This window comes from Anopheles arabiensis, chromosome 2 (assembly GCF_016920715.1).
Source record: "Anopheles arabiensis isolate DONGOLA chromosome 2, AaraD3, whole genome shotgun sequence".
Classification (NCBI taxonomy): Eukaryota; Metazoa; Arthropoda; class Insecta; order Diptera; family Culicidae; genus Anopheles; species Anopheles arabiensis.
In genome coordinates this window covers 21,373,893-21,518,071 of record NC_053517.1, presented here as the reverse complement: position 1 = coordinate 21,518,071, position 144,179 = coordinate 21,373,893, and the positions used below count along the sequence as shown (strand labels likewise).

The 144,179-nt window shown below is 48.7% G+C and overlaps 1 protein-coding gene across 3 annotated transcripts; it reads left to right on the top strand.

Moving 5' to 3' along the window:
* Positions 1-71,319: 71,319 nt before the first annotated feature.
* LOC120895119 (B-cell lymphoma/leukemia 11B-like) lies at positions 71,320-139,170 on the top strand. 3 transcript variants are annotated; one of them, XM_040298154.1, is made up of 5 exons: positions 71,320-73,117; positions 120,480-120,632; positions 120,862-121,098; positions 122,178-122,426; positions 132,904-139,170. In XM_040298154.1, exons 1-5 carry the CDS (start codon positions 72,925-72,927, stop codon positions 135,948-135,950), a joined length of 3,879 nt encoding a protein of 1,292 aa, XP_040154088.1. In that variant the 5' UTR covers positions 71,320-72,924; the 3' UTR covers positions 135,951-139,170. The 3 variants fall into 3 exon arrangements, with proteins under 3 accessions (XP_040154088.1, XP_040154090.1, XP_040154089.1); XM_040298155.1 differs by lacking the exon at positions 71,320-73,117 and adding an exon at positions 111,003-111,798; XM_040298156.1 differs by lacking the exons at positions 120,480-120,632; positions 120,862-121,098.
* The last annotated feature ends 5,009 nt before the right edge of the window (positions 139,171-144,179 follow it).

The following is a 144,179-nucleotide window of genomic DNA, read 5'->3' as shown; positions in this document are numbered from 1 at the left end:
TGTATGTGTGTGTGTGTGTGAGTGGGACTGTGTGGTTTGCAGGCGTGTGTGAGTAGGTGGTGGTTCCGATAACGATTTTCCTCGGACACGCAGGTCGTTTGTCCTGCGCGTTTTCCACCAAAGCGTTGAGCGTTGGTACGGGCACGGCGGCTTGCAAGATACAGTGGACGTTTGGGAGTGGAGCTGACACATACACTGAGCTTGCCCCTTTTTATACGTACGAGTGGAAATGGGGTTGTGGATGGGAGTTAGGTAGAGTTTTCGTCCACCGAGCAGAAGGCTGAGTGGCAGAGTGGATGGAGACTCTCGTGTGTCCCCGCCACCGTCGTCGGTTGGTCGGTTTCGGAAAGCAGCAAAGCAACTTCAATATCATAATATATGCTAAAGGAAAACCATCCTCCCTTTCCCTCTCTCCTTCTCTCTCTCTTCAATTCTTCCACCTTCACATAGCGCAGAGCGGGCCACGGGCTTTGGACGGACGGGCCACATTTTGTTATCAAACTAGCAGACGTTGCCTCCTTGGGTTGGCTTTCTCGGGCAGGCTTTTGGTCTCTTTTGTGTTGTGTGTGTGTACGGTATTATGGTCCCCTTCCACATGGTGGCAGGATTAGAGTGCGGTGGTGGAAGGTGGTTGGGGAAAATTTATTACATCCAGGGAAAATTGCAAACGCACCGGGCGGAAGTAGCCGCTGGCGAACGCCGTACATACGCAGCAGCGCACCCGTACTCGTAAGGATATTGATTTACTTGATAATGTTTCCTCTAGCCTGCATACGTACGAACGAGCGGTTATGTGTGTGTGTGTGTGTGTGTGTGTGTGTTTATGTGCGGGAAGTTGAGCCAGGGCCTCGGTTTTGTAATTTCGGAAAAGTGTTTGGGCTGATTGAAAACTGAGCAATGGGGGTAATTGAAAGGGCGGCAGAATATCTACCTTTTGAAGGCTCACCCTCGCATCGCCCTCCGACGGTAGGATGAAGCAGAATGGAGTCGGTTTTGGTTGGGGCGAAGCATACATGCAGGCGTTTCAAACGCTTGTGGCTAATATTGTTTGTAGAAAATGTGGAAGATTTTCCGCAGGGGTGCTTTGAACATTTGCTATCTCGACCAACGAGCTTCTTTGAGGATGCTGAATACATCAACTTAAAACGTTAGAATATTAAAATTGCATTACAAAATGGGGGATTTTTGGTCAAAAGTTTTGGTATTTGGTACAAATTTGGTACAAAATTCGGGAAAAGACTTTTACTTGCTTCACTGCGTTTTAGGAAGGAATGTAACAGAAGCGATGTAACAGAGGACACGCAACAGAAAGAAATGTTTTGAAACGATCCAACTCCTTTTAAGATTGGCCCCTAAAAGGCTGCAATAGTAAGCATCAAAATTTATGGTCCTTGTAATTTGATCAATTGAGATTTATGATGCTTGCATTTTAGCTATCATTGGTGGTTTGTTTCAGAACAAAATTAATGAAGGAAAAGTCAACTTCATGCAATTTTAAGTTATAATTCGGTTACAAAATGTTCCATAGAAATGATAAAGAAATGTTGTTGATCCATCATTTATTTATTTCACTCCTATTTTTCCCCAAGCTTAAACTAGAAACCAATGTCCAAACCGACCTAAAACCAGCACGAAACGAACCGAGAGAAAAGGCTGTAATTGCAAATAAAAACTCGAGCTCCGGGGCAACCGTCCAACCGTCTCGGGGATGCTTAGCGACCTCGGCATTGCCACGGGAACGAAACCCTCAGCGACACGGTAGGTCGTAATTTACATATGACGATAAAATGATATTTCGAGAGCGTTCACTTTCCACTCCAGTTGGTGCGTCTTCTGTACGGGGTGCGTGGTCGTGGGCCTGCCAGCCAGGGCGTTTGCTCCCTACATACGTCCGCAAGGACGGTTTCGGTGTTGTCATTTTCGTCATTACGGCAGCACACAAACACACACAAACGCAAACACACACGACGACACATTAGCATTAATATCCCGGGGACATCATCCCAGTCCGGGATGGGTAGGATGTTGTTTCTCCCATTTCGCCGCGCTGCGACGGTTGAAGAGATAAGAAGTTTTGCTTTGCGTCATCGCACCCGCACACTGTACCCTCGGAGCAGTAGGTGGAGGGTGTAAGAGCGGCCGAGCAAGGATTTTATTTTCACTGCGATCCTGCTGGCCAGTGTACGCGTGAGTGTGTGGCTTCCACTGGAATAGGATTTTGGTGCGGCAGCCGTGAAAGGGGACAGTGGCAAGACAGTTCCACATCTTCTTAGCGGCCCGCGTTCGCACATGGAAAATGGAAAAAGTTTTAATCTCATATGAGTTTTCGTTCGAGTTCGAGTGTCGTGCGGTGGAAGATGGAACCTACTTTCCATTTGCTCCGTATTTTCCCCTTAGTAGTATGTGTTTTTCTACTTTCTTTTACTTAGCAGAATCCTTACAGTCCCGTGTGTTTTCTTCGGTCAAAGTATACGAAAGTGTTTTGTGAGGAATGGTGGCTTCGATGGCGTTGGTACGTTCGGACTGAAATGACACGGATGGTAAAATGAATTATTGTATTATATTGTTCTATGCTTTTGAAGTGCTTCGTAATAATATCCATCAAAAGGAAGGGAATGGAACAGATTTGCGTAAGTATTGAGGAAAAATCGTAGAATGTGCAAATACGTATCTTGGAAATTTGTAATTAAAAAAAACATGGAACGAGATTGACCTCAAACAGATTTTTGGAAAGTTCAAAATGGCTTTCTAAACATTAATGGCTTAAAAACACAGTTTCAATCAATTTTTAACGTTGTAATTTTGTGAGTGTATCAAAAGCAATAACTGTGAAATGTATGACATTTGTTTCAGAAAAGCGAACAAGTTCATGCTTATTTATTATTGTTTCAATATCCTCGGTTATGGATATGAGCATTACATAATTCAGAGAGAAAATGATACGCTTAAAACATTTGATTGTTACTCAACTTGTGTACGTGTAACAAAATAATATTTAAAATAGAATCATCTCGCGCGAAAAGCATGGCCACCGCTTTCCCATAGTGACAATGTATGCGGATTGCATACATTGCAGGCGTTTAACCGAACTCTTACTTTTCATCTAGAAGCATGAGTTGTTCAAAATGTATTCGCAGTTAATTGATTAATGTGTAATTTTCGTAAAAAAAAACCAACCTTTATTTTTTTTAAACAGTCTTCTTCAATTGTAATTTGATTAGCATCAATTAGTTTTCTTTGTAATGGTGCGTTCCTCTTATTTCGTTGTCTTAAGAATGATGTATCAATAATGATTCTGTTATCATATGTAAATCATAAACCAATTCAGCCCAAAACAATTCAAAACAGTAATTATTTAATCACTACCACGAACCAAGCTGATAATTCGCGCAATTATCTCGCTAATCTATCGTCTCGGGTGCCGTAAGGCTAATTAGATTATTTTTATTCTACCTCCACCAGCGACCTGCTGGCACGCTGAAAAGCGTATAATCGAAGTTTAATGAATGGAAAGCACACCGCATTTCCCTCAATTTCTCTCCAAACACCCAGTGTTTCCCTAATTCCTTGGAGGATGAGGAAAATCTGACGCCAGAAAAAAATCCCGTCGACAGTACGCCACGGTCGGTTGACCGGAAAGTGCTTCGCAGCAACATAAAAAAATCAGAGTCTGCACTAACACATTCACAGCATGAAAGGGCGATGGTAAAAAAGTTATGAAATCCTTAAGGAAAACATCACGTCCAACTGCTCGGACAAGTGCTAAAATCGTTCTTAAGCGAGACAGAGAGCGAAAAGAATAAAAAGAAACGCCGTAGCTATAGAGAAAGGTAAAATAAAGTATAAAAAAATCAGTAAAAGTCATGCCGCGAAAAAAAACCACAAATGAGATGTCCATGGTAGATGGAATGGAAGAAAAAAACGCGACACAAAAAATCATGCTCTCATTAAAAAAGTTAAGCAGTAGTAGGTGGGGCAACGGAGGACGGAGCGGAAACAGGCGCAGAGCGGAAACCAAACACCAAAACAAACAGTTTCCTCACACCGTAGCGATACTGCTACGTCGTCGTAATGCGTTTATAAAAAAAGAGAAAATAATAACAAGAACAACAATTCCACCCGCGGCAAAAAAAGAAAAGAAAAGTGTGCTGAGTTAATAAAACCATAACCTACACCAAAGTCGCGACTTTTTCCCTTTTCCTCCCCCCGTTGGTGAAGGAGCGTTTCCCGCCCTTAGGTTCTCGTGACTTGGGGTACGGGATTTTTTAATGTGCACCAAAACCTAGGGATGGATTTTTTTCCTCTCATTTTGCTTTTTTTTTTGGGTCTGAGCGTGTTTGTGTATGTGCTGGTAAACATTTTTTTTAAATTCACAAATGATTGAATGACGCTTGGATTAAATGCAATATTTTCTCTTTCACCCAGTTCGTCGACGGCACCAGGCTCGTTTCGGCTTCATTTGATTCCTTCCTTACACAATCATTACTGTCATCCGGCAGCGTTTTTTTTTATGGACTTGACTTGGGGGTGGGAGTCTACTTTCGTGTTCTGTTTTTTTCACGCCACTGTTGCGCCACTGCCTTTTAATTAGATTTTTTCAAGCGATTTAAGCAAACGCTGTTGAGGAAGCATTTTTCCTGGTGCGTCTTTTGGCATTCATTCATGATGATACGCAGCGCAGAGGAAAAAAAATCAGCAGCGACACAGACAAAAGCAATAATGGAGGGAAAAGAGAACACAGTTTTTTGCGTTCTTTAATCATTCACACCGTGGCGCGGTTTTCTTTTTCGAGTCGGTCCACGGGGCGGTTAATGAAAGCGAACGTGTGCGACAGGACGTGGAGAAGAGGAAGGCGGTTTGCACCACACCGCTCTACGGCACGTAATCGTTTTATGTTTCGCGAGCTGCTGGCGAGCGCCTGGAATGTATGCCGGGGGTTTTCCAACTTTTTCCTTTACGTTTTGTAAATGGCCCTCATCCTTAGTGCCGTTCGTTCGCCGTCTTGTTTTACGCGAGGTCCTTTTCCGCGTGAAGATAAAAAAATGCTACTGAATGCACAAAACCAGTGGGCGGAGGGGACAGATCTGGGTGAGATTTTTATTTTCCACCTCGCTACTTAGTACAAACGGAGCACGGTGTAGAATGGGGGCTGGCCGTGAAGAACCACCTTTCTCCGCGGGCCCTGTTGCTTTGCCCCGGGTGGTGGTGGTGGTGGTAGAACATTGATAAAGAGTGTGAATTTCACTTTCACTTTCGGGCCGAACCGGGAGGATGGCGGGTGCGCACGTTCGATGCTCGGTTCGTCGTGTGAACGGGAAGTATAATGACGACAGATATTTATTTTCTTGCAGAAGTGTTGAAACAGCCCGCGATGAACAGGAGAAAGTGCGATGGTAATTGATAATTGTCGACCATTTGCTCTTTTCTAGGAGTTGGTTTTTTTCACACGCAGGATTTTTTTACGCTTTTAGTGTTGAGAAAGGTCATGATTTGTTTATTTTTATTTTCAGCAGATTGTTCTACCTTGTCCTTGATCCATGGGCAATGGATCCATATTTAATGAACGTATTTAGTGAAATCTAGTTAAATAGGTATGAGAGATTCTCACAACCATCTGTTTGCTTCATGAAATGTATATTGTATGTAAATAATCGTTGAAAAAACGGATAAAATTTCCTTGAAAACAATAAAGTATTCAGAAAATATATATTGTAAAAATAAATCAAATAAATAGCATTTTTGTCGTATTATTATTTCCAATCAGAATAGATACTTGATTACAACAAGAAAGTCGTGAGTAAAATAATAAACTATGTAGAAAATTGTGTAATCAATTTTGGAGCATAATTAAAAAATAAACGAATGATAAAAATTGAATGAATGTTTTCTTTGAAAGAAAATATGAAATAGTTTTTAGTTATTCAAGCTATAAGTAAAAGTAAAAAAAAAACAAACCAATTCTAAATAACTCTAAACTCATAAATTCTTAATAAATAACAACATGCATAAAAGAATAATACCCCTACGATATTCTACTCGACTACTTATTTCCAGAGTAACAATTTCCTTCAATAAAAACTTTCCGGAACATGGTCCACAAAGTTTTCCAATAAGCAAACACAACCCACAAAACATCACACACCAGTAAACAGCCAATCAAAATCAAATAGGAAGCGGCATCGCATCGCATATCCCGCACAAGCAGTGCCATCTATGAGCGGCTAGCAAACGCACACGTACATGCCGGGAGCATAAATTCTAAATCAGAATCATACACCCAGGACAATGGTGGCATGTGTGATGAAATCCCAACTGGAATGAAAGGCGCTACGCTTTCAGGCAGCCATCGAGCGGGCCAACGCAGCGCCCGTTGGCGCAAAAGGGATGGAAGAAAACCCGTACCAAAGTACCAGAGCATGGCAGGCTGTCCCGGCCATGGTTTCCTTTGTTCGATTTTCGCCCCGTTCTGTCGTGCTGGCACCGAAAAACGCTCGCCAAGGGAAGGAGTTTTCACAACCCTTGATAAATAGGTGTTGTGTGTCTTTGCCACGTCTTTCCACTCCAACCGAACATCCAGCATCCAGCGGATTCGTGGAAAAACTGGACCAGAAGCATCGGTCGACACAGTGCGCACACACGAAAATGTTAAATGAGGGTGCGTGTGCACATGTGTGCACATTAGCATACAAGCAACACCACTACTGCGGACCTGAGTGTATGTATATGAGTGTGTGTGTGGCTGGCTGGCTGGAGATGAAATTTCCCGCCGTGTGTGTGTGTGTGTGTGGTGCGCACATGGAGAGTCGACCCCCCGCAATGGCACGGCAAGAGGAAGGTGAACGGGCAAAGTGCAGCACTCTACCCTCTTGCTTTCCCATCACCCCATCACCACCCCAACTGCTCCCTTTTTCCACAAAGGACGACATTTCGATACCGAGTTTATGGATGCTGCCTTCCCTGTCGCACTCGCGGCCATGATGGGGAGGGTTGTCCGTTTTTCGATTTTTGGCCACTCTTCTCTTCAGAGAAAAGGGAGGACATGGCCTTTAGCATAAACTACATGCATGTGTGTGTAGCCATGTACCATTCCGGGAGTCGTTTTAACCGTTTTCAATCGTGCTTTATCGCGTTCTCACTCATTGCTTCTCTCTCTCTCTCTCACACACACACACACACACATACGCACACGAGCATCAAACAGGAGTCGGTCGGTCGTACATACGTAAAAGGCTTCGCACTCGAAACACGGCAAGGATATACCGGACGACCAGGGCAGCGTAATTGAAATCCTGTTTGCTTTTCCCTACCCTCCCCTTTTCCCTTTCCAACCGCTTCCTCACACACACAAACACACACACACACACACACACGGTTTCTTATTTCCATCCAATTTTCCTCTCTCTCTCTATCTCGTCGACCGCGAATGGGAAATGATGAAGGATTCGCTGGCCGCGCGTGGGGTCGCGCACCCACCGAGTGAGTACCTTTAGCCATCGGTGGAAAATGGAAAATTGTTTGTTTTTGCACCGCTTCGCCCTATCGTACCTCACCCCAACCAGCCCGCTCCTATCTTGCCCCCTCAATCGATAGTCCATTTTCTTCGGGTAGCGCTTTTCCATCTTATTTTCAACTTCACCTGAGGCGCTTACCGTCCACCCGTTCGCAATCCTCCCTGCTGCTGCTGCTGCTGCTTTTCATCCCCTGTTTCAGCCCAAACGGGTAAGCCAATCAGCGTACGGCGGTCAGCAACAGTGAGGACGATGTGTACGTATGTGAACGCCGCACCGTGCCGCACACCGGGCCACGCCACCTACCGCCCACTAACGAAAGAAAATGGGGATTTGTGGGCCGTGTGCGCGCGTATGTGTATGTGCGAAAGGGGTTGTTCGCATTGCGCATGCAAAATGTCCTCCGCCGGTTTGGTTTTGGAATGGTGGATGGGGTTTGGGTGCTTTCAATTCTTCCCAAACCCAACCTGGGTGGGAGGATGGGAAGGGGTAAGTGGTGGGTTTCGGGTTCGGTTTGCGCTTGTGTTCGGTTGGATGGCCACCACCGAACCGGCCCGATGGACGATGATGTCGATGTGTCGATAAAATGGTGGCTCTTGCTCCGTGCGCTTGTCACATGTGGGAAAAAAGGGTGGAAAGGGTGAACCACCGTGCATATAAGCGAGCCGGGGTTAAAGGGAGAGGTAGGAGGGGGTGGGAGAATCTTTATATGAGTCTTTGTTGTTGAGCAATGGGAGCGAGGCGAGGCGACTGGCTGGTTGGAGGTTGTTATGTGAAATAAATGAGAAAAGGATTGAATATTCAGCCACAGGACATGAAACATCACGAACCAAGCGGATAATGGCTATGGCTGGACAAGGAGTTTGGAATCAATTTTGGAACAGGCTTTTGGGTGTATAGCATAGCATGGTATAGTAACATTCAAATTGCAAAAGATTTTTATTAGGTGTGGTTTTATAGTACAACATAGTAATTTTATATTCATTTAAGTAAAGTTTGGGCATGCACCGACTCCTGGAAGTTATGCACACTAGACAAAAACATAGTATTAAAATAAAGATTGTAATTCAAGCCAAAATTTAAGATATTAAAGGATGTTCTTTCATATCATCTTGTGCTGATAATAGTTTAACTGGCTGGAAATCTTACGTAATTTGTGTCGTTGTTGATTACTTAACTCCAGGTGTATTTTACAATAATTAAACAATTTATAAACAAGCAAGTTGGTCTATTTGGACCGTTCTTATTGAGTAATAAAGACAATTTCACAACTAATTTAAGCTAAAATTAGGAATTGTTGAAATTTCAAGTTTTAACATTCCTTACATTATTTTAAAACGAAAATCAAACAACCTCAACAATAGCAAAACCTGCTTTAATTCTTACTATTTTCTTTTCTTCTGTTCCCTTTTATTCTCTGAGCTTACCTAGCTTCATTGCGTTCTATTCGGATTTTCCTTATTAGTTAAATCAGAAGTTAGTTTAGCTTAGTTGATAACAATAGCTAGTTTGAAATATTCATTGTTTAGCCTTTATGGTAGATACTGAATAAAAAAAATGAATAATAATGATAACAATATTAATAAATATATTTTGCATATGATATAAAATTTAGAGTAATCGATACAAAATTGATTACCATATTTTAGTGTGTATGATAAAATATTGTAGAAAAAATTGTTTTACTTTTAAATTTAAATTTCCTAAAACAAATTTTTCCATATTTCCCACTTGATTTTGACCAAAATTTAATTTTGTTTGTGCTTCTAGTACAAACGAATAGAAACCACCAACTTGACTTCGGGTTCTTTTGATATTTTCGTAGTTTTAACTTTTGACCTCATGCTTAAGTGATTCATTTTTATTAATTTGAATCATCAATTTAAAGAACCTGTGAGATCAATTGGTTCCTCAGTTTCCAAACCTCGTTCTTTTTACTAACGCGTTCCCTTGGCAACACTCCTTGCTTTTTCCAGTATTAATTTGTGGATACCCATGCATGAGATCTTCTTTATTAGTAATCGAACGTAAAGTCCCAAGTGTATTCGGAAAGTTACTACTCTTGTACAACGACCCCGTTGATTTTGGTCGGAAATATTTGGACCCATGGTAGAGGAGCTAAATACACTGGTTAACATTGTGTCCTCCTTAAACAGGATTAGAACGTCCTGTTACTGGAGAATTATTCCAGATGAGACAGTGCCTTACCCAGGCCTTCATTGCGTACGATTGTGGCGCTAATTGGGAGACATAGATATAAAGAAGAAATCAATTTCGTTAACAAAAGAGATCTATAGAACATTTATTTCCTTTTTGCACTTTCAAAGGATTAAAATTGTTTCGATGCAGTGACGAAACAACCCAACAGTGATTGGTCATATCGCCAACTCATGTTCGAAATAAACGATCTGCAATATCAATACGTCATCTTCCACCTCATGATGAGATAATTTCCTTATTTCCCCACAACAGTCACTTAACGGTGAAATATCATCCAAAAACAAGCTACTAAACCATACATCAACGCACGGAACTGTGCACGCCGTTTGCAAGCTATTCCAATAAAGTAAACCATTCGCTTCTATTCTGGTCCTTTTTTATGATTCACAAGTCCCCATCCGATCCGTCGTCCCTCAGCGTTCAGTTTTTCCAGGCAACAGTCCGGGAAATGACATGAAAAAATAATCTCAGCTCGATTTGCGAATCCAACCCATCATCGCCCATTGACAGCGTAACAGACTGGTACTGTTCGTGGTTTCCTTTTTTCGCTTTTTACGCGCGTGTGTGTGTGTGATGCGTGTTTCATAGCCTGTCCAAACAATCAACAACATTTTCCCATTTCCTGGGGGTTTGGTCGCAGCTTCCATTTTATTAATATTTACTGCCAGCACATGGAACGCGGCAAGTCGGGCCGCCTTATCCCCGTGCGGCCACCCTCTGCCTTCCATGTTGACCAGCAAACCGTTCCCTGCCTGCAGACGGGGATGGAAAATCGTTCTTTGTTCGTCGGGCCATGCAAGATCGCGCTTCTCAACCGTTTTTTTTCCCAACCGATTTCTTGCGCGGAACGGAAAATTGCGTACGTCCACTAGATTAACGCCATAAATTAGTGTCGCGACCGTCTTCGGCGTACCCATCACAGTGCCTTTCCCGCACAGACAGAACGGTCCGCTGGATCGCTGTGATCCACATGTGCACCGGCATGTGTCACTCGAGAACGTTCTCGGTACTTGTCCCTCGGGGTCTCGGGTGCCGCCAGTTCTTCACGGTCGGTGGAAGATGTGTAGAAAAAATGCTCGTCTTTCTTCTGCCCAGTTCCTTTGCATCAGGCGTCGCTGTCGTCATCATCATCATTTCAATAAAGCCACATCCGTCGTTCTCGACCGCGTGTGACCGCGCGGGTCCGCGTGCTTGACGGCACCAGAAATAGCACGACCGTGCAGCGACAAACCCCCAACCAGCGGTCCGGTTTTTCCTTGCCGGCTTAGTCTCTGGTCCCAGGCCGAAGACGATAGGGGGGAGAAGGAAAAAAGGCAAACGAAACAAAATGACTCCCTAACGTGTGCAGGCCACGGTTTTTCCGTTTCCCTCAACAGGATTTAATAAAAGAAGGGCAACACAAAAAAATGGTTGAAAATGTGCTAAAACTGCACAAATCCGAGCAAAACGCTTGCTTTTCTTTCTGCACCAAATCACACTCGCTTAAGCACTGTCCCTGCGATGACACTCCCGTGTGCGTGTGATATAAATGAGTCTTGAAATGAAGGGAGCGAAAGCGACAAAACAAAAAAACCCATCCCGACTGTCGCCGACTGTCTTGTGGTGCGGTCGCGGTGCATCGCTATTTGGGTGCATTTTTATGACCAGCCTAATGCACCAGGCGCTCCCTAGCCCATGGTGGCCAGCGAGGGAAAATGCGATCAGCGATCAGCTATTTTCAGCCACCCAATGTGGTTTACTGTGCGTAGAGTCTCCCGCGTCCGGTAGCGTGCGCCACCGTAGTGGGTAGCGAAAATGCACCGTGCGGACCCATTTGCTGCATAAACAGTCAGAAGCAGCAGCAGCAGCAACGGAGTATCCCCCTGCAAGGGTGCATCCCAAAGACAGAGGGAAGAAAGATATACCGCTCTAAAAATACGCATGGCAGTTGTGATGCGTCCGACGCATCGGTCGCTCAAGTGTGGCTCGCTCGCTTGGGAGCGTTCGGAAGCGAAAAGGAACGCAAGGGACACGGGGAGGTATTTAAAAATATACAAGAAAGAAAAAGAAGGGAAAAAGGGGAGGCGGGTGAAGGAGAAGAAAAAAACATACACACACGCAGCATAAACATAGCGTTCGCCGTTGAACTTGACTTTCGATTTTTGGTGCAAACGGTGCAACGCGTTTGTCGGTCGGGTATGGGTTTTTGGCTTAGTTTCGTGTTTCCGAGTGGTGCGTTATGGTTTTCGTTATGTTGGTCTCGTTTACGCGTCTCTTCAGTTCGCTTCTTGGGATGATATTTACAAAAGCAGACGAGCTTGTTTGGCTGTATTGACCTGCATTCGGTCGATAATTGTGTGCTCTAGTTGACGCTCGAGTTAATATCTATTTTAGCCTACATTTAGGGAGTTTTGGATGAGTTTTGTTTATTTCATTTTATGAAAGCTTTCAAGGACAATCAAATATATTGTATGTTGTATGAGAACTTACAACTAATGTGTAAAAACAGCTTTGTGACTGTTAAACGTAATGAAAACGATCAAAACTTCGTGCTGCTTCATCGCCATCCATCCCAACGCATTTCGCAAATCGTTTATCATAACTCTGCCTCAAACGTCACATAGAAGCAACACCCTCCCAATCAACATTTGCACACAGACAAACACACACACTCACAATCGTCTGGTCGAAGATTAATGATCGCTTTATATGAATCGAAATTCGTTCGTCCAGCGCATCGCAAACATCATCGCGCGACCAGCCGTAGCTCTGATGATCCTGGTTGAGAGTGGTATAATTTTTTCCGCGTCATTTATCACAGGACGAACGAAGGACAAGGAGAAGGCAGCAAAACAAAAAAAATGAGAAGGAAACGCCACTCGCATCCTGCCCCGACATTCATTAATATTTGCAAAGTGCACCCTAACTTTATCACCGGTGTATGCAAAAATGAGCATCGCCCAGTGTGTGTGTTTGGCCCGGGACGACGGAGCCCACAAAGGTACGATCGGAACGGCACCCCGCAAAAGGTAGACCGGCTTCAAGTTTCGCGTCCCTCGCGCGTTGCAAAAAGGGACAGGGGACGCAAAGCTGAACCAGAATAAATATGCGATTGCATCGTATCGGGCCCCTTTTGGTCGATTGAATTCGATCGATTTTCGGATCCGAGTGTGTGTGTGTTGCGTTGCATTGCACATACTCTCTCTCTCATTACAACAATTTTGCGAGTGACGTGGTCATCCACGTGCATCCACCGCTTGCAGACGCCGTAAGGTCAGAGGTGAGTTTTTTACCACCGGCGTACGGCCAACGGTTTTGCAACGCACGAGCTGGGCGAGTAATGTGAAGCCCGAAGTTTGGAAGGGCGATTACTTGGAATTAAGCATTTTATTGATGGATTTTTGCGGGTCACGATAGAACCCGGTGGCCGGTGGGTTTTTGGTGGCTGCATTGGCCAACTGTCACGGCGGCAGATCGTTTATCGCATGCTGTTGTCCCTGTGGCATCCCGGGCGCTGGTCAGCTGGCTGTTGGGTGTGATTGCAGATTGGGAGAGTTCGATTTTGCTAACCGGAGGTGTGCAAATCGAGATGGATTATTTGAATTGTTTCATTTATTTGGTGTTGGTTTTGTATTCTGTTTAGTGGTGTTTATTAAGAACCATCGTTTTATTATTTTCTTGAACTCGTGTCATAAATTTTCATGTTACTATAAATTGTTTTAACATCACGCATCTTCTCATAACAACCGATTAATAACGACCTGCAGAGGGGTTCACCATGGGACACGATTGAAGCTTGTTAAAAAAATGTGCCTAACGGTTTTATTGCAGTGAATCAAATTGAATGAATTGGCCAGACTGGCGTGTTTTTGTTTAAAAGTGAAAAAATGGATACCTTTTCATAAACAATTCATTCAATCCTATGTATGACGAAAAACAACCCATTTTTGTCATATGAAGGGATAGCACAAAAAAACAAAAAATCACCCTGATACAAAAACAAATCACAACCCTTAAAATGCATCCCCAGGAAAAACCGTTTACAACCAAGAACATCGCTACAGTGCATGACGGCTAGGTATGAAGTTTTTTTCAATAATTCCTTAAAATTATCTGCCTGTTTTATGTGATGTTGGCAAAAAAGGGCTTGAAGGAAGAAAAAAAAAGTAAAATAAAAATAAAACATCCCAAACAATCTTGCCCCGTCTGCAACAAAGAAAAGCCAGCCGGTGTACGATCGTGCATTACGATCTAATTAATTATGTCGGAGATTTATGCAAAACCCGTAAATCGAGATAGCCCTCCAACCGTCAAGGGTCGGTCGGTGTGCGTGTTTGCGTCTTGAAGAAAGCATTTTTTTTTCGTCTATTTTTGTTTTCTATTTTTTGTGTGTGTTGCTTACACATCACAAAAAATGTCTCTAACGGTCGTAAAGGATTTTTTGTGGCTTATTTTTTTGTTTTGGAAAAACCGGTAAGGAATAAAGGGTTATCAAGAAGGGGTTGGAAAATGCTTTGAAAAAAATGACCGTTACAGGTTTTTTTTTTCTTGAAATTGTTGAGATGCCCAGAGATCGGTTAAACGATATGATTGTGACAAAAGGTAGATAAGATAGTCGAAGCGATAGCTTGCCACTTTGCTGCTCACAATAGAAGTTACTTATGGAGATTTGCAGAAGTCTCTCCGATTTGATCATAACTTTCCTTTACCTCCCATCAATAGTGCAAATCTCACACTCAATTTGTGCTGCTGTCCTTGTTAGCTGGTCAAATGGATATGTTTTCGCTGCCACTGCCTTGTTATCCCATAGCAAACATCCCACAAAAAAACAACACATCGGCCCAAAAAAAGGCATCCCAAACCCATGAATAAACATATCAATTGAACTGTCCACAAATGAACTTGATGTGCAATTGATTGTCGTGTGTGTGTGTGTTTTTTTTTTGTTGCTGTCGTGTACTGCTCATCTATCTAACAAACATCGATTGCGAACATACTGGACGATTAGGAGGCGCACGCACAGTGATGCACTGGGAGGGTGTTGGAATCCCTTTTTGGAAAAATCCATTCCACACACCCCATCAAAACCATCCAGTAATCCAGAGTAATTTGGCAGACACACACCCCTTGGACATACGCTGGAACCGTGTCCGACCAGCAGCTTTTTTACGTAGCGAACACGATAAAAAAACACACATGTGTGTGTATAGTGCTTGCTAAACTATGGGTAATAAAAATCGGACCACAGGTCGAGCCCGGTGGACTGCGGTGGACTGTCAAACGCACAATGTGGGTTGAAGGGAAAACTGAACAAAAAAAAAAATACATGTTAAAGATAATAAAAGAAAAAAAAACAAGCACCAATCAATGGTATCATGTTTACATCGAATTTATTTGACGGGATAGCTCACCACTGGCTGTAACACGAACGTCCACCGGGTAGTTGTTGTCGGTTGTTGATATTTTTATGGTGGTCTAATTGTTTTCGAAGCCTCGAGCTGTCCGAGGATCCGCTTACCCATTGCAGGATAAGTGCATGAAGCTGGGGAAATATCTTTTTTTATTAATTATATCTCAGCATCTTTGCGGAGAGGTTTGATTTTATTCAGGCCGCACGGACCTGAATGGACCCGGTTGATGTGAAGCAGAGATTCGATGCTTCCCTGTGAAGGGGAAAACATATGATCGTTGATTGAGTTGTTTTATTGGAAAAGCCTTCAAAACGATGCTTTATTTATTAGACTCGTTGCCATAGAAACGATGGTACAGTAAACCGTGGTTAGATTGAGCTTGTTAGCGTGCGAGGCTGATAATAAGATCGTTAACTCCGCGACAACGGTTGACAATTTCCTTCCGTACAGCTTGCACGCGTGGAGAGCATGCAAGCTCAATGAATCCTTTTTTTGTCTGTAACACGTGGTCCTTTCTCTCTCTCATTCGCTTTGGAACTGCAAATTATTCAGCTGCATCCCGAACTAATCACAGCTGGGCTGAGCCGCACTTCACAGACAAGCATCTCACCTTTCACCCGCCACACACCGTAAGCGGGCTTATTTCGAGCCAACGAACGAACATATAATATGACAAAAAAGCAAATGTCTTGAGGAAAGTGATGAACGATACACGTACACTCACAAAAAAGCAGTACAATAATAAGAGCGCGCCGTACACACGTGATGATCGAAATTTGATACGACCCAAGCGCGCACCAGATGAAAAGCCGAGAAGCAAACCGGGAAAGAGAGAAAGGTTTGCTGTGCAGTTTACAGTATTGGAATTTTCTGTTCATTTCTTACTTGGCACTGTTGTATTATTCCGTTTTTTTTTTTAAGGAAACTCAGAATGTGTGATGCCGATGAAAGCAATTTCTATTCTGCACGTCCCGGCCGGTCCGGTTACGAATGTGTGTGCGCATCCTTTCGTTTGATTTGCTTGTTTCTTGGCTTGAAACCTTTTTTTTCTATTCCATAAGGAAAAAGCAATGCCAAATGTTCGATTATTTCCTTTAAAGCAAACTAGAAAAGGAAAAAAGAAAGGACACTTCACGAATCGAAAGAAACCCCTTCTGCGGTCAGCTTCTCCATCAGCAAGCTGCAGCGCTATTGCAGTCCGATCGCAAACGATTGCCAATGGGCGATTTTTATCAGCTTACGTCAAATTTGAGTGAGAGATGGACACGGGTAAAACCCCTCATTGGGAAGGATTGTCAAGGTGTCAAAATAAAATCATTGGGCTGAAAAACCCCCTCCTAAGGGAAAAGAAAGAAACGCAATCCGCATCAAACAAAAAAACGGAGCAAATACGAAAAAAGAAAGAAAAACAATTTGCAGTGATGCATTCGCTCAGGTAGGTTGCAATCCTTCGCCGGAATTGGATAATAGAAGCAGCTCCCTGCAAGAGATGGAATTGGATTAGAAGGTACAGATCTCGCCAGTATCGGAGGGAAAAATGATCCAGTAAAAGGGAGCGAGAAAGAGAAACTACACAATCGAACCCGCTCAGAAGGTGGCGGAACATTCAAAGGGAACACCACCGATGCGGCGATGCGTATGCGTGTGTGGGGTGCACCGAGCGAGCAAGATTGCGTGGAAATCCGAACCGAAGAAAAAGGAAAAGAATCCTCTTCGGTGGCTTAGCCGGGCGGCGAAAAATGGACGAAATCCGGAATGGGTTGCATCATTATCCCTTTTATGGGCAGTCTAGGGCTTTCGTGTCGCTCCGCTCCGGTCGACAGCGGCTGGTGCGGTGTTGTGTTTAATTTTAGCAGAAGAAAGACCCAACGCATTGTGCAATGGGATGGTTTCTGGGTGTACGGCACGGCCAGCAGTGTGCAGCTGTCAATCTCCGATCCGATCCGATCCAATTCTCCTTGGTAGCCGTCCGTAGGTTGGCGGTGGGTGAGGTGAAAATCTTTGGAACGCAGAATCCTTTGAAACGATCGTAAGAAAACGGTGCTGTGTGAGGATCGAGCCGAACGCTTTTACACACGGACGTGTAAAGCGCGGCGACGGTGCTGTACCACATCCTTTGACCCACATTTGAAATGGATAACGCCTGCCGGCGAGCTCGAGATCGCCATGTAGCGGATGCAGCGCTCTTGAACGTGTCACTCGACACCAGGATAATTAAGCGAGCTCGATGTACCGACAGCAGCACCCAAACCGGCAGGGTTTTGGTAGTGGTGGTGGTGGGAAATCCTGTAAACAGGATGCCAGTACCAGTGCCCGCCCGAAAACGGTCAAATCCAAAGCCCCGGATCGCATCGCGCACGTAAAGAAATACAACCCACACTACACACACACACTAACGGCAGCATCTTCGTTGCGGGAAAAGCGCATCCATGTCATGCACATTAAATGTTATGTTTCTCCCGCTCCCAACGCACGCGGCTTTCCCGCGGCCCGCGTCTCGAGAGGGCACGGTTAATGGCGTGTACGATGCCGGTGCCGGTTGCACTCCGCGGGGACAATGTTTATGCGTATGTTAATTTGAGTTTGTTCGGTCCAAGGATTGCTCTGCGGGGTGGGAAAATGTAGGGCAGTGTGGGCAGGATTGCTGTTCGGTCCCTGCCAAGGACCAACGGAAAAACAACGCATGAGCACGAGACTGTACGCGCACACATCTGACAGACCATAATTCATCGACCGTCGAGGCGCGAGGCTGTCCCGTTCGGTGTCTGCGGGATGAACGTGATGAGAAGCGTTTGAAGATGCATGCGATGCATGGGAAAGAGGATGTGGTGAGTGAGTGAGGTAGGAAGGGTAGTAGGTACAAGGTTTCTATTTTAGGCACAACGCTTGGTCGTTTGTATTAAGCAGCAAAGTATGGTTAGTATTAGAAGGAGCGACAGAGTCCTGCCAAGGGCTTTCAAGCTGTTTTTCGTACAAACTAGCTTAATTGGTTGATATGGTGAATATGGTGGTTGTTGTGACCAGTTAGTCATGCAATGTAGGGAATTCAAAAACTTGAAAGGTGTATCTCATACAAGACATTTGTTTAGAAAAGCCAATGAAGCTTAGATCAAGAGTTCAAAATTTGTATGAAATATGATCTTTTGGATAGATTTGTAACGAATGAACAATAGTTTCAAAATCGAGAACTAAGACATCAGTTATGATTCCAATGATTCCAATGATTCCCTTATACTTCAGATGAGTCATTGCGATCATGTCCTCAGAGCCTGAATATCTGTTTGAGAACTCACATTCAGGTCATAGTAAACAACTAATTGAAATTGCCTCTAATAAGCCATTCTGGGTAATGGCTACTGAATCGACTACAATTATTTTGTATCCCCAAGGAAACCTGCCCACTGCCCGCACGGTCTCTCTTCAAAATAACACACACAGAAAAACAACACACTCTGACCACAGTAAATCTTTGCACCTAAAACCCCGCGTCCGATCCGACACAGCCCCACAGGGCAGTGGCAGGAAATACCGCATTAGCTTATAATTAATTTGACTTTTATGCAGTTATTACCCACACCTCGAGCACTATCGATCAAGGTGTGCACACGCGCGGTGGCGTGTTGCACAACTCCCCCAAACCGCGCGTGCACGGAAGCGGTCGTAAAAACCGTCCAGCTACTGTGTACAGGTACGTCACATCTACTAGGGGATGATCTTCGCCTCGGGGAATCGGGGCAGGAGCGCGATCGTAAGCCAGCTTCGGTCCCCACCGGAGTCGGTGTCTGACAAGGCGGCAGCTGACAGCGGGTTCAGTTAACTCGTCAAGATCCGAGCACATCATCATGCGACCACCTTGAACTTCACGTGCACGTGCAGCTACCGAGTGGATGGGCGCATCGGGCACTGTGAATGCACAGGACACCTCGAGCGTTCGATTCGTTTCGGGGTTTCGAATTCCACCACAGCCACAGTGGCTAGGTGCACCAATCCTACCACGGCTCGGGGTCGGGTAATAATCATTTAATTTCCAATTTAGCTAATGCTAGCCAGTGCCCTGCCGGAGCGCAGCGTCGCCGGTCATTTGTACGTTCGGACGTCTTTTATTGCGCAGCTTGACTGTGTACGGCGGTAGCTGGCACTGTTTGTGGCCTGTGGCGTCCCGTTTGCGATCGTGGTGGTATTTGCGCGAATCGATCCATTTGAAAAGAGCACACATCCTTTGCGGCACAATCGTGACTCGGGGTGTCTGCGGTGGTTGGGCCATAAAGCTAAACCCACACCGACTGACCATGAGTGTCAGCACGGGTGTTTATTCTCGTACAAAAGCTTCCGTTTCGTCGATGTGTGTGCTCCGAAATTGGGCTCATGGAGCTCTTCCCCGGGGGGATTTGCGTTGCGACACACACACACACACACACACACACACTCGTACTTGTGCGTGGTGGAGAAGAAACAAAAAAAAATAGTTCCCTCGGGGAGGAATAAGCATCAAAAGCCAGGAAACTGGAAGCACTGGTTCGTTGGCAGTGGCCCCGGAGCTGCCTGCCGTGAAGCATGATGATTTATGCTGCTGGAAATCGGCCAACTCAACCCCGCGATCGTGATGTATCGAAAATCGAGAGAAAGAGTGTACTTTGTGAAGAAGGCAAACTGGTGAGCAAGCAGTTGCCGGGCAAGTTGCCAGTGCCTAAACACTGCGCGATCTGGAGCATCACGACATGGCGCTGGTGCGCAAAAAGGCCCGGCTCGACCCACGACGGCCACGGCGCTGCCCGATCGTCGAACCGATCGAGGTGAATTATGGACGGCTAATTTTCTAATGGTGCTAAATTGAAATCCTAAATTATAGCGTTGCGGGACAGAATTTATCACACTGCCGGCTGCCACCTGATGGGGTTAAAGATCGGGGAATGTAAATCTTCCCCAGTGAGCTTTCGCGGGGATGGGTAAATGGTTGACTAAGCAGGAAAGTTGTAGGAAAGTGAATTGAAAAGGCACTGTTTGGCGAAGAAGAGTTAAATAGAGATCCAATGCTTTGTGTTATAGAATTTGTAGTAGATTGTGTGTGTTGTTTGTGTGGTTTTTCCGTTTAAACTACTTCCCAGAAACTGATATAATGATTATTGATCTATTTTTGAACGCGTAATTGGGAAGTTTGTAGCGCCGGATAACAACAACAATTGGGAAGTTCCCAAGTGCTACTGAATTCCGTATTAGACAAATATTAATGTAATCATCTATTTTCATTTAAACTGGCTCTTATCCTATACAAACGCTAATCTCCACGGGTAACATAGAAAAGAGAATTCATACTTAGGCATTGAGATCTCAACGTGATCTTCACAGTCTCTCAAAAACCAGAAAACAAGGAAACTAACCCAAATATTTGGACGTGTTTGGTTAGTAACATAGAAAAGAGAATTATTGTTAAAATACCCTATTCCCACACAACATCCAAACGGGGAAGGAAACCATGGATTCGCGAGACAATCGCATCGAATCTTCATTTTATTGAGGGCCTGAGAGTCATCAAACGCAATCAGGAAGTGGCGGTGGGTACGTTACAATGCAAATTGTTATGCTGATTTTTGATTGATTTTTATTGCTACGTCAACCACCACGATCGGGAAGCTGCAGTAGTGCCCGAAATGCGGGCCACCAGAAACCGTATCCTTCCCAGTGTCCTGCCGGTAGGAAACCAACAAAACCAGCATATGCTTCCACCATTGTCCGGATCGATCGATTTACGGACACGTACGTGTTGTGCGTGATCGTGCAAGAATGTTTCGTTCTTTTTTTTTTTGTTAAAAAACATGGGCTTTGCATTGTTTCTCACCTGGAAAGGATATGTACGCACAAGGCTGGTTGTTGTTGGTTTGTTAAATTTTACGCAAGGATTAACACCGAAAGCGTCCGGGTGGTCCGTGGTTGAGTGGATCGCAACAGAAAAAAAACCTCGGGCCACTAGGAAGCGCACCAGGCAAAAAGCGTCCAGCGTTGTGTTTTTGATTGGTTTTCCGGCCACTATTCTCGCACCTTTCGTTGTGGAAGCACCCAACCATAGAACGGTACCGGCTCGGTTGTCCATTGGAATGGGAAGCAATCAATAACGTTAATCGGGAATCGGGTCGGCTGCCCGGAACTTCGGGGCCCGCTGCAAGGATAATGCGCAACCATCGTGAGGTTATGGAAGGCGAAAAGAGGAACATTAAGAAACCAAAGAAAAAAAACATCAACCACAATGACCCCTAGAGACGGAGTGAAGGATTTTACCATTTTTTGAACACACATAGACAAACAAAAAAAGCAAAGACACTCGACAAGCCCACCGAAAGCATAAGAGCATAAAATTTAAATTTAATCCTCCCGCCCGGCCAACACGGCACGCCGCCGATGCATGCACACACACACACACACAACGGTGCTGCGGTGATGCATTTCGATGCCGTTTAATCGCTTTATTGTTTTGTTGACGCGTCTGTCGTTTGGCGAGCAAGAGGAAGAAACAGAGAGGGGCCAAAGAACGATCCCGGCGATTGGCTTTTGCACCGGTGCGTGTTGTACCGTCGTATGGTTTGCCGTTGAGGGTTGGCCGTGCGTGAAATGCGTGTGTGTGTGTTGCGAATTTTTGATGCAGCCTTTGGCGGCATGAAGCCGCAAAAAACGGCCTCTACGGAGGTGCGTGCTTTTGGCGGCATGCTTGAGCGGCGGCTTTTATGTAAACGCTCATAATGATCTTGCTTGCCGGATTGATGCATATGTTTTGTAAAATGCCGCGCGCGCGTGTGCACCATTTCTCGCCAGACATTTGGTTCCGATTTGACACGGTTTTGTGGACGAGAAACATTGCACATAAGAAAATTTGCAAAAATACCCCCCTGCGATCGCATAAACCGGACGACGAAAAGCTACCCCTTTCTCCGTATTGGAATGCTCCGATTTGTTGTTTGTGAATCAACGACGAACCCATTCCTCCCGTTTCACGCACAAAAAAGCTAAAGGAAAGAATGATTTTTCGACCCAATTCCCACGGTCACCGATGGGTCCAGATGTGCCAAAAAGTTGTGCTGCGTTGCTTGACAAGCACCGGGACGAGAGGAAATGCACGCCTGTTATCTGATCATTAGAACACTTGTTCTTTCGCTGTCCGAATGACCCTTGCCCGGGCCGGTTCCTCGAACGGCACAAATAGATTATTTTAGGACAGTCATCCGCCTACAAGCACATTGTCACTGTTCCCACTGTTGCCTATACGTGCGTCCAGCTCCGAAGGTCCGGCCAAAAGGACAATTGAAGAAAATTAAAAATCAAAACAGAACGGCCGAAACAAGGGTTCCTTTTGGCTGTGTGTGTGTGCTATAGAAGCATCTACGACTATGAAAGGACATCCAAGTGTAGCGTTACAGGCAAAGGACACATTTTACGATCACGATCCTGATCTCCTCGATGACAACCGGCTACGCTCGGGATCAACCGCCCCGATAATCGTTCCGCCGAACAGGCTTACCTACCAAACCGGACCAACCGGACATTATTTACCGAGCGAGTATAATCGGAGACACACCAAATTCTTCACGGTTCAACCACAATGAATAATTTGCACCGTCCTGGACACACATTCCGTCACATCCGGAATGGAACGGATATTGAGCTTTATAATAAAATAGCAAAAAAAACAGAGCGTAATTGGAGAAAGTAGCTCAGCCCGGGGCCCGTACCGAAACTGTCATTGTGTTTGTGGAACACGATTCGTTTTCTATTATTTTTCCCTTGTCGATGCATGCCGATCCCCCCCCCCCACCACCTCGGCATTCGCTCATTGTGCCTGCCGACCGGAAATGGAAACCGGCCAGCGGTGGGTCCCAGGAGCGGCACGGCGAACGGCGGATCAAATTATCGCCGTAATTCCGTGGGAGGTATTATTCGGATCGAAATTTGATCGAACGGTTACAGGGGGCGCAGGATGCTGGGACCGTCCGGGTGCAGAATTCGATACAGGCGACAGGATATTGTGTCGGCGGGCGGAAGTGCAACGGATTGCGTACTGTTGGTTTGTGAGGGAATTCGGAATGTTTAAGAAGTTCTATACAAATTTAATATGATGTTTTTTTTTTTAAATTAAACAGGTTGATAGGTGAAAACTATTTTGCAAATAGCTTGAAATGTTCTGTGAACCCATTTTTTTACATTTGTTCTTAAGCCTTGATTAGTTGCTACATTCTCACATATACACAACGGTACAACGGAACACAAAAAAGTACAACCTTTTGCCTATTTTCCTGTACGCAATTACTGCTCAAAACCAGTGTCTGCAGCATGAACACGGCCCTTTACACGGGGCCTTCCCTTACCACCGTCTTTACGCTAAGCTCAACGAACCCACAAGGCCCGGCCAACCGACCGATTGTCTGCAAACAAATTAATCCCATTTATTCCGCATGGTCGACCGGCAAAATCGATTGCAATTTTATTGATTTTTCCTGCTAAATTCATTCCCCGGGTCCCCGAGAACCAGGGCCAGGGTGCAGCAAAACAGTGGCAAACACAACACACGCTACTCATGCACACAAATCCCCGTGCCACAAAACGAATTTCGAAACGTCTTCGGGGCGCTCGGGGTAAGATGCATCCTGCCCGCCGCTGAGCGTAGGGAAACGGAGAAGCAAAGAAAGGATGGATGCCGACAAAGGCTGGCCAAGGAGTGTACGGGCGTATCTTTCGTGCATAGCTACCGGATTTTGGTTGGGCATGGGCATAGGCCAAGGAGTTTGGTTCCGCCCGCAGCAGCAAGTAGCAGGACCGCCACAGGATGTTTACACAATGTTGCAACTGCTGTCGAAAGCGCTGCTGCTGCTGTGAGCGGTCGGTGTTTCGGTAAACCTTTTAACGGGCAGTTTGTTTATCGGATTTGTCTGGTTCTGGTGAGTGTGCGATAGATGTATGCAATTCAATAGTTTAATAATTCCCCGCTGGCGCATCCGTATGTGAGCCTTTCCGTGACGCTATGCTTATGGTACGTTGGTATTAGCAACGTGAAACGCAAGTAACAGCACAATTGTTTCATTGATGTTCCCCTTTTCAATGAAAGAAAAAAGCCTAATAACACAAAAAGCAAGAGCCCGGCCACAGAAAGCGAACGTCCACTGTGCGAGGAAATTCATCAGGCAAGTATGGGAAAGACGCATTACGCACCCGGTTTATGGTTGATTTATTCCTTTGTCCCAGCCCGGGGAAGTGGACGCTTAGCGTGTGTAGGATTGGGCTCGATGCGACTCCTGCATTGTTTAATCAATACATTTATTCCAATAGCTGGTATGTTACACCAAAAAAGGGCAGGGTGCTAACCAATTTATTGACCACTCATTTTCACCCCACTGTAATGGGGTGGGTTGATGTTCTGCATGGCTGCGTCACATGCCAAATAAAGTGCAAAAAAGCACTAAAAAAGGACAATTTTGTTAAAAAAATTGCATACTTTTGGGGCGGATTAGTAAACAAATTATCATTAAAAAAAAAAACCCCCGTACTGTCACATGCAGAAGTTTTTTAGTATCCAGCTCTGATGTATCATTTGAAAAATGTGTTTGATTCGCAGCCTTACCAAATATACCAATACCTTTCCTCGTTGCCCGAGAAAAACACACAAAAATAAACAACTTAGTAAGGTGGTCATGCGAAAAATTGTGCACCCCCGTCATGCAGTCCAGGACACGATACACCACAAACCGGAAAACGACCGTTACCTTTCGTGGGTCTACAACGACACCCTCTGCCCCTAAGTATTCCTTTCTTGCGTCCGCATCGTAACAAACGTGACTGCCCGACTCACAGGACACCGGCCACGGAAAGCGTCAACCAGTGCGTCCCTGGTCCCTGTCACGCCCCGGGGGTCGCTCCCCGTTTAGCGCCCTTTTCGCTCGGACCGATATGTTTAATCAATAAATCCATAAAAATAACATTTATTCATTTAGAATAAAGCGTGAAGCGATAGTTATTCGTTTGCGCTTGCTTTCACTTTGCTCGCGAGTATGAGCTACGAACCTTCCCCACCCCCCAGCTCACCTTCCTTTTTGTGTGCGCGTTTTTCATTTGCAGCCCACAAATAGAATGAAGCAAAAAAAAAGAAAAAAAGAAAAGAGAAACAATCGTGTCCCTCTTTTGGCCGGTTGCGTGCTCGAGGACGTCAACTGCGACACACACAAAAGCGGGACAGTGTCGCACGAGCGTCCCATCCCCGGGGTGACCCTGGCAGTCCGTTCGGATCGCAATGTGCTAGGGAATGGGGGAAAAAAAGGAATGGTTAATGGTAATGGGACCAGATCGGAGTATCGAAATAGGACATCGCGGGAGGGGAAGCACTGTATCGACATTAAACATTATGCAAATGGATCCGGCGGCGCAAGACAGGCGGAAAGGAAAGGCATGGAAACCGTCATCGTCATAACAAAATCAAACAGTACAAGGGGAAGGGTAGAGGTTTGGCAGAGACCGGTGGCTGGAGCGTGTGAAAAAAACGGCCCAGGACTTCGGGACATGTACATGTACACGCACGTATCAAAAACGGATGTATGGCAAGTGTATCAGGAAGACCGAGCGAAACGAATCGGGAAAGTCGGAATGCAAATGCCCAACGTGACGCGAGGGCCTGAGCGGTAACCAGGGACGGTGTTTTGTGTCGCCGGTGGTCGATGCTCGCCACCCTTCCGGGACCATTCGACCGTTGAAATGGAAATCGATTGCAATTCGATGGCAATTTCGTTCGATCGGACGCGTGTCCGAGGGTGAGTTGGTCAGTGGCCTTTGCTACTGCGGTGGTCTCTAGAGGAAAAAAGAGGGTTTTAGGACTTCAGTAACCTAAGCCGGAATATAAAAAAATAGACGAAACTTAAGCAAAATTGTGAAAATATTAACTATAGTTCTTGGCTCATCAAGCAAATTTCCCAACGAATTCCAAAGAAAATTGCTGAAAATATTACACTGACACACAAAAAGAATGGATTTTTGGCCATGAAAATGACAAGCGATCATGTTCTGGTCGCACGCAAAGCCTAGCACAGGCAAGAAGGTCCATTTCGCAAGCTCTGTACACGCTGAAAAATAAACAAAAGTAAACAAAAGAGCTTAGCATTATCCCTTGATCGTTTTTATTCACTGCTTGTTTTTTTACCTTGCTCTTTATACATTTCTTTCTCAAGACAACGTTCCAGTGATGATTTTTTTCTTCTCCTGTGTCATTGTAAAATGGGTCACCCTCAGGGTGCGGAATACAGAAGCGATCAGGGATGACAGACGCGGGATTTAAAATAAAAAAAGGGAGTTTATAAAAAAACACATATCCGCAAGCTCACCGGTTTTTTTTTGTGTGTGAATAATGCTTAGGCGCAGATAGAAGAAAGAAAATAAATTGCCCAACACCAACCCCTTAGGCCGTTCAGAAGGGCGATCGTACGGCCTTACGCTGTCCAGAACTGTTTTGCTCACGATCCTGGACCTACGCTGGATGCACCCCGAGGCGCTGTGCATCTGCAACAACTTGAGCCTCCGTTCATGCATGGAATGAAAATGGTTCAATGGCTGCACTCATGGGTGAAGTTTGAAGAACGTCCCTTAAAAAACATAGCGTTCGATTGAAAGGACAGCGAAGGACATTCGCTTGAATTGAATGTCCTGAGAAATAAACTTTTTACAAGAAGATATGTAATATAGGTCTAGCATCTAGTTTAGTGTTCTTTTTACTCTTAGATTACAATCATCGTTCGTGGTGCATGCTTTACATTCCAATCATTTTAATTCTCCTTCCAGAGAACAGCACGCAAGTCCTTCCCGTTTGCGATGATCAGCGATCAAGGATCTAATTAAAAAGCAGAGCCTTTTGTGTTGAAGTGAATTTGAGCGCGCTTTGTTGAATGAAATCTCGGGCTGCTGGCTTTGTGCGGCAATAATGGAGACACTCGAGAGCCTTTCCCGAGAGTGGTTCTTGCGGCCACCGAGCGGATACTCGCCTCATTCAAACATTCTCATCGCGTCTGCTAACCTACATTGGAAACCACATGTTTTAACGCACACACAAAGCAAAAAAACGCGCACAGCGCATCAACCCACAACCTGAAAAAATGGTCCGTTATTAGAAAGAAGAAGGTCGAAATGCACACACACACCAAAATAGAGGGAAAAAATAAAACACATTTATACCGTTGTACCAACCAGTGCTGGACGAACGCCGTAGCGTGGGACACAGAACGGAAGATCCTTTTTCGCTTGCTTTGTTTTGGTGGAAGCTACCTGATAGCTGCTTCGGAGGAGGCATTGGATCGCCGAAATTTCGGGAGCAAATTCCGTGCCCCGGGAGCTAAAACGCGTATAAACTTCATTCGCCGTCCGCCCCCGGAGAATGACCCAAAGGGGGAGGACCCGAAGGGAGGGCCCGGAGATCCTTTGCCAGCAGGTTCATCCTGTTGATGGACGCGCTTTGCCGCTCAGGTTTTTTTCTGTCTTTCTCACTCTGTCTCTTTTCTTTCGTTCCAGATTTCAATCCAGATGGGTTCGCCAGGTTTTGATGATGATTTCTGGACCGTCGATCCAACCCACAACAGTTTTCATTCGTTTTTGTGTGGTTTTTTCTCCTCTCCTTTGGCTAGCAAGCGCACTGATGGGAAAACGCAAACGGATGCGCGAAGGATTCGCTACGGTGCGTCGGAATGAGGTTTTGGTCCGTTTTTTTTTCGTTGGTGTTGCTGCTGTTGATCGAATGGTTGCCGCACCGGTGGTACCGTTAGTTTTGGGGCGAGATTGGGATTGAATTTCATGACGAATGAAATGTGTGCATTCGCTCAGGTGTTTTTTTGTTTGATATTATTTTGGAATCGAACGAAACGAAAAAAAACGGACGGACAATTTGTTCGATTTTGGAAAAGGAAATGCAGTGGATAGAGGATGAGCAGTATATGATTGCAATAAAAGGTGGGCAGTGCACGGTCCGGGTAAAGCCGGCCTGAGGGCTTAGCTACGGAACGGATGCAGAAGGTGATAGAGCGAAATTAAAACCTCTTTTCCGATTAAACCGAACCACCGCCGCTCCAGATGGTATTCGATTAGAAGGAGGTAGGCGAGAACGTGAGCTAAGAGCCCACAGCTTCCGTGTGAGTGAGCGTTGGGAGTTGATAATTATCCTTTAGGGATGTCGGAGCAGCGCTTCTGAAACGGCTCTTCCTACTGCTGTATTAGATAGATGTTTTAAACATGTTTTAAAATCCCATGCCAGGCGCTTCCCGTACCAGCTGCTTCGGAAGTGTCCAAACATGTGATTTGTTCCGGCCTTCATGGACAGCGCGGTACGCAATGTTGCGTGAGATTTTATTTGTCGTTTCCCTCCGACAAGACACGTATGGGTATCATCATCACGGCCGTTTTTTTTTTGCTGGCTGGCTGTCAGTCCCGGTAGTGTGTGCCCTATTGCTGCGTTGCTCTCATTTTGGTCTAGGCTTTAGGGTCATGTCATAGGCACTCAAAACCCATCGGGAAGATGCATCGCTATGCGTAATCGAAATTCCCTTGGAGCGAGATAAAAAAACGCACACACCGGACCCCTCCCGATTTTGCGCTTTCGGTAAAGAAGATCCGTGGTGGAAATCTTCGTGCGTGTGTGTGTTTGAAAAACGATTTTTTCACCGTTTCTCACGCGACTCAGTGGAGTGATTTTTTTGATAGGGGAATAAAGCATCACCAACAAAAAAAGAAAGGAAGAACTAGTTTGTACTGATTTTTTTCCCAACTTCTTTCGCGAGGGACTCTTACGCAACCCAAGGAGGGGTACGCTTTTTTGTACGCTGCTCGTCCTTTGCACCGCGTGCTGCCCGCAAAAGGAACGGTTCCGTTTCCGTTCCCGTCCATCCGGGAGCGCATCTTTTGCAGCCGGCCCGTGCAGCGTCCCATGCACGAACGCATCTGATGGGATGGTAATTTTTTTGTTCCTTATTTTTGTTCATTTGTCCCCTTCTGTTGGACTGCAGTTTTCCTTGCAGCAGCCAAAGGTGTTGGGATTGGGCTGGGTGAAGAAAATTGATGACAAAAAACGAGCGGGCACAAGGGAGGGTTTTTTTTATTCTACGGGAGGATACCGGACAAAGGCAAGAAGGTTTGATTTGCAAATCAGTTTGGCGGTGCGGCGTAAGGATGCACTAGGGAGGAGGGCATCTTTTGGGTTCGAAGAAATGGCGTGTTTTGTTGATTGAAAATTAGCAAAGAAATCATCTCACCCGGATAAACGACTCACCTTTTGCAGCTGGATGTTCCCGGACTGGCCGGGATGGGTTGTGTGCGTAATGCCACTGGATCGTGGGAACGGAAAAATCGGGTGGGTCGTTGCTAATGCTGCAAATATTTTGTATAGTGCAGTAAAATGCTTGACATGGATGTTTTAGGATTTTTTAAATACGTTTTTTGATTGTTTTTGAGTATTTGTGATTGATAATTTTCACAGTCACTAACATCATCAAATGAGCTGTAAATTTGTAAGATTATATTTTAAATTTACTCTACTAAACATATTGATCTTCAATTATTTAATAATTCGTTTTAAGCTGCCTTCTTAAGAGTTACATAAATTATAGAAATAAATTAGCGGATTTCAATTAGCAATCACTTATAAACGTAAATATCTACTATTTAAGTATTTCAGCTACTTCGGGATGTAGTTTAACCGTGATTTATAGAATAGCTCTCCTTCCCGATATATTACTTTTATTTTCATTCCTTAACCAAACCAAACTAAACCTTTTTTGTTTCGTTCGTGTCCGAGTTAAATGGAAATAAATAGCATTCTTCCGCTCAAAAGGAGCATCAAACCTGACAACGTACACCACAACCACTCCGAAACGACTACCCCGTTTTTTTTGTAGAACCACTGTTAATTGATTAGTGTAAAAAAACCCGTCTCATAAAAGTGCATCTTGTTGGGGTAGGTAAAGGAGTTATACAATCTCTGGAAGCAAAAAAAACGTTCCTATATGCATATGCACCCTTCTGAAAAGAAAAAAAAAGCCTAATCTCAGCACATTAACGGTCTTCCCGTGCTGCCCGTGGGCTGATGGGTGTTCATTTCATTGGGCCGTGCAGCTCGTTGTTTCCCAAAACGTTTTAATTTTCCAACGAGATGGGGGCTCCCGTCCCAAATGGGCGTACCGGGGCGATGGAAATGCATGTTTCGTGTCTAGTTGCTTGCTTGGCTCGCGTTGTTGGTCACCAGGATTGGAATGGGTTTCCTTCTGCGTTGTAATGCCGATAGAAGAGTTTCCATTTTCCCCTCCCCTGTGCGTGGCAGTGACATTGGGAAGGGTATCTTTCAATCATCGCTGATGAAGGGACCGCAGAGTGGAGGGCAAGGTACAATGCCGCGCAGCGCATCTTCGCACTTTGTTGTAATAGAATAGCGAGAAGAAGGAATAAAAAAAACCGTCCCAACAGCCAGCATAAAAAAGCTGGGCAATCTGAGCGCGAGGATATTAATATGTTTAGAGGAAGTTACGCACTCTCTCTCACACACACACACTCACACAGCGCTCGTAAGGGTCACAAACTTTATGGAAAAAACACGAAGACAAAGGAAAAAACGCCACTAAGACCCATCACTAACCACCGGGTAAGTTTTTTTCCCCCTCGGAGCTCGTAATCATTTTTCACAGATTGAACGTTTTTATTTTATTTTTCGGAAGCTTTAAAACGGCCTCACTTATTCCCTCCGCTAACGTGTGTGTTGTCTTTCCCCGTTTTTTTTTTTTGGTTACCCCGTTTTTTATCCTCACTCACGGGCTGTCAGGGGTCCCGGGATACGCACATTACCCACAGCTTCCAGGCGGCCATCGGAGGACACACCCGGGACACACATTCGCCGGATACATCTGCATCTGCTTTACATAATGAATCATTCGGAAATCACGGATCATTTTCGCTCGCTAATGCCGGTGCCCTGCCCAGCACCATCCGGTGCCATGGTCACGGTGCGTGACAGTCTGTAGTTGCGATGTTTCCTTTTTTTGTAAATTAAATTTTCATCCCAAAGCTTCTGATAGGGCAACGGACCAAAACCTTAAAAACGAAGGGGTAAGACCGATGGTCCGTATGCATACATACGGATACATTTCGCTATTCGTTATGGAAAATCAATAATTCTTGTCGGACGGGTCGATTGGTTTGGTGTGGCTGCTGGAAACGGGTTGTTTTTTTTCGGGCAGAAAGCCATCGGTGTGACCTCGGGAAATGTGAGGAAATGTCTACGTGTGGTCCCTGCTAATGGAAAGGGTCTTTGCATAAAGCGACGCGCAGTGCTTATGCAAACGTTGAACTCTTTTGTAGCTTCTGTTTGAAAACGGTTTAGCAAGGGATTTTTCTATGTGAATGTGTTATAATGTCAATTTGATAACGTTTATGGATTAATATTCTCCAGGAAAGAGATGAAGGTTGATGTTAACGGTTTTAGTCCATCCAACTTGCGAGACAGCATAGCATCTACAGCATTCTACTAAGAATGCTTTTCTTACAAATACTTTTGTAACTTAGCTATTACTTTATTACTAGCTTTTCTTTAAATTATTATTACATCCAGCTCTTCTAAGCGTCTTCTAGGACGCCATGCAATGCCTTTTAACAATTCCAACAAAAAACAAAAACAATGTCAACCTTTATGTTGATGATTGGTCCGTTATGATCAACCACGTGTCTTTAAAATGTTTGTGAAAGTAACTTAACCACACGCGTCATTATCAGTAACCACCCGTAAACACAAACAATAGATGCTTTTAATTATATTTAAATATAAACATGCTGCAAACTTGAAACCTTTGTCCACCGCGTCGCACTGTAAACTTTGACATTGGTCGTGCGGTAACACTCGCTGCCAGCGTTTTGTCGCCTTCTGCTAGAAGCACAACCCAGAAGCTGATTTGAAATCGACGGCCAAAATGCTGCGGGTCGGACAGTACGTGGCGCGTGAACGCGCGTTTTTTTTTTCATAGCGCCATTCCAGCCTCCACCCCCTTCCCTTTCCCACGAAACGATCGCCATGATCAACTCGCAGGGCCCGTCTCACAGGCATTGATCCAATTGCATACAAATTAACCTACCATCATAAATTATCGCCAAACGCTGTACCGAACGAAGAAGGGTATGACACGGTTTTTTTTATAACATTTTTAAAACCAACCCCCATGCCCACAGCCATCGAAACCGTTGGCCAAACGCCGCCCGAAGGCCTCGGCCAAGAACCCGGGGCCGCCTCGGCAGCTCACCGTATTCCGGACGTCGTTTTCGCAAGCCCCGACTGGAGACTGATTCATCCCTTTCGGTGATCGTTAGCAGCCGTGTCGTTTGGTAATTTGCAGCTCGAAGGGATTTGCTACACCGTCCCCTTCGATTGGGTCGGAAGGGGGGGGGGGGGTACACACAAAGCAGTCTGTGTCTGAGGTGTGGCCAAATTGTCACCCCAGCATCGCTCATAAGCTACGCGCGACGACGACGACGAGATGAATGAATAATTTATCCTCCACGATCGATGTACGTTACCACAGCGCGCGTTACCACCGGGCAACCGGACGAGGGATCGTCCTCCGTGCGAACAGGGGTGCGAACCCGATCGGCCACAAGTTTCGCGGGCGTCACGCACGCCTTCGCAGAAAGACGAAAACGAGGAGAAAAAACACTACGCGACGCTTTGTGTGCAATTGTTTTGTGTGCAACGAGCGCCCGCCTGGTACGAACCGGATGGGAGTGTTCCGAAACGATCGGAACGTCCCTCCCGGGCGAAAGCGCACCACTTTCCCTTTTTCGTCAGCCCTAGCCCACCCTTCTGTGAGCCCTCGAGAATGAAGGGAGCATCAGTGGAGATCCATTGTGCAAAAAAAAGAACAACAACACGCTCGCAGACTAACGATGATCGTCGATCATTTATCCTGCAGTGCGCGAGGGTTGACGATTAATTAAGTTCCGTCGTCCACACTGGTGCATCTTCTGACCCCGGTACGATCGGTTGCCCGATGGGTGTGCTCACCCCCGCACTGTGCTGTCGGAATTGAGTCCTTACCGGGCCTGCCCTTTCGCAGTACGCTCTACGTGAAGGGTACGCAGGCGAAACATCGGAGGACGGAAGAAACAATTATTACAGTTAATCACATCACCACGCCGGGCCACGGTTTGGAGCGTCGTTGTTGGCGAAGCTGTAATTAAGGATTTGATAAAGCGTCTGAAATGTAAAGCGAGCGGACGGTGTGTACGGTCGAGACAATGGGGCGTGTAGCAGCACATAGACATCGTCCGATCCACCCAGAGCGCCACCACACGCGGTGGTTAGTTCTGGAGCGTACCTTAGACCTCGGACCTGGAGCTGCAATACCTCGCTGGCTTTAAACTGATATTTTCCCCATTTTGTGCACCGACATTGCAGCGACACTCCACAGCAATCGTTAAGTAAAACGGCTTCAGCATGACTGCACCATAACGCTTAAGTGCAGCATCATTTTCCATATCCTCGGCGTGGCTCGTGTGGGAGTGCAGCCCCGTCGACCGGGCGACGTTAATAAGGACGGAAAGCTTTTTCTCTGGACTTATTACTGGACGAGATGGATTGAGTTGTCCCAGCGCTTGTCCGGCGATCGTTAGCGGAACCGGCGGAACCGGGCGGGAAGGAAAGGGAACATGAACATGACTTCCAGCGGGCTTTCAGTTTCAAGCCCAACCTCCCCGGACGACAAACGAGCTGTGTGTGTAGTCGAGACGAGACATGAATCATAAACAAGCGAGTGACTTCAATGTTATTGAAGGAAGGAACGAAAACAAAAAAACAAACACGAAGCAACACACACTGGTGGAGGGCTGTGTCTCTATTTAGCCCACGAAAGAACATGGGCCCAAAATAGTGCATTACATAATTAGCGAACGGGTGGACATCGGGTTTGCCAGTTCGTCGATCGGCCCACCCATTTCACCGGGTAAGAGCATCCAAAGCGCTTCTGCGCGGCGTGGATCTAAAATTGGAGCGAAACGTTCGCCTAGAGACATGAGCCGAACATGTCAAATTGGCTGTGTGCGCCGTGGACACGACTTGTTTCGGCGAACAACTGACACCCGCTCCCAGTGGGTCTTAATGACATGTTTTCGGGCTGTTTAGAACCTTCAGCAGCATCCGGCGTTGCCGTGCATCGTAACTGTCTATGGCGTGTTCCAGGTGTGTTACAGCGCGTTGCACTTCTGGAAGCATAGACCGTCCGGGAGACGGTAAACTCCCATCGGCTTCAGGTCCGACCGTTTGCTGTCCAGCACACCAGACAGACAGCGACAGATCCGTGGAGAGAGAGAGAGAAAGAGGGCTAGGGCAGTGCACGACCGTTTGCACCGTTGCGAGATGCTCTTTTGTTCCAGTGGCGGGAACCACCGGTGGCAGCGCAAGTTCACGCAAGGTTCCGGTGCGCAGGTTTGCTGACCTTTTGACTGGAAACACGCTCGGGCTGTGTGTTGGCAGCTTTACAATGTTGCAGCACTCACGGAAGCAAACACACACACACACACCTCTGGGAAGTGAAATTCTAACCTTAATTCCAATGCAACGGTATGTTGCATGCCAGCATTCGTGTGGAAGTGCATGTGGAACACATCGGACGACTGAGTTATGGTTCCGTTTACTTTAGCTCTTAACATCGTTATTACGGCCGTCGCCACTTGCCTTCCCTCCACGCAGCCAATCGTCTCGGTTAAATCAAACCAGCTAATGAGAATTGGACCAGCAACTCCTTTCCCTTCTGGGTGTTCTGGGCGGCGGGCGGCAACGACAGGTGCGGTGCCGATGGGGCTAGTAAGTTGCAGAACCGAAAGTCAAATGTAAGTGCATTGTCGTGACGCGTGATTAGTGTCCGTCTGCGGCGGTAATTAGTGTTTGCCTTCACTTTCGCATCGCAATCCTGGCTGCGGAACGTGGCTTACTTGGCCCACCAAAGCCTGTTGGTGGTTGTAATGGGTGAACGTCGAATATCTCAATTGGGCGTCTTTATGGTTCTAATGTTGAGCTTAAGAACAGTTCTGTAGCTTTAAAAACGCTGTAAAAATTCCAACAAAAAAGCATTTTTTAACCCTCATCAACGCAAGCTGAGCCAGAAATGATACTTCCTGGACCAATCCGCTTGTCCTCTCAGCGCGGGAGTGGCCACCCTTTAACGTGTGCCATCTTCAGATGGCCGCCACCCCCAAACCCTGTGGTCGCCGGTCGGAAAAAGGGCAGAGAATTTAAATCAAATCACGAAGTTAATGTTTTTCGCTGCACCGAGGGCAGCCGGGATGGTGCAATCTAGCCAGTCAGCTAAGCTCCCTGCTCCGTATAGACGAGATGAGTTGCCTCAAACAAACGAACGAACGTATGCGAAATGCCTGGGAAAACGGCACTTCCAAAAGGCGAGCTGCTGCTCCAAATTCAAACCTAGATCGGTTGGCCCCATCCCTTGGTGCCGTCCCGATCGAGTGTGCCAGGTCGAGAGGAAGGGCAACGCGAAGCGAATGGACCAATTCTGCAATACTGCTAGCCCCGTACGAAGGTCTCGTGATCTTTCCATTCTGTGGAGTGGAGTCTTGAAAGCGAAGGCGTTCAATAGAGTTTCGCCCTCAGTCGCCTTGAAGTCGTTACGATCACGTTCAACGCCGAAATGGTTTGAGAAGATCCTTTTGCTTTTAATTGATGTTCGAGAAAAGATGCTCCAAAGAATGGTTTTATGAACAATAAATATGAAATTAAAGTAATACTAGAAGAAATTAACTCTAATTGCAGTTTAAGATCCCTTTAACCCCACTAGCCTTTTTGGTATTCTTTAGACACCCCTTGAAACCTGGGCCTCTCCGCATCAAACGATCGATTTACTCCGGCAGAAGACAAATGTCTAATATATAATTGCCCTTCCACCCACGATTGTATTGTATTTCCTTTCTCGTCCGCTGCAACAGCTCCTACCTCGCCATCCCATAAGATGATCTCAATCATTCCGTAAAACAAACCGACGGGACGACCTCCATCATCTCATCCGTTCCCATCACACGGCCGCTCAAACGTGCAAAAAGGGCGGAAAAGGGTGAAATTGCAGAAGCGCTCCAAAGGCACAGAACACGATTTAGTTTTTATTTTATTTTAACAAGTTTGCACCCGTTTTGGAATCAAGCCTCTGTGTGTGTTTGTGTGTGTGTGTGTGGTGAGGAAAGCTGTCAGCGGGGCGTTCGGCAACGGTGAAAACGGTAACAACATAATAAAATTGTTTTACCATTTCGGAAAGCAGCGACACGAGAATTCATCTTCGCCAAGCGTCGGGGGCGTAACTCCCCAGCGCTGGGTGCGGGAAACGGCTGCAACAACAGGCCACAACATAAAAACCGTACACAACTCCGGTCTCCGGCAAAACGGTTCGCAAAGAACAAAAGCATAAGCACGCGCAGTGCAAAAGCGCGGACGAGATCGGTGTTTAATTTGCATAAACACCGTTTCCCCGTGCCGGCCGATATAGGTGGTAGCGGTTTGTGCGGATTTTTGTGTTACTGCTGTGCTGCTGCACCGTTGTGTTGGTGAACGCTCACATGTTTCCGGCCATGGTGGTGGTGATGGTGGGAAAGCAGCGACTCCACGCGGTAAAGCCCTGGATGTATGGCAGGGCGATCCAGGGATCCGGCGGAACACGTGCATGGACATCGCTCCTTACATGTCGCGCGCAGGATCGATGACTCTTCCGTCTCCACCGTTCACATCGGCTCGACGAAAATGTTAACAGATCGTGTACGGCGGGAAAATGTTAACAGATTAGAAAGATGCCACCGAATTGTGGCGTTGAGGTGCGCAGGAGAAAACAGCACGTAGGTGGTCGGTACCACCATTGTTGACCAGCGGGTTCGAGATCGTCTCCGGTGCCTTAATTGGGCTATGCTAGACTAGTTGCTGTTTGTTGTTTGTTCAATTACAACAATTGCAGCGGAAACGATGTAGATACACACCAAGAAGAGTGAAGGTTGTTCAATTCTTTCTAGGAAATGTTGTTGCTTTGCTTACTTTGTCAAGGTTCACTAAGAGATATTCATTACATTGACCAGATGGTTTACTTGTCAACGATATGCTATAGTAAATAATACATATTTTTCCATTTTTTTAATACACCCGTTCAAACAAACCCAAACAATCGAGGTCCAATCAAAAGCGCTATTCACTTATTAACCAATTTCCCGCCATGATTAATTTCATTTCAACATCGAAAACACTTAACACAACAATACATCTCGCGATCACAATCGAAACATCCATTTCCCATTCCCGATCGATCTACGGGCGGGCTTCATCACAGCGGCAGCAGCAGCAGCAGCAGCCGTAAAACTGTATTGATCGGCACGATTATCACCATAAGCTACCGCAAAATCCCTATCCCTCTCACCATCCCTGCCTCCCTTCCCACCCCTTTGATTTCCAATGCCCAGCAGGATGCCACACAAATGGGACAGCAATTGTCGTTGAATATTTATTGCCCACCTTCCGATCGATCGCGCAGCAGCGAGCAAGCGATCGCGCGAGAGCTTTTTCGCGTGAACGCAAGAAATAACAAATCGTTTAACACCTTGCCTTACGCTGATCGCTATGGATCCGGGGGTCGGTGGCACGGTGAGACCGGAGACGCGCGATGTTTCGTACAGCGTCCCACGAATCATTCAACCGTTTGACCCTTGGCCGCGCACGGCTGGTCGGCTCGTTACGTTTCGCGTGTTGCGTGCAGTCGTTGGTTGTCGAAGCGATGTTGAGTGTTTTTTCGCTTCTTCTCCCTCTGTTGTCTTGTATGCGCCCTTTCTGCCTGACGTACGGGCGGAACGATTTCATTCAAGAATCGCTTGTACTTACCATTTACGTGTACACCCATTTTTCGCGAACGAAGAGGTGTCCAGAGCATGAGAACACGACAGCCTCCGTTGGCCCGTTCCGGCGTGACGCTTTTTTTTCGCACACGACATTTACTACGCGTTATAGTGCTTCGTGGGGCGATGATAGCTAGATGGCGGCACGCAAGGGGAGACGCATTCAAAAAAGGTCCGATTTTTTTTAATGTGCTTCTTCTGCCAAGCGCTTGATGCTCCCATCCCTAACAAGGGCGCAACGCGAGTTTCGGGGGTGCGCGCGCGCGCGCGTAACTCGTGAATAACTCAATTCTCCAAAGAGCCCGAGGAATGTGTGGCTCTGCGAAAGCTTCCCATCGCTCCCATTTGCCCCCCGAAAAGTTCGCACAAGGGATTGGTTCGAGGACGGAGCAAAGCGGCTGGAATGTCGGACCCATCCTTGTCTCAGCCGCGAAGAGGTGCGGGTGTCACACGGTGACATTCTCCGAGCCGTGCCTTTCGGTACAGTTCCCCGTCGAAGAATGCATCCATCACGGCACTTCGTTCGGGCACATCGTTTTGGGGGGTGTGCAGACGTTTTGCGGCATACCCCCTGTATCGGTGACCGGACCGGTGAAGCGATCTCTTTCCAAACCGTTCCTGTGGGGCGGACATGATTAATTGTCCCGTACCCCCCGGTTGGTGCTGAAAAGTCGCTTCAATTGTGAGTGATTGCACACGGACCCGGCACGGCACGTCATTAGCGTTTGGTCGCGTGGGGGAGGGGGGAGAGATGGAAATTTATTTGTCAATGCGACGGGTTGCATCTGCCTTGCGTGGACAAATCACCGACCCCAAGATGGGGATGTGCTCGAAGCAAATGCACAGTCACCCAAGACGTTCGTTCGTTCTTTCACCGTTTCGTCCGGCGAAGCCCACCTAATGGGCAGTTCGTGCCATCGCCGGACTCGTGCAGATTTCAATTAATTTGACACCGCCAGCGCAAAACTTACAAACAGAGCTCGCACACAGATACACCCTCACACGCAGACACGTGCAGCATCATGACCAAGAGACCCAGATTTATGCATGTTTAGTCCAAATTATCATAACAAATTCAGTCCCAATCCCACGAGCTCAATCCTTGCGGCTCTTCTTCTGACGCCCGGGAAAGCCAACCTGGCAGCGGGTGCGGGTGTGTTTGGGTGGATCTGGCTGGCAGAGGCCCACGCCGTGGTCCAACGACGAGGTGATTGTGACGTGAGAATGAAAAAAAAAAAACCCTCAGCTCGGCAGAAGCGGTGAACAAACAGTTAGATAGCGGTGGTGTCGGAATAGTGCCCTATTAGAATTGGATGCACTGCAACTATGGGATGTTGCTGTAAAATTGTCATCTTTTTTTGATTGTTTAAGCTTTCTGATAAGGTGAACGCAAGTTCTTGAGAGCTCTTAAGAAGATCCTTTCTTATATATCTAGAATTTTATGTAAAACTTATGAAGTTGATGGCAACAGCATCAAGAAAATACAGCAATTTGGCCACCACCTGTAGACACTCCACTCCCATAGTGTGGCCGGTCGGTGCCTTACCGTTACTCGCTGATTTCTGCACGAATTTCATGACTCGAGCTTTGCCGGTACCGAAGATCTGTCACACTCCGTCCGTCCCAACAGCCAACCTGGCACTGGAAAGTGAAAAGGAAGCGTCTTCTTGCATCAGCAGCAGCCACGTTTCGCGTGGACCTCCTGAAGTCAACCCTAGCTGCTTGGACGAGCGCTCGCACGAGCGCCAACGTAAAGAAGGTGTGCATCTTCCGCTCGTGGTCGGTTGAAAATCGTGCCAATTCAATATTTATACCGCATGTGTGTGTGTGTGTGGGGGTGGGGGTATATATGATCATCACCGTTCGTAGCAATAATAATGAACGAATTTTCCACCCCACATTTGTACACACACATACATACACACTCACATGTCTCATTTGAGTTACGTGGGCGTTTGAGGATGATTGTTTGGGAATGGGAAACCATCGATTAGATACCATCATGACCGGAGTGCGTTCTGCCGCTGCAGCGAACGGGGCGAACATAACGAAACGATACAAAAGACTTCAACGAGCGATCGTACGGGGAAAGGTTGCAAAATAACAGAGTCGTAGAGAGGATCGGATCCATTCCACCTACTCGAACGAGATGCACCGCGTACGCGTGCGAGCGCAAAGAACGATGATCGATGCAATCGAGTATTCCTTGTGCTTGTGCGATATCTTCTGCAGAATGGGGAACTTTCACGAGGAAATGTAGTCAAAGCAAGCGCATTCACCGAAAAGGAAGGATGCTCGTACCAGCTGTTAATTGTAGTCAAATATAAAGAGATGGGGTGGAACAGGATATTAAAGTAATTTACTTGGCCCAACAAGGTTTTCAGCTGACTAAAATGTTGTCCACTGTGCTTAACATCTTTCTCAAGACCAAATATGCTTTAAAATGTGTCTTTCATGAGCAATTTCTATGAAGCACATAAGGGTCAAACTTTTCTTTATTTCACTGTTTGCTGGTCAGGGTAAACTTCTTACTTCGCTCTACTGAACTTTAATTAAATTCATCACAAAGAATGATGTGTGAGAGCGATACAGCGAAACTTCGTCTCTAATGTTTGACTCATTTCAGCCAACCAACCATCTGGACGTGACAAAAACTGTCCCTCCAGTATCTTTCTAAGAAAGAATAAACAAATAAAAACCTCAAGAAGCTGCTTTGATAACTTTACAAGCCCACGACGGAACTCTTTCCAGAACTGTGAAGATATCAACAAGCCACCGTAGAATGTCTCTCCCTATTTGCTAGCACAGCTGGAACGTATCCTTATCAAAGAACCGATCGGCCAAACCTCAACTCTACCGTAAACCGCTTTTCCGTTTTTTAAATAACTACTAAGTACCCTCATGATTCGGCTGAATTGTCTTGAATTTGCACCTTATAGAGAGGGAGCGAAAAAAAGAGTAGGGAAAATTAGTGCCGGTCTTTTGCGGATGAGTTTTGCAGCGGCACATTGGTGTGGAGTTGTGCAAGCAGCCGCGAGTCATATTTCTTTTGAAATCACTCCACAAGACGGGTGGTCGGTTTCCGCGCCAAAGTGCCGTGAGTGTACCTGAAGCGCCAGCCAACACCAACAGTCTAGCAGAATCGTTCAACTTTTGCTCCGTATCGCTGGTACCAAATAAATTTCGGAACCTGTTCGCACACTGGTTCCAACCGGGTACCACTGGCGGGGGGCCCCGGGGTGCGCGATAAGCGGCGATGCAAATGCACGATAACCATACGCGAACGCGCGCCGTTTGATGCGCCGTGCTTTGGTCTCGTTTTAACCCCCGGCTGTCGGCATTGCCTGCCCTTGCCGTACGGATCATTAATCTTGCGAGTGTTTTGCTGAGCGCAAGTGAAAGGAATCCCGTCGAACGGGCGGCACGGTGCAATACTCGCCAAAGTTTGCTGAACAAACACACAAACACACACTCATCGGTGGCTGTGACCGTTCCCAGACCGTGTGTCTCGATGGTGTGGCGGGCATCCATCGTTGCACCAGTCAACACCCGACCCGTGACTCGCGGCCGGGTGGGTGTCGGTGATTGCGAGTGGGCAGCTGCATAACGTGACGCCGTGGGATGTGACACCCGCTCGGTGATACCCTTCGGTGCGAGGAGGGATGCCGTATCAGCAGCCACTGAAGAAGACGTACCGTACACACGACTCAAGTTCTGCAAGCCGTTCATCCAACTGCAGTAGCTTTAATTGGAGAACGAGTGTTGTGAGCTCTAAACCCTCAGCTAAACGAGGAGTTAGCGGAAGGGTGCCAATTAATGGGGCAAAACGATATGGCGCGGAAGCTGGCGCAATAATTGCTGGCCCGATGATCGATGAAAGAACCGGTGGAAATGCGACAGTGGAAATGGATAAATCGAAGATGATCCCGTGACGAGTGGGATCCGTTTCTGAAGTGCCGTAGAAAATTGTGACACTATTCGCTGATGATGATGATGCTACCGCTGAGTGTCATTGGAAATGGGTTGATCCTAGGCAAGATGAGCATTGAGTCATAAAGATGAAAGGATTTTCGAAGTGGAATTAATGCAACAAGTTAAACTGCAATCGGATTTAAATGTATTATAATGACTTCTTGCAACGATATGCAGTAAGAAGGTGAAAATTCTAAGTAGTCTTAGCAGCAGCTCTGTTCAATCAATATAAACCAACGACCATTATTAATACAAGAAATGTTTCTGTCTTTCACTCCTAATGTTTCAATCAGTCACTCCAATCAAACAATTAGATTCAAACCTCATTGTTAACTTCTTCTAGTCTCTGCTCAATCGCCATTAAGAGTCCCAGAGGAACTCATTCACTCGTAGTGCCATTCTGTCGAACCATTTTTCTAGTATTCCTTCCACACGCCTTACAAATCCTAGCGAAAACAAAAAAAAAAGCTCGCAACTCTCCCACGCCTCCGTAAAGCCCAAAGTCATGACCTTTCATTCAGTTTGCCGTATCCGAGTCCACGGTCCCGCCATCTCATTATGTCCGGTCCAATTAAGAGCGGACAAACAAGACGGAAAAAAGCTCCAAACCACCACACGGGACACCCTAGACATCGCGCCAGGGACTCGGGAAAAGCCCGAGACTCAATCGAAATGCCGAATGAATCATTCGCAAGAGGGAGGAGGAGTTCGGGAGGAGTGGCTTGAGCCCGTGGAACCATTCCCCAAAATCACGGATTAGCCAAACTGAAACCCCAACCACCGTAGACGCCATCGGTTGGCAATTGTTTCGACAGGCACCGGTGGCCACCACAAAGGGATTCTTCCACCCAATGGCCCACTTCTTGCGCTTCTGTACGGTACGGGCGGCTGGAACGCGGTTTGCTCTACTACAACTCCGGGAGCATTACTTTTGTTTTCGAAAAAAAACCCCGCTTCCAAACTAACGCGAACTTACGGTGCCATTTGTGCGGTTCGAAGCTTTTATGCTCGTGAGTCTAATTCCAAACCTCCTCTGCTTCTTACCCAGTACCCAGTACCGTACCAGCTTGGTTAAGTGTAAGTCGAGCTGACACATTGTTTAGGTACTGTGTGCTTATCAAAAGTCAATATCTTCCCCCAACTGCTGCTGCTGCTGCTGCTGCTGTTGCTCGGTAAATGAAAGCGAACGAAAACTCCCCCCTTCGACCCCATGAACGGGTGCATTCTCACCCGCAATGGGAGCGGAAAGCGATGCAAGCACCACGGAAAGCATTAGCCCGAGAGGTGAAAAAATCGTGACGCAGTATGAAATTTAAGCTAATAATAAAAGTAAACACAAAAATTCAATGCAGACCCATGCCCGGCGTGAGAAATTTGTTCACCCACTGAAGACGACGATTGGGGAGGGCAAATTTCGCACGAGCGTCGCTGGTCAGACGCTGCTGCAGTGACGGTGATGCCCTTTTGCCGTGGCGATCCCGAAGCAGAAGCAGCTGTCCAGTCCGGTGGTAATAATCAGGCGTCATTCGCATTCCCTGCCATGCCGTGGGTACCTTACCGGGGCAGTGAAGCCCCTGAAAGCGCACGCGAAAGTGTAGTGCTGCTAGCTTTGGCCCGGGAAAAGTTCAACACGAGCACGAACTCCAGGCACTGTCCGGAAAAAGTGCATGAAGGTATGCCCACAACAAAAAACAGCGACATGTTGGGTGGTGTGATGGTGCATCGAACCGGTGCCCTGCTGCAGGTGATTACATATGCAGGGGCAGTATACATAGACACTGTCGGCTGTATCTGTGGCTAATTTTATTTACTCTTTTGGAGCCACCAAATGGGCCCGGCACGATCCCGGTGTGTTGGTTTGCCTTAGGACCAGTCTTTCGGAAACGTGTTGACGACTCTCGCTGGCTTTTGAGTGACGGTTGCGTCCGACAGTAGGGTTGTAAGAACACAGAAGACGGTACGTGTTTTCTGGCAGGTTCACGTGTCACCAGCAGAGGTTATCTACCTTTGAAAGCACAGATTTTTGTGTTTAATTCCCTGTTCATCTATTACGCACGTGACCACGACAAAATGTTGAAACGGTAGGTCGTTTTGCTAACCCTTGATTAGCACTCGCAACTAAAATCTAATGTCAGCACCATGTTGGCCAATATTGGCATGGTGCTACGACATTTTTGTTGAGGAATCCAGACAATCTGACATTCGAAGGACCTCATAACTTTCTTACCTTTTCGTAATTCATACTTCCTTTTCCTACTTTGTTTAAGATATCTTCCTTTTTTTAACTTGCAGGAGAATAACTAGAAAGCATCCTCTCCGATATGGTAAGATTGTATTCCGATGACTGCACAACGTACTCTTAATGTTTTCTAAACCTAAATCTCTTCATCAGGAGAAAAGGTCTAAATTGAAACATGCGCTTCCGTACAGGGGCTCTAATATTGAACCAATAAATTCATCACCCCAAGAAGGCTTTCGCTATCAATTATCGACCAATGATTATCAATTTCATGCACTATTACACGCTTCAGTTTAACATTAACATCGCCAGAAGCAACGTATTTCACATAAAATTCATTTACCTCATGCTCAAAGTAGTCTGGAGCTCACTGCACAATCAAGTTGTTACACATTTTCCTAGTGATTTATTGCATTTTAAGCATTTACAGCTTCTTTACTGATTAAATTCAAACTCCTAATAATGCGCACTTTTTTCTGTTATCGAAACGCCACAGCAAAGAATGTCGATCATAACAGTTGTGTTCTCGATACCGTTGCTTCTAATTTAATGCCCAGCACCTTCCGCCCTGTGCTTCCGTCATCCGCTGACCAGCATAATCGTCGCACGGCATGCTCCTCCGGTCAGGTGCTTGGCGCAGGCCCCATTGTGCACCACACACTTTAGTGCAACAAAAACGATCAAGTAGCGAGTGGTGCCGAGACATCAACCGAACGCCCCCAAGCATTGGCGCTGCAAATTGATAAACTCCACCGATCTGGCCAGCCGGGCGGGAACAAAGTAGCGAACCGGTAACCGCCGGCTACAGTAATCCGGGCGCTTTGAATTCCGTCGCTCCCACAGTGCATGCTCTGGATGCATTTTCAATAACTCCAACACAGGCTGCTGTGCTGTGGTGTCTCGGAGGAGAGGAAGTGCCAGCTGAATTATGGTAGATTTTTATCGCAAGTGTTAAATATTGCACACCTTCACAGCTGGGCCCCGTCCCGGCAAGCCCATCATTATCACATTAAATTTATAGCTCACCTCGCACCTCGGTCTTTCGGTGCTTTCCCCGTGTCCCGTTTCGCTGCAAAAGCGCTCCGTTCAGCCGAGGATCATACCGAACCATAATTGACGCCCGGTTGGCTAGTACGGAACAACGCGGGACAACACGGGGCACCAGAAGCGAGCATCTTCTTACCAGCGCAACCCGGCAGCGTTCGTTCCGGACAACCACACCGATCCGATCGCTCGAAATAGCGTGACCGCAGCAGCGCGCCTGTGCAGCAAACGGTTGGTGGAAAGATAATCGAATTGATTGTCCCGACCTCTAGTACCTACTCTCCTTCTTCCTCCTCGCGGTCAGTGTTTGTATGTGAAGTTGAAGCTGGGTGCATTGAACGTCAGTGTGCGATCTAACCGGAGGAAGCTTCGTCATCATCCCGTCGGTGCCAGTGCGTGTCGTCTGCGCGGCGGTCGATCAAATCCTCGATCCCGCTTAGCGCTTAAAGTGTTCGCCCGCGTACTTTAGGCACGAGCAGCACCATCTTGAGCTGCCATTTTGAGAAGCGCTCTCGTTACTATTATTATTATTATTATTGTTATTATTGGCGATATAGGCTAACGGTTTCACTAATTTTAACGGTCGTGTTGTGCACCTTGAATGAAGGTGATTTACTGGACGCTCATTCCGTTTTGTGAGCGGCCCCCTGAGCGGCCTTTTTGGATCGAGCGTTTCGCTTCATTCTAATGGCAGGTGGACTTTTCCTGGGAAGGAGCTAGAAGTGAATAAGGTGAAGAATGGGGTGCAGATAAGGGCGCTGATCAAAATCGTAGTTATTGATAGAAAGTGCACGGAAGTCGACATCTGAAAAATGCCTGAAGAATTAAGTAAAATACTGCAAGTCAGTTATAAATGTTTAGAACATTATCTTTCTTCCTGTATAGAAATTGATTCTAAAGAACATGAGAAACGTGATAAAGAAAACAGTATTCAGGACACTAACATCTCATGTTAACGAGCTTATTTGTTGTAACAGAGTATCCCTTTTTCCAAACAGTTAACAATGTTTTCGACACTTTGTGACATGCTGATGCAGTATGTTGTCACCTAAATCAGGTCATAGACAAATAGAAACACCGTAGAGGTCAAATAAATTGAACAGCTTAACTGGATACAGTGAAGGCCGTGGCGAGTATGCAAAGATTGGTACAACTTCTTACAATTTCTTGACATAATATGTCCTCATTTAGTTGTCTCCAAAAACAGCCATTTTTCCGCACAACAACATCCATCAGCGGCAAATCGGACCAAACCCTCTCAGGCACTGCACGATCCCAAAACGCGAAACAAGCAATTGCGTGTTGTAAAACACACGGTCGAGCAAAACGAGCAAAAGACGCGCCGTGGCCACAGTACCAGCGATGGGAAACGGGTTGGATGAAAGTGGCAATCATTGTTTGACGCGTGGCCTCGTCGCACTGGTCGCAGGCCCGTAGAGATGAAGAGAGAGAGAGAGAGGCGTAAGGTCCATCCAATTTCATTCATATCCATCCATAGCCGGTTCCACACCTCCGCCCGGTATTTTCTCGACAAAAGAGCGAAAAAAAACTACAATTCCAACGCACCGCCAGCAAACCGGGAAAAAAAATCAAAGACAACATGTACGAATACATGAAAGGTAATAATAACAAGTCCCGGTTGCGACCCGCGGGACCAACCAGCGGAAAGGGCTGCAATGGACGAGTGGCGAGAAAAATAGACGCTTTTATAGGAAATGACACAATGAAGTCAGATGTCCATTGTATGTAAAATAATGTGATTAAAGAGCTGGGCAAACCAGGGGTTCCAACGGGATGATGGTGGGCGGATGAAAAGACGGCTGAGGAAGTGTTGGAGGCTGTCGCGCTGTTGAGTCCGCTCCGCTTTTGACAACGTCTACGGCAACGACGACGATGATGATGGTGAAGATGATGAGGACGGTGATCGGTCCCCTGAGTGTGTGTGTATGTGTGTGTATGTGTGTGTGTATGTGCGTCCCAACCAGCGATTGAAAGGAGTGGACCGACGATCGTGCTGCAACTCCACCTTGTTGCAGAACATTGTCTTGGGGCCGGCTCCGGAGCCAATCCATATCGTACACCGATCGTCATCCAATGGTCCGCCGTTCGTTCGGGAAAGGCAGCCGGGACACAACATAATCGACGACGGCGACGAGCCAGGCCCAACCCCGTTCCTTTCTACGGTGGGTGGGCATAGCAAACGCGGCGGAGGTCAGAGGGCACCGAGTGGAAACAAAAGCATCGATCGGTTAGAACTTTCGTAAGCGCGTAGGCGTTCAATGGGCTTTGGAGATCGTTTGGAAGGAGAGCATGAGTGGGGAGAGGTTGGGGGAGGCAGCGTCCCAGAATAATGTACCGCCGGTTGGGGCAGACAAAATGGAAAGGAAGAGACGTCCGAGGTCCAACAGGATCGAGAACAAGACATTGGAACATCGTGTCCGTCCCAGTAGGGTAGACAACCCAAGATGAATGGGGCACTTCACTTGACTTCAATGGGTGTGTTCGACGCCATTTGGATACACTTTGTTTGGCTTTCTCTCGTGCAGTAAGGTTTTTTTTTGTCGAAAGTCGCCTCGGAAGATGCACAGGAAGTTTGAGTACTGCAATGAGATCTTCATGAATGAAGGATGCTCGCGCAGAAACCTTATCTCCTACTCTTATTGCCCTAAACACTGCCGAGCTAATGACATCTCACGTTTCTCACGTGGGCTACGCGTTGATAGTGATCGGAACTGTCTGTGAAGGCTCCCGACCCGGCAGGATTAGATTATTCTGCCAAACAATGGTCAAAATGGGTCCCTTCTATCAGCTCATCTCTGTCACAGATCACCGAACGGTTGTTTGCAAACATTGGGAACCGAGTTGGATCACAACACAGTCTCCAACCAGAGCAAACTCATCCCCTTATCAGCTTGGGAACGATCGAAGCGATGTTGCAATGCCAAACGTTCGCCTGCACGGGCTTGCACCGGGATAAAAAGACCCGATCGAGTGGTCCCGTCGGAGGCTTTCCAGAAACGCAATCCTGCGATCCATCATCACCATCATCGACTGTCACTAAACTCATTGAACTGTTTCTGTCCATCTTCATCCATCCGTCAGATGCCGGTTGAAGAGGAGTTTCCGCCTTTTTGCAACGTTCACATTTACATTTTCTGCCCATTGCACTCGATGCCGTCCGTGCCCGTCCGTCCCGTGCACTGTCCCCGGGCGTGCAGAATAGCACAGGTAAGCGCTGCACCGCACCGAACGGTGTTCCATTGTAGGAGTTTTGTGTTGCAATAGAAAAGCGAGAGATTTTTGTTGTTGTTGTTGTTCTTGTTGTTGTCGCTCCTTCTCTAGCGACATTCCTTTGTTGGGTTGCGTTCGGCGGCCACGTCGAGTGCCACTTTTCTCAACTAATAAGCGTAATTTTGCTTCTTCAGTCCCCGGTGCTGCGTCCTCTGCCCGTCTGACCCGCACCGCCGGCCGTTGCAAACGCGCTGGAGGACCTTTTCGGTAAGGACCTCTCGCAACTGATGCTTATCGATCTTCGGGCACGGTGTGTGCGTTTGCGTGTGTGGGAGATGTAGTTTTTTTTCTCACATGGCATTAGTGGATTATTTCCCGCCTTGCTTCAGAATAACCCTCCACGTACCTCTCCGGGTCTTTGAACAATTGAGGCGACAAAGGAACGCATTTCTTTTCTCCGATTTCACATGCAGCATGCTAAGGCTAAGGCAAAAAAGCCGGGGACAATTATTTACTCCTTAGATGGATATGTACAGCGAGCAATCCCATCATCGACATACACACACACGTAGAGGATCACACGAGCAGCAAGCGAACGTTTGTTTTCACAGCAGAGTGTCATTATGCCGGCTAATAAGGACAACGATAATAAGGATTATCCTCTCCCGGGGTAAGACGATACGGCGATACAACGTGACAAGGTGAAAGCATTTTGGGCAACGTTGCGCAGGACCTTCGGAAATAATGAAGCGTTTTTGTGTGTGCATATGGGTTGATGACTGCCCGGTGGTCTGGCCAAGCACACCAGCGTGACATATTCCGATGGACGGTGGACGATGATTGAGCAGTTGAATTGCACGTTTCAGTGTTGAAACGCGTTATGCTTTTCCGATTCCACACTCTGCCCAAGGTATCATCAATCATGGGAATTATTGTTTCATTCGTGCCATCGCTCGGCAGTGGTACGCGCTGACCAGGGGATGCTCTGCCAAACGCAATTGTCGTTCGGACAACAAAGGCAAAGTCGTACCAAACACCGGGCCAAAACGGGCCCTCACTCCGGTGCGCTGTGCTCCAACAAATCTCGCCACGATGACGTGGTGAAATTTCTGTTCAATTCTTTTCACCCACCGTGCGTCCTCTAACCGACTGGAACTAACGGAAATTAATGGAAAAAAAGTCCGCTCTCACCTTGCCGAATGAGTTCGAAAGGCCACGGAACGATCAGGCGATTGCCGACCGGCGGGATTTACCAGTATTCTTAACGAGCGAATTTCAGCAAGACACGCAAGGATATGCCAAGGAGGTCCTTTGGCCGGCCAGTTATTCGATCGGCCCGATGACTTGCTACAATTTCTCCGTTCAGGATCCAATTTCGCCCGGCGTTCCTTTGCCTTCCCGTGCTCGGCTCGAACTAGCCGATCTTGATCATCAAGCCGGAGGTCAGAAAGGTTGGAAAATAGAATCTGTATCTACGATACCGGTAGAAAAAAAGGGAATGGGATACACATCCGCATCGGTTGAGTGAAAATATTTATTCAACCAAACGGCTTTGACGCAATCGCCGCCAAACCCCGAACCAACCACTTTCATTAATCAAAAGCGCCCGAAACGGACGGGCAAAACACAAACCCCTGACCACCGTCCTCAACCAGGCCCTGGCTGGGATCGATTCCCGTGTCCCGGCACGGTACTTACGCGGGAGTTTCTGCGGGAAACATTGATCGCCGGCCGCTGGTTTGCCGCTTACCATCGCACCCAGCGCACGGATCAATTGCCTATCATCAACCACCGTCCGCGCGGTATGGAAACGGCTTTATCGCTTTCGGTAAGCGTTTGGTGCTTGCGGCTGCTTCACGCTTCACCAGCCATCAACCGGAGCTGGCTTGAGGATGCGTTGCTTCTGTGGCTTTCCGATGCTCGGCATCAGCTTTTGCTTTGCCGTGCCGGACTCGCGGGCAGCCCAGTAATGAGTTATTATGCTAAATTGAACACCACCGGTGGTTTCTGCTGTTCGACACCCCAGGTGCTTCGGGGTGCTTACCATAATTCTGCCGGTGTAAATCGTCGTCCCCCCAGTTGGACTCGGTCGGATGGTGAAAGAATCGATGCTGCCGTTTTGGCATCCGTTTGGCCCGGTTTGGCCGCACGGTGATGATGGTTGCAGGAGAAATGGTAAATAAATCAACCAAACTATAAACTATCGATCTTATGGAAGGCCTGTGGCAGTTTGTGGCCTGCCATTTGCTTGCTGTTCCGTGCGACTGTTGTCTGCGACTGACCGCGTTTAAGCGTAAAGCTGGGATAATAGATTTACTGCCCCCTCTTACCGCACCGGTTCAATTGGCGGGGTGGAGCATCATAAAACTGTGAGGAGGATGGGCAGGTTGGAGTGCGGCATGATTTAAATATGATTGTGCAAAATAGCATGTCCGTTGGGTGGGATGTTGGATTGATTGAATACTTGAAGCAATTTGTGGCTGTGGTCACTTGAGACAGCTGAACGTTGAATTGGTTAAATGTTTCATAAAAGTAAATAGAGGGACATGCTGTGTTTTTATTCTAAAAAATCTGAGTATTTCATTGAGGAACAATTCCTTCTTCAAGATGTCGCTCAGCAAAATGAATCATAATCTAAAAAATTGGATCAATGGCAGATGTTCTTAACACCTTCCAGTAGTACAACAGCTACCGAACTATTGTGCAAGACTGCGTTTATTGATCCAATTTGTCACGTTCTGTCAAAGCGTTCAGCCCAGACAAAGGTGTCTATGCATCGGCACAGTCACCAGCAACGGCAAGACGCATTATCATTATCTGCAACCGTCCGATCTGAGCAACGCGACCTGTCAAAACTGTCCCGCCAATGTGTGCTGTCCCCGACTGCAGCATGTATCGAATAACGAAGATCAATCGTAACCTTCGCCGTTCGATTTTATCAACACTCTGCTCTGCACCCAGCTACCTTACGAGCGATCTCCTTTCAAATCGTAACCCCTCGGAACTAGCAACGCAAAATCATCTTCCAGACCTCGTGTTGAGTGACAGCAATGCCGCACAAAAGAGCAACCCTGCAGTTCTACTGCTGTTGCAGTTGTACCGTCTGCCAGTCTGTGTGTGTATGCCATCGGGGTGGAATGTCGACGACGGTGCGACTGCATACCGTTGCAAATTCCTCACCCAAAACGCACAATGCCTTTCACGCGAGCGAACACAGACAAGAAAGAAAAAAAATACGGCTGCATATGCGTGGTCGTGCATTTGAATGCATCAAACGACGCATGTTCTTGCGCACGAGTTGACACGCGATTATCACGACTGATCGGCTGGCCTAACAAAAACACACACACACACCGTGAACGAAATCCACCTCTCGGTCAAAAACTTTGTCAGCCCTTCTGTCACCTTCACTCGCTCGTGCGCGATCGATGCGCGCCTTGAAGTCATGCTCGTGAAGATGCGCGCACCTTCGACGAAAGGCGACCTTTTGTCCCAAAACGCGACCGAGAGGGAGAAGGCAAATGAACCGCAGGAAAATCGCAACACGTAACGCAGCATCGCGGATTTGGTTTTGTTTCAGACCGCACGATCGTTCACGCCGTACGCGATCAGCGTCAATTTGTAGTCGCGAAAGTATCCCACTCCCCGCGGCACGTCGTTTGTCGAGATATGCGGTGCGAGGGGTAACGGTGAGCTTTTTGCTCGAAAATCGTCGATGTTCGCGCCTGATGGCCCCAACTCGCGTGTCGCTGTCAGCGTCGTGGTGCGATCGGTTGAAACGATGACGTTCACGATGACAACGCGGTGGCACTAGCTCTGATGATGTAACGGATGGGACGGGTGATGTGCTGTAGGTCGAAGTCGAGAACTTTCGTCTAGCTTGAAAGCTGGAGAAAAAAAGGGGAAACCGGGAGAAGGATTGACCCTCCTTGACACTACGTCGCAAAGAGACCTCGCTGGTTGTGATACACGTATCGCAAGCAGATGGCATGGAGAAGGCTTTGAAATGGCCCACAGGGTTTGCACCTTGCACTGATTGCCATTTCTACTTTTGGGCTTGTACGAGATCCTCCATTCCGTCCGTTCCAGGCGCCCTGCACGTTCCTCCCGTACTCACGTACCGCTCGGAAAGGGCATAGTTCCCTCTGCAGCTACCCTTTCTAATCTCCAGCACATCCCTCGCAGCAGACCCAGAGGTGACACATCGGCTATCAGCGGTTTCCCTTTTACACATGATCTCGCAGACAAGAAATAGATTGTTTGCAGAGCAGAGTTTGAGTTGCATCCCGAGGACACAGAATGCAAACGCATTGTCATAACCAATTGTATTGCGATACCGATGGCACTGTTTCGCGGGTTCGTTTCTGCTGTTTGCGACACGTCGATTTCAATTCCTATATAAATGTCGCGGCGTTTGGGACGAGCTGCTCGTGGGCTTGTTCGGAATGTCGTGCCCATTTGCCCGTTCGCCATCATTCGGCGCGGGCTGGAACGATCCCAGCCACGCTCCGGCCCTTCCAAAAGTCAAAGGGAAAAGGTCACTCTCGAAAGCAAAGGTAGAGTAGGGGACTCAATTTCAGGCTTCAGTACACAGGGTCGTGGTTTTGGGCTGGAGATTTTCTTCATTCCCGCAGGTTCAATTATCTGCACTACTTTAGGCCCGTGCGCACGCTAGCTGCTGAGCTTTATTTGTTTCAGATTTGCCTACTTTGTCCGCCTGGGATGTTGAATGCCTCATCAGCGGACGATCAATGTTGGGGGGGAGGGGGAAGCCGACAAGCGGGAAGACGGTAGCGCACCGGAACGCGATCCGTATTGTCATCATAATTATGTCCGTCACCGCAAAGACTCTTTTTTGCTTGCGCTTTTGTGGTGCGCCTGTTCGCGCTTCAGATAAAACCACTCACTATGAACGGGGCCCGGATGGAACAAGAAATAGAAAACTATGTCTATGTGTCCACGGCTCTGTAAGTCGCCAAGTTTAGCGGTAGAAAAACGCTATCGTTCCTCCACATCGCCCGGAGACGCACTCCCGGGGGCCTCTGGACTCCCGGACTCCGATGACAATCGGTCGTCGGCGTGTCGGTAAAGCGTGCTCATACACACACACACATACACAGACACACCCTCTGCGGTGCGCTATGGTCGGGCACACTTAGCGTGACCACAAGCCCGGAACACGGAGCCCGATTATGATGAGGAACGGAAAGCCGGAAAGACCCCGGCGCCCTCTGTAAGACGCCCGGATGGGGTCTGGCTTCGGCCCTGGCTGGACTGGACAAATTGCACTTGTCTCAATGGGACGATGGTGCTTTGTAAACGCTGGCGTCCAGCTAGATGGGTCGAAGCACCATCTGCCGTGGACAGTGGAAGCACACCTTCATCAGAAACGGACAAGATTGACAAAATACTAATATCAAGGCTTTAAAGGGACAGCTATGGCGTCAAAGTAACAAGCAAAGAGTCATCCAACCGATCGAACAGTTGATGCGTAAAATAGTAGCAGCTAAAAACAACAGTTAGGATCTTGTTTACCTTACCTGCGTCTTTCGCGCGGGATGCTTCCCATTCGTCGTAATTCTGGCCATCGTTCCCATCCCATAGCGGGTACATCGCGCGTTCATGGCCTATAGTTCCGTTGCTTTTCCGTCGGCACTTTGGGAAATTAAGTGGAAAATAACCGCACGACAACTGTCACTTTGTCCCACACGGCCAGGTTCCATCTGGTTTTCCCTGTCTGAGCCGAGCACGGCAATCTTGAACCGTGCGCTTGCTTGCCGGGCCGAGGTCAGTCAGGTGCGAACGGGTTGAACCATCGCCTGGCCGCTGGTGGAGAGCGCGGGAAATGAGCCGTCAGCCGTTGCGGACCCCAAACAAACCCTTAGAAACAAGAAATAATAGATTGTCATATCGGTGTGCGTGTGTGTGTGTATGTGCAAGTGTGCGCGCGTGCTCGCGCAGCGCAACCAAACAGCGCAACCAAACACCTTGGCGAGGAAAAGGCGCGAGCACCTGAGCAATTCAATCGCTGTAATTACCAATGATTGGAGTTTGCTGTCCTCACCGGGCTTTGCGCGGGCACCTATCTTTGGACTCTCTCGTTCTCCCTCTCTCTTCTTCGCATGATGATACGATGATGACGGCTGCTGCTTGGCTCCTCCAGGGGTGATGCACGATGATGATTGCCCGCGCACGAGATGCCGTTGGGTTTAAGCGATTTAGTTCCCTTCCCAAATGAAACCGCCTATCTGCTCCAGTCTTTCCAGCCTAGAGAACACCCAAACTGACAGCTCGTTGACAGGTGACACAAGTAGGCGGCGCGGCGGAGCAAAAAAAAAACATTAAAATCTCCGAAAAACAAACAAACCGGCACATTGGCAGATTCATTGCAAACGCATTAGGCATTAGAGTTGGTTCAGTTGGAAAAACCACCCAAAAGGAACACGCCTAGACGCAAGCACTAATCGCACCTCATTTCTGGACGACCAGATTTTGAGGCCTCCGGGTGCAGCCAAGGAGAGCGCGCCAAGGGTCTTTGAGATTTGGGGTGAGTTTTTCGGAGCTTTCGGGGACCGATTTTCCGGTCAATTTCCCGGCGGCACCTGGGGGCTTGGGGTTGGTTTTGCGGCAAAGGTCCCGCTAGGCCACGGTAGGTGCACTATGGAACCGTGCAGCAACTTGAGCAGCGACATCAGCAGCACCATCATCATCAGCTCGCAGGCGTCGCAGCCCATGACGTGTCGGGTGAGTCATTGTCCCGGCGGCAGCCCACGGCTGCCGAACGGCTTTTAATTGACCACGCAAATTGTAGGCAGTTTGTGTGCCGGGTAATGATCTAGCACGTGAAATAGTGTACCCATCTCCACCAGTGGCTCAACGGTGGCTACGCTGTGGTGTGCTTGCGGATTGGAGATGTGCGTTACTCGTGCGTTCCTCCCGTCGCGCTGCCCGCCATTTAACGGTAGGCTTGGCCGTGGACGAGTGCCCGCAAACCGTTGACAGCATTCTGCGAGGCGTACCTTGGTCGGAGGATAGAATCCCTCGATTGAGACCATCAATAATAACCTTTCCGTTTCCATACACACCAGGAAAATATCAAACGATCAGATACGGGATTGGGGCGGGAGTTTTGAAGGGCCGATCAAGACGGTGGGAAGCAGTCACGAGCAATTCTTCTTCGCCTGTGCCTGCCCTGTGTGTGTGTGTTCTGCAATCCTCCCGCGCAATCGATCGCGAAATACAGTGTCGCGTCTAGTTAGACTGAGGGTATCATCAGAAGGTTTGTATTTTTTTTTCTTAACATCATCGTTGCAATGTTTGTCTCTGCCTTTAATGCTGCTCGCCAACTCACCGATCACGACGATCCGTCCATAAGCGGCCCCACGATCCCTGCCGTCGCAATGAGGCTCCTGGTGGGCTTCCTCTGGCGACACTTTCGAATGCTAACCCGAGGGGGGGAGGAATAGGGGAGGTCATCAATTGCGAGAATTGAAGCCATACCAGCCACGCAGCGCTACTCATAACGAGGGCAGTTCAACTATCCAGCTTAGGAGCATCATCGCTATGGTTTAATCCGCGAGCGCGAACCCAAACTTCCAATTTTCTCCAGCTGTCATGGTAACGCTCGCAACATTTAGCAAACGTTCGCTCGTTCGTTTGGCGCAGATTTTACCTCGTGGCCCATCTAATCGCACCACAAATCTTGAACGATGAAGTGATGATAAATGAATCGCACCCGCAATCGGTACCCAGAGGCCGGCGGTCGGGCGCACGGGATGGTTTTGTTTATCCAATTGCAACAATCGATTAATAGTGTGCGCGCCTTCCTTCCTTGCTGATGCTGCTGCTGTTGCTGCTGGCGAAGCATTCCGATGGCGTAAGCACGCGCAAACTGTGGCTGCAAATGATGGTTTATGAAAGGAATTTGTGTCGATTGCTTAATTTGCTTCCCGAAATGGTTAGATGAAGGGAATCTATGGTGGCTCATCTTGGGAAGATATTGAAACAAATACTAGAAGCTTTTTTCCTGCCAAAGTGTAGTCGTGCTAGGGTCTTTTAACTGCAGACTAAGTTAAGAGGGTTGGGTTAAGAAAACAGTAATTTCGTACAGAGGAAATATTTACAGAGAATCACATTTAAGATGATCTCGGAGAGCATTTCCTCATGGAAAGTAACGCATTGTGATAATAAAATTAAAATTGTAACATCAATCACTACCCATGATTCGTTTAGGTACTACGAATACTTAAAAACGTTGCCTGGACAACAGCCTGGTTGTTTCGCACTGACTCAAGCATATCGTTGACACATCAAAATTCCAATTTCTGTAAACGTTTTTTGTCATTTCCTCGAATCAAAACCAAATCATCGTCTTCATTGATCCCCGTTGCGTTCATTCATACACCATCGATCGATATCAGCATATTTCATTCACTAAAGATAGACCTCCGAATGAGGCAGAAGGCAGTGGGCTCTTTGGCGCAGTGAAACCGCATCTGACCTAAGCAAACCATGGTCGGCTTGTAAACATATACACACAAAAAAAAAGAAACAAAACACAAAAATCTCACAAATCGCCCTCGATTCCGGGACGGAGGGGGCGTCAGAGGCCGATTAATTTACGCCATCGTCATAAATTTCTAAATAATAACGATCATCAAGCCGATCCATGATCATAGCCGCCCGGTCTCGCCGCACTAAATGATCATTACCGGAACGGGACTCGTGCGTCGTGCGTCGTCTTGTTCACCGTCCGTCCCATCCAGCCGTTTGGGCTAAGTGAATCCCATGTGTGCCCGTCCCATCCTCACTCCTTTCGATGCGCTTACATGCACACACTCACCCTACCCTCATCTTACTCAGCCCAGCGCAACTCCTTACTGTTACTGTTTCTTCAGTTTTTCAAACGTAATGCCGTGGTTTGGCACTGCCGAGGGTTTTACTAGTTATTTTGCTCCGTTAGCGAAACTCTCACACACCCCCAGCGTACGATGTTGGTGTGTGTGTATGTGTGGTTGTGTGTTGGTGGTAATGATTATTGCTAATGGTATCCCCTTCGGAGACCGCAGGAGCGGCCGCTCATACGCGGAGGGGGTCTACACATACGCCCGGTGCCTGGCTGCGAGTTGCGAAACGGCTAAAGATTCTACTCCGCATGTTTGCTAGCCATATATCACTTCGCGCACGGTGAAGCTCCGGTCTGGGGCGTCAAATGTACCGCCGCACTCGCTGTACACTTCACTTCACACAGTCGCTGGCTGAGGTTGATCGTTGGGTTCTGCACGTTTTTTTTTTGCCTTCTTGCCCAACTGCTGCCACAGTGCAATTGCACTCCACGGACAATCGAGTTAGGCAGAAAAAGAGAGAGAGAGACGGGATGTGGGGATCAAATTTTTAGATGGAAAAAAGACGAGACATCGCAACATCATCCCACTGGATTGGGTTGGGACGACCCCTTACCGAGTCCGAACGGGGAGTGAAATGGAAATCGTACTTTATGAATTGGCGGTGGATCATTGCAACAAAAAAAAGGGCAAACAAACCCTAAACTCAGCCAACGCAACTCATTACTTGGGTCCCACAGTATCTTTCGTTGGAGTCCAAAGAAGGGAAACTTGGAAGTAGATTTTGTTAGTGGAGTTAAGCTTATTTTTGTTGCTTCTATGTTCATGTTTATTTGAATAAGCATTTCAATCCGGTCCCGTTGTAGAACTCGTTAACTCCCAAACCTTAATAATATGCCCGTCATGGGTTCCAGCCCCATATGGATATCGATACGTGGAACATGACTTTCTTGCTACGGAACTTCAATAAGTCACTGATAGGCAAGCCCGTTATTGGTACAAGCAGCCCTAGACCAGCAATGGTTGTTGCGCCAAAGAAAAATAATCAGCATTTCAGTGTGACAATTCATAATTACAAAGCTTTTAAACATTGGTTTATGATATTGAAAGGTTACTTAGTTGCTAAACAAATAAGTCAGCTCTTTTTTTACACTCGTGTGGCAACTTTTTGTGTGAAAAAAGAGCTTTTGAAAAGAGACTGAAAAAAGAGAAAATAATTGTATATTTCTACACTATTTTTACATTAAATTTGCATAAAAGTATTTGAATTACAATTCTGATAGACTTGTTTTTATAGTTTTATTAAATTGATTATTTGAATGTTTGTTTTCGTCAAATAACAATTCTGCAGCTTTTTTCGTTCTCTTTTCGCTTTTTTCCTTAAGCCATAACAAAAAGCGTTTTTTCGCTTTTTTACTTAAGCCATCTATAACAATTTTATATTTTTTATAAAATTAAAATATAAATTTATTTTATATTTTTCAACTATTATTTTATATTTATTTATCAAAGCTGTTCACTATTTTATATGTCAGCAATATTGTATCCAAACATTAGAATTTTATAGTTTTTAACACTACAAAATCGTACTTAACATATCTCGCATTAAACCAAGCGCAATTCTACAAACTTCGTAATACAATACTTAGACTTCTTTTTTCTTTCATTCTTGTTTTGCTCTGTTATGCTCTATCGAAAGCTTAAGCAACCCGTATCACGTACCTTCAACGCTACACCCAGCCCACGCATAACGCGCACAGGCACTACGAAACGTGTCCGAGAAAAAAAGGGAGAAACTCCCCCATGCTCTCTAACTAAACGAAGAAGAAAAAGAAGGCAAAACTCCTTGCATCATTTAATCATGAGACGATATGGACCAAATGTGGACATCATTCAATGTTAATGTGCCTCCTCCTACACGCTGACAAGCCTATCGAGGGTGCACGAGCCGTCGTCCTGGCCGTTTGTGCATCCTCTTGCACAACCAGCAGCAGCAGCAACAGCAGCAGCTTCCTGTCCCGAGCTGAAGGACGAACAATTTTAAAGGACAGTAAAGAAAATGTAGAAAAGAGCGGAAAGTACAGCAGCCAGAAGGTGCTCTGTTTTTCAGGCTATTCCATCACGGTTTTCCACTTTCCCATTCCACTGAAACACCGACCGCACTTGTACGCTGTCCAGTGGATGCATCCCGCAATGTGTGTGTGCGAGAGAGCAGGCTGGGTGTGAGTGAGTGCATCGATGCACTTACTGCACCGGTGCATTACCCGTGCGTTGCTTGTGGCTTCTTGGCTGCCTGGGACGAGGGATAAGATGTAAAAATATCTATACCCACGGCGAAGGCCCCCCGACCAACCCAACAGCTCCGAACGGTACGGGGTTTTCTTTCATTTTCCTTCTGTTTCCACACGCACACATTTGTACTAGAATGTCACTAGGGGTGGAGAGGGTGAAGGTGGTGCAAGGGTGGTGCATTTGGCCTGTTGGCCCCCGGCATTGCCCGCCGCAGTACGATGGGAGATGTGTTTTTGTTGATTTTCCCATTCGGTTGTTACCATTTTTAAACCATAATGAAGCTTGGTCCACACGGCCACGTCCGTTTAACATGCACACACAGACACACTCATACGCACACACACACACGCATACACATAAATACTGTCATCGAAAACAAAACAAATGCATGCTTGCGGGAGGAAACAGAGAAACCGGTGCCGGGACGCCGAAGGAAAAGTCCCTCCGACCGGGACCGGTGACGTTGTTGGTAGCGCACGGCTTGGACGGAAAGGAGGAAAAGAAGAAGAAAAAAAGTCAACCCCTCCTAAAGAACTCGTCTTCCCGTGCCTAGCGGGACGCAGCAGCGGCGACAGAGAGAGATGGGTAGTCTGAAGGAAAAATGCATCGACCGATGTGGACTACCTTGTTGGCTCGGGATGGCTTGCTCACTGTCGTCCATTCTCCGGTCTCGAAAGTCCTTCAAAGTCCCCAAACTGCGGTGGGCCACGGTGGGGCACGGGCAGGAGACGAGATACGCAAATGCAACCGTCGCACACGCGAACCATGCGGAGTGCACATGTGCATTTCATCGCTTCACTGGTCGCCAGTAGTAGCAGCAGCAGCCCTCGCCTCAAGCCGGACAAGACGGTTGCGATGGGAACGCACCGATCGACTGAACTGCACTCTCGAGACGGGCCCTGATGAGGGAGGGGAGGTTGAAGAAGGTGCCAAAAGGAAGGAAGTGTCATCAGAACGGAAGAGATGCGATCCGGGAGCCGAGTTTTCCCGCCTGCGAGCACAATTCCCTTTTTCTAGTTGGCTATCGGTTACGGAGAGACGGACGGCAGTACCGTTCGAGAGAGAGTTTTCTTTTCGGGATCGGGTGTAATCGGAGACGTTCCCATTGTCCTTCTGCGTTCGTTTCGTGTCGCCATCCCCGTCGTCGCTGCGTGTCGTTGCCTCCGTGTGTTTCGTGCGTCTTGGAATGCAGGAGGAGAGCGTCTTCACGGGAGCGGATCTATTCTTGAACGTTTTGGGCCGTGTGAATCACGGGCCTCCAATCGTTTCGTGACCGCTCCGTGAACGAACGGTGGAATGTGCACGACAATACCCGGTGAATGGAATGTTCGATCGCGGTCGTTGATTGTTCGGTTGAGTGAGTCACCGAAATTCCTTTCCCGGGTTGGTGCTGGATATTTTAATTAAATATGACAGCATACACGTACACTCGCACGGCAGGTGTATTTTAATGTCAATACATGTATGAGGGAAATTAATTATTAAGAGTACAAAGAAACTTATTGAATGGGTAGATGTTATTGTTCGCACAAATTAGAATGATCAGCGATTAAAAAAAACAGCAGTTGTTCGTACCACGACTAACAGTATCTGTTGTCAACTGATGCCTTTTATCCATCTGTTGTTGCCGAGTCAGTGAAGGATCATTCGAGTTGTCCTTCATTTTGTTGGAACGTATTGTACGGATTTATGCACATGCAATTAGTGTTGAACTGCTAGAACAACCCTGTACATTTTTGTATAATTTTATTGAATAACAATAATAACTGCTAATTCTGAAACGAGGTATTCTTAGTCGCTTAACTATTAAACGTATATTAAACTGTCTGCCGAGGTTGGCAAGCACTATCGCCTAGTCTTGTAAAACGAGCTAGATGAAGAGTTTTAAATGAGCTATTGAAGCGATTATAATCAAACTACACGTAAGATAGCTCCATAAACTTCTTATTTTTCCATCAACCATAACCTTTGACAGTTGACACTCCACCATCACAATGCGTTTATGTGCACTTTCGATGCACCGCCGGTTTTAGTGCAGTTTTTGGGGCGTATTCCTGCCCCAGTATTTCTCGCTGCATTTGTTTCTTCCATTTGCTAGCACACGCATACCGCAGTCAAGGTGGAAAAAATCGCATGAAAACCTCCAACATCGCACAACATGGCGGTCTATTTTGCCGTGACAATAAAACAACAACAAAAAACCCAAAAGCCCATGCACCGAACGGAAAAAGGGGTCGCACACGATGGCTTTGTAATGTGCTGATTCGCTTTGGCGGAAGATTGGCATGTGTGTGTGTGTGCGTGTGTGCTGGTACATTTCCGGCGGCTCTTACATCTGGACCCGGGGATCGTCGAAATTGGCCGGCGACTTCAGACGCCCCTGCTGCCTACTGCGGGGCTTGCGCGGTAAATCACTTCAAAAGCGGGATAATCCGTTGAAATCTTAGCGGGCTGTTTATGGTGCCGCCACATGTCGAACCGTGTGAGATGCCGTGCGGTGTTCCCCATATGCGAAAGGGGTCCAAACCGGTGCAGTGCGCGGCTGAGAGCGACAATTAACGAACGCCGAAAGTCGATCACTAAGCAACGCGAACGCAGCGCAACACGAGAAAAAGGGGTGTCCGATTCGTGGCGGCCGATGCTCTAAAATTAGGACCCCTTCGATCCTGCGATCGGTGCCGCTGTGCGTGGCTGCAAGCCGTCAGCCGTTTTTGGGTGCGCACACCCCTACGATCGTGCCCCTTCGTTTGTTTCTTCTGATCGCATCCTCCCGCCACGGCACTGTCGTCAAGGTTTTCGGTCCGCGGTTTTCAGGATGCACGCACGCCGTCGGCCCAAAAATAGAGTCAAATCCATAATTTCGAGTGCAAGGGCAATGCGTAACGAAAGCGAACACCCGAAGCGCGGGCGAAGAAGCAACGCAGCCGCTATCTTGGTCCCAGGTTGCAGGCACACCGACCCAGTGTAAGTTAGAAGCGTGGAAAACAGTGTCTGAGGCCAGTTTTTCGGGGTCGGTGTGTGTGTTGCGATGGTAACTGGACCGTTACGATCGTTGAAAAGTGTTCTAACGATTCGAATGAAATAAGCGATTTAAAGCAATGTTTTATAAAGTATTAGCCAACTCCTATCTACGGGTGCATCAGCCCAGCCTGCAATGCGTCAGTCAGCGAATCGGCTTAAAAACTGCATTTTTTTTCACACACCCCACACTCACACAACCATCTCATAATGCACCGATCGGATCCGTACGCAGCTGAGCGTTGCATCAGAGTGACAAAGGGATGGCGTGTTAATTGACAACGGATGAAGACTCCTTAAAAGCATTTCAAGTGATGGCATCCGTGATTATGACGGTTCGTTTGCTTCCCCCTCATTGCGTTGCGTTGGTTTGGTGCCCGGATTCTTAGAGGGGGAGTGGACAAGCTTATCTCAAATAAAAAACGGGGAAATCTTGAAGCATAAAACGGTCTAGATCGGCTCAAAATGTAAGAGCGGGGAAGAAAGAAAAGACACCTTCCACAATGTACGCAGCCGTGGCTTAGCTTACCATCGTTGCGGTTAGTTTGGCAGGGGTTCTTTCATTCGGTTTACAATACTTTGCCTTATGAACGGGTAACTAAAAGCAAATTCAAAATTAAATTAAAAACTCACCTCGATGAACTCTTTTTTAATGTTGAAATTCCAAGTGACACACTTTCCGAAACACTCTCACTTTCATACACGTTCTCCGGCAAACCCTGCAAGATCGCTGCACCAACCGCCATCTGCATTCTGCACCGCCACTCTCGCCCACATTCTGACGACACAGCACGCACGCATAAAAACAACGACAACGGGTCGCATCTTTTCATTCCGACTCCCTGAGGCTGTCCCTGGCATGCACTCGGCCAGCCAGGATACACGCTTCCCTCAAGTGCAGCCAAGGGTACACCCGGTAGCGAAGAAGACGACGCTCCCGGAACGTACGGGTGCGGTGGAAAAAAAAGTGACCGCTTGAATAATGGGAAACACATGTTGGGCTGCATGCACACACACCAGCCCGGGCGATAAATTATCTTCAGATCAACCACACCACCACCCCGGGCACCGCGGGCTACGAGTGGCGATCAGCGATGGAAAACCATTCGGCAGAAGAAACTACCGAGATCGACCAGCGCTAGGCATCACCTTGCTCTGCGGTCTGTGGTCTGGAGAGGTGGGATGGGGTGTCGTTGCTTCGCGTGGAAAACCCCTAGAATGGACGGATTTTCTGACTCCACAGTGTTGATGTCGGAGATTTACCAGAATCGGGTGCAACTGGGATCGCACTGTGCCGCAGTGTGTGTGAGTACTGGCAGTTGACATTGAATTCTTCGTTTTGAACTAATTTTGGTGACCGCGAAAGAGCAAGAGAGAGACACATCGAGCAAGACTCGTCGAGAGGCAATGAGAACACGAAAGAAACAGAAAAAAAACATTGTATGAGTGAGAAGCTGATGCTGTGGTTGCTGTCTACGGTGCCAGATTGGATTTGGAATCTGGATCGGTCGTAAGACAGGCGAAAAAATTAACCACAAACATAAAACAAACCCCGAACCAAGTGCCCGGAAGGGGAAGGTGCCCGGGTGACGTTCGCGTTTTTGTGTGACCTGTACTTAAGCCACACATATGTGGTCCATATGTGTCGTGTCTGGCACGGATGGGGGCATTCCTCGACAGCGTCGGCTCCAATGACGGCGCACGGAACGCAGACAAAAGAAATTGAGAATGTGTCCGTCGAACTGGACCACAGATGCGACGGTCGCGTTCCGAGACTGGCGAAGTGCATTTTTTAGCTGTAAATAGATCGTGGAATATTTAACAGCAGCGTTCGAATTTAGCAAAAAAAAGCTCAAAACTACCGCTGAAATATGGCAGACGCGTTAGGTCATCTCAGGCTTTTGCTTCAACATTCAGTTCCAAACGGGCTTGTATCGTCAAAAGAAGCAATTTCCAGAACAAAGATCCTAACAGCGTGTACCAAGCTGTATCCTCCCAGAAAACCTTGACCAACAAAACCCATCTCAAAGACCCACACCCGTCTACATCCTTTGCTACAATAACTGTTAAAGGTCATCCTCTACCTGTGTGTGTGTGTCCAGCTAAATCCAATCCACCGTTCCTCGTATGGAAAAAAAAACCAATCCCCATTGTATTGCCAAGTCCCTCGTCAATCAAAACCCCCAAAAAGAATGTTTCTCATTTGACCCTTTTTTTCTAATCACTTTCAATGCTGACCTCCCGGACAACGGGAGGCCTTACCCTTACGCGATTGAAGATTTCACAGTTGTCGGGGCGATACTCAATTTGGGATGGTCAGCTTGGTGGATGAGATTCGAGGCAGCAATCCGACGATCATCCTCCAGAGGACCTAGGAGGACGACCCCCGCAGCGCTGGCACGTTAATCGATTCCTGGCGATCGAAGGGGCTAAGCCTTTGGTGCTGGTGTTGTTTCGCAATGTCCAATAACAAGAGCGGATACAGCCCAGCAGCAGAGCAAAGAAGAAAAAACGGAAACTTTATGCCTTATGGATGCACCCAAAAGCAATCAGATCTTGGCTCCAAAACGGGGTCCCTAGCCGATCGTAAGACAAGAAGCATATGGTTGAGTGCGCGATCGTAACGGAGCCTTCCTGGAAGAGCTGGCTTACCCTTCGACAATAGCATTTCCGGCCGCGTCCAGGCGAGTAAGAACAACGCCCCCAAGTGTGTGAGAAAGAGAAAGAGCAAAAAGGAGGAGAAAAGAAACCTCCCCAAAGAGTATGAAACGATCAATCAGATCAACGTCCCGCGAGATGTCCGGATCACCTTCGCCCGACTGCTGGGACATAATTGAATTAGTGGGCACTAGAGCCTCTCGTCCACCCCTTCCACCCAGTGAAAGCCCAAACTTGGCGTCCACTCATCAGGCGCGTTATCAAATAATGTTTCAATTATATCTGACCGGGTCCGAAACACGAATGCAAAGAAGCACGAAGCATGAATGAAGCAAGCGCAACGTACGAGAAGCATGAATGAATGGAAAGCCCGTCCCGACCGCCTCCTGCCGGGTGCGAGGGAGGCAAGAGCGTAAGCTCGTTTTATTTTCTGAAATCTCACAACAGCAACAACCAAAACCTGTCCTGTCTGAGGGCCGCTCCCAGTGCTGGGTGTGTTATGGTACACCGTCTCGGTGTCTTGCGTGTCTTGCACGAAGGTGTTACCGCGCACGGCATCTCCCCGAGCGCGCGCGCGCACACACAAACGCAGCACAATGAATCATGGAGGCAATTAATCATCTCGTTATTGAATAATGATATTTCTGCAGGCGTGTAATAATGACGAACGAAAGAACAGCCGCGGATACGGGCGGAGGAAGCACTGGTAAGCCTGTCCGAACACGCGCTGTCCCGCTGCGGTCCGGACGCGAACGCGCGCGCTCGGAAGGTCGCCCATCTCCCGAGGGAGCATCGCGACGTCCCACTGACCGGTTCCGCTGTGTGCTGGCTTCACTCGAGCAAAAACAGGAGTGTCCCTGGCATTGGAAAATCATCGAAACGCTCCAATCAACGGCGATAAAGCCGCTTACCAGGGGGAGTGGGTACCGTGCGCAAGGGGGATCATGCTGGAAGGTTTACTCTTCCCTCCATTCCTCCCCAAAACGAAAGACCATCGAAAAATAATTACACATCTTTCATCTGTAACTCTCCATTCCAAAGCTACCACCGGGGGACGTATGCCAGGGCCACACACTGGCTGTGAAAGGGTGGAGAAGTTTGGACCATGTCCGATGAGTCTGGGGCAAGATTCGAATTAAGAGATTAAGACACAGTAGGTAGAGAGAGAGAGAGCCACGAAACTTCGCAAAGCCGGTATGGCACGGCGCAAAAAAGAAGTAAAGGAGAAACAACAACCAAGACTTGGCGGATATTGACGCTCGTCCAGATTTGACCAACTTCAACTTACCCCCGCGGGACATCTGGACCTACGGACAGATCGGAGCAGGGGAAGGGCAGTACTGGTAACGAACATAATTTGAATATCAGCCCACGAGGATCAGCGCACACTGCGGAGTGTCTCGGCGCAGCGTGTCTGGACGGTCGGTCGAGGTCGGGACGTCGACGTCCACTGATCAATCGGTCTCACTACAATCCCCCCCAATAGCGAGCACGCGTCTACGTCTGGGTTCGGAAGAGGGAGAGGCAGCAGTTGGAGCTGGGTGGTAGCCATCAGCAATCGATCAGCTGTAATTTGGACGTTTAATTCGCGGACGCGAGTCGTTGCAGGATCGGATTAAGGTCCAACGTCCGTATCGTGTTATTCCGTCTTACCTGGGCGAAGCAAACTGATCGAGATGCTTTCTGCACAAACAGACCGTACCGGTCACGCGAGTGAGGTGTAAGGGAGACGAAGAGAAAGAGAGAGGGACAGAGAGTTGGCTAGTTGGGAAAGGTCATTGGGAAATTTGATTTGGGACATCTTTGGAAGTGTGGAAGGGATTTCTTTTTATCGTTGTGCCGTGCCGTTGCCCAACTGATTGTGGCTGTCGGCTCCTCTCTTAGGGGTTTGGCCTAATTCTTCTTCGCTCCAAAACTGCCCATCTTGTACCCGCTACCTCGCGCTGTCCAGTTCGGAGTGCAATTTTATTGTTCTTCAACCTCAAGCTCGGTGCAAAAATAAAAGCAAAAAGAGTCATACACCCGCAAAGCTCCACATGCCCGTCAACTTGGCGAAGATCGCCAACCCGTGATAAACCCTTCTGTGTGTATATGTGGGGGTGGCGGATCGCAAACGTGAGCAAAAACGGCAAAGCTCGCGGGGCCACCGATTTCCTCTTCGCGCGGTAGTGGACCACATCCAAAGCGCACTCACGAACTGGCCGATCTAAACGCGCGATCGCAACCGGCGTGAAGATGTTCCCCCCGAAGCGTGATCGTGCGCGGCGACGCTGTTTGGGACATGCCTTTCTAATGCCCCTTTCCCCCCCCCTCCCCTCTTCCCAAAGCCTGTACCGTATGGCGCTTTTACTCTGTTTGCCACATCGCGGACCGAAACATGGAGCGACTAAGATTTGGCGGATTTTTATGTGGGGCTTAGCGGAAAGGTTAGGCCCCGTACCAAAGTTCTGAATGCTGTAAAAGTAATTTCAGGGGAAAATTGCACATTTTCATGTAAAAATATGGGGCAAAGTATTACCGGAAATATTTATCAGCTTCAACAAGTCCAAGCGCTTGTCTTCAACCCGGTTGCGAAACAAACGTACCCGAGTTTCTCATAACAATCACATAAAGCATGATTCTTCATTCTTCCCTAAAGCATCTGTCCCCCGTACGCTTGGCTGAGTCAGCAGGGCATTCAACAATACATTCAAGACCCCCACACACCCCCACAAGACCCAATCAACAAGCGAAAGCATTTTTAATATCACATCGCGTCGCTCTTTTGCAAACAAATCCTGTAAAACGTGATAAACGTGAAGTTTAGTGTTTTATTGCATCGCTCTATTACTCGGCTGCAAATGCATTCACATTCGCTTCTGCTGCTGCTGCCGTTTGATGATGATGCAAACAGCCAAGCATATGAGCCGCCCGTACCGAGGCTCGGTGTGGGTGCGTTTGTTCTTCGCGCGAAAGCTTTCCTTCGGTTTGCCGTTGCAAAACAGAAAGTCGGGAGAAAATGCTTCCCCCCTGTACGCATGAATGAGCAGTCGTGGAACGCTGCTGGAACGGTATCTCGCACACACTGTGGAGTGTATTACATTTGCCTGTGTGATTGAAATTCTTCCCAGCGCGTACACGCGCTTCATGAGTTCTAGAATTTGAAAAGAAAAAATCCTATTGACATAATTATATTGTACCAGTTGGCAGCAAAAGAATTAGGGCCAACGTAAGCAAACTCATTTCCTGTGCCAAACCGTTGCCCTTTTCACGCTCCCAAACCGCCCAAAACCATCAACGCTGCAAGCGCGGCGAGCGGGCTTTGGCAACACATCGGAATTGCATCGGCACGACTTTCCAATCAAGAGTGCAACCCACTCAAACACACACTCTCTTTGCCGATTGCCTTTCGAAGGCAAGTGGGGTTTATGGGATCATGGATTGTTGTTGTTGTTGTTGTTGTGGATCTTTTCTGGGGGGACAATTGCGACGGAAAGGAAATTGAGATGAGTTCAGTACTAAGGTGTTTTAATCAATGAGTTCATGCTATATTTTGAGTTACTTTACACACAATTAGTCGTTGAACTAACCTCGTGCTACAGCTGTAAATTGCGTGGTTTATCGTTATGACCGTGTTTGTTTTCAAATTTGGTGCCCTAAATCATTGACGCATTATTATAAGTATAATACTCCCATCACCATCAACTAACTCACCTTCAAATGATGCTCCATCGTTATGCTGCCGTTTAAAAAATAGCTCATAAAAATGACGTTCACTGCCACCCACAAAATGTTTGCTCTCGGACGGAGAAAGAAATTAAAGCTCTCCCCTACCGGGTACCGACCGTCGAGGAGGTTCATTGTAAATAAAAAGTTTCACCAATAAAACTGACCTTACTGAACGTCGGATTTGGTAACGAAGGAAAGCGCTCGCCGAACCGGCTCCGGGAACGGGAAGTATAACAGTTCGGGGAAAGAAAAAATCCTCACAAAAAAACAACACCAAGTAACCCGCGACCGTCCAACAAACACAAACTAACGAACGGGCGGGAAAAAAACGGTCCAAAAATGAATGCCGCTGGTGTAAAATGGCCCCCCCACAACAGTGTCAGAAGGAGTCCGTGGCGGTTGTGAAGTCGAAAAAAAAAACACGCAGAAAAAGATCGTTAAACGCTGTTAACGATTAAAAGAAATTACGAAAGAAAATCAAGAAGCCCGCGTGTCTGCGACAAACAGGCACGGCCCAGTCCCGCATGCTTTCTTCCCCCTCCGCACGGCAAACGCAAAAAGGACGATAAGTCTGTGATAAACTCCTCGTCCCTCGCGTCTTCGCCTCGCCTGACGGCGCTTTTCCACCTCCCCCAAGCGATGAGCAAGTGTAGTACTACAGGCACGGTGACACAACCCAAGAGCGGGTAAAGGGTGGTGTGGTACGGTAAGCGCTGATATCAACAAAACTCCTCCGACGTTTCATTCAAACTTCGCGCCACGGTGGGTGAGATGGGAACGATTTTTCCCCTCCCGCAGGTAGCAACCATGCAAAGAGAGCTTTTCTGCAAGAGAACGTGAGAGCCTTTACGAAAAAAAAACCCCCATTCCAGCGCACCGGGTACGGTGGGTCCGCCTGCGCATGTGCGCACCCTCGAAAAGGGGTGAGTTCATCCCCTCCACACAGCAAACTGCCGCGGTGTACCCAGTGGGCTCCACTCTCCGGGTCCGGTGCGGGGTTTTCGCGCGGTGTTGAAACTAGAGAGCCCTAACTCCCCTACCTTTTGCTGACCACCACCACCGAAGGCTGGTCCGAGGAACCCTTTGCTGAGTTACCGCGGGCGCGCAACATCGCGTCGGCTGTGTTGCGTGGCGCTCTGTTATGTTGCGAACGGGACCTTCTGCGAAACGGAAGGGTGAAAATCAAAAACAAAAACAGGGATAAGCAAAACGGATTTTCATTCGATTGTATGAAGGGGTACAACAATACAAGCCGAAAATGGTTGAGGGCAAATGGTTAGCACTGGATGGATGTGGAATGGAAGCTGAAACAGAGGGGTTGACGTCCACCACACCGCGGTACGGCTCCGGAGTTCCTTTTTGGCTTTTGGATTTTAATGTGTTTGAAGGAAAAGGATAGCGGAAAAACGGCTGGACATTCGCGTACGGCAGCGTACACGCATGTGTGCTGTACACACTCATATTTCCTCCTCCAAAATGGTAGAAAAAAAGGGGAAAAGAAAACACTGTGAACGGGAAAGCCTTCGCAAGTAGAAGGAAGGAGGGAAAATCGGGCCCGCCGTTTTCCACTCACTTTTCAACAGCAAGCGCAACACATTCGAACGCGGGATGCTGCGCTCGATTCCCACACACATACAAACTCGCACCCGCGTTCGCTCTTTCTCTCTCTCTCTCTCTCTTTCTCTCTCGCTCTGTCGCGGGCACTCACTCTCATTTGCATCGCGGGCTGGCGGAGTTTCTCCTTCGCCGCCGCACTGTAGTAAAAACAACCAGCAGAGATGCTGGAAAGCCCACACGGGCAAAGAGACAACGGACGCACACACTAAACACACATCGCCACCACCCGCGTCTCCTTTGTCCACCGCGGCAACCCTCGCTCCCTTTGCGCAATGGGCGCGAGCGGGAACACAAGCAGTGCTCGCGCGCGCGAGAGAAAAAGACACTCGACACATACACATACAAACACAGCGAGCAAAACAGGACAGGCCTGGGGTTGAGTGTGGCCGGCCGTTGTTTTTCCGTCCCACCACCCTCGGCTGTGTGAGTGTGTGTGTGCTTCGGCGTCTTCAGCGTTGTCGCGGTCACCCTTGCGTCGCCGGCCCTCTTCCGCTGCTGCGCTCGCAACAACAACCCCCTCGCACAGGCAGGGCAGGGGTTGGCTTGGTCGGCTGGCTTGGTCGGTCGGTCGCAGTGCAGTGAGTCGGTGCGGCGGACGGTCTGTACTAAAAGGCAAGGGCGGTGATATAACGACCGTACGCTGCCAGACATTAGATGCAAACGGACTGTCGCGAAGTGAGGATGTCCAACCGTCGGTCGTCGATGCGTCTAAGCAGCACCGCAACCAGCAGCAGCAGCAGCAGCAGCAGCATTAGCAGCTACACCAGCACGGCACAATAAATTCTCGTCGCTTTACGGTCGCGGTGTGGTGTGTGGTGTGTGTGCGCGCGCGCGTATATGTTACTTCTTCGCACGCCGTTTTGGGGGAAGCGCAACACACGCACAGCTCGCGCGTCGCGCTGCCCTTGTCGTAGGCTGGGCCGTAGAGAGTGGCCGGCCGGAGTGAGCAGTCAGTCTGTCAGCCAGTTTCCTGCGGGCCGGTTCGCTTCGTGTACGCGCGCACGGTCGCGGGTGTTGTTGCATGAGCTTGCCTGACCAAAGAGTCCAGCGCAGCGCGAAAGGATACATCCGTTGTGTTTGTGAAGTGAAGATGCAAAGGAAGAAGCTGCAAGAAGGCAAAGCAAACTGTTGAACAGTGAACACAAAAAAAGAAGAAAAGTTGCAGAAAAGAGGAACAAGAATTACAAAACAAAAAAACATGTAAACAATAATTGTGCAAGTGAATCAGGTAAACAGCAGAGGAAAACACCTGACAAAGGAAGAACGAATAAACAGAGCGGAATAGTAGCGGTGAAACACAACAAATCAAAACACCACCCCGGGAATGTTTGCAATAAACAACTAAATCAAAATTATTTAGAATCTTATTTTGTAAGAAGTTGCGTATCGTAAAAAACAAGTGCGTAAAGTGTACAAGTGTTTAATAGACTGTCGAAAAAGATAACAAAAAATTGTCTCATTTTAAATATTTTTTTGTGTACAAACCGATTGAACTGTTTGAAAAGTGTGTCCGTGAGTGAAGTCAAAACAAACCAGCAGTACAGCAGTGTCGGTGTGCTGCTTCTTTAAACGACCGCGAAAACATTATGATAATGTTGTGAATCAGCCGGTGAAAGCACCGGGCCAAACAGAACGAGGATAACAAGGAAGCAGTTTGGTGAATGGACCAGTCGTCAGCCACCGGTACGCGCCACCTCGTTTATTCTCGCGGGCGCGCGCTTTGTACTTTCAGGCGTATTTTACACTCGCGCCGTGCTTTCTCGCGCCGCAAACCGCTGCGCCAGTGACAGCGAGACAGACACCGTTCAACAGGGAAGGCGACGATAAAAAGGAGGAGAAAAAAAGGATCCACAACAAACCCGCGCCCTTTTGTTGTCCTTTCCTCCGTTGAAGGATCGGTGTTTGGTGGTGTTTTCTAAAAAAAAAAAGAAATTGGTGAATTACATTGTTTGTCTTCCTGCGTGCAATTCGTTTGCGGAGGAAAAGAAGTATGCTAATTAATGAATAAGTGCGAACTGAGAAGAATCCAATTCGTTCGTTCGTCAAAGACAAAAACAGGTGCCGCAAGGAATCATCCGCTGTTGGAGTGTACGTTTTAAAACAACAGGAAACGTGTGGAAAAAAGCAAAAACAAAACAGTACTGAATGTGTGCAAGTGAGTGTACGTGTGCAAAGTGGAAAGCTACATGAAAGTTAAAAGGGCAATTTTTGAATTCCCTCCAAAAAAGCTCTGCCGAATGAGTGCAAAATAGTAATAGAAAAATCAAAGTTTGTTCATGATTTACGGTGAAGAAACTGAGCGTACAAACAACAGCAGTGCATCTCGAAAGTGTATCAGTGTTTGGTGTAACGCGATTAACAGTGCGTCAAAACGGGCCTGCCGGCCTTTGCAGGAATCGACCGCCCAAGCGCCCGACATCACGATCTCCAAAATGAGAATCAAAATGCCAGCAGTTCGAATCGCACAAGGTATTTATCGATGGTTCACTCATGCTTAGTTCCACTCGGTTAAAGGGATTGTTGGGCTTGGGACAGGACACGAGTGGGCGACGAATTTTTAAACAACTAACCGTGCGTCAGTGTGTTCCCTGTTCCTTGGGACTGGACGAACGTATCGATGCCTCGGCCCTGGGATATTCGGTGGTGCTGCTGCTGCCTGGGCAGCACAAGCTGGGCATGTGTGAGATTACACGAGCCGGATTATAGTGCTGAAGTTTGAGTGTTAGGGTAATTAATATGGCCCTGGGGCGGAAGTGGTTAGAAGGTTCGGGATGGTTGAAAGGAGCACGATAGTTGGAGAAGTTTCTCGGAGATAACGCTTCGAATGGGGTCGAGTGAGATGAGTTTGGTGAAGATGTGTCAATGCGTGATGTATGTGCCTGAGTGTAATGTGTAGGATCTTGCAGAAGCTTTCTCTTGCACATGTCATTTGAAGACATAAAATGTTATTTAAATCAGATAATATTGTAAGAAAATTGGAAGAAAAGTTGAAGCCCTTTCATCGTCGAATTCTGTTTTGTTGCGCACAACAGAAGAAATAAAACACAGGTTCAATCAACCAAATAAAGCCATTATTAGCTTTGTGCAGGCTCGATGATGCGTAACCCTAAGGGGCCACTTCTAGCCACAATATCCGTTAATTCGTGGCACGCGAGCAGAGCGAGTGCTCACACACACACAAAAAACCTGCCCGGATCAAACCCCGGAATAAAGGGTTTATGTACATTTTCTTACCCTTTCCAATCGCCTTCTTCAGTGCTGCCCTTTTGCATACTTTCCAGTATCCGAAGGTATCCGACCGGAAATGACCGTCGGTCAGTCGGCACCCCATTCCAGTGAAACCCTACCCATGCTGTTGTAAGCTGCTTGTGCATAATGTTCTCAACTCAAGACACACTGTTCTTCTGAAGGCACTTCCCGTTTGTGGCGTTACGCTGCTGCACCTTGATAGGAGCAATTTATGAAAATTTGAATAGGCGCACCTTGTTTATGACGGACATGCAGTGGCAACTGGGGCAATGGTTGTACAAAGTCAATCCCCTGTTGTAAGCGTAACCACAATGAAAGGTCCTGCCCAATGACCCATAACCCCTTTCGCTTTGAAAAGGGGATTTGTTCTTGTTGGCCAGATGGTCACCAGGTTTTGTGGTTCGGGGGATATCTTGACCATTCAAAGCAAATGTCTTCATACGCAGTGGTCAACACACTGTCAAGAGATGGTGTTTCTTTTGTATAATAAACACATCACACAGCATTTAAATCCCTTGTGCATAGCCTTGTGCAATAGTGTATTGTTTAGGTTCTTTACAAATTCTTAAAAACAAGGGCTTTAATTTGGACCGTGTATGGCTCTGGTATGGTTCTGGAACGAACACAACGTTTCTGGAACCGAAACGAAGCCACAATGCCAGTTGGATGCATCTGCGTAATGTGTTGTTGTTTTTGCAGTTGGAGCAGCAGCGGGAGTTTTCTCAACCCTCCCCCCTTCCCCAGCCCTCCATTACGTGCGCACGTACATGTGAGTCTAGAATCCTTGATGCTGTATCAACAAGACCACTGTGTTTGGGCGTCATGTAGTTGGCAAACAGCTCCCAATTGACGTAAATCACAGTTTGTTCAGGCCCCAAAGCAGGAGACGACACGAGCCTACTGCAACACGTTTCTAAACAAATAACGCATCATCTCGATGTTTTGTGTCTTCGATTATTCCTTCTTCTTTTTCCTTCTTCTTCTGTTGCTGTTTGACGATGGAGATCCCCGTTCCCTAGCAGCGTCCGAGTTTTCGTGCCCATCGGATTGAAAGTTTTCCACGCGCGAGTTTCTGAATGTGTGTGTGTGTGTGTGTGTGTGCTGTTTGCACAAGTTGCGCTATCATTTGCGTACTGCGCGTTCTTAATATAACCGTAGAATTGCTACTGGACTGTCCAAACAGGGTACGGAGTTTGTTTTCTGTGCGTCACCGTCCGGATCCGTAACCGACCCTGAAGGTGTTACACATTGGGCATCGTGGGCTTTGTTGGCGCGCGCGTGTTGGACACACAGCCACCGCATAGAGCTGTTGACACAAATGAACAATTCAATTCTTTCCGTTTGAAGGTTTTTGTTTCCAGTTTTTGGGACAGCTTCCAAATCGGAAGCTTCTGCTAACGCGTTTTGTTACACGGCAAGCTGATAGTAACGGTCGAGATAACGCAGGCTTTCCCGAGGGACCACCCAGGATGGTGTGAAACGTTAATGGAAACGGTGTAAAAATTATCCTTGCAGATCGTTCACCTTTCTGTGGTTGGTTGGTTGGTTGCTTGACTCCTGATAAGAAGGTCCTGGAAGATGTTGGACCACCCGTGAAAGGTGCTTGAACCCAGTCAAAAACAGGTTCTAGCGCTCATGAAACGCGCATTGTGTGGTCCCGAGAATCCTTTTTGCTCACTTAGAACACAGTCTTTACACACGCATACACACACATACACTTTAAGCTTCAAAGTGCGCCGTTGCACGTGTACCGCGGTTTGCGTATGTGGTGCGTACAACTGTTTCCTATTTTTTTTGTATCCCTCCACTGCAACCACGCCACAGAACCCTCTCCCTCACTCGACGCGCCAAAATGCTCGTGCTGCTGCAGTACAACCGTTTTCCCGGTTGTTTTACGATCGCCGCAGCGTCATTGGCGCCTGCGGTAAATGTTTGCTGCCCCCGCCAGAAAAGGAGTCGCTTCTGTCGTTGTCGTTGGCTGTTTTTTTTTTATTGTTATTATTTGCTTCGATCGATTCCCAAGATTCGTGACCCGACCCGACGTGCAAAACCCGTGCTCAGGTCAATCGCTTGGGGCACACGCCATCTTCGGGTCGAAGCGTCCTTCTTTATTTTCTTGCTTCGTTCCCCAACCCAAACAACTCTTCCAACCGCACTGGCGTGTACGGGTTTTTGCAGTTGGACAGCGTGCAGGGAGCAAATTGGTCAGAACGAGTCAGTTTCCCACTCCACACCCGGTAGCTCCTCTGCGCTGGGGCAAAGTTTGATCGATTCTTGTAATACAATTTATCCGCTCAGGACACAACTCAGGGGAAGGGGGTGCTCGTCTCCTGACGAGCGGTGTGTTACGGTCACGTACCCGCTGCCCGTGTGGACATCGTCATGGCAGTAGCGTCCCACACCACCACGTCCCCCAATGTGTGAGCCAATTTGTGTGTCCGTCCAATCAAGGACTTTGGCACAACCCAGGGGTGGCACGCCACAGTCTAAACCACACAGGGGACATCGGCTGGGAGGGGAAGGGGGGGGGGAGAGCATAGACTGTGCCAACATGTACATGTATTGGGCAAAACTTTTCCGACCACCACACGGACGGCCTGATTGGACTTTGGATTGCCAAGATTACCCCCCACACACACACACATACGTTCACCTTTTGCCTGAAATGGCCGAACAGGAGAGACAGAAAGAAGGCTTGAGATGAAGATGAAAAAGAAGAAGTGTGTGTGTGTGTGTTCGTGTTGGTGTTTTTTTTCTGATCCTTTACCGGTGCTCCATGTTCATGGCGGTGGCCATCCATGGAAGTATGTGCGCGTCGTCCGAGTGCGCGCAGTTGTTTGCGTCCCGTCCCGTGTCGCTCTTCTGTCACGGACCTGCTGGTGATGGCCACTCGAGCGCACCTCCACAACTCTGCACACATTGGGGGGGGGGGGGGGGGGGTTGGGAGCACATGGAAGGACTTCGTCTACTGCAGACCCGGTCATCGTTCCCCTTTTTTTTGTTGGTTTCGGTCTCACTGGCTGTCCCACTCGCACTCCACCAACCCATAGCCCCGTCTGTTGTCCTGTTGGATGTTCATGCTTCATGTGGTTTGATTGGCCGGAGGCGGGGACCTGCGGGTTGTTGGGGTTGGAGAACTGTGCTGTGTGTTGTTTGTTTGGTTGCTGGTATCGATTAAATAGAAAGAAAGCAAATGTGAGGGAGCAGGTCCAGCTGGATGCGAACCTAGCCCCAAACCAAGCAGGCAGCGATCAACAAACCAACGAACCATCGCGGGCGTCGCCGAGTGACGTGTCCTTCCGTGTCGTCGTCGTAGTCGTCGTCCACTAAAATGGTCCTAGCCGATTGTTTATTTCCTTCCGCTTGGCTAGGCAACCTGAAGAAGGAGGACAGTTTGTTGGTTGTTTTTACCCTCCCCCAACCCCCAATGATCCCAATGAAAATTCCCAACCAAAGATTCTTGTGCCTGGGTACTTCTAGCACACTAACTGATAACATCTCATCACATTCCGTGCCGATTCCGTGCCTGCCCGTGGAGTTGTGTTCGGAATTTGATTCCCACGCTTTGAGGGCAAACACTGCCGGAGTGCGCACACATTCCTCACATTCCGCGCCGCACCGGAAGTCCCACATTCATTCAATCAATTTCTTCAAATCACACTCCAGCAAACAAGCAGCATGCTCGAGACACGCACTCCGCGGCGGTGCTTCGAGTTCCGGTGGTCAGCAGTGGTCGTCCTGCAACCGTGCGCTTAACCAACCAAATTGACCACTTGATGTGGTCCTTCCTCTTCTTTGCTCGAACCCCCTCCCGGGATCGGCAAGGAACTTGCGCTTGCATCTGCTCTGATTGTGTGGCAGCAGCGCAAAACAAAAGCCCCATACCCACACACTGCCTTTGTTGTTTGACGATTCGTGTCCTTTCCTTCCTAGAACGAACGGGGGGGGGAAATCCGCAAACGGCCAATCGTTCGTGGGAGCCTCAATTATTGTGGAAATGGCTCACGCTAATTGTGCTATTAAAATGGGGGAAATTATGCTTCGATGTTTGTTGTTTTTTTGTTCTCTCGTCATCGTCATACAATTCATACGCAGGGAGGCATTCATACAAAGCGCAAAGTTTTAATCGCCATCGATCATCGGTGCCGTGCCTTGGGTTGGTCCAGTTTGATCGTTAATCCTTCCTGCACAGCTCCCGCTGCCGCGGTACATTCATCATTGTTCCTTCGTTCCGTTTCGAGGCAGCGGGCCCAGCAGCACAAAGGCCCGGGAAGGATGGATCGGAGGGCCAGCAGAACGTTAAGCGCAACGATTAAGCACAGCACAGAACGCACGGCAATAAAACACCAAGTCAAGCTGACCAAAATCACGTCAAACCGTTCCGCGCACGAAAGCGAACCAGCGCAACAAACCAAAAAGGAGGGATGATGAAATAATTATACATACACATGCCCCTTTCGAAGATCGAGACAATCGGGTCCTGAACCGGGCCGGCCCGGCCAGCCCGACCGGAAGAGTGCATGTGAATATGAATGAAGTGATTTCTGTCAGCCCGAAAGGCGACCTTTGCTTAATTTGAGGTCAAGATTTACCTCGCCCGTGTCGTGTGTTTTCGTTGTTCGCATTGCTTTACATTGACTTTTTCCCCCTTTGTCCCCTTGTCCGCGTGTATGTCCCGTCGGGCCCGGCCGGTGAAGACGATGAACGTCTTGTAGTGCGCGACCCTTCAGGAAAAAGGAAGGGCCGGTGCCGGTTTTTTTTTTCGTTTGTGGGTTTTTCGATTCCCTTTTGATACCCGATTTTTCCACGTCCCGTCGCCCGTTGCATTGGACGCGGTTCGCAGGTCCAATGCGGTCCCTTTTTCTGCGCCGCGATATAATTCGCGGTGTAATTCAATCTGTTTGCGTACCGCGCGGACAATGGACAGAAACGGTCCCAACGGCACAACGGCGGGTTCGCGGATGTTTTGATCGCGCCAGATCGCTGTTTCGCGGGTTTTTGTTCATGCTCCCGGGATGTTTGTATTGCTGGGATGGTAGTGACTTTTTGACCGCACTGTCGACCCTCGTATTTGCTGGGCGTTTTGGGGCGGATAATGATGAGCCGTACTGGACGCTCGCGAAGGATCAATCCCTCATCGCTCAAACGCTGCCAACTATATCGCTCCAGCTAGTACGGTACGCCCTTCACCAACCGAAAAGATGCGTCATCCGCAAGCCGCACATGCATGCAAATTGCAGCACCGATGCAAGTGATACATTCTCATGCACCAGGTGCACCAGAAAACACCGTCAACGGCAGCATGAACAGCACTCATCGATTGATTCGCTGGTTGATTGATGAAATCATTCAGAGTAATTAAACGCACCGATCGGGGTTGGGTAAGCACCGCCAAAGGCTAATAACGATAATTAAGTCGCCGAGCATACGGAAGGGGGGGGAGGGGTCTTTGTCGGGCCGGTTGGGAAGTCGGTAGTCAGCCGGCCCTGAGCGCCCGCGGATACCACGCGTAAATCCCTTTCCCGAGCACGGTCGGCCCGGTCAGGGTGCAAAAGGTAGCGTTCTGCAAGGGGTTCTAGGTGTATGACGCGCTGTCTCGCTGCATGCTATCCTTTTGTCCTACGCTGGGTGCAATTTTGGACCGAAATTATCTCCTCCGCGGGGCAGGGACAGTGATGACGGTGTTTGGGTACGTCCAAGCGCCAGCAAGGGGAAGGGCGATGATTACTCATTGATGAAGACACGGTTGAGAGTTAAGTGCCGGAGTTACTCATGACTTGTCGCAAACAATCGCGATCGCGCGCTTGACTGGAAGCTGGTTCCCTTTGCAGTGCGACTTGTTACTGTTTTGCGGTCCAGAATACGTACACGTACAGACAAGAAGCGACGTTCTAACCAGTTGTGATTGACTCACAGTTTCTGGTTTTGTTGCTGACATCGAGCAAATCGAAGTCAATATGCTAGATGATAGCAAAAGTCCCTTTGCCCTCGTCAGTATCGCGCTGGGCGCGCTGACTCAGCCCCGGGGAGATTGGTTCCGATGTCACCGTAATCCAGTGTGTATGCGATTGTGTGTATGTGTGTGTGCGTTTGTTGAATGCTCACCCCTTCTGGGTAGGTCCTCCGGTATCTATCGGCACTGTGCAACACCATCAACAGTCGTGCAAAAATCGTTAGGCAAAAAAACAAGAACCTGTGACCTACTTTAGTTTGTACTTTAAGAGCGTGCGGGCGTCTATGTGTGTGTGTGTGTTTCCGTTTGTGTGCTCTGTACACGGCGCTTTGGAGTACAGGGCAATGTGAATGTGCTTTTGTCATAATCGTCTTCACCCGTCACCTGACTGACCTCGTTGTTGCCAGCAATTGGTTGTGCTCGTTTGTTCCCCTTCCTCCAGGCTCGTAGTGTGGCTCTTGGTGTGCCGGAGTTTGTCACCGTTTTTTCGGGACAACATTTTCGGTGAACTCTTCTTTGCACACTACTCCACAAACTAGCTCGATGTTGAAGTTGTGCTTACAAATGTTGTTACGATAAAGTCCGGTAATAATTTGACCAACTGCTTTGTATCGCTCGGAGTGTACGCCACTTGCGTCATCGCCATCGTGCACGCGCATTAGCCAAGCTGTCAAAACACGTGGACCAGCAGAGGCTCTCGCTAAGAACTGGGAAGAGCTAGAACAAGCGCAGCGCAGTTGACGGACAACGCCGCCCGTTCTTGTTGCGGGTCAGGTTCTTTTTTTTTTCTTGGGGCCTCGCGCAGGTCCAAGCCCGCGGCGCAGGTAATGAGCAAATATTGGTTTAATTACAAAACAAACGAAACACGCCGACGCGTTGACGTGGTACGCCCTGTGTGTGTTGCGTGTTGTCCAAAACGAACGACCGACCGAAAAGAAAAATGGTCCAACGCACCACCTCCAACACCACCACCAACAGCAAGGGAGAAAATAAGCACGAATTGGCCTCGTTCCCCGTCGTGCGAGGGATGGTTGGGTGCAACGAAAGGAAGAGGTTCTCCTCTCTTCCGGCCTCACTTTATGACCACTTGCCAACGGTGTTCGATGTCTTGGCGGCCTTGTTTTTTTCTTCTGTTCATGCTCCTTTCCTTCATGCGCGGTCCCTCAGGCCGTTGCGCTTATCGCTAAACTGTTGGCGCTCCCATATTGCCCCGGAACGGAACCCGCCCGGTGTGCACGGTGTGTTCTCATTTTCTGAACCCTGCCCAGCCCGGTGTGCCAAACCGGTGGGGTCGATTCTTTGTTGCTTTTATTTTTGTTTTTTTTGTTTTATCGTACGCGGCTCTTGTCGCGCTTAGTCCGCGAGTTGTCGCGGTTTGTTTAATTTCATTCGCGCGCAATCGCGCAATACAACGGGCGGCATTCTTCAGCAACGCGACTCACACACACACACACACACACACACAGCGGGGCCCGATGATTATTTCTCCCTCGCCACGGCCAGGCCGTTTATCGTTTTGTTTTGTTTTTTTTTTCTCCGGTTGGGGAACGGTTCTTCAATTTCAAGCATTTTTGCTGAGCATTTTATATTTTTCCTTTTTCGGTACGGCACCCCCCCAGCCCCGAGGAGTGGTCTCGTCGTCGACCAGAAAGGGAAGATTGAAACGCCATTCGAAGGGATCATCATTATTGGTATTGTTTGGGGTTTTGATGCGAAACGATCCAGCGCCCACACGACGCAACTCCAAACGATCACCTACGAGTGGGGCAATCTAATTGCACACCTTGGGTCAAACGGGACGCGGGGATGGGGGGAGGGGGAGACTTCGGATGGGTCATAAATTTTTCACAAACAAAGCTGGGCCCCAGATGGACCTCCGGCGGGGTAAAGGGCGCGTGCGTTTTAGCTCCAAATCTGCGCGATCGTCAACTGTCGGCGGGATTGACTAGCAAGACGATGCCCGATACTTCCGCCCGGTGTTGGTGGCACTGAATGAGGAGTTGCACTCAAAACAATGGAAGGAATGATGCGGGATGGAGGGTGTCGGCAGAAGCAGAAAACCAAGGGGTCCAAAGAGGGAACGCACGGCTGAAGTACAAATCGTTCCATTCTTTGACGTGCTCTATTTATTCTACCGGTCATTCGCTTGGCCAGTGTCAAATCAAGCGTGAAGAGCGGAATTAAACAAAAAACTATAACCAAGAAGGGACTGCCCTGTTTTTGTTTTCCAATACGAATATTGAATCAACATAAGGTGGTACGCACGAAAGACAGAATAATGTTAAGGTTTTTAAATAACTTGAATTTTGCATACAACCTTTTCATCACAATTTTGAAAGACATACTCTCTTTCTCTCTCAACCGCCTTCCCAAAACACATTTGAAACCAAACCTGACCGAACCGGGTGAAACTTTTGCGCCTCACTACTGCAGCAGGTCTTGGTTGACAGGCCCAAGCGGTGTCCAAAAAAAAAAAGGGGGCCAAAACGATATCGACCAAGCGGACCTCGGGTCCACTACCCGGTTACTTTGCCAACCTCTCCGCCAGCTGTATCCTTCACCTGCCTGCCCGTTCCTTTCCGTACGGTGGAACGATGGTTTGTTTTTCTCTGCTTTATTCACGTGACCGTGGCCGGAACGTTCGATTTACAGCGTCGCCGTGGCCGCCCTGTTGTCCCGTTGGCATGGTGCGCGACGCTGTTCACGCTTCGGCTACTTCCGGACGGTGCAGGCGGGCCCGCACTCACAGGCGCAAACCGCAGCCGGAGAAACGGCACTTCGGCGGCGGCGGTGGCCAGGTGCGACTTACGCTCGCGTCCCATAATAACTGTGAATATTTTCCGCTTCATTAGGAATATCGTCCGTTGCCGTTGTGTGTGTGTGTGTGTGTGTGTGTGTGTGTGTGTGTGTGTGTGTGTGTGTGTGTGTGTGTGTGTGTGTGTGTGTGTGTGTGTGTGTGTGTGTGTGTGTGTGTGTGTGTGATGTACTGGTGTACTGACCTCCAGAAAGGTTTCGATTCGCTGTGCTGCCAGTTTCCAAGGGAAGTTTGAGGCGAACACCACCGAGGTCTAGAGGTAGACACAATACAAGCATGAAGCATGGAAGTAGTGCCAACGATAGTGCTACCGAGTGGTTGAGAAAAAGGCAATATTTTAGTAGATTAATATTCCAATACTCTGCTTCTGCAGCTTGTGTTCGCTTCAGCATTTTAATCAAATCTAGCAATTATAAGAACACACCAATTCGATATCACTTCTCCCCTTCGTACCCGGACGTGAACCTCAATCGCTCGTCACACGATACAACGCATCACGGTTTGCCAGCGCGTTGCACCGTTCTGGAGGAACGCAGCCCTGCTTTCCCGACCACAGACAACTAGAAAGATGAAGACGCGCTTCCGCCGGCACGCAATTGCGACGCGTGGAAATGGGTTTAATTTTATGTAAATTCAGCTCAGCTTCTCTCGGTCACCGTCGAAGCACCGCTAATGCACAAAATGGTACGGGCATCATCACGACGCAGTCTTTCGTTGTGCGCATTTTTGCGGGGCTTCCGATGCACCGTCGCTAGTTATTAGTTGAATCCGTGAACAGCGGCCGTACACAGCGCTCTCGGTCATTTCTCGGTCGCCAAGCGGCTGCAGGCCAACGCGTTGTTCTCGAACCCCTTCCGAAAAGGGAAGGTTACCGGAGTTCATCTCCGCTGCAGTTATGAGAAATTGGAACACATTGAAAGAAGGCAAGCCGGCGTGGATGCGTGGAAGGAACATCCCTAACCTATAATCATAAACCTATGGAGAGAGAGCTGGGAAATTGCGCTCTACTCCAGTTACCTTCGAGTGAGTTTGGTCGACGTCAAATCCTTTCAAGTTTTCGCGGAAGAGGGCGATGCGACGGCAAATTTTCCCGAAACTGTCCCGGTTGTCTTTTTGATGTTTGCTGCACAATATCCCGTGGTGTGGTCGCGAATTGGACGGCATCATATCCTTTTCTCCGCTGCTGGCGGGTAAGCGCCCGGAACTAATAATTGCACGATCGGTTGCTAAAGATTTTCTAACCTCGGACGTGTACGCGTACGTTCTTTTGGCTTTTATCAGTCTTTTGCTGCGGAGTGAAGGAGTATAGAAGGACGTGATTTTGGTAGGAAAATATTTCAATAAAACGGGAACAACCCTTTCGAGCAGGAGGATATCTAATATTGGACATTTAATCGACCGAACAGCTCAAACCTCCAGTACAGTTCTTATCATCTTTCCGTCTCTATATGGGTTTTGTCCCCTTTACGGTGCAGTCACTGATAAGTCCCACGGACGGACGGTGATATTGGACACCTTGCCTCTGATTGGATGTAATGGACCCATGTGTGTAATGTCGCACCGCATTGTAACGCGCGTACAAAATGTCCGATCAAAGGAGGGCAGCCCAATTAATTCCTCCGGGTCACACCTTCAAAACCGTTGCGACATGCGGGACCGTTTTTGCCCGCGGTTCGCTTCGTCCAACGTCTCGCCGGAGCTGTTTATTGTTTGACGCCTTGTTAGCGTTAGACTGGAGTCATGTATTTACATAAAATTGCACGAGCACACACACAGGCACACACATTTTCAAAGGCGCGAATTAAACTGTGTTCACCCCTTCTAATTTTGAGCCCGTGTGCCCGTCGTTGGACCTCGAGGTCCTTCAGTGCGGGTTTTTGCTCGGTTCTTCACACACACACATGCCACCGGACACCGGGCGTTAACAATGGTCGTCTGGGAAGTCGGCGAGTTGACGACGAAGCGCGCAGTTTGCTGACTAATTTGAATACTCGCTTTATGATTTGGTGGGTTGTGGTGTTTGGTGGCCACGACTGCCCGCGAAGCAGAAGGAAACCAACGCCTGGATCTTAGGTCTCGCGTGGTGCTGCTGATGGTGGCTGTCTCACTCTCTTTTTCGTTCTCTCTCTTCTTTGCGTGTAGGTACGCGCAATGTGTCGCGCAAGGCTTTGCGCCACTGCGTCGATGTTCCACGGGTGGCCCAAAAAAAAGCGAAAGAAACAAACGCGCGCAACACCACCCCGCGAGCTAGTTTGGTCGGGGCCGACTGCATGTGTACGTGTTTGTGTGTGCGTGTGTGTGTGTGCGAGTAAAACGAGCGCAAGCTTTTGATTGGCTCGCTGCGTAAAGAAATGGTGTACCGGTCGCGATTGGATCGGGGTGTCCGCTCTCTACACAGTGATTGATGGCTTGGCCCGCTCGATTCGGGCAGCCAAACCTCGGCGTCCCCGCACAGCTAGCCCAATACCAATATCTAACGTTTCTTATGGGCAAGGCGCTTACTATTTGATTATTCGCGGCACCAAGTTTGGGCCGCGCTACATGCGAAAGCAGGTTTTGCCTGGTGGTGACCAGGAATCCACCGCGTAATGATCGACGCAAGGACTCCCGACGACCAGTAGTAATCGATATGGCACCTGCCGGGGGCACTTGCGGGGACTATCCATGTGCGCGTGCCACTTTCGAGAAGGTTACGCAAAAGCCTCCATGTCCGTGGAAATTGGAGTAGCGCATCTTAGACCCGGTGACCCGGCTCTGTGTGCGCAAAACCGCAGCAGAGTCCGCCTTGGTGACACTGTTAACGCTGGCCGGGACGGATAGGCGCAAAAAAAACCACCACCGCACGGGCACCAGGTTGCGTAATGTTGCCAAGGGGCAGATCATAGTAGCCGGTTTTTTTGTTTGCATCGAAACTCTGATCGATTACACCGCAATTGGCCAACTCGGCGGATTGAGTTGCGTTACACTGCAAAAAGACGCTTATGTGGTAGCATTTGCTTGTTGAAATTAATGATTTTAAGTTTTTAATATTTCTAAAATTCGTTTCCGTTTTCTTTCCTCACAGGTAAGCCTCTAACTGCCAATCAATGCTGTAACAACGGAACGGCCTTTGTAAGTCAGTGTAAAATGTTAGCTTAATTAAAGGAAAAAAACGTTTGTAAAAATCATACCATTCAATTCATCATTCAGGCTGACGAACCAAACACATGCTGCCATCGTTAAAACTCTACCAACAGTCGCACTCGTGTCTGCCCATGAAATCAGTGAGCATATCGGTGCGTTTTTTTCTTTCGTCCCATTGCGGCACTGATGCTCATTTGCGCGACGTACTGCCGAGTTAAAACTTATTGGCAAGCCAACAACAACAAACAAAATAAACCCATCGATGCGCGCCTATGCACATTTGCTTGCCCTCTGGAACCCCCCCCCTCCCCCCCTCTTTCCCAACAATCCCCTTCGAACCGACCGGAGTACGGCAAACCGACATTATCCCATTATCTCCGCAGAGTGAACCGAAAATTCGCGACAAACACAATGCAGCTGCTACCATGGCTACCGCGGAGCGGGAGGCGAGGGCAAGCGGATGTTCGGAATGATGATGCCGATTGATAAGCTGCTCGGAGTGTCCTTCCAATGCGAAACGCCAAAAATGTTAACCAACCGATGTGTACCAGCGCCGAAAAGGCAGCTCGCCCGCTTTCCAATTGTCCTAGCGCGACACTGGTGAACTGGTGACTATTTTCCACGGGCATTCCGTGCGCTCCCTGCCGTGCGGTCTCTGTCACATTGGTTTTGCGGTTGCATGAAAATTGACAAAAATAGAGCAGCGCTTCAGCGCGAATCGGTGCGGAACGCTTGTCAACCAACGGTGTGTGTGTGTGTCCAAACGAGCCCATCCAGCAAGGGGGTAGGTCAATGGAAGCAGCAACAGCACACACAAAAAAAACTGCCCTTAATGAAAACTCTCGTCCTGCACACGGAACACGTTTCCACGGAAGGACACCGCGGACGGTTTTGTCGCATTTGGCGTGGACTGCTTTTTTGCATTGGTGTGTGTGTGTGTGACTAACACAAAAAACTCATGATTGAACGACAAGTTTGAGGTCGAGCGGGATTCGCGTGTTCCGTACGGTGGGTTTTCGTTGTTGTTCACACACAAACAGACCATCACATCTGACCAGCGGGTTGATGCAGCGGGTGGTATGAGTCGTCACTCGTCAACTCTCAGTGAACCGTGTAAAACGCAACGATCTGCCCATCACTGCGGATAATCATCTCAAAAACCTTGCCGCCCCAGAAGGGTTGCGGAAACCACTCAAAAGGGGTTTTTTTTGTGTGCCAATTGAGAAAGTGTGATCTGATCAATCCTTTGTCACTTGACCGGTCAATGTGATGGGGTTTTTGTGTGTGTGTGTGTGTGTGTGTGTGTGTGTGTGTGTGTATGTGTGCGGTTACCACAACCGAGAACGATGCATGCAAGGGCCTTTACCGTTGCTTTTTGACCTGAGGGCACCCTCTCGGAACTTTGCTGCCATCCAAAATTGCATCCGTGTCTAACCGCTGAACACCCCAAAAAAAGGGACGTTTTCAACGTGAGTGCATCGTGCATGCACTTGAAAAAGGGATTTTTAATTAAAAATAAGCGCTTAGATTCTTCTCTAAGCGGTGTAATAGCGGTGTTTAGGGTGGTGGGATGGACAGGAAAAGCCGCAAAAAAATGGTGGCTCGTCTTTACCGCTCGGAAGAGCGGTTTGAACAAAACAGGCATATAAGTAGCGTCCCACTGGAAGAAAGCAGTGTGCTATCACTTGTCAGCTTGAGTTCGCTTACCTTCGCGTGAGCATAACTGTCCAAATTTCCATTACAAAAAAAAATGCACCCAAGCCACGATTCATAATCCAAAGCCCTAAGCCCTCCTCTCTGTTTTCCCACAACACACACACTGCGTGCACACGAACGTGCGAGTACAGCCATTCGGTTTGAGCAACCTCACAATCGAACCCACTTGCAACAGATTCATCACAACTTTCAAGCCCGTCTCCCGCTTCAACTGCATTTTGCAAACGCTGGCACATTGCTCACGAGCGCAGCGATTCCTATCACCCTACGCCCGAGCGTGCAGCTTCTGAACGCCGAGCATGGCGCTTCCGCTCGCACAGCCTGCTGCCCAGCGCTGCGACCAACGCAAAGTGCGACCGAAACCAAGAGATTAAGATAATTATTAAAAGTGCACTTCATCAATTCCCGATTTGGGTTCGAAAGAGAAAAGGAAACTGGAGCAACGAACCAGGGGGGAATGCTTTCTGTGGCACAGGTGCGCCCGTAGGTGTGTGTGTGTCTTTAGGAAGAGAGAAAGAGAGAGAGGGACACTCTCATGCCATCATCCCCAGCAAGCGTCGCTTGTCGCTCGCTGCACACATGTGGGAAATAAACGAATTCCATCTCACGCATCTCTGCGCGAACCGCCCCCCCGATCCTACCGACCTAGGTTCACAAGACATCGACCATGCAGACCATGCTTTCGCTTCCGTTAGGTGTGTGTGCACCGTTAGAATGCACTTTACTCCACCACCCCCTTCCGTGCGCGAGCAATGTGCATAGATCGGTTTAATTAGATTAGACAGATGTGCCCCTTTTACGCATCTCCCGACCCCGGCGGGAAAGGTTGTGGGAAGAAGGCCTCCCCTCTTCCGGCTCGGGGGCAGAATTGGCACGCAAGCGAAAAGAACAAGAAGAAGCGGCCAGGTTGCTGAGGTTAGCAATTAATAAGCTCCAAAGTCACGAAAGCATCGCACACACATGCTGGATGGATGGATGGAAGAGTGATTTGCAAAGGTCATGCGTGGCCCCATGTACGCGGGGGTACGGTGAACGGAAAATGGGCACGGTTGGGCAGTTGAGGGCTGCAGATGCGCTCACATGTGGCACATTGTTTGCATACGGAATGAGATGTCGTAATTTCGTTTCCCACACCCGTGCCTTGATACGGGTAAGATCCTGCACGTACGGGCTTTATGACTGCCGCCACGCTGGGAAAGCAGCAGCAGCCCACTGGCGACGAAGACGCTTGGTGATGGTGAGAGATCGTGCCTTCCACCCATCCATCCATCGCAGTCCCACTGGGGCTGCGCTGAAGCGCGCCTCCTGTCGCTCCATAAATTGACAATCGGGCAGGCCGAGATGCGGAGGAAATGAAGTCTTTTCGCGGGTTTCGGTTCCCACCAGAAGCGCCCATCGGCAGAATTCGAAACGCTGCCGCCCAAATGCGGTGGGCGCACTGACCAGGGCCAGGGGTTGCGGCACGTTTTCATCGAGCCCTTCAATCGTCGTCGTCGTCGTCCTAGCCGTCGTACACAGTGGCCGGGATTATCATGTAAAATTGAGATGAATGTGACGTTCCGTGGTCAATTAGAGAAATAAACTGCCATTGCAAGTTCGTCCACACATGCCGCCCCGCCTTGGCTTGTCCGATACGGTCGCCCGTCGTCGTTGTCGTAGTCGCCGCCGCCGCCGCCCCGTTTGAAATGTAGATGAATGTGACAGTGCTTCAGAGCGGGGACGGAAAATTTATGTCTTACTTGCTGAGCTGCCACTGCAATCGGTGGGCATGCAATGTGCAGCAATTTTTCGCGCACTACTTACTACTACTACACGGCCGATTTGCCGCCGCCGGCAGCGGAAAGGGACGCGAGTCGCCCGGGGAGGCGACTTTTGGAGATGGATAAAGATAGATTAAGATAATTAAGTTCCAAAGCCTTCAGCGAGGCAGGCTGCCGCCGCTCGCGAAGGTCAAGATCATTGGCCTGCCAGTAGCGAGGGGGGCCCGTCGCTCTGCTCCCAACAGTCACCCGGGAGGGTCCCGGTTTTGGTCCGAAAATATGAAAATTGATAGAAAAAGGAAGAGTTGTGCCAGTGGCCGGTGCCAGTGCAATGGTTTCTCGTTGCTGTCTGCATTGGCATTACTGCTCAATTTGCATCTCAGCACCGATCTTCAGCGCAAACAACCCTTCCCGATCGAGCCAGTACATTTTTTTTTGTATTGCCTCGGATTTTTTGTACTCGGATTTTTACTCCCGGTTGATATTTCTGCGTTCGCGTCCCTTAGAGGAGCGCAAGATGCTTATCATTCCCTCTGTGGACAGTGGATAGCGCGGTGAGGACAGCGCAACAGCAAAAAAAAAACCCTTCGAGCAATGGAAGATAAATTCGCGATCCTTTAATGCTCGCTCTGCCAAACCGATCGCCCAATCGGGAGTGGGGCAAAAAGTGGCCTTAAAGGTCTTTAGCTTCCGAGATGGGATAGAGAGGGGGAAGCATTTTTCCTTCACCTAGCGATCTTGGGATGTTTTTTCTTTTTTTTTTTTTGCTAGAGTCACTCTGCTGCGCTCGATTTGAATATTTTAAACTGCATAATTTCCACGGCTTCGTCTTCGCCGGCCAGTCACAATGTGTAGTGGGCCCTGCTACAAATGCCTCGAGGCCGTTGCTACTGCTGCCGGCTAATCAAAACCAGCGCACCATCGGCCATCGGCACGGGATCAGGTGGAATCGATTTGGAGTTCAATTTTTTTCCTCCCCCCAGTCGTACTTTTCCAAGATGTCATGTTCTGGGGGGCTAAGGATTGCTGTTCGTTGGAAAGCGGATCTGGGAAAAATGCCCCCAAGAGAAGGGGTCTTTAGCACAAAAGGCACACACACACACACACACAGAGAAAAAACCATTGCACAAAACCATTCGGCCAATCGATTTGTGCGATTACGATCGATGGTAACGTGAAGTTAACATTCACCGCGCTTACATTTGGAACGGGAGGAGATCGGTTATCTTCGCTGCGGTTGCTGGTCCTCTGGTCAAGGTACTTCTGGTTTAGCGATGCATTTGCGTCCTCGAGCATTCACAACGAACGTTGACCCTTCTCCAGTAGTAGTTTTATGTTTTGTTTGAAAAATGGTATTTTTGCAATAATTCTATGTATTATTTTGGAGTTTTAATCCACCACACTGGGAAAGGATTCTTCTATCTTTCTCGCTAATGATAAGCCCCCACTGTTCTATTCCCACGAGCTATTCTCGCAAAGCGAAACATTCATCACCCGGTAATGTCCTCCCGGCTGCACTCAACCAAATGCCAAGATTTATGATCTCCCCAGTGAGTCTCTCTCTCTCTCTCTCTGTATGTCTGTGTGTCGCGGGCAATTCTCGGTTGCAATTTATGTTTGCTTTCCTTCAAAATCAAGCTCCTTTTGTGATCGGCCCGATCCCGATCCGGTCCCGTCTCCATCTTCCTACTGATAACGGTGCGGTGCACAACAATCTTCCGCTGCGAATCGTCTGGGTGTACAGTACAAAAAAAAAAAAAACGGGCGAGTAGTAAATTGATTTTGTACCTTAGCCGGTGCAGAAGAATAGGAAGAAGCCACTATCCTTCCTTCGCAACAACTAGATCTAGATCTGTGTGTGTGCGCGGAGTCGAGAGTGGGGTACAGCGGAATGGATTGCAAAACTCCGATTGCGATTCGATACAACGGAGCTACTATAATTCGAATCCGATCCGGGCTGCTGCTGCTGCTGCCGCCATCATCGTCCATCTTTTTGCTCTAACCAGTCGAGCGCCGATCGTTATCGAACACTGTGGATCGGAAAACGTTCAAGGAGACAGTGGAGGGGAGAAGCAGACGGGGGTGGGTGCGAGCCAGGGAGAGCATCCGAGCTTCCGATGCGGTGCAATTGAATTTAATTTAAATTTATGTTCTTCTGCCCGTATTCGCCTGCGGTTCCGAGACCGCAAGGCTACGGCGGCGTATCGGGAAGGAAGCATCTTGCGCGGCACAGTACATCAGGGGATGCATCCCGTGCAACGGCGGTGGGTTTTGCGAAGACGGGCAAAGATGGTGTAACCAGAGAGGGAAAACGAATGGCGATCTGGTGAAATTAATCGTGAGAATGTTTGCCCACAAACGCACAGAGGAACCCCGCTCACAGTGGTTGCGGGTGGATCGGGCGTCGGTTCTTAATCGGACTTCTAGCCGTACTCTATTTATTGCTCCGAATCGATAGAACCGAACCCAAACAAGCGAGCAGGATGTTTGGAACCCGTTTTGCCGTTGCCGTTGCGGATCAAACGCGCGCGTCTGTGCGGTTGTAAACAACGGTTGTTGCAAAATTAACTTCAAAAGAAAGTGCATTTCCGTTCCTCGCTTGGGATGGTTGAAGTCGGATCGGGTGCAACAGTTAATGATGGGAAAGTGTTCTACACTTTCACTTTATGCAGCGCACTGGCGCGAGTTCCTGCCAGGACAAAGAAAAATATCAAAAACACACTTACACCCACACACAGAAGAAGTCTAACTCAACTGGTGAAAAGCAAAAGTGAAGCGACGAACTTCAACGCCCGGGAACACTTTAAAACTGACGTCGGAAAAATTCCAAACGCATCGTTCCGGCACCATCTGGCGGTTGGTGAAAAAGTGCATAAACGTGCTCACCGAGAGGCTCCCCATTGCACGAGGCTGCCCCGAGGAGACGGGGTGCTAAAGAGGAGACAAAAATTAAATTTACAACATTTCGCGCGAAACTTGCCACGTGCGCGATCCGCCAAGGAAAGCAACACACAAGTTGAAAGAAAAAAAGACGAGCAAAAGACGAGCGCGCCAACCCGCGAATTCACTCGCGAGCGGAATACATAAACTGTTCGCCGCTTCTTTTCTTTTCCCCAAATGTTTACGTTTTTTTTGTTGCCCTCTTTGAATAAGGAACAACGAACACAGCAAAAGGTACTCACAGTCACAGTGCCCGCCGAAGGATACTCACCAGCGGAGGGGATGGGGATTTGGGACTTCAAAACGATTATTTTTATATTCTTCCCTGTTCGCGTGGAAAGTAAAACTTTGCGGCCCGCGACGCGACTGCCTGAAACATCATCATCATCATCATGATGATGATGATTCCGCGAACAGAAAAATTCGAGCGCGCGGAAAAATTTGCACTCACGAAAAGCTGCCGCTTTGTTTCTGTGTGCGCGCGCGGTGGTGATGTTGCGTTTCGCGTCACGCCGGCAACAACGCAACAGAGTGGTGGTGGTGCCTGTGAGTGAGCAATGCTAATGGGATGGGGCACGTCTTGTGTCTTCGCGCGTTGAGGCTGAAAAATCGATGATTTTAAAGCGCTTCATACTGAAAGGGGCTGTTTAAAGCTGTTTTTTAGTTTAGTAACGCAAAACACCATGCCAATTGCAAGCCAACGAAACAACATTGCTGGCTTTGGCTTCGTTTGTTATTTCCATCCTTCAACCCGTGGTCGGCAGAAAAGGGGGAGTTGAACGATCTGCAAGCGGCGAACAAACTGGCCGAAACGGTTAACCTTACCTTACCGCGGGAGAAACGATGCGGGGTGTTCCGAGCGGTGTGTTCCCTTGCAACCGTCAACCGGAAACCTGTTTGCCTGTTAAGCGGGGCAACGATGTTAAACAATTTTATCGGCCACGGCGTCGAACCGTAAATGAGCTGATAAACCTGCGCACCCTTATCGTGATGGTTTGTTGTACCACGGGGTCGAATGGGGAAGGTGCTAAGGGAAGGTGCGGTCATACGTGTATGTAGGACAGCGTGTTCATATAGCTGATAGGGTGGCCAAGCATTGTTCTTCGGTCCATGCTCGTTCCCCCCGCCCTGAACGTTCGATTCCACTTTGCTGATGCTGAGATGCTAATGTTACGCTGATAACGCTCAAAACGAATCGTAACGCGGCTGCATTTGCATTCCGATCGGTTGTTCGGACCGCTTTATCGAGTCATCACGTCGCGAGACAAGGGTGAAAGTGCTGCTGTGGAAGCACTTCGATTGCGTATCGCATTACAGATGCTTGCAATTGTTCAGATAGTGCTGATGCAGTAAAACAGACAAGACTGCAAGCTCTAATGTAAGTTAGTCAATTTGTTACAGCCGAGGGAATGTTCTCAAGGTCTCAAATGAGACTTAAATGATCACAAAATTGTTGTCACATTTGTCTTTTATTTTATTGGTCTATTCGAATCGAAAGATTAAGCGTTATGAATAAGTTAAGTACAAAAAATTACATCTAAAATTCCATGTTTCTTGGAGTTGCGCTTGATTGATATGTAATTTCACACTACATCAATTAAAGCGGCTCATCCATGCAAGCTCACAACGCTGCTAATGGTATTGTACCGAAATGGTGTCATCCGCTGCCTTTACGTCTTCCCATACGCTCCGAGTTCGAATCAAGAAATCACTCCTCCACTTCATTGTCCACTAGACGCGCCACTATAAATCAAAGTATAACCAACAAACCCCGAAAGCTCCTAAAATTCCCATGCACCCAATAATGCACTGCAGGTTCGAAAGGATGTCCCAACAGACCGATAACCGAAATAAATGAAGCCAACTGATGTTGGTCCCTTTTCGTTGTCCCGTACCATTCCACGGATGGCCAGGCTGCTAAATCATCTCCACACGCCGCCGCCGAAGGGGCAGCGAAAGGATAAAAATTTGTCACTCTCAATATTAACTCCTTCCTGCGTTCTCGTATGTGTGTGCCTTGCTTGCACCGCCCCGTTCGTCATGACTTCTTAAGCGGCGGTCACGACTAGACTCCCTGTTCGTACAAAACAAACACACATACACACACACACACACACACACACACACACACACACACACACACACACACACACACACACACACACACACAAAACGCCAAAAGAGTAAGTGCGGCTCGGTAGGCTTTCAATTTTGCCCACAATAAATCAACTTTTATAATAGTAAATATTATTTATCGTTTCACCCTCGCCGCGGTCAACCGTGACCGGGGAGTTGCTGGTCGACGAAGAAGCGCTCCATTTAAACACGGCCGAGTCGAGTCGCTGTCTCCGTTGAATGGGCCCGAGCGCGCGAGAACGTTCGCAGGGGTCCAGAGCCCAACATTCTCACCGTGCCCACCGTTCCAGCAGCTTCCCGTTCAGCTTCACCCCACCCGGTAATGGTCAAAACCCCCGGGCGATAGGTGTAGAAAGAACGATCATCGTCTCGTTGCAAGTGACAAAAGCGAGACCCAGGCAAAAGAACGAAAGCCGTCCAAAAACACCCCGTTCCGGCGAAGACAAAACACCACCCTTTCCATTCCAGTTTCTTTTCTTTGTCCAAACGGGGTAAGGGCTGGGTTCCGGGGTGGGGTGCACCTCACCGTATGCATAAAGCGCAAAGCGCTTACCTTTCGCGGATGTTTTCGCCCTGCGCGAGCGTCCCGAAAATCCTGGACAATTCGAAGGCAACAGCAACGAGAGAGAGACGGACAACACACACATACACAAAAAAAGGAATGGGTTTGAGCATGTCGGGCCACAAAGACACGGTGGAAGGAGTAGGAGACCAATCCGCCGTGTGCATATAATTTCTCACGCTCGATCGGCGAGCAACGGGCGATGGCCGTTTAGGTCGTTTCGCAGCATCCGAAAGGGAAGTGGCGGTGCTGCCGCTGCTGCCGCTGCTGCTGTGTTGTGATCGAATTCAATAAACCCATTGAAAGACCATCTCTGTCGCCTGCTTCTCTTCAGCCACCTTCCGCCACAACGGCAGCAAAAGGGCGAACGAGCGAGTTACGACGATGACAAAAGATCCACCCTGGAGCAGGCAAGCAGGAGCAGCAATGCTCTAAAGCAAAAGAGAACGTTGCTTGGAAGCAGCCCTACACAACCAAAAGCAACACAAAAAAAACAGAAACGCAAACGACACAACCTGCTCCCACCGAATGGAACACTTTTCCCGGTCCCGGTGTTGGGTTAGGTCGCGGACAGAAACACCGGGTCGGGTTTTTGGATGCTGTGTTGCTACACTCGCGGCACCACGCGTAACTGTTGGCGACAAATATGAAATAACTTTGTCTTTCCGATGCCTTTCCTACATGCCAAATCGGAGCCTCGCGTACTGCGCGTCCACCTTCGCCTTCGCGGTCCGTTCAGGTCGGTGTTTGCGGCCGGAATGGCACAATGCGTCGTGCGCGACACGCGCGACCAGTTCCGCAAAGTGCATAGTTAATTAGGCATCGGGGACGGGTTTGTAGCTGAGGTTGCGTGCTTTTTGGGGGCATGAGAGCGGGCACGGGGGAGGTGCATTAATTGAATTCGCAAGCCCTTTTCGGGTGCGGGCGCGAGCACTATGCTTAACTCACACACCACTGTGCTGCTACACTGGCAGGGATCATCGATACAAACGCAGCGACGGAATGGAAATTAAGTTCAAATTAAAACCATACTCCGCTGTCCATACGGCCGTACCCCTGGCTACCAACAAGGAAAGCTAGTTAGTGAAGGAATTTTGATTAAATGTCGACCTGGCGGTGGTGAAAGTATTTGTTTGGTGCAGTGTTGCAGCAAAACGGCAAAATCGATTTGCAATTGGAGTGTGTGTTTGAACGGCTAATTTAAATACTGACGTGTGGCAATTAGAAGCCACGGGTACACGATGTTTCTATGTTAAATATAGCGTCGTTTGTAAATATATAAACCGAAAGCTTCTACTGACTCGTGGGATCGAAGGATTATCTTACTTTTTATGGTTGTGTTTATGGTTGTGGCAGAAAAGTTTTTATAGCAACTTGTAATAACAAATGTGTCGAAGGAAGATTCGAGCGCACGTCCTGTAGATCGTGTGTCCAGCGTTCTATCCCTTCGGCCATCAAGCTCAATCGAATGATGCTCACTGCATCTCAACTACACTCGTACACTCGATCATTGTAATGATAGTGCAAACATTTCCTTCCAAGCTTAATTAAATTCTCAACCTTTTCTGCAACATCATCATCACAATATGATTTTCTTTTCCATCCCATCATGCAGCTGACCGTGAAAAATCAAAACTTCTGCTAACAGTTTTCAATCTATCATACCTTCGCACCTGTGCATCTTCCTGTGCGAATGCATTTGCTCGAACACAAACAAACGTTACAACCACCACCCAATAACCCTTCCTATATTTCCCCTCCGGTCGATCGACTGCGATCGCGTTCTATTCGACTGCGAGCCCAACACAAAACGCCGTGGGAACTATTGGCGAACGCCGTCCACCGAAGCTCCGCTTGCTGACCGAATGCTCAGTTCTCTGTCCACGACCACGTAGGACCATCATAAATCATGCCCTTGTAGCGGGGTAAACGTTATGGCTTCCACACCCCGTGGATTGTACACGGCACAGCAAAAAGTTCTGTCCGGACATCGGCCGCTCGATTAGCAGGGGCACGGGATGAAAGGATTTAACAAGGCGACCATGTAAGACAACTGTTTTCTCCAACCTAACCGGCCACAGTGCCAGCTCCGTGACTCGCACTGCAAGACGGCCAACTGCCTTCCCCTTTTTTCTTGTTTTGCTCTGCTCTACCGCTTTCTTCTTCCCTCCTTTCCCCCCCCCCCCCCTCGCAGATGCAGTCTTCGGGGTTGGTTCGTGGCGGTTTTGGTTTTGCGGTGATTAGAAGCGGTCACGGAAGCGACCATATATTCCCATACATACTTCCGACCCTGGCGCGCCGCTCTGCGGCACAACACGACACGAGCGCTGAGCGGAGTGAACGGAGCGTGGGAGCTGTTTGGGTAACCACCGCCGCCACGGCCGTTGGCGGAAGTTGCGCGGAAGTTCATTAGTCTCGGGGCCCCGAAGATGCACCCGGGTTGGCCGATCTTATCAGTTGGACTGTGCTTGCCCCGACCGTGGTCCCCTCCCGTTCGCTCGTGCCGTGGGTGTAAAGATGCGTGCCAGGTGTGTCAGGGCGGTGGGTGGTGATGGTCGCATCATGCATCATTGCCACGTACCATCGGGCGGGTCGGTACTTTTAACGGGAAAACCGGGCAAGGTTTTCTCGAGCGCACCTTTAGATCCCGTTCCCGGGGTGTTGAAACGATGTCACGAAAGTGACTTTGCCCTTTATTTTCGCACTGTGCACGCTGGGAGGGAGTGTGCTGAAATGCTGCAAACAGCTGCACCCATTCCGTGTGAAACGGGACCAACCACTGTCCCGGGCGTTTGCCACCGCGCACACAATTGTGAGCGCCTAACGCTAATTTTTAATTGCCGACGACCACCACCTACCCACACTGGGACTGTGATTTGACCCTTTGGGGGGAGGGAGAGGGCTTAAGTAGACAATCGCGCAAGACAAAGGGAAGGCGATTTGGTGGCGTGTTTGGCTGGAGAAGCTGGAGGAACATGGTCTGCATGATTAGTACGCGGGCGTGTGAGTCGCTGCTCAAAATCATAACCATCATAAAGCAGCCAGCTGTCATGGGAGGTACGGTTCCCCGAGGTTCCCCCCCTGCTTCCGCGCCTCTTGTGTGGGTGAAAGTGCAATCGGCGTGCATTGCAGCACGCACCATTCACCCACACGGGCACCAACACACGTAAACGAACCAAGCGATTCGTTCCACGGTTCGCGTTGGACCGCGCAGTTTCTACGCATTCAAGTGTCAACACAGACGCACCAAAAACACGCTCTCGCTCCCGTCCTCATCAGCTGTTGTTGTCACCCACAGGGGTCCCCGGTTGTTAGGACACTTTCTTACTCTTATTCGCTCCCTCCTTGCTCCACGAGCGACCGAAATGCGTACGGAAGGCAAACAAACACAGCAAGAAAAGTGAGCAAAATTCGGACCTACCTTAAAGTTGTAGCGCACAGGCGCTCGGAAACGAAGATTAATCACCACCAACCAACCAACCAACCGAACGTCTCATCTCAGTTCAAGGCTCAGTACTCACCGGCCGCACACTTCGCGCTTTGTTTTGCGTTTCGCGAGCTTTTCATCGCCGCGGCGTCGCGGCAGAGGATTATCCGCGTTTGTTGCCCTTTTGCAGCTGATGCTGCTGCTGCCGCCAACGCGGCCGGCACACGCGGGTCGGTGCAATTTCGCGTAGCATAATTTTTGCCACCCTTTCTCTCCCGACACCCTCCCCGGTTCAACACATCCGCGGGTTCTGGTTGACTTGTCTCGTTAATTTTTCCAAACCCAGCCCCAACCCACCGCGTACGCGAACTCTGGCAAACGTGGCGACGTGTGGCGACGAGAGGGGAAAGTCGCGCGGTCGAAAAGCTCACGACAAAGCGTGGGAGTTTTCCCTTCCCCGAGGGCATCCTGAGGGTTGTGTTTTTTTTTTTTGGTTTCGCATTTTTTGTACGTTGCTCTCATCTCTCTTGGACTGCCGCGTGCCGCAGCTGAGGCAAATTGCACGCGGGTTTTATTTGCGTTTTTATTTCTCGCTCTTTTGCGTTCGCCTTCGCGTGCACGGCGCGTCTAAGAAGTGTGCATTTGTAGATGAAAGGGATTGGGGGTGACAGCAAGAAAAAGAGAAAAAGAGAAGGTTGTTTCTGTTAGTGTGTGTGAGTGTGTGTGGTGGCTGTTTGGCGCGTGATTTTCGCGCGCACTTTCTCGCGCTTTCATTGATAAACAGAATTGTGTTTTGGGTGGAAAACGTAACGTCAGTACCGTATGATTTGAAGAAGGCAAGATATTTGAGCTGAATGGATAAGAATTTCATTAGATTATCAAAGTAAATAAGAGCTTTTTAGTTCCTTCTTTTTTGATTAGAATGGTTTTTCCATGTGTTTATATTAATAAATTACACACCGCATCAGGACTAATCGAAATCATGTTTTTGTAATAATACCAAGTTTTAGACAATTTTAAAGTCTTTCGCAAGTTAAGATACACGTAAAAGCATACACTCGACCTGTTACGCTTCTCACACCCCGAAACCTATTATGCTCATCTTCAATTACATGGTGACTGTGCTGATACTAAGCGACAAATCGCTTACAATCACATGATAGCCCTTCCCCCATCGGTCTGTCATCAAAGGGAAAACCCCGGCGCAACGATTGCTGCTAATGATAATTTCTTCTTTTTCGCAACAAAGTGCCCCGATGCACAAACACACAAACACACACCTGACCATGCCATCACATCACACAGCCACAAATGACCAGCCCAGATGTGTCGGTGGATGTGAGCGTTAGACACCAAAATGATGCCCTAAATTACTACCAAACTGCCCTTTCATCTGTACACGCGATTTAACTCCCATTTTCCGCACCCGACCACGGCGGCACCGTTAGGCATAAATTACACGTTTCACTTATGATCTTTTAGCACACCGGCATCGAGCATCGCGCCCAATGATCGCCAGGGCATTCGAGCCCCGGCACGGACAGGTTGTGGTCGTCGTTTGCTTCCTTCCTGGTTAACCTTTTGCGCGCAATCTTTCACCGGTTTCGTTGTGTGCTCGGGTTTTTTTTTCTATTTCTTTAGTTGCTTCTTCGCTTCGCTCTCCCGCTTGCTGCTGCTGCACCGGTGCACCGCCGATGCCCTTCTGGGCGAGAGAGAGAGAGATTTCCGCCGAACGATTACAGTGCACACGGGGTGTATGCAAGCGCAGGCACGGTAAATTATGAAAATGGACACTTCAAATTGAATACAATCGTGTGAATCTTCTCATTACAATTAATTTACCGTCCATGGCTTAGCGGGGGGGGGACGGCTTTTGGCGGGGAGGCGTTGATGGAATGGAGGCCACACATCTGGCGGCGCTACTGTGGCAATGAGTATGGGGAAGTGGCAGCGTTTTGAAGCGCAAGAAAGTGCATTCCGACACACATGATGCTACCCCCGATTGTGGTGGTATAGGTCAGGAATGGTCTGCACTGGAAACCGAATCGCAACAAACAAACGGGATCCACCGTTTCGCCTACGTGGGAGACACTTGCGCTTGCATGTGTGTGTGTTTGTGTGTGAATGGGTATCAGCTTGAGAATTTCGAACGGGACCTCCTCAGAGGTGGGTCAGCCCTTGAGGAGCACAAAGGGAAGAATGAAGTGGAAATACTAATATTTATTTTAAGCATTCAAAACCAAACCGCTGCTGCTTTCTCTAATCGCCGCTTCCGCAAAAAGTCCGCTATTGTCCCGTCTCCCCGTGCACGTTCAACATTCGGAGACACATCTAGAGCTCGGACCAGCGCCGTTTGGCTCGTGATCGCAGGGCCCTGTGACCACCGCCTTTGACCTTCCAATTTCCGATTGGCGAACTGTGATTGCGCTAAACGTGCCGACCGCCACAAAGCGATTCGAAATCGTGAATTTCTGACTGACCTCCTGGAGGGGGCGGTCGACCTACGGCGATCCCCGTACGTCTTACCCACCGACTATGTGTGTGTGTGTGTGTCTGTTTGTCAAATTGTGTCCACTGTGCAGTTGCCGGCGGGCTGTTACTATTTATAATCGCTTTTCTACAACCGAAGGATGGTTCGCTCCATCCTGACCTCCTGAACGAGCGGGTCCAGGCTCCAGCCCACCGTACACGGAACTCTTGTTAGAGCGCTTCCATCCAGCCAGCTCACCGAACGCTGCGTGATGAAATTGTTGCATTTAATGGCGACCCATGTGCGCATAAATCACCGCGGATATGAGTAGCGCCAACCGGTTGTGGATGTGGCAAATGTGTCGTCGCTCCCAACAAAGCCCCCACGGTTCGGACGACGCTGCTGGGGGGTTTTTGGAGGCGACTGTGCCTAGCTGCAGCACGGTTCGAGAACCGCTTGTTGTCTCCAACTGTCTCCCCCACACCAAGCCAGGCACAGACAACAGCAGTGCAGAAAAAACGGAGGTCGACACAGTCGCGATCTGCCCGCGACGACTTCTGTCGGTGTGCTTGAGGTTCTATGATTTATTGACCTCCTACACGGTGCAGGGTGCACGACCGATGGTGGTGGGAATGTTTCATTTCTTTCTGGTTGTGTGTCGAGAATAGAACACAGAACAGTGGTGTGTGGTGTAAGGCGAACTGAGTAGTAGAATCTGTGGAGCGCTGGAGCTGTATAAACCAAAAAAAAACCCTAATAAACAACTTGAGTTCTTTCTTCAGAAGTGGTCAAATCCTTTGGATCTGCATCGACTTCGTTGCGAATTAATTATGACAAACCGTCCAGATGTTGCACTGCGACCAGGCCAACCGCAAACCACATGCTGACCATTCCAACAGTCGCTCCCATTGATCCCATGCGCACTCTCCTGGGACCTGTTCACCAGACACGATAAGTCTCACTCGTCACCCGAGATTCTTCGTGAGAAAAGATGCAAGAACAGAATACGACACACACACACAAAACGCGCAACCATATGTAGGTCCTACAGCACCCTTAAACCATGACACCACAAGACACCCTTAAACCTTCCAACACCAACCGAAAAGCAAACCCAAAAAAATAAGAAGCGTCATTAAATTGTTCGCTTCTTTCCTTTCTGGTCCAGCTTCTCAACTGACCAACTGATCAGCGAAAGAGATTTAGACCCAAAGTAAAAAGGAATCAGTTTGCGGCCAAAACTGTTCGCAACAACGTTCCCGTTAGTTATTGGACCTTTTCTCACACACACACAATCCTCGAGAGCACCACAACTTGACACCACCGATCTCCTGGGAAGGATTGTTCCATGAAGTCTAGCTCGCGTGAACGATAAGGCCGTGGCCGATGATGAACATGACAAATTTAATTTGTTATGTGGTCGAAGGAGACATTCTTGGGATTTTTTTTTGCCTCCCTGCTACTAGGGACCTCTTCGAGGAAGCTTCCAATTTCAGTGCTGTGTGTCCTTTGCCTTTGACGCGTCGCCCAAACTACTTGACTTGCTGGTGGGACGCGTCGGGTTCGGTTACCGGAGGGGTATTTGCATCTTGAACACATATTTCATAGCGTCGTCGTCGAACCTGTTTGCATTTAGATCCCACGTTTTTAGGTCCAGCCTGGTCCAGCTCAAATGCCTCCGAGGCGTCTGTGAGAGGGAGGAGAACAAAAAAAAAACAAAAAACGAAGAAAGCCAACGATGAATTGAGCATGTTAGATGGAAAACGGTCGATGTTGTCGTTTTTTTTTTGCTGCTTCGGTCTGTATGTTTTTTCAAGTGGTCAGCTATCGGTTTTGCCTGCTACTCCCAGTAACAGGCAGCAGCAGAAGTATAATCGTGACTTTGTACACTCTTCCACCATGCGCTCCACTGCAACCAGCAACCCCGCCGCCCATCTGCGAAAAGCGATCTGATTCCATGCTCTTTTTCCCCCGCTTATCCCAACCATGGGAGGCCGACCTTAACGGCATCGGCACACGGATTATGTCATTATGGTTCTGCGGTGGTTCTGCTGCATCCATTCCATCAAAACACGGGACCCGGAGGGGATGGGGACTATCGCGCCCTGCCCGGTCTTGTCCTTATTGTTTGTTCTTTCCCGGTCACTGCCGTTAGTGAAGCAAACGAAAGTGACATGCCGCCTCAATGTCCAGCTCGTTTTCTGGCTTCGGTCGGGGCTCGCTCGTCGCAACAGATGGTGCCCGATTTTCTCGGCAAATCGCTAAATAAAGAAACGCGGTAGGCAAATCGATTTTTTCTTTGCATAAGGGATGACTTTTTGTTTAGGATTTTTTTTTAATGTTGTTTTGATATCAAATTAAGCAAAATATAGCGAAGTATGTTGGGTAAACAATGAGCTTTTTTTATGTTCATTTTTTATCATAACATGAAGCCTTAGGTGTGTGGTTACCGTTAGGGTTTAGAATGTGTAGCTTGTTTCAGTGTCACAAGGAAAATAGTTTACCTCCCAGCGATGATCCTAGCAGCCTTTTCGACCTGTACCTTGCTCTGATTGCTGTTAAGAATTGCTCCTTAAGGTACAGAAAAAAAACAGACAAGTTCTTTAATAGTTTAGCAGAATGAGAGTTTACCATCAATTGCAACCGATTGGCTCATGCTTCCTTGTTGTTCGTCCTGGCAGCACCATATAAACATATCGCAGGCAAACAAACAAACACATTACAATCCCATCTTGCCTCATCCCGCACAAAACAGACAATCAAGACACGGCAACAAAGGACAAAAAAAGGGAACACAAAACACATCCACAAAACAAAGGCACAATGTTACAAAAACCCACTTACCGATTAAATTTACGAGCTGTTTACAACATTTCCAAACTGATGCACGGGCCAACCAAATAATAAAAAATACAAACGCAAACGGACCACAGCACTGTCCAGCTCCATCCACGATACCACATTCACATAAACATTTTCTCTACTTTTTTCGGAACGTCGAGAAAGACACAGCAAACGAACTGTTAATCATTCCGGCAGCGGTCAGAGGCAAGAGAGTAGAGGAGAAAAAATACAGCCCAACCATCTTCACATTCTACAAACATTGGTAACTCGTGAAAAAACAATGCTCAATGCATTGAGCAAGAGAGAGAGAGAAAGACCTTTCACCGCTTGGCAAGGCTCGCGACAGAGGACACGAGAACACTTTTATCGCTTTATTGAACCCTGCATTGAAAGAGAGCTACACCGAAAATGGGAAAAAGGGACACCTTCTACCGAGCTGGTAGATTGTTGTTAACCAATTCTGGGCAGCACTTGTTGACCCTGCTACCGGCAGATCAATAGCCCGAACATGCAGCAAAGGACCAAACCAAACTGGAGGTGTTTACCTGCAACGGTCACGGGACGATACGGGTGCCATTTCTTTGTTTCAATAATTAGCCTACTTTCAAAACAAACCATAAAACGATAAAGCACGCCCACTGGCCCACTTGCCAGGATGGGTGAAAAAGAAGCAGCAGCAGCAACAGCAGATCCTGCCAACGCCGCGGCGACACTTTATGGGTTTATGGGTGTTGAGCTGTGTTGCCGGATTTTTTTTTCGGTTCTTTACTTTAATTGTACTTTTTTGCTTCGATTTATAGGTGGGCACCCACGATTACGAAGGGGCGTGCGGACGTGGATAGCAGTTTAGAGACGGGGTAGAATGGTTAAGCAAGATTCGGTCACATTTTTTTACCTTCGCCAATTGTTGGCGAAGGGCGTTGCTCTACGCCGGACCGGAGCAGCCAAGGGGGAGGATTGTTTATGCTAGAAATAATATGTAAATCATATCTGGACACAACCAAACGCTTTCGCTTCTCTCCGCCAATCTGATGACCGAAGGCCACCAGGGGTAGGTAGTGGAAATCTTTGCCTTACCAAGAGGGTAAAAAAAGCTTCTTACTGAAACGGTTCAATGTTCCAAAAACTGAAATGATTGACAATATTCCTCTCTGTAGCGTTGGTTCGGAAAAAATATATCCCACCCATAACACTACAGTTGGAAAGAACATTCAAAAAATAATAATTGGAATAATCACACGCATCGAAATTCCCTTCGATCATCGTTTCGAGAAGGAAAGCCACCTGCCTTTTCGCCCCTCGACCGATCGGACAACACTTTCCCACGCACGAATCAATCAAAACGGGCTACGGACATCGAATAAATGTTTTCTACCCAATTTTGTGCCCTGTCTCGTCCCATTCCAATCGAATGGTCATCATCGCTTTGCTTCTATTCGTGCGTGTTTTTTGTGTGTGAGTGTGCTTTCCCTTTCCCAGAGAAAGTTTATCCTTTAATCGGTCAAACGGTTCGTACGGAGGACTTCCAATAATTCGGCTTCACCCCCGCTCAAACCTGGACACAAAGACCACAATGCGATAATTGTAGCTTGCAAAAGGCTGAATAGAGAGACAGGCTCAGCCGGAATCCGTGCAAACCCTCCATCAACCGGAATGTTCGGGTACGATCGAGGAGAGCGAGGGGAAGAATGGAGTGTTTGATGTTTGATTTTGGTCGATTTCTTTCCATTCTTTTCCCTTGTTTCTTCTGCGATCCTTCAGTAGCTAATCCCTGAGCTGTGGTTTGGATCGATTCCTTTTACAGGACAGTCCGTTACAAGTGATTTCTTATATGAGTTATGTTTGACGTACGTTTATCGGACTAGAAAAGGACAGAGCAGTAAGGACCAGTCGGTGGGAATGGAATCGCTCGCTTTCCTCTTCTTCAAATGTGTATACCGATCAGAACCGATCGTTGCAAAATCATCGATTAGCATGCATGGGTTCGTGGAAATGCATACATCCCCACAAGCCCTCAAATACCACATTATCATTTGCAAATCTCGCACACACCAACACGGCTCCCCCAGCTCCAGCAGCTCCACCAAGTCCACTGCCTGCCTCTGGCGCATGATACTGCCCTCTCAAACTCATTCGACATTATTCCCGCCGACGTCCCCACAACCGCAACCGTAGGCTCACGGGGTTACTCACGTTTTCCACCTTCGCGACCACACCACATTGGCAACCGCGGGCGCACCAAACCGGGGTGTGCCAATGGTTGCTGCCAGCGATCGCCAGCCTTACACACCGGGATGATGCAATACATGATGCCCTGCGCGGGGCACGCAGAGAAAGGGAGCTGGAGAAAATAGGAGCAAAAGATCGAACCGAGCAGCCCTTTGTACGGCGCGAGCGTGTGCATTATGATGTGCGGGCCTGTCTTGCCCAGCCACCTGACCCTTTGGCGATGACCTCTTGAGCAAAAGACGTGACAGTGGATTAGTCGCAAGCTCGGAGAAATCTAATGTTGCCCACGGTGGTATGGAGGGCGATTTCAATAACTTTGAAACGAACTGTCAACCGGCGGTTGGGTCGATTCGTTTGCTCTTTCCATTCGTTTAAATGTCCATACTAATTGAATGTCTTTTTTTTGTTTGTTTGTCTCTCATTCACAGGTAAGCCACACCACCATCAGCATTTTGCCACACCGTCTTTACATTCAACCCACAAAACTCACAGTAGGTACCATGTCTGTAAGTAGATTCCTTAGGCTTTGTTTTTGTTGTGTGTCGTTGATTTGATGTTCAAAAACGAATTAGCGAGAGAGCGAGAGTCCGCTTTCCAGGTTTCGGAAAAATGGCACGATTCTTTCACTCAGTAAATTGTTCGTTTGATTTTCCCTACTGCTTTGGGGGAGGGAGTCTCATTTTTAGTTTGCTTTGCATGACAGTGAGAGATCGAAAATTGTTTTTCCTTTAATTTGCATTAATTACGATATAAGATCTACCCAATACATGTCCACAATTTAAAGTCCTTTCCCAAATCCATTCCTTCTTCCGATCAGTTGAGTCCTCCCAATATAGCTTTAGTTCGTTTGCAGCAGTTAGATAAAATTAAAGAACAAATTGATTGCAAATATCCCCTCACTTGTAACATCTGCTCCGTCTCGGTGTCTTAGCTACTACCCCATTTGAGGAGAGAGAAAAAAAACCGACAGCCCAATGCTTCCGATTCTCACGGTCCACATCAACGTCCACAGTCAGCGGCAGAGTCTCACGCATCACGTCACGCTATCCGCTTCTTCGCACTGAGACAAGACAATCAACTCCTGCCGCACTGTCCAAATCGGGCAGGAATGGGTGCATCCTTTTTTTATAACACCCCTCTCTTGCCGAATGTCCTTTGCTGTGGATGCCCCACAGCTAAAGAATGGGAAAAGTTTTCGCCAATAATCAACCCTGGCGTCTGTGTCTGCTTTTTTTTATTAATATACCCAAACGTATCTAATAGTACAGGCGAATATTGCATACGCTCACTCAGGGCATTGGGTATTGATTTGAGGGACTCACAGAAAGGACCCAAGAATTAGAAGCAAAATCTCAGCCCCTCATGACGACACAGGGACACGCATTTGCAGTGCGCAGTACCTTCTCGGGCCGGCCAGGACAGCGGCGTTGGAAAGCGCGAGGACATTTACGCACTTTTTCGTCCCTTTTCTTACTCCGGAAAGAGAAGAAAAAGAAGGGAGAGGGACCAAAAAAACCTCCTCAGGGGTAAGACCGTCCGTACGGCGTAAAGCGATCGTTTGGCAGTGATCGGAGTCCGCAGATCGGAAAGGGACGGTGTGTGCCGTAGCGTGCGCATAAATTGTTTTTTAACGCTTACCCCTCCGAGACCGCATCGCTTTTTAAGACGAAGGTTTCGGTACGGCCACGGTGGCTCCTGTACGGGTCTTACCCCCGGGAGAATGTGTGTGTGTTTTTTTTCCTTCACCGTCATCGCACAGGGAAAGCAAATCCGTGGAATTGAGTTTTTGATGCATGATCATCTTACGCGACGGGGTTTGATAATCAAAGGTAGAAAAAAAACGGTCCGTTCCTTGGCGTTCCTTTGCTCTTACACTCACACACACACACACACACGCACATATATATGTATGGGCTCGTACGCAATATTCTAATGCCCGCCGAGAGTGGCCAAGGGAGTGAAGGTCCTTTCATTCTTAGAGACCTCTGTTTTAGTCTTGTTTTTCGAACGCATACGCATAAACTACAACTAAAGAAAAAGCCAACAAAAACTCAAACAAGGATTCGTGCGTGCTTTATCGTTGTGGCGTCCTGTTTTTACACGGGGATGAGGAATACAAAAAAAAACCCACTACCCCTCGGTAAGTAACGGTATTTCTTGCCGAGGGCCAAATCGAAGAAGACTCGGCGTTTTTTTTTTGTTTTCCTGTTTGGGAATGAGTTTTTTCTCTCTTTTTTTTCATTCCTTCAAACGCTGTGCTTCTAACGCTTTTTTTTTGCCCTTGCGGTTCTCATTTTCCGTTGTTTTTTTCTTCACTCCTCTTTCCTCTTTTCACCCGACATGGTCGTCGTCTTCGTCGTCACGGAAATGGTTTTGTTATTAATATAAATCAAAGATATAATTAAGCATTCATTCGCCGTTCGCCGTCGTTCGATTGTTCGTGAGGGGGAAAGAAAAGGTGAAAGCCCCGGGGCCGAGTGCCGACTGCGATGGACGGAAGTCGAAATCGACGACGGCCAAAAGGACGACGGATGTGTGGTGAATTTGATCCTGTCCTGTGAAGGAACGCTCCTGCGCTAACCCAACACAAAAAAAACGGCGCATTTTCTTCACAGAGGTTCCGCGCGCTTCCTCTCCCCAGAGGTCCGTTAGATGCGTGTCGGGAGTGGGTTTTTTTGTGTCTGTTTGGTTCCCTTTAAGAAAAAAAAGAGCACGGGAAACTCTGTGCACTCGTATGTCATTTGTAGTTCCGTCAGCCTGCTGGAGAGGATCACTTCCTTTCGTTTGAGTGTTTTTTTTTATTCTAACAAAATAAAAGCCAAAAAACACTTCAAAACCTCGCTTTCACTATCTCTCGCACGCATCCTTGTGTAATGCCACGAAAAGAGCGTGCGTGAATGCTTCCGAGCAATCTTGCTACCACTTTTGTGGTGTCCCGAGAGTGAATCGTGGTCATGTGAAATGATTTAAAAAAAAGTAAATACTTTTGATTAATTTTCAAACGTCTTCCCCGTTCTACCTAACGGAAGCTCTGCACCGGAAAGCGCTTTTCTTGGGCGAATTGAATCGTTTGCACCGCGCACAATACAATACCGGCCCACCGGATATAAGCCAATCGTGGACCGCTCGTGAACCCGCGAAGGAAGCGGGATTTGTGTCGAAAGGATGCGTCGATGCACGCCCCGCCGGGAAGCGATGACGAGTTTCTTTACACTCCCAACCCCGGACCTTTCGTTAATCGATTGCCAGCTGTGGTGTGCGGGATCGAGCAGAGCTGAGCCCGAACATCACGCCGAGCATTGATCGAACGTGTAGCGAAAGGATCATTTTGGACGGAAATGGATTTCTTGTAGAAGGTGTGCTGCTTTTGTTGCCAGAAGCCTCCTTCTGGGCTTCTCTTTCCATAATGGAATATCCTTTCTTATTGTGCATGCGGGTGAGTTGAAAGCAGAGCAAAGGGCTAATCAGTACTAGAAATCTTTTCATAAACTCGGTGAGCTTCCGTTTTTTATGGTTTTGCTGCGTATCAAATGCAGTTTTGCAGATGTAATCCAATGCAACAGCATAAAAACGGTAAGCAGCAGCATGGAGCACTTGAAAATATTTTTTTTTGTGCCAATATAATGCTATCATCCTTTACAAAAAAACACAAAATCCCCTCTCAGTGAAGTAAAACAACGGGACCGTTTAGCGCATGTGAAGGACACCGGACACGGACACTAATCGCTCCAGTGTGTGTGTGTTTGTGTATATTTGCCGAACCAAAACCCACTCCCCCCCAGTAGCATAGAGGCCCTCCACATCATCCCGGGGAGATTGCTTATCACACACGCGCATCGATAGCATTAGATATGTCCTTACCACATATCGTACCGCCATCCATCAGGTCATCCTGCTCACTCACGCTGCAGGGCACGCTTGGCGCCCCCACTCCCCACAACACATGAGCTGTCCACCGCTATCCTTTGGTCACCCGTAAGCCACCCTCGGGCTACTCGGGATGGACGAAGGCTACTTGCCAATGGCCAATCGTCGAGGCCGAGGAAAATGCGCTCACCCTTTTCCCAGGGAACCTTTTCCACACACCCACACACGCTCGATGGCGATATATGTTCGGCTGTGGTATGTGCTTGTTTCGCTTCGACGCAGCCAAAAAGGTCGGTGCTCGGTGTCTAGCGTTTCAAAATTGTGGTGAATTCGGGCTTTTCCATCCACTAACCTCTGCACGCATCTTTTCACCACCCTTCCCATTTGTGTGTGTAAAAAAAACGACCGGCAAGCGAGCTTTCGAACGCTCTATCCCGCTCTCTCTCTCTTTCATCAACACTCCTCTCTCGCGCGCTGTCGCTGAGATCCTGCCGTTAGGGGTGTGTGAGCGCACCATGAGAGTAGCACGTTGGGAGAGTTACCGTGTGTGTTTTTTTTTTGTATATGCCTCGTTTCTTCTCCTTTTCTTGCTTCACATACATACGCACACACACACAAAGACAGTCGAGTCCAGGACTTTTTTTTTGTTCGCTACGACCGTTGTTTAGGGTCACCCAGAGGGATATACACCGTACGCACTCACCACGAAGGAGCGAACGAAACGGAGCACACACAAGCGAGAGCGAGCACCGTGCTGTGTGTGTATTATGAGGGTTGAAGTTTTTTTCCCTCGCACCGTTTCGTACTGTCACACTCGCTCTCTCTCTCTCCTGCTCACTCGTTCTCTCACTCTGAAGCTCAGGCAGGGGAATAAAAAAAACGTGAGCACTCACTCACACAAGGGTGCTCTCCGTCCGTTGGTCCTTTTTTTGTTGTTGTGTGCTGCGAAGGGATGCGAGAAGGGAGCCGGGCTAGCAATGGGCTGACCCACACCCCTGGATTGTGAGTGTGTGTGTGTGTGTGTCTGTGTGTGAGTAGTACGCATGCTTTCCACACTGCGAGAGCGAGCGAGCGAGCATACGGTGCGGTGCGTGGTGGTCCGTTCGGTGGACAAAACGTCTTCCAACTGCACACAGCTCACCCCACCCCGTTTCTTGCGCGACGGTACGGGCTCGAGCGCGCCTGCGTCTGTGTTGGTGTGCCGTGTCGGCGACCGTGGCGAGGACAAACCGAGCGCAGAACACCATCCACCGCACACGCCGGAACATCGTCGCCGCGAACGGACCGATTCCGTCCGGAGCTTCAAACCAGAAAAATCGTAACCGCCGTCGCCGCGTGACGAAGATCAGTGGGGGAAGGACAGTCAGTGACCAGAAGAGCGACCCGTGCTTCTTGAAGAAAGGGAGGGGGGGGTGCTATGTGTCCTCCAAATTAACAGTTGTGCGTGGGTCAGTGGTTGGAGCAAAAGTGTACGACCAAAAGGCCACGAAAGAACATGACGAACCGCGCCAAAAGTGTCGCTCGGTGACAAACGGTGCGCTCTCGATGTGTGTGGAAAAGTGTATTGTTGTGGTGAAGAAAGGCCGCTGTGAATGTAACCATTTCAGATCAATGTTAAAGCCAACATTCAGGGGTTCACACTTTAAGAACAAATTGGCCCCATTCCCTTCGTTTTGGTTTTTCGTTTCGGTTTTGGTTACGTTTGTGTTCTTCCCTTTGTGAATGAATGGTTTCGATGCGTCGTTTTGTTGCTAGCAAAGCATCTCCAGTGTAGGCTGGAAAAACAGCAGTGATAACACATAAAAGAAGGCCGAAGCGTGAAGAGTGAAAATACGCGCGACTTGTTGAGGAAGCATAAAAAGTGGCAAGAATACGTAAAAAGGGTTGTGATTTTCGCCCCAGAACAACTGTGCTTGTGATACAAAGCTGTGCTGCTGTGCCGAGTGTGGTGTTGTTGTTTAGCCGTTCGTCGCTATTGTTTGCGCGACGTACACCACCCGCCCCACCAAGATGCTGTCCACCAGCGAAGATGCCGGATTCTACTCGCACAACCGTGATCGTGAGTTTCGTCCTTTGGCAGAACCTAACCCAACACTCCCCTTTTCCCAATCATTTCCCATACTTCCTCCTCGAAGGCCTCGACGTAAGGAGGCAGTGCCAGTGCCTCCGCAGGATTTTCTGACTGACTGGACTATAATTAACGGGGCTTATGGCTTACAGCTGGGACACAAGGGTGAAGGAACTTGCCCCTACACGCCTTCCGGCAGGCGTCACATTACAACTTACTCAAAGGTTGCAGCTAAAGGAACTGTGCGGTGTATAATTTTCAATCCTGCTAACGCCTTGCCCTTTTGCGCGCTTTTTAAAAGGACGTTTCGCTGGAAACTGTTGAAACACTCTTGTTTAAATCCCAACGGTCGCAATTTCCATCCCCGTTTCGGACGGCTAAAGACTGGGGCGAAGGAGTTCAATCTCCCGATAGCTGATAAGGGTTGCGCGCAGGCCACGGGAAAGCCAACCAACGTTCATCATTTATCGATCGCGAATAAAGCTGCTCGCGTACCCACACCTTCCTGCTTCACCTCAATTCATGCAGGACAGATGCAGCTGCAACCCTTGCTGCTCTGCCCCCCCCCCCCCCCATCCACTTGTGTTTGCCACTTGATAAGGGCCAACGGTTGTCGAACGCGCGTCGCATGTTGATTTGATATCTTCCAGGTGGGGGGAGGAGGGGGGGACAAACCCCTTCATTCCCCCTTTCCTTCAGTGGTGCGTGGGTGTTTCAGCTTTTTTTTTAGATGGACAGCTTTGACCTGCCATCACACGGGTGCTCAGGGTGACAGCGCCCCAGCGGATGACGGATACGCAGCGTTATCTGGGGGTGGTTTGCATCCCCAACAGCCAACGAACTTGCGGTGTGGAGCCAGTGGACTCCAACCAAACTCTTTCTAGTTAACGCAGACGTGTGGAACAGGTGGGTTAGCCTGGCGGGAGGTTTTAAGGAGGAAACGGGCTGAAGGTGCAATAAAAAATTAGAAAAAGACGGTTATTTTATAGAATAGGTGGACATGTAGGGGCTCATTTCTTTGTGTTTAAAAATAGAGAGATAGCCAGAGAAAGAGAGAGAGAGATAAAAGGTGAAAGAATAAGGGAGAAAGATCAGCAAATAAAACACCAGCAACAATGTGTCGGTTTGTCTGTTGCCCCGGAAGTCACCCACTATGAGCGCGTCCACCTTCGCACACCGCAAACAACTGATAAGGCCAGTGCATGTGCGTGTGTGTGTGGGTGAGGTACGTTGGTCCGGTTTTTCTTACGAACCGGGTGTCGGATGTCTGTGATCCTCCTGTGGGTTGCGGGGTACGGCGTTTTTTTTTGGGCAAATATTGAACGTTTCTGCCTTTGCCTCCCGCCGATAAGCGTCACGGACACCTACCACGATCGTGTAGGGCGAGGTGGGGTTTAGGCGGGCTCGTCAACCTCAAACCCGCAACAAAGCGGGTTGTGATAAGGCGCACACACACACACACACACAACTATATGGGCTTCGGTCTGGTTCTGGTGGCCTCAACCGATTATTGCTCCAATGACCAGAAGGTTGTACAACGCGCGACCGTCCCGGTAAGCTGCGGGTCCCCTATCATCTGCCCTCCCTACTTCCCTGCCGGAGTGCAACCAGTAAACCACCACCCACGCGACAATGCAAATATGTTTGTACAAGGTTTTTTTTCTCTCCTTCTCTTCCCTTACCTTTCGTGTCGTTACACTTCAGTAACTTCACTATCACCTTGTGGCGTTCGGTGCACGCGCTTAGGCCCGCTGCCACTATCTCGGTGGTGGTGTGGATTGGAGAAGGTGGTGTGTGTTTTTATTTTAGTTTTTTTTTTTAACCTTTGCCACGACCGTTACTCATCCCGGTCCTGGTGGTGTGGACAACCATTGACCGGAGCGGGTGTGGAATCTTTCCCATTCCGTCTGCACCGGAGAGCCGTCCAATAAAACGGGCAACGTTTGTACAATGATTATTAAAATCCAACCCTCCCCCACGGTCTGGACGCACGGTAAAGAAAGACTTGGCTCTTAAAGACAAGCTCCGTTTATCTCCTGGAATGTCTTAAAGCCACTTTCTCCCGCACGGCACCGATGTCGCACATGTGAGAGCCGGTCGGCTTTAATCGCGTTACGTTCCCGAGGAGCCTCCGCGCGTAATCGCGAATCAAACAATCAACCCCTAGACATTCACCGGCAACTTCATGCCCGCAGGTCACGTGCGTGTGTGTGTGTGTGTGTGTGGTGTCCCAGATCGTACTCAATCCGACTGTGGTCTACTTTTCTTGTACAGGTTTTTTTTCGTTGTGCCATTGCTGTCTCTCCCGGCTCTTTTGTTTTCGTACACGCCTAACCACGGTGACATCGAATCAATAATTTGACATTCACCCCAAAGCGGTACGCCAAATTGGACATATTTTCATGCAAAAAAAAAAACAGAAAAGAAAAACGAGTACGGTCGCGGTTTCCCTGTCCGTCTGCCCGTAATCATCGGAAATCGCCCCGAGGCGTGTTTTGTTTTTCGGGAGCAACCGCTCGTCCCATGTCCTTCGGTGGCCGCACAACAATAGAACAGGGAAGGAAGGAAGCATTGGAAAAAACATCCCCTCTGTGGGTGAGTTCTTGCCACCTCCACCTCCTTCTACCTCCGAAACGCTGCAATATCATTTACAACTTCCTAATCGAATTTGTGTCCGTCTCGCGCCGATTCGGCTGGCCTGGTGCGTCCGGTACGCATTTTCCGTGGTTTCGAACACGGTGCAGGACGCACTGACACACACACAAACACCCTCCAAAATACCGGGTTCGGTTTCAATCAAAATCGATATGAATAAATAAATAAAAATATTGCTCCTGCCCTTTTTTTTGGGCAATTTTGTCATCAGGGTCGCACAGTTTTTCCGGACAATTCTTCGCTTGGCCCGGGCGCCGATGGTCGCCAATAATTTATGCATCGAAAGTCAATCAAATAGTCGATCGAACTTCTGTCACCCTCCACCTTCCTCCTCACATGGCCGACAGCATATTGGTTGAGATTGTTTTTCCCCCCTGCTTGCCCCTACCAACTGCTGATGGTGCACAATCGCTTGCCGGGGCGAACGCTCATTCATTTCGGCGATACCTATCAGCTCATTTAGCGGAAATATTGCTAGTGTTTGCGGGAAAAACACGCTCACACGCGTCTTCTCCCACTCCCCACAGCATGGTGTTTGGTGGACAATAACTCGTCTTGATTGGGTTTTTATTGGGCAGCCCCGGTTCGGCTGAACGGCGACAGAAGCTTTGCGCAAGCATCTGATAAGAAGAAAGCTCACAATCGAGGGGGGGAAAAAGCCAACACAACTACTTTTCCACTAGCAGAAGGGAATGATTTATCAACTGTGGACCCCGTTTTTGCGCCTTTGTGCGGTACAGACACACTTTGGCCATCTCCAAACACGATGCCGTGGTCCCGCTCAGGGTTGAAGGACATTTGGGACCGGTTTGGGCGAGCAAAAGGGTAAAAAGATTGCTTCTGGAAAAATATTGCGCCGATGGACCCAAGGAAAACAGACGTCCCGGCAGCAATCGTGATGTCCTTCAGGATGCTGTTGAGGAATGTAAAAGAAGAAATACACACACACGGCCGTTCCCCAATTTACATAAAAGGTGTCCGCTTGCACTTCTTTTGTACAGGCCCGTTTATTAGTTTTCTGCTTCTGGTCGAGGTCCAAAGGGTTGTGTTCACGCTACGCACATGTCTGGACGGATTTTGCTTAAGAAAATTATCCAAACTTATGCTAAGAAACAGGGGGCCACAACTCGTTACGCAGCGCAACTTATAACATCAAATAAATTGCCGCCTTTGCACGCAAAACGTTTCAATATTCCTGCAGTACAAGGCAGATTGGCAAAATTGGCGACAATTGTCGATTCGAGTAGCGTGTGTGTGTGTGTGTGTGTACGCCACGCAGCATCAAACGCCAAGTAGCCGCGGACCCCTCGAGAGCCTTTTGCGACGAAACCTTACTGCAGAACCGTGTGCAGCTGCAGCAATCTCCGATCCGGATGCAGTTGCACATTCGGGAGTGCAGTGCCAAGCAAGCCATGCCATGCCTTGTATGGGTGTGTGTGTGTTTTTATCGATGAAAAGAGTGAGCTCGGGGGAACAAAATAGTGCACGGAATGGAGGGGGCGGGCAGCGAAATTATGATGGTTGACAATGATTGACCGATTTTTCGAGCTACCCCTCGGTCCGTGATCGAGATTCGATCGCACAGGCATACCACGGTACGGTGCCCCATTAAATCGAATTGAAATGTAAAACCAAAGGTCTAATCTTTGTCGGCTGTCATTACAATTTCTGTTTTGCCTTCCGATTCCGGCCAACCCTGTGAGCTACAACCCATGCACAACAATGGCGCGTTTAGTTTTATTCCGGTAGCTGGAAAGCAAAGAGGTGCACAGGAGCTGTATGACTGTTTGGCACGCATTTTAGCCAAAAAAAGAAAAACACCCTGTCAAACCTCCTCGATGACATTGAAAGGTGTCAACGATGGTGCGATGGGTTTCCTGTCAACGCACCATTCGGGTGTTTAATCCTTCTACACAGCCTTCTTCACAGCTGTTTGTCTCCCACTATACAGCACTACCCTGCATCACATCCTTCATTCGCCTCATACGCTCATTATCGCTCTCGCTCTCTCCTGTGCGCAACCGGCTGCAGTGGAAGTGGTCTCCATTGGTCACTGAGCGGAAGCACACGCATCGCATCGCAAAACCCCTTTCTTTACAACCCCGTGTCCATTGGTCAGCCACGTGTGTGTGTGGCTCGGTTGCGTTGTGGCATCGAAGAAGTGGACGCCCATTTTTCCTCACTCGCGCCATGGTGTGTCTCGCTCTCGCCGCTTCAGAGCCGAGTAGCCGCCGTACGCTTTCGTATCTCTTTCGCCGCTGTGTCTCTCGCTCCGGTTGCTTGACCTGTTTCTCTTTTGTGCTCTGTGCGTGCGTGTGCGTTTGTCTGTGTGTGTGTATGTGTGTGTGGTGCGGAGGAGCAACAACATTCAATCGCTCTGCCAAACATCGATGGCCATCGGTCAATAGAAAGATCAAAGGCAATGAGAGCAAGAGAGCAAGCGCTCAAAGGGAAGCTAATGGGCGCTCTAACACCCTCGTAATCACATCCTCCAACACATTACACTGATTTGAGTGACCAGCAGTGACGGTCGTACAGGGGATTACGACCCTGCGCCACCCTCTGACCACTCTCAATAAGGGTAATTAAATAAGCCTGATTTACGGCGGCGTGGAGTGTACCCCCTGAGGAGTGCCGTATCGACAAGTGTCGACGCGGAGGTGCGGGGGGAGGTGTCCGCGATAATCCCCTTCGTTAACTCCCCGGAGAGGAGGAGGGGACGGAGACGCACACTAGCGCTTCCATTCAATTCCATTTCCATCGATCTGTTCTGGGTTCTCCATCGGTGGTGTGGATGGGTATTTGGTGTCGTTTTATTAATTTAATGACGCAATGACAGCCGGGTCGTGGCTTGGGGCATTATTTTTACGCACTTCCAGCGTCGTGACACTGTCCCTCACCCCCCGCGGTTACCTCCACTGTTTGCACATCAATTTGCCCACGATTAGCAGCAGCCAGCAGGGGGTGATTTTGTCAGCTGGGTGGACCGCGGTCGTTCGCGAAAAACGGACCAACACAAAAGCCTGACGTCTGTCCATTGTTGTTTTTTTCTTCTCTCCACTGTTTGCTCTTTGGCTTATCGCACACACACACACACATTGCACTACTTTTGCTCCGCTTAGCCCGATTGATAAAGGCATGTGTCAGTGTCATTAGTCATTTCGGGGCTCGTTCTTGCTCGAGCTTCTCCTGCCGGGAGTGGAAATGTTTTGTTTTTCCAACATACCACACCCACACCACAATACAGTTTATGCTTTTTGCGGGACTTTTGGTTTGGTTTTGCGATATTGTTTTCGCGCTTGTCTAACTGGACCAAAATCGCATCGATAACCGTCAGCCGGAGGTTTTGTTTTTCTCCCTTTCGCTGAAAGGGAAAATATGGGCCCACCCCAAACTAATGGTGCTTTGTGGACACGCAATTCATTTATCAAATTATCGATATCTCGGTGGCACACAAATAGGGACACAAAGCGACGAGAAATGGACGGGCATTTTGGGAAAAGATGACGGCGGAGCGACTTCATTTAGTTCCTTCGTTGGATAGCTTATCCGATCGGAATTCTGCCTTCCCAACGGAAGGTCATTTCGGTGCAAAAACTTAATCATAAACCTTAACAATAAGACGAAAAGATCCATCAAAAACGGGCGCCAAATAGTTTTATATCGCGCGCAGTGCTGCAGAGTATTATACAATTACCCCTTTTTTCTTACTTCTGCTATGCATGACTCGTTCTCCATTGCTCCGACTACTGCACCGAATGAGCAAATGTTGCAGATTTTTGTCGCAGATTAAACTTTACGATCCAACAAAAAGGCAGACACACACTCGCACGGTATGAACCGTCTATCATAATTTATCGACCGGCTATTCCGGCAGCAAAGGCCCGGGCGCATAAACGATTAATTAACAGGCTTGCGTGACTGTCATGTCGCGCAAAATGCCGATTGCGATACGATTGAATCGCTCGATAGATACGAAAATTATCATATTAATTGTTTCCCTAGCGCGCGTTTACGCGTCAACTGTACCGAAGGACAAGAGCCCCCACTTTACTATCGATGCTGCGTTTAATGTGCTTCCTCTGCTCGCTGGGTTCAAGTGGGTCAAAACACCAGCGTCGGTAGCATAAATTTCAGTGCCACAATCCGTCTGCCGCGTAGCCGTGTCACTACTCTCGCCGTTCTCGCCCAAAGAGATTAGCTACCAAACGGCGAACCCAGCTTTATGGTGCGAATCGCAGCGAAGCCAGTGCCAACACACACACACTACACGCCATTTAATGACCGTCCCTTTCTCTTCGACGACAGAGCGAATTCTGGGCTGAGATTTTTATTTCAATTTTATTTGCCACACTTTTCCTCTGCGCCACGACGCCAATCTTTGTGCTGCTCGATTGCGCCGCTACTGGGGAAACACACACATTAATTACACATCTTCTATCACCACCAGTACCATCTTCTCTTTCTTCGGAAGGCAGATGGGATAGTTCTGGGCATCTTCTGTTTTGTCCACGGTATAGGGGTGAAATTCATTTGCTCCTTTTCTACCCATTCCCACTGTCGGGAGATATAAAATCGAACGCCGAGCTTCCCGGTGGATTTGCCGGTCGAATTGGTTCAATATTTGAGACGTCAAAGGACTCTCTATCCTGCTCTCCCTTTCATCCGATCCAGCCCGATGTTTGCACTCGACCACGGCCACGATGACGATGGCGCGGCCCGAAATTTATTATATTAATTCCGAAAAATGAAAATAGCACCATTTATAACACCACTCGATATAAATAAGCCAAACCTAAAGGTCTGGACGTGAAGCGAGGGGAGGGAGCACAGTGGCACAGCGACTGCGGGATATTGGTAGCGACTTTTATCACTCACTAAAACTGTGCTGCCTCCATCCTTTTTCTGCTCCTTGGCGGGCACATTGTCTCGGTGCGAGGTGCGGGCGAGAAAGTGTTCGGGGGAGAGCAAAATGTACTTTATAAAAGTGTCAAGTGCTGGAATTCCAAGCGCCCAAGCCTTCTTCCGAAACTAGGCTCCAGTAGTAGAAGGTGGAGAGTGTGTGTCTCTGTGCGGGTGTGTGTGAGAAGCCCGGTGGTAAAGGTAGCTATTATTCTTGTAGCTCATAAAAATAAAACCAAACCTAGAAGTGTACTACGAACGACGGCACACGCTACTACGACGCTCTTGTCCCCAGTCCAGGCGTTGGATAACTGGTCAGATTTTCGGGGCTGGCCCACAAAAGCAGGCGACCGCCTCCTCATCCGCCTCAGCCTTTTGTGCTGCTTTAATTAAAATCGTAAAGAACAACACGCGCGACGCTGCTTCCGGTCTTCCGGTGCTGGAATGCGCGCCTTTGCCCGAGATGGACTAACCCGCAACTATGTGGACCGGCCGTCTCCGTGTCCCTCTTCCCTAACAGACAACTTCTGACGACTTCTGACGACTTCTGGTGAAAACTCTTTAAACTGCTCTTCCCGTGTCTCTGTCCCACTGTCTTCAAGTCGGCATGTAGTCGGGGGTAGTATCATGTACATGCCGAAAAGGGTAGCCACCATCCCACTCCTCTCCTTCTCCCCTTTAACCGAACCACCGAACCAAAGAAATCTAATTAAATTCATTAAATTAGCTGTGATGAGATAATAATTTTTAATTCTTCGCCTATTTCTTCTTCCTCCTCCTCCTCCTAACTCCTGCTCCTCCATCCCAACCCAACGCTGCGCCTTTCTTTTGCTCGTGCCGCTCCTGCTCCTCGTCCCCGTTTGTTGGCTCCATCTCTGTTCCTCGCTGCGCTAAATTATGTCTGTGTATCCTTATCGACTATCACCACCACCACCAAAATGCTCAACGCTGCTTGGACCCTCTCTCTTTCTCCCACACTCTGTGTCCTACTTTTACCCCCGTCAAATGCTTATGCCCGTTACTCAACCATCCTTTCATCACCACTCGTGTCACCGACATCTACACACTCCTTCCTTCTCACACACAAACACACACACGCACACATCTACATCTAGATTCCGAAGCGGGAGAATCGGACGGCACCACGCAGGACATCCTTACATGCGGGTCGTGCCAGAAAACGTTCGCCCTCTCCGACATCGTGCGCTTCATCCAGCACAAAGTGTTCCAGTGCAACAAGGAAAACTATGGCCAGTGCTTCACGCAAGGTAAGCAGAGAGCGGGGAGACCCCTTGGTCGGACACACGGCCAGCCCGTGTGTCCATCAAAAAACCCCGTCCGGATTTTTCCCGCTGTTCTGTTTCGGCTAACGCGCACACACACGCACACTCTTCTCTTCACTTTTCGCCCACGATTTGCTCGGCTGATCCACGGCGAACGGACTGTACCTTGCACTTGTTGCACTGCGGCATTGGCACCTTCCTTGGCCTCTACTAGCGGGCGGCGGTACCGATCGTGACTCGGACGACGGCCGGCGATTGCTGCTGACGGGCAACACGAGCAGCATCGCGACGAGACGTGCCTCCATGCCGAACGTGTCCTGCCGGGCGGGGAAGCAGACCATCACCACCGCCAGCGCGACGTACGACGACCGGGTCCACACACCGCCCCCGACCAGCCCGGCCGAGCTGCTGCGGGACGGTGCCTCCAGCACACCGAAACACCCAGGCGATGGTGAGTATACCTCCCCCTCGTGTACTTGGTTCGATTTGTTTTCCTTTGTTTTTGTTAATGCTTTCGTTGCTCATTTAAAGTTAGAGTTTGTTTTTGTACTTCGGTTCTCGTTTTTTTTTTTGTTGCAAAACATGTGTTGCGCCCTTTTAGCCTTCCTTTTGCTGCTTGCTTTGGATTCAAGCTCTCTTTCTTTGCATTATTATTTCATGTGCACATCCTCAGTTTGTTGTGGCTCCCGTATCAAATAAAATTTCCTTCCTTAAAAAGTATTTCATTTTACCGTTCAAGTAGCCTTGTCCTGCCCTGCCGTGCCTGCCTTCCCATTGACCTCCTCCCCCACACACATTGCCTGCCTTGTGTCCGGGGCCTGTTTCTTTCCCCAAATTGTTTCTGTACAGAAGTAAAAAGTTTAGGTTTTGAAAGACAGCAAATCAAACCGTTGATTCAATTGTGTTCGTGTGTGTGTGTATGTTTTGTTTTGTTTTTTGTTTATCCAATTTGCGCTAACCGAGTTAACTAACCGCTCTTTCTTGGTTTTTCTAGCGAGCGCCACAGAGACACCGCGAGATGCTTTCTATTTCTTCTCTTTCTCTCTCTCTCTCTCTTCTATACTCTCTATCTACTGTTCTCTTTTTACCTTCTACTACATATATTCCCTTTATTCCCTTATCTGCTCTTTTGATCCCCTTTTGTCACTTTAAAATGTGATTTGATTGTGCGAATGTGTGTGTATAAATTTGAAAATAAATAAATAATTACCTTAAGTGTTAAGTAGTTGTGGCCGTTGTTGGGCCGAATGATGAAGCGAGCGAAACCGAATCGTGCCCTATTTCCGAATGTACCATATTTTATCTGTTGAAATCAATTGTGGAAACAATTGTTACGTTTACGTGCTTTTTGTTCCCTCCTCTCGTTTTTGCTTAGTTTTCTCTCTCTCTGTTTGTGTGTGTTTTTCTACTAGATTAGTTTTGTGGGTTGTTGTGCTTTGTTTTCACTATTTACGCTTGTAATGGTTTTACACTTGACGCTTCAAAGCAAATGTATTTATGATTGTGTTTTGTATTGTTCCTCTCCTCCAGAACCAGAGAACGCGTCCACCCATTGCCCGTCGCGGGGAGCGAGCCCGCTCGGCTGCACCCTCGACGACGACCACCGCGACCAGAAACCGTCCGTCCGTGCGATCGAAATCAAGCAGGAGCGCATGGACATCGATCCGGCGTCGTGCGGCGAGGAGGAGTTCGTCAGCGTCCGGAAGCAACAGCCCCAGACGGTCGCCACCGCCCACCGGAACGGCTCGCACGATGCGTCCGAGTCGCCGAACCATACCGGTAAGTGGCCGTCACACATTTTCAATTTCAAAGCTGGGCTGAACTGGGCTGCTGCATCATCAAATGTGCTGCAGCGCTTTGGAACGGGCTAGCTGCGACAACCAGGTGCAGTGGTCAGCCGGCCTGGATGGACATGTGCGCATCCCCGAGGGCGTCCGATGTGTTTGTGTTTTTTTTTATCTTGTCCACTTTGCGAAAAAAAGGGCTGGCTGGTCATGCTGGTATGCAAACGAGGTTGGATTTGACCACTCCAAACACAGACACACACACACACAGGAACGTAGAGGGAAAAGAGAGAGCGAAAAAATGCAACTGCCCACCCCATCCGGTCATATCAATTACGGTTGATTAATTATTCAACGCGCCCTGGCTTACACGAAGGGAGCCGCTTGATTTATTTTTTTTTTTCGCAACGTCCTTAAGGGGTTTCGGCAGGCTTACCTGCCTGCTAGATGACCTAACACAGTGGTTGTGTATGTGTGCAGATGTCCTTTACCTTTGCCCCTTGTACGAGGTGCACTGAACCGAATCACTGCAAAACACTTGATGCAGAATGCAGCTCGAACGCGCGGTGGCAGCGGTAGTAAAGCGAGACATTAAGTGGCGTTAATGCGTTCTGGTCATCTGCACTGCGATTGGAAGGGTGATAAGAAGGTCCTCTCGTACCTCCAGGGATGAATGAGAAAAAATCGATTCCAACACACACACACACACACACACACACACACTCACACATAGAGCAGGGGCGAGAACAATTCCAGCAGAACACCAACGTCGATGACCGTGGTGGTGGTTCATTGTGTGCCGGGGCTATTGAAAGTGTCACGATTCTGAGATCGTGTCCACTCCACGGTCCCGGACGTGCCCGGCACGACCCGTCGAGAGGGCCCGTTGTTCGCCTTCGAGTGGGCCTACTTTTGCATGTTCAGCTTCCCATCCCTTCACGGTGCACGGTCGTACCGGTGTACAGGAAGTAATCCGACCGCTTGCCCCTAATGTCATGTCCGAGCTTCGGGCCCGTCGTAGGTGGGCATTACGGGAGCGTCCTTTATCGTGGACGAGTTTTTTTTTTTATTTTTTTCGTCATTTCCTTTAATTCTTCACCCACCTTTTCGAGTTCTAGACCGCTTGCTAGACCTGTATGTACGTGTGTGTGTGTATTTACTGTTTGTTGTTCAGCTAAACCCTCACTGACTCGTATGTAAAACGTTGGGATAATAGCAACAGAAGGCCTAACCGGAAGGACAGTAAGTTCCGTTTTGCCGCCCGATGCACCCACTCACTACCTCGTTCAGGCTGGTGGCTTAGTCTTTGATGGTTTTTTGTTGTTGCTAGTAACTGCAAAATACAAGGGGATAACTGGCCTCCGTCTCAATGACACTGGACGGAGGAGGCTGTTGCGATGGGCCAGATTTCACTCCTCGCAAGGGTTGGTGCTGAGTCACGGAAGTTGACCACTGTGCTGCTCGAGAATTTGTTTGAGACAAACGGTCCAACAGTGTCTTGTTTCGTCGCAACTCTGGCCGCGCAGAAAAAGAGGAAGTATCGTTTCGTGTTCCTTGCTGCCCCCCCCCGCATTTCCTTGGTGAATTCTTGGGGAACCGGCGGCAGCATTTTGTTTGTCCAGCAGCGTTCTTTATGGCGTTCTGTTTTATTGCCCTTGCCGAAGCAATATCTTGTTGTTGTCTAGGCTGACCCCTCTCTCTCTCTCTCTCTCTCTCTCTCTCACACACACACACATACGCTCTGAGATTCAGATGGCTTCCGGTCGTCATTTTCAACTTCACACAAACCCCCACCGCAGGGAGTCTGTCCCATTCACCACTGTTCACTTTCGTTGGAGCATTGTTTCCGGCTCCCTTGCCCACCCTAAAAAAGGGTTTTTTTTTAGTCCATTCGCTTGGCCAGCAGCACCGTATGCTACACGCTCCATCGTCCTCGGTTCCGGTTGCAGTGTGTTTGTGTGTGTGCTTGTCTGTGCCCGTTATTGCCCTGCGGTTTTTGTGGTTCCACTCCCTCACTCTCTCTCTCTTTCTAGTGTCCACATCCTGCTGGCACCGTACCAACCCAGACAGTGTTGGCAGTGTGTCGTGAGTGGAAGCGTTTGGACCGTTTTTTTTTGTCATTCGCCTACTTTGATTTGCATGCTTGGAGCACAAGCGGTGGAAAGTATTGGATGATTTGTTACTTTTGTGCTCAGTGTGCTGTGCTCCGGAGGAAGGCTGCACGAGCACATGCTGGACATTTAACACCACAGCATCCGCCGCAGTTCAGTGCGCTCGGTTCAATTTCCCCCCCTGCATCACTTGCTGCCTCCACTGCCAAGATGGATGTCTTGAAAGGAGGCCAGCTTCTCCGACCGACCAAGCGCACAATGTAATGCGTCCCACGGTGACGCATCTCCGCGTGAAATTCTATTCCGTGGACTAGCTCTGTCCTCCGAACTCCCACTTCACCTTAATGGAAATGGCAATAAGAAGCTAGCAGCTCCGGCTAAGCCGAGCTCTTCACCCTTTTATTCAAAGATCTTTCAACGTCTTCAATTCCAAGCTCCATTTCCAATCCTTTTTTTCTTCATCGCTGGAAGTGGACTATTCCCAAAACCCGAAGGGTAGCTAAACGGGTTGGGTGGTAGCAGGTACACCGGAAGGGAAATTAAAATGTCAATATTAGCCTCCCCGCGCCGCGTCTGGTGTGGCCTGGCGTCCCGCCAGGTTATCGAATCGGATGGACAGACGGATGACGTCATGTGTCACGGGCAGCAGCAGCTCGGCGTTGTCGCCCGGCCGAAAGCGATGACGGGCGGGTTCCATCCTGGTCCAACCCGGATCCAACGGACGGTAGCATGATAAGACGCACCAGCTCACCATCTGCGCTTGACAGACCCGGAGCGACTGCGGCCACCATATGGGCGGGCACTGCCGCGGTAATCCTTCGCCTCGGCAGCAGCAGATAATCCTTTCTTTCTTTGACGATATTTGTTTTCCTAACTCACTGGTGCTTCTGCAGACGGAATTGGTTATATCCTTGTACGATGGGTCCGAGGGGGGGGGGGAGGACCTGATTGACAAACTCCCAGCTCGCGCGTAATTGATACAGCTCGCTGGTGCGTCTTTCACTCGCGTGAAAAAGGATTACGTACGCCGGTGGCAAGCAGGTTCCATTTAACTCGACGGCGAACCATCCGATTGACACTCCAGGAAATCAATCCGATTGCCCGGCTCTAGGTGTGAGTTAGCGACGGCTCCTTACGCAACACCGACCTGCGGCCTTACTGTGCCACCGTGCGGTCACACATTACGTTCTCGTTTGCCACACACAAACACACACACACGCTTTTCGTTGCTTGCTTGCTGTGCGCGGTACTGAAATAAGAAGAAAGATCGAACGACCTCAACCGTTCCCGACCGGTGCAGCATGCAAACACACAAATGGAACAAAGGGCCACCACGCACTGCTGCTGCAAAAGGGGTAGTTTCGGGCAAATGACGCAGCATCTGGCTGCATAAATTTACCACCCCTTCATGCCGCTGTAACCGCTTCTCCTCCGCAACCGTTACGCGCGCGCGCTACCATCATCTTCCCCGAGATCATCATCACGTCACAGCGAGACCCCGCCGCGTAGATCCGGGCGCATTCAAAAACTGCAACGAACTCCGGGGACTGTATGCAACAGCGACTGTGTTGAGGGTTCAAAGGGGTTTAGTTTTTTTTGTTCTTCTTCTTCTTCTTCTTCTTCTACTATATTCAACCGATTTGGTGGAGAGGAAAAATTTCACTTTCAAACAAAAGAACCCAGTCGTGCGTTCGTGCGCATTAGGATGGTCGTGAAAGTGTCCCGAGGCCGCACAAAACGCTCTAACCCATTTATTAACCTTCATTTGTCGTTGATCTCTGTCGTGTTTTTGTACATGTGTGTGTGTGTGTTGCATCCTCCACTGGTCCTATGAAAACGGGGTTACCGTTCCCGGAGGTCCTTTTTTCCGGTAGCACAGATGATCGCACCGGGTGGTTGTTGGAGGCAGCGTGAAAGCGAGCCGAAATTAAAAAAAGAAATAACTCGAACAGTTAATTGATTTATTAAACTCACATTTTAAACGTAAAATAAAATATTTAAAACAAATACACCCAGCAATGCTGTTTATTTTCGAAAAAGGGTTAATTAAAACACACACACACTTAACAGCGCCATTCATACCAGTGACTAATAAAACGGCGAGTTCACAGTGCTAAAGGTGCTTCGGTTTTTATTAAATTTCCTTTCCGTGCTTTTTTGTGCTCTGCCCGTGCCCTCTACGTGGCAGGAAGAACAGCCGCCAAACGAAAGTGAACGTGTGCCCCGAAGCAGGAAGCACACGGAGGAAGCACCTTCTAGGATACGTCATAAAAAGCTAGATGAAAAAAATAAAGCCTATTCCCTCCAACAACAACAAAAAATACAACACAAATCGTCCGCCTAGCTTCACGGTTGACATAAATATTAAAGCCATGTAGCCGCGCGCACGGCGCACTTATGTTAATTATCCGCCGATGGTAGAACCTTTCCCGTCGCCGCTCGCCTCTCCGAAATCCAAAACCAAAACAACGGTCAGAGGGGGAGAGAGAGAGAGAGAGGGAGAGAGAGAGAAAAAGAAAAACCAAACGTTCGCTCGTGCCATCGTGCCCGTCACGGGCCCCGGTCGGATGTTCTCGCGCTGAAATTAGGCAGCAAGCGGGCAGCTCATCACACCGTCCGTTCACGTCTTTGCGCCTTGATTTCCAATCCATCCTGTCGTTCTAGTGAGTGTTGTTTTTTTGTCTGTCCTTCTCGACTAAAAAGGGGTTTTTTTTCTTCCGTATTCCCACTTTTTTCCCTTCCACGATCGCTTCCGTTTCGGACCATGCTTCTTCATGCTCCTGTGGTACGTACGGATAAATGGGTTGACAATTAAACATCCGCCCGAGCGGCCCCCGCGGGCAGCCATCGTCGTTAAGATCGGGGCGGCCGCATCGGATGTGGTGTTGAAAATGAATCTCCACTTCCGCTCTGGACGATGGATTTGATCACCCAGCCGGTGGGTTGGGTGGAGCATAAATCGGCGCCCTTCCCGTTTTTTTTTCTTTCTTTCCTTTGCTCGAAGCAACACCATAAGCAACCTTTCTAAGCTGATAATGGGTTTTTTTTCTTTCGTTTTCTGTTGCTACTGTTGTATTCCTCTTCCTTCACTCTCGAAGGTGGCGGAAAATGGTAGTAAAAATTCAACCCTCAACACCGTCACGGTGTCCATTTTAAAATGGGGACTCACTGGGGCGGGGGATGTTGACCATTGTAAACGACTCCTTCACTCCTTCTTGTCCCTTTTGCTGATATACTTAAACCCATCTACCCTTTGTCGAAGAAAGGAAGGGGGAGTGTTACCGGAAGTGATAACAATTTTTCGTCCTTCGGCTGAGATTAAAGGCTCTCCTCCCTCCCCCACCCGAAGGACGACAGAAAAAGGGGTTCGAAATGGTCAGATTTTTTTCTGGCCGATTCCTTTTTTTGAGGGTGCGTGTGTTAAACTCGGATATGTAAATCAAACCCCGCGCCAAAAAGGGACGTAAAAACGTGACTACTCAAGACAAAACCCCACCCGAAAGGGGGGGGGGATGGTTCCGTTCCCCACTCCATGCCCACCCGGGCTGAGCCTTTCCCTCCCGGGGTTTTCTTCCCGATCTGTGTGATTGGCAAAGTGACCGGATTGTGGTTACGATGTGTGATTTATGCGTTTAACCCATCAGGTAGCCACCCAAAAAAGGGTCTAAGAAAGAAAGGAAGTAAGAAGCTTATCCCATTTGCTTCATGAGCTCCAAACACAGGCTGCTTGGTGGTGGTTTTTGGGAAATGTGAATAAAATATTACCCCTTTTGGAGAAGTAATGGTAAAGTTTCATCAGCTGAGTCTATATATCTTTTCCCAAAAAACACTTTCACTTTCCACTCTCGCTCTTGTATCCTTTCGCTCGAGCATACCTTTACATGGCAGGGGAGTGAGATCGAAACGAACGGAAGGACATATGTTGGGTGACGATCTGGTAATAAATATCACTTCAAAGAATCAGATGGTCTAACGATCGCAAGATAAAGGCTAACAAAAAGGATGAAGGACCTTACAGGGCTTGTTCTCCCGATCTTCACCTCCGATCTTGCTTTTTGATTAATGCGCGTAACTTCACGGGGGCGTTTCTCTTACATTCCTGAGAAGTAGAAAAAAAAAACAGATCATTATCGCCTCATCTTTCTTCTTGCTTGCCTTACTGACATCCTTAACCGACAACAGCTCGATCGTTAGCAGGAGGCCATTAAAAAAAGATCGATTTATTTATCAAATACACCCTACTGTTTACGGTGGGAGGTGTATCCTGATTTTTTGTACTCCCTCCCCCCTCCTCTTTCACTTTCGTTACTCGCTCTCTTCTGCTGCTTATCAACCCCTTTTCAGCTCTGCTCCACTCCACTTCAGTTTGATCAGTTGCTTTCGATTTCGTTTCCCAGTTGCGCTGCAGGCGTTTTGTTGGTCCAGCTGGCACGCGGTGTTCGGTGTTCGGTATACTATCTGAACTGGCGGCCTGTGCTCAACCAACAAAAAAAAAATAGGGACCTAACAGGGATCTCCATGCTTTTTTCTGTACCCTTTTGCCGAGGCTCGTGCGTAACACACGCACGAGACCCCGCTCGCATCACTTTCATTGCGCAAGCAAGCCGGCAAGCAGGCAAAGGGGTTTGGCTTCATTTGAATTCCGAAGAAGAACCGGATCACCTGGCCCGTTTCCGCCGCACGTGGCTTGCCGTTGCCGTGTTGGTGAGCCAGAGCGCGTGCGCGCGTGCTCGTTCAAGTGCACGCTTTCGTTAGGACCCGGGAGGATCGCTTTAGGATCAGTTTTTTGTGTGTTCTTTTTTTTCAAGAATAAGGGTGCTTCTTTGCCTTTGTCTTATCTGGTTGTTCTTGCCCGCCGAACGGAAGCGAAAGTAGATGAACCAAGTAAAAAAAAACGGAAAGGATAAATTTGAATGAAAAACCCTCCAGGAAGGTGTTGATGTGGTCGGCATTTAAACCCTTTCAGTTCTGGTATTTTTTTATTACCATAAAACACAAAAAACAACAGTAAAACAACACAAGGAGAGTGCCTAGAAGATGCGTCACAAAAAAGGGGGCCATATTTAGGGGTCGGCCATGTTTGTAGCTACCGTAGACTGCATCAACACACCTCGTCTGGGATGCATTTTTCATCTCTCTGCTGATGATGGTGGGTCGGGTGGGTTCCACAATCTGTCACCCGATTGTCACAGCTTGCCGTGCCGAGTGTGATTGGCCTTCTTTAGTTCGGTGTGTGGTTGTGTGTGTCTGTATACCCAGCTGTATTGACTGGCTGAGTGGGTAACGCATCCCAAATACCATCACATCGTTACCGTCCCGCCCAACTGCACGTTTCTTCCCTTTCAGCCTGAAGGGCACAATCAATGCAATGATTCCGCGCCAAACACACACACTCTCCTCCGCGGGGTTGTTTGTGTGGCCGTGAGGCCGCCCGGTGCCCGTGCGTGTGGGCGGCATGCCTAAAGGTCTCGCGTCTCGGCACCGTCGTCTCCACACGCGCGCCTTGTGTTTGTTCATTAATCTCGGCGCGATGCGGCAACGGATGATTATCGGGTCGACGGTGCGACGACGGGCACACCTTCAAAATCAAACTACGCGGTATGCAACAACAGCACCAGACGCGATGCACCGAATGCGCCCGGAGAGTGCAGGGATGGCGAGTGTTTTGCACGCGATCGATCGAACCCGGGCACGATGGTGTGATGCCGTCGACATTAGCGGCCAGCCCAATGGGAAAGGTACGATCCTGTGCGTGATGACAGCAGTGTGGACAACCGTCCGTGGGGGGCTGCGAAAAGAACCGGAAAAGAACAATGCCCAACGGAGGGGGAGAAAATTGCGCCCGAGAAGACGCCGTAATTGCAGGGTTTGCTGTTTCGGCTGTTGGGCAGACCGGGGCGTGTACGCGTGGATGTCTCACTTGCCGATGTCGATCCCGGGTGGGAAGAGGTGATTAATTGTCAATCGCGTTCGGTGTTCGTTTTGTTGGCCTACGATCACAGGATCGTGGTCGGTACGGGAACGGTCATTCCCTGGTACTGACGAACGATCTGCGTTGGCGAACAATGTCATCATTGTTTCATAATGTTATTCCACCTTTTATTTGTTTGGAATGCTTTTCTGCGCCCTTCCGGACACTGGAGACAGCACCCATCATCCTTTCCCGTCGGCCCATTGACATTAGTAACGCGTCCTCCTTCCGAATGGCTATCCTTTCCCTCCACCGAATCAAACTAGAACAAGCCTCCCTTTCCCTCAGTCCAGACGATTAGCCATGATAAATGAAGTGAGAATCGTGTCGAATTTTGAAGCTTTAAAGCAATCATAAAACCTTGTCGAAATTGGAAAATTTCACTCCCAAAAAGAGGAACCAAAAAACCAATAACATGTGTGGCACACCTTTTCTCTTTGGGTGACTTTAAAAAAAATCAAATGGGCTGAGGGGAAAAAAAACACACATACAAGAACCCTCCCGAAACGTGCGCTACGTGCCCGGAATGATGGCCGGTGTAAATGTGTCAAAAAGCGCTCAAACCACTGAGCGCACTGATTAAGTCTCGCCGTCAGGACAATGCAATAAATGTTTAGCACAAAAACCGTTTGCAGTACGATAAATTTATCATGTCTCGTAGCGAAAGTGATTATCGAACATGGGCGTCGTTTTCTGTGGACCGGGGATCGTTCCGCGCTACGGTCAATTACGGTTACGGTTGTTTTGCTCAAATCACCGCAGAACCGAGCAGAATTCACTTACAAGGCTGACAACTGGCCGTCGTTGCGTGTGTGTGCGTGTTTTTTATCCCCTTTTGAGATGTTCCCTCTGTCCACAAGTCCATCGAGGATGTGTACTTTGTCACTGTAAAATCGAAAAAAAATACGGGGGCGAAATGATTGCCTGCGTGGGTTGTGTGGCTTGCGATAATGCGTCTTGCTTGCGTGGCCCCTTTGTGGGTTGTTGCTGTTTTTTTTTAATAAAACACTATAAATTTCCATAAGGCAATGTAGCACCTCAAAAAAAATTGAAAAATCTCCTGCCCCTTCGTCCAGCTTTTGGTGTCGGTTACACATCCCTCGAGGCGAAGCGAAGCTGCTGGCCAGTTTGTAATCGTGTGGTAATGGAAGCAACCTTACCCAGTAACCTACCGGAGAGAGAGAGCGAGAGATGGATCGGGGAAGCAAACTGAGGCAATAAAAATCGCTTCCCGAAAAACAGCCGTAGCCATCTGCTACACTGTCCTACTCCTTCCTCCGCTGTGTCCAAATATGTATCCCGTCCTGTCGAATGTGTTGAAAAACCACCAAAATTTTCGTTTTCCTAAAGGCTCCCCGGGAAAAATCGGACCTTCAGAAGAGCACCGCCAAAAGCTGTACGCTAACAAATCCGTCCGCTCATTGGTATTCAAATGATGCCCCCAGCACACGTCCCACGTGCATTCGGGTGTGTGTGTGTGTTTTGCTTAACTTTTAGCAGCTAGTAAACATTGAACCATGTGTGGATTATGGACAGTTGAAACGTTGTTGAATTTGAAAGCACGGTCCGCAGGCCAGCACAAAAAAAAGGGCCCAAAGAATACAGAATACTATGTTAGAACTTTTTCAACCAGAAGTGATAAAAAGCCATCACATCGAAATGGCACACAGCACAATGCCTACCGGTCACGAAATGGAATGTAACTTCGGGGGAAAAACACGTTGAAATATCATAGCTATTTTTTAATTAAAACTCTTCCACCGTCCAAGCAGTTCCCAGCGTCATTTTCCCCACGCTTGATGCACGCAAGCTGTGGCCTCCTGTATTCTTGTTTTGCTGCAGCTCTCTCTCTCTCCCTCGCTCTCTCTCATTGCCCTCCTTGCAATGCAATTTTATAAACAGGACATTGCAAACACACACACACACACACGCGCACGCACACACTGAACTGCATGTAAATATTATTCCGTCAACTGCAAATCCGGCTCGCTACCGCTTTTAATCCGGCCTCTGCGGCCTTTTTTGCATCGCTCAAAGTAGTAGGGCTGGAATTAATATGGGATTGCCTGGTTTTCACGGAGTGCATTCCACGGGCTCTTTTTCCCGTTTTTCTATCTCTCTTTCCCCTTTCCGTCACAACACATCGAAAATCAAGCTGCAGTTTCCGCTCTGTTGCTGCTTTCCCGGTCGGTTTGGTGCGGTTTTGGCAAATATTTATATCAACTCGATCCGAATGCCCGCGATCCACTATTCTTTTGATCCACAACAGTGTACAGATGCATAGTGCCGTGTGTGATGTCGCGGTAGAAATGGGAACGTAATTTTATTTATTTTTAATCGTCTTTTCTCTCTCTCTCTATTTATTCCTTTTTCTTCCTCCACACGAACAGAACCAAGCAACTACGTCTGCTCCACGTGCAAAACGAAGTACCATTCGGCCTGGCGGTTGGTCCAGCACGTCCAGCACGCGCACGGTGTGAAGATTTACGTCGAATCGTTGGCGAGCACGGGCAGCCAGGACGGGGATGGCGCCGCACCGACCGAAGAATCGGACGCACCGGAATCGGCCGCCGCATCGGAGGCGGCCAACAACGGCCCATCGACCGGGGAAGCCGTCCCGGCGGCACAGAAGCGAACCGACGAGCAGCCGGCACGAGCCCGCACGCCACGGTCCCGCTCTGCCAGCCGCAGTCCGAAAGCCGTATCCATCGAGCGGGAGCAACCGATCCGTTCGCCGGCCCCGAAAGACCGAAGCAATGGGCTGGAGGTGGGCTCGAAAGCGGCCAGTGAAAATGGCAGATCCGGCGAGTCGGACGATGAGCTGGAGGTGCGCACGAAGCGACCGAAGCTGAGCAGCAGCAGTTCGAACGGAAGCCACAGCACGGTCAACCACACCGAGGAGGTAGCGCTGGCCCTTACCAGCCCCCAGCCACTGACTCAGACCGCCGCGACGACCACGACCCAGCAGCGACAATCGAGCACACCGCAGCCGACTGTCTCCTCGGTTCAGTCACCGTCCCGGCCGCAACATTCGCCTCCCGCGGGCAGCGGGACCATCGCAGCGCCCTCCCTAGCACCGGCCCGCAGCGAATCCACCCAGAGCCTTCCGCCGCCGTCGCTGCGGCCGCACCATTCGCTGCTGCCGCCGCCCGAGCTGCACCAGAACCCGTTCGGGCTGCTGCGCATGCCACCGCACCACCCGCACAGCCCGCTGTTCGGCCGCACGCATCACGACTTCCGCATGGAGCACCTGATGTCGGAACAGTTCCGCAGCCACGGGCTCAACCTGGCGGCGGCTGCCGTTGCCGCCGCGAACCAGCTCAAATCGCACGGCCAGCAGTTCAATCCGGCCACCGGTGCGACCGCATCCGAGCGGCCGCCGTCCGCCGGTGCGGCCACTTCCGCCCTTACCCTGACACCCGGCGGAGGCGGAGCCGGTGTTGTTGGCGGGCTCGAGCCACACATGGACTACTACTCGCAGCGCTTGCGGCAGCTCGCCGGCACGACCAGCCCCGGGGCGAACCTAACGTCCGCCTCGTCCAACTCACCCAGCCCGCGCAAGCAGCCCCACTCGCCCTCACACTTTGCCAGCCCGTCGCCCTCCCATCAGCTGCCACCGACACCGCTGACGAACAATTCGCGCCCGCAAAGCCTCACCCCGCCCGAGAAGCACACCGAGCAGCTGCTGGGGCTGGACGCGGGCAGCATCAGCAATACGCCCCGCTCGGCCTCGACCCCGCCCAACAAGCAGTCGGGCCAGTCCGCCTCGGACAGTGCGCTGTACTCGTGCGAGTACTGCGGCAAGAAGTTCCGGTTCCAGAGCAATCTGCTGGTGCACCGGCGCACGCACACGGCCGAGCTGCCGTACAAGTGCGCCAGCTGTGAGTTCGCTTGCGGCCAGGCGTCGAAGCTGAAGCAGCACATGAAGCTGGTGCACGGCCGGCGGCGGACGTCCGTGGCGGCCATGTCGGAACCGGACTCGGGCACCAGCAACGTCGACTCGATCGAGAGCGACCCGGACGATACGGACCACGAGCTGATGGATGCGGACGAGCTGGACGCGGACGGTGTGGGCGACCGGCGTACGGCGCACGGGGACGACGAGCACGCGGACGGTGAGGACGACGAGGAGGACGAGGACGAGGACGAGGACGAGGAGGACGACGAGGCGGAAGATTTGAGCATGAGCAGCACGCAGAGCCAGTCGAAGAAGGACGGGTCGGGTGGGTCGATGTCGATGTCGACCTCGCTCGTGGGGGAGCTGATGGACAAGTTCGGCCTGTCCAACATTGCGCAGTACTCGGAGGCGTACAAGCAGGCGCTGCAGGAGTCGGGCAATGCGCTGAAGCTGCAGCTGACGAGCAAGGACCGGGACAACAACAACAGCGCGATGGCCATCCCCGGTCTGGCGGAGAAGCTGAACGGGCTGCCGGCGGCACTGCGCATCAAGGAGGAGCTGGCGAAGAACATGCTGCAGCACCATAACGCGCAGCTGCCCCAGGTCCCGCTGTTCAACCCGTTCGAGAACCCGTTCGAGGCGTCCAAGCGCATGAAGCTCGAGGGCAGCGACAGCTGGTGGGGCCTGCCCGGGATGCACCGGGGCGACGCGCTGTTCGAGAACCTGAAGCCGGGCCGGGACGGGGGCCGCGGACCGGCCGCCGGCCTGCTGCAGCCGATGATGAAGAAGGAGAGCAAGCTGCGCAACGACACGTGCGAGTTCTGCGGCAAGGTGTTCAAGAACTGCTCCAACCTGACGGTGCACCGGCGCAGCCACACGGGCGAGAAGCCGTACAAGTGCGAGCTGTGCTCGTACGCGTGCGCCCAAAGCTCGAAGCTGACGCGCCACATGAAGACGCACGGCCGGCTCGGCAAGGACGTGTACCGGTGCCGGTTCTGCGAGATGCCGTTCAGCGTACCGTCCACGCTCGAGAAGCACATGCGCAAGTGCGTGGTCAACCAGGGCAAGCTGCAGCAGCAGCAGCAGCGCGAGCTGCAGCAACTGCAACAGCGCGAGCTGCAGCACCATCAGCAGCTGGCCGCCCAGCAGCAGCAGCAGCAGCAACTAGCCGCCCAGCAGATGGCGCTCGCTGCCCATCGCGACCGGGGTGACCATCATCGGGAGCGGAGCCGGGAGCGGGACCATCACCACCACCACCACCACGCGGCCCAAACGCTGGCAGCCGCTGCAGCCGCTTCGCCCGTCCCCGGGGCGCCTCAGTTGCCGCCGGGGCTGCTTCTGCCGCCACTGCCAGCCGCCGTGGCGGCAGCGGCCGCTGCCGCCGCCGCCTCCTCCGGTGTGTCGCCCACGGACGACAGTGCATCCAGCTCACCGTCCGGTTCGTCGTCGTCGTCGTCGGCCGCCGCAGCTGCTGCAGCAGCCGCCGCAGCAGCCGCCGCCGCCGCCGCACTGATGAAGGAGGAAGCGGCAACGGCATGACTTTACCCGCCCTGGAGTGGGTACGAGCTGCCGCCCAGTCGGATGATGTCCCGGATCTACTAGCCGCCGGTTCGCGGGCCGCCCGCCCGCACCCACGAGGACGAGCGGCGGGGACCGACCGGTCACGGCATGCCGCCGGCGGCCTACCTGCCCCGCATGCCCTGACCCGTTCGTCCCTCGGTGTAGGGACAAACACTGGCGACGTAGAATAAGCACAAGGTGATCGATTACACAGTAAGCGGTAAAACAAACAAACACAATTACTCCTTTGCAACCTGCCCCCCCCCCCCTTTTGCATTCCCATTTTTTTTTTTCTAGAGGCATTGAATACCAAAGTTACAGTACTTTTTTTAATATAGCGGAATAAAGGCCGCCGGATGATAGGTTTGGGGTGGGAAGGCGACCTCCTCCTCACAGCCCGTTCTCCTCTTTAAGTTTAAGAACACTTCCTTCTCCAATGTATTGTACATATTAGCCGTAATTTCGCCGTGTTTATTCCGGATCGTAAAGAAAAGACACAATTATAAGCATAGTAACAGGCATTTAGAGGGCAATAGACGGGGGGTGGGGGAGGAATGAGCGTCCCACCCCGTTTGCCTTCGTTTTTATCCACACTTTACGCGAGGCGAGACGCACGTGGTTTAAGTTTAAATTATTTTTTCCCCCGTTTGTGGTGGAAGTAGGCGACGAACCGGAGAGTCCCGGCCAGTGCTGCCAGACTCTTCCGCACAGTGTACAGTGTACTTTTAAGACGAAGCGTGTATGTATGTGTGTGACTGTGTGTGTGTGTGGTAGGTGAAATCACAATTGTAATAAGTTGACAACACACACGCACACACGCACGCACACACTACACCGTAATAAGGACAAATAAAGGCGAAAAATCGTTTAAAACTAGCAAGAAAGGAAGTAGTCGTGGTTTAAGTAGTGTTAATTTAAAACATATGAATACAATCACACACACACACACACACACACACAACACACCCTCTCGTACATATATACTTACACACATCTTGTCGGAGAGAAAATGGGAACGTTAGTTAATTTGATTGATTCCGAGGGTTTTTGTTTTGTACAGGTGTATGTGTGTGTGTGTACGAACAAGAATAGGCAATGGATGTTGGCCAGTAGTAACTTAGCATCTCTCTTTACTTGGCAAACTTTATTTTTATCGACGAAGGAAAATGTTGTTTTGTTGCACGGTGTTTTAGGCTAATTGTATCGTTCCAGCCCATGTGGTGTCATTCGTTTGCCTTAATTATCTCTCTCTCTCTCTCTAGCGTTGCCTTTTCTTTTTTTGTTTCGATGTTTCATGTTTTCTTATCCTTTGTTGATCTTCAATTTTTTGCCTTTTGAATGAAAGTGTTAGGAATGTGTAATTTGTTTTGATACCTTGTTTAAGACACTCGTGTTTTACCATCTTCTACTTGCCTTTTATTACCTTTTGTCGTGTGGGTCGGGTGGTTTTTGGGTAGCACCTCCATTAATGCGAAATTTGTACCATATAGATTAAAAAAAAAAAAACAAAACCAACCAAACCCTTCCCACCCTCCATTACGTTCCAACGCACGCCAACGCTGTTTTTTTCCTATTGTTTCCTTCTTATAGTTACGTTAAGACTGATAAAGAATGATAAATTACCGTTTTGGGAGAATTCGACTTATTGTTTCACGAATGTATTCGTTTACTTTATTGTACTTATTTTTTGAGGTTATACTAAAGAAAACTAACAAACACACACACGCACGTGGTAGTATCTTCCAACAAAAAAAACACAATCACATTGCACTAATTTATTTCCGTTCAAAATGATAGGTAGAAGGTTTTAATCAAAATTCGTTCCGATAGGTAATGAGCAAATGGTTTAAACAATTCCTCCCAGCCTGCTCTCCACCTTGGCAGGGGTGGTCGATATAAGGGTCGTTCCCTTCCCTGCATACCCCTGTTTGCTGTTGCGAGAGGATAGGATGGAAAGAACTGTTTACACTGACAAGGTATAGCAGCACAGCCTTTGGCCTTGCGAGGGGCCAGCTAGTAAAGCAGTCATAGCCAGTGAAGCCAGTGTGTGTGTGTTTGTCTATGTCAGCAAGAATGTATGTAAGCGGGCAGCAGTGCCAGAAGCGAATAAAGATGAATGTAATGATGGTAAACTCAACTCGTAGCGCAACAACCTTTTTTTTAATTTTGTTGGAGTCTCGTTTTCAAAATACATTTGCAATACATTCGTTTCTGTACATTCCTCACGTGATAAATGAAGACTGGTGCCGCTAATGAAGAAGTGAGGATGCAGCAGTCGGACGGTCGGTCGGTACTTGGGTGACGGGAAACCAAAAACCAAATTGCATTCACGTGTATCGTTTGTCACGTGTTTTTTTAAACACCAGAAAGAGCATTTTGAACAGTATAATACAATAATACAAACCCAAACACACACACACACACACACTTACATTAAACAGCACCAGTACACCACCAAGGGACGAAGATTCGAACGGACAGTAGAACTTAAAAGAAAGGAACACTCTTCAAATAACACAAGCAAAACAGAAAGATTCCTATTAAACTTTATGAATTTATATAAATGTACAAATTGCAGTGTAAGTGTTTGTGAGGCAATCGGGCAAGCAGCTCTACCAACACGGGACATTTTGAGTAAGTTTCAAATCGAACCGTGCGTAAGCAGAGCTCATTTGTATGTAAGTAGAGATGGAAATCCCTTCACTGTAGAGGGGGAATTTTGTGGTAATAACATAAGCGATATAGCACATAGGGAGCACCATAAAACCATCGGTATTGTATCGAAGCGTGAGTCCACGATGTGAAATGGGGAGAAAAAATGGCAATTAATAGAGATCTAGTGGCAGGGGAGCGAGAGAAAAACGCAAATCATATAAATCCCAATCGTACATCAACACTATACAACACTGATGGAAGAAAGCATATATAGAGCAAATTGTAAAAGACGAACACATATTGTACAGAAAACCATTGTGAGTGTAAGGAAAAAGAAGAAAAAGAAGAAGAAAGAGAAGCAAATAACCCATCCACAGCGACACAGCGCGACAAAACGTGCCGAGTGTGTTGTGGAAGGTAGAGAGAAAATAATAAAAAATAATATAAACAAATCACTTATATTGTATAACGATGATACAAAAACGTACTTACAAAAACAAAACAAACGGTAAATAAAAACCTATAAATGTTTACAAAAATTAAACGAAACACATGTGTTGACATAATTTGGCGTTTGATGGGCTTATCCGAAACAAAGGCAAATTGGGCTGTTGGTAAGTAGATTTAACCCAAAACTATAGGTAACAAAATGAAATATCACAACGATTCATACCACTGGATCGTAATGGGTAAAAACGCTACTCGCCACACATCACCAAATGGCAGAGGTAGAGCAAATTTAGGGTCAAAACGTGTCGTGCGCTTTGCATACAATTAGGGGCTTACCTGTATGCTTACCTGTGAGTAAAGGTGTCAAACTCTACGCCCCTGTGTGTATGCAATCGGCTCGACACAAAGAGACCCTAACAATTCTGTACACAGTTGAAGCAGATTTGGGTTGTGTTGATATTCTAATAAGAAATTATTGTTATGCATAATAAAACATACAATACATTTACAAGGTAGACGGAGTCCTATTAGATTATTTAAGATTTTTCCGTAGTGTTTTATTTTTCCGACACGAATTAAAACGACGCATGCTACTGTCATCTTCGGTCAGCAAGCAGAGTACGCTTCTGAACGCCTGAAAAATTAAAATGGCTAAGATTGTAATAACCATCCAGCCCCCCTCCACACAGTTATACTCCTTCGCCACTGCCATATCGGTAAAGGCGTCGTGTCTATCAAGAAGTATGTATACAACGTACCTCAAACCCTGTTTTACATACCGGCCACCATAAACCATCTGACAGCGTGCTATTAATTACACCGCCCCGCAAATGACAAATACATCGCTAATGACAATGAGCATGTTCTGCCTAGCTTGTGGTGTCATTTGTCACTCACGTTCACGCATTAGCATACGCGCACTGCGTTACGCGTCCGATGGGGAGCGAACATACACGGCTGGACGTGCGAAGCTGCCTTCGATTAACTGTCCACAAAACATCACATCATGGTTGGAGAGTGGCTCGAAAAGGGGAACGAAATGGCCGCAAGAAACGAAAACCATTGGGGCGGATTGGGCAAAGGATGACGCCACATGGAGCAGGATTGAAAAATCATCCAATTTAATTACACCACATACGATGCTTGTGTGTGTTGTGAGATTGGAAATCTTAACAAAGATGCTCGAATGAATAGTTGAGAATCGCGAATATTCCAATAAGAGCTATGAAAATGAACCAAGGACTTTCGTCGGAAGCATCCACAGAGCAAAGGACATGCACAGCGGTATGTGTTTTTCTTATGTGCTGTTGCGAAAGAGTTCAAGCTAGAGTATGTGAAAACGAAGTAGAAAACACACATCGTTGAACGATATGATTTAAAGTCGCACGCGAATGCTTTCCTCCGCAGCGGCTAGTGTCGTGCAACACAATCGGATTGCATGTCTGGCGAGCAGCGCCACTTTGCATATGGTGGCGAATACTGGTACTACCTACGTTCAGCAAAACTCAATTGGAAAAACATATTACTTCACGTTGCTTTATTTTTTTTATTTTAAATTACTCCCTGTATTTCTAATTTCGCCAACAAAACTTGAACTGTTCAAATCAAACTCCTTCTCGTTCAAATGTGACAATTGCCAGTCGCACCAGTTCGTACCAATTTGTTTCAAATCGTCATCCCCTTTCGCCACTGACGGACCCTGTCGGTCGGGGTCCTGTGGTTGGACTTCCAGAAAATCATTCAAATTAATGCGTTCCATATTTCACCCACACGATGCCCATCACATCGCCGCGCACATCCTTTCGAGCGTTCGGGCAAAAGCGAAAATGATATTTCCACTTATTGAATTCGGACCGGGTCCGGGTGTACAGCACCTTCCAACCGTCTGGCAGGGCGACGCACTGCTGCCCAGCTTCTTCCCATCCCCTTTTCCTACGGGGCGATCAATCTGTGCACCCTAGGTAGAATTTTCCACCGTTTTTCGATAGCGACCAGCGGCAACCAGCAACCGCTCGCGGTCTTACTCCGTTTTGCCCTTTAATCATTTCGCCGGCTCCCAAACCGGAGCGGGAGATGCCGTTTCCGTCGTTGACGGGCACCTTCGTCCATGTCATCGTTCATGCCGTCTTGAATCATTAGATGCCGTCCGTGGTGATGCCTTGGTCCTTGGTTGGGTTGGGTGAGTGTTCGAATTTGAGATGAGAGCGTTTTCCCATCCCCGTAGTGGCGGAGAGGCAAAGAACGCAGGGGAACTTACTTGCCGTTTTTGCAGGTAAAAAGGATGAACGTGTAAGGCACATCTTTTTTTTATACATCCAGTATGTTCGTTCAGTTTCCGTAGTAGTTTGACAGCGATTGCTCTGCGCACTCCTCCTGTGTCGGACCGTTGGCTACACGTGTGCGTTGCGCAAGAGTGGCCCGTTGATGACCGAAAGTTAAAGTGTTATATCATACAGCATTAATTAATTAATTTATCTTCTTCTCATTTATGTCACCGGCATCGGGACGGACGCCGCACGAGCGACTCTGTTTGCCGGTCGGCTTAAAGTTTTGCCATTTTGAGCGCACACGGAAGGGGAAGGTGAGATTACTGTTTGACAGCGTGAACAGGTTACGTATATATGTGTGTGTCAAGTATATTTGAACGCAAACGGGATGAAGTGATGTGATGGAAAAAGGAAAAAAACAACCGCCAAGCACTTTTCGCCTATCCGATTAATCCTTCCAATCAACTACAAACTATGGAGCGACTACACGGGGCTGGAGTGAAGGTGTTTGTTTCGCCCCCTCTGCAGGCATTGAACGGGAAACGAGGAGAACACTGTACAGGCGGGGACAAATGTTTTGTTAGCGTTCTGCTGCTGCTGCTACTATCCTTGCGAACGGCTGCCGGCCCGAACCGGAACGAATCAACGCAAACAACGCTAAAAGGACATCATCCCTCGGTCGAACGTGTCTCGCCCTGGCGCTCCGTCCAGCGCAAATCGGACCCCTTGCGTGGCAGCAGAAGTGGCTACCGCACCCCGCATCCTACCCCCAACCCCGGGTTGCGGGTTAACGTGGGCGAAGGATTGCCGGAGCGGAAACGTGAAACAACAGGAAGATTGATTGGTTCGGAAAAAGCAACTCAATATGGAAATGAAATGGATAAAGTGTTGCCCACCGATGGGCCAGAGCGGGTCGGGCGGGGTTTGAGGTTTCGCCGTTCGGTACCGTTTGCCTTTCGGACGGTCGCAGCGGACGGAGTCCATTTGCTTCGCTTCGGGTTCGGGAGGTTTAACCACGCCGGGACATTATTTCGCCAAGATGGTGGAGGTTTAGGGATGGTGGTGGCCGGGGGGAACCCAGCGGAGGCGGAGCATAAATTAGAGCGAAAATAAAGTGATCCTCGTCCGCTCTTCGGTTGGCCGTGCTCGGATGGACCAAACCGGTCGACTGCCAGTCACACGAAGATGAATTACGGGTGAAAAGCCGCATTTTAATTTAACTTACAACGGGATGACGGGAGCGCTACATCCCGAAATCTTGCTGCCGAACAGCAGTGGCTGCTACTCGACCGGTTGGGACGACACTTTGCTCCCCGTTCCACTGGGCCACTGAGGCAGGGCAGTGAAAAGTATGTGTTAATTTTGACAGATAAATTGTCGTACGGTAACATGTCGGTGGTGTTGGCAATCACGCGCACGATCCTGCCAGTACACGGATTCAGTGTTCAAACACCGAGGGGCGCATGCAATACGAAACGGTAGTGTTTAACGATGCGCAAATTGAGATGAGCTTCTGTGACTGGTTTCCCGTTTCGTATGGAGTCCAGTTTTATAGACGGAAACAAGTTTTTCCCTGTTTCGCTCGAAATACAGCATCCGGTTTTTTTTCGAAGTGCGTGTAAAGGTCAATTGAACTCGACGAGATGATAGTTGGATGGATTACGCCACTTATGGTCAGTGTTAGTGGTGTTGTTTTTGAAAACAGCATCCACATCTGAACTTCGAGGTCCTGCAGGTGTCACCGGAGGTCGCATGCGTAATGGTCAGCAGCCGAGGTCAGAAGCAGAGGAAAACGAGTTTTTAACGCAGAATGAGCAAAGGATGCTGCAAATGGAAAAGGGGAAAATTGTAGTTACAGTCATGAGAATTTACTGTCAACAAGTTATTCTTTACCATCCCAGTATGATTAGTCAATTACCGTACATTTAGACATACCGTGACAATCTGTTGAAACAGTATGTTTTAGCAATGAACTTCGTATATTATCACATGTCAGTTTGGACTTCATGGCGTGACGTTACTTTGCTATGTGTCTAAGCACACGGTTACCGTGGAAACAAACCGTTCTAGACCGTGTTTTGTATAAAGCGCCTGAAGGTATGCATACATTTGCTTCACAATTTGCCTTTCACTCATAACGGATGAGGGTTTTACAAAATTGATATTTATCATTTTTGTTGAATTTTTCACAAATATATTCCGTCTGTAGGGTATTTAAATTATATTCCTTTTTCTTCCTATCGTCTTATACTATTCAAAAGACAGGTTAAAAGGCTCATCTAATCCGGCCTAATAACTCATTCGTGCAAAACCAATTGCATTCCTTTAGGCGCTTTCATACGACATAAATATACTACGAAAATCACACTAAATTGAGTTTCAATGATTCTTAGATGCATAATCAACAATTCGTAAAACAATATTTAGTCTTTAACACACTTTAAAACGACGCATACGACACTACAATCCATTCGCTTGCTCACTTGCCGAAAATCTTTCACATGCCAAACGATTCCCCGGTACCCATTTCCGGCACACCGAATATGCACACCTTTGTTCTCAAATTTGATCCGCTTCCGGTGCGATCCGGTCATATAAAAATGGCCCCCGTTCTTGGCCCCCAACCCAACAGCTCTACCTCTATAGCTCGTATACACACGAATACCATCTTTTGCACGCTCGCCACCGAAACAAGCTCGAGAGCATTTCAACATCCTTTTTCTGGCATTGGCACAGTGCGGCGTACCATGTGCACAGCATGCAGCAGGCTCCCGGATAATGATGTCTGCTTGACGAGCGGGTCACGAATAATGAACACGGGACACCACACCCTGTA

Excerpts from the sequence above, each read along its gene's own strand:
- LOC120895119 (XM_040298154.1), top strand. The coding sequence starts at position 72,925 with ATGATTTACGGTGAAGAAACTGAGCGTACAAACAACAGCAGTGCATCT. Across the intron at positions 73,118-120,479 it reads AGCAGTTCGAATCGCACAAG|ATTCCGAAGCGGGAGAATCG; the intron begins GTATTTATCGAT and ends ATCTACATCTAG. Across the intron at positions 121,099-122,177 it reads ACCGAAACACCCAGGCGATG|AACCAGAGAACGCGTCCACC; the intron begins GTGAGTATACCT and ends CCTCTCCTCCAG.